The 121896-nt window shown below is 42.4% G+C and overlaps 2 protein-coding genes and 1 pseudogene across 6 annotated transcripts; 1 reads left to right on the forward strand and 2 right to left on the reverse strand.

The window, feature by feature from the left end:
- Nucleotides 1-23646: 23646 nt before the first annotated feature.
- On the reverse strand, nt 23647-33824 carry Irak1 (interleukin 1 receptor associated kinase 1). Of its 2 annotated transcripts, XM_075956793.1 has the most exons (15): nt 33582-33824; nt 33338-33505; nt 32905-33036; nt 32688-32791; nt 32315-32503; nt 32001-32065; nt 31484-31598; nt 30562-30680; nt 29973-30180; nt 29572-29637; nt 28014-28250; nt 27782-27904; nt 27025-27406; nt 26414-26560; nt 25168-25374 (listed from the first exon to the last, which is right to left on the reverse strand). In XM_075956793.1, exons 1-15 carry the CDS (start codon nt 33715-33717, stop codon nt 25313-25315), a joined length of 2253 nt encoding a protein of 750 aa, XP_075812908.1. In that variant the 5' UTR covers nt 33718-33824; the 3' UTR covers nt 25168-25312. The 2 variants fall into 2 exon arrangements, with proteins under 2 accessions (XP_075812907.1, XP_075812908.1); XM_075956792.1 differs by lacking the exon at nt 27782-27904 and having other exon boundaries at nt 23647-25374; nt 33582-33822.
- Nucleotides 33825-41752: 7928 nt separating this feature from the next.
- Nucleotides 41753-109619, reverse strand: Mecp2 (methyl-CpG binding protein 2). Of its 4 annotated transcripts, XM_075958548.1 has the most exons (5): nt 109449-109549; nt 106568-106745; nt 104112-104235; nt 48372-48722; nt 41753-47387 (listed from the first exon to the last, which is right to left on the reverse strand). In XM_075958548.1, exons 3-5 carry the CDS (start codon nt 104135-104137, stop codon nt 46295-46297), a joined length of 1470 nt encoding a protein of 489 aa, XP_075814663.1. In that variant the 5' UTR covers nt 104138-104235; nt 106568-106745; nt 109449-109549; the 3' UTR covers nt 41753-46294. The 4 variants fall into 4 exon arrangements, with proteins under 4 accessions (XP_075814663.1, XP_075814662.1, XP_075814664.1 ...); XM_075958547.1 differs by lacking the exon at nt 106568-106745 and having other exon boundaries at nt 109449-109599; XM_075958549.1 differs by lacking the exon at nt 104112-104235 and having other exon boundaries at nt 109449-109573.
- Nucleotides 109620-112754: 3135 nt separating this feature from the next.
- Nucleotides 112755-114422, forward strand: LOC142840260 (non-POU domain-containing octamer-binding protein pseudogene; annotated as a pseudogene).
- Nucleotides 114423-121896: the final 7474 nt, after the last annotated feature.

Here is a 121896-nt window from a genome sequence, read left to right on the forward strand (position 1 = left end):
ATCTTATTTGTGTAGCAGGGTGTACATGTCATAGCATTCACATGGATGGCAGACAACAACTTGTGGGTAGATTCTGCACTTTCACTTATGTGGGTTCTGAAGATCAAACTCAGGTTGTAAGGCTTGGTAGCAACTGCCTTTTACTCACTGAGCCATCTCATATATATGAAAAAAATCAATAAAAAGTTTAACATGTCATAAATTGTTTATATTTAGAGGTCATTGTCCTCATTTGTTTCACAGTCATTTATTGTCTTAGTCTTTAAGTTAGATAGGTATTGAGAATTATATAGATCAATAGTATTCTAAGTTTGTCATTTATAATTAGACAATCAGGTTCTTTAGATACATAGAGATTATATTCAGTATAGATAGAAAATCTTCAACCTCTTCAAAGAGCTGTAGAAAATGGCCTTTAATCTAACTCAGAGTTTTGTGGTAGTGAGACACAATTGCTCCTGGCAACACCGCTCTATTCCTGAGAGAATGTTGAGCACCAAAGACACTCCACCTGGAGCCTTTCTTTTTGGCAGTACTGGCCTTGGGGCAAAGAAATGCCCATACCTCAACCACTGACAGAGATACAAAGCGTGCATCAATGGATAAAACAGGACTGTCATATCCTGCCAAGACAGGGTAAGATAGTTTTGAAAAGTTGCTTGCCTTTGAAAATTACCAGTTATGTTAGGCCTTAGCCAAAGTTGGTTGCTTCAACGCTGCAAACGTGACTTTGGGTGATTGCCCAGGTAGCTAGTTGTCTCTGTGATTTGTTGCATGTTTTGGAAGTTGTTTGATTGTACTTCCTAATTACTCAGGTAACATTATTTCCCTTCTCAGATCTTCGATGGGGTTGAAGACTATATAAATGTAGTTACTTTCCACTCATGACTTGGCCAAGCTATTTATTATACAAGACCTAAGCTAGTTAGAATAGGATATTTGTACTTATTGTATATAATTTTGTAGCAGGTTTAGAACTCTCTTACTTAAACAAAAGGGGGAGGTGTTGCGGGAGGTCCTTCTGCTCCTCCAGCCAATAGCCGCTGAGATACCAGCCCATTGGGGTGTTGTCTCTCTCCCTTCAAAAAAGTGGCCACTTCCCTTCTCACTCTCTCTTACTTCCTGCTCCTCTTCCAGCGACTACACTCCCTTCCTGATTGCACAGAGGGCTGTTGTCTGGGACAGTGATCTGTAAGTTTTTTCCCCTTTAAATAAATAACCATTCTATTAATCAATTCTAAACTGGTGTGGGATTGTTTTTGACTTACGCCTTCACCTTCATCTTGCGCCTTTCTTCCTTCCTTCCTTCCTTTCTTTTTTTTTTTCGAGATAGGGTTTCTCTGTAGCTTTGGAGCCTATCCTGGAACTAGCTCTTGTAGCACAGACTGGCCTCAAATTTACAGAGATCCACCTGCCTCTGCCTCCGAGTGCTGGGATTAAAGACGTGCACCAGCACCACCCAGCAGACGGAGATGTTTCTTAATGTCATTGTTGCACAGCTGATTGATCTCTTTGTGTGACACTAGAATCCTCCTGAGACACGCCATCTCAAACACATTCAGGTGCTGTTCTGAGAAGCGTTTCATTGTCCAGGTTTCGGAGTTGTAAAGAAGGCAGCTCAAGACACGTGTCTCACATACTTGTAATTTTGTTGTTGTCGTTGTGTCTCTTGCTGACCAAACCTTTTCTAGTGCCTGGAATGCAGCCCTCACAATCTCTGGCTGCCTCTTGACATCTGAAATAGTTCCCTCCTTTGAACTGAGGTTTCCTCCCAGATAGACAAATGCTATCAAATGCCTTCCTGAAGTCACTGTAACAGACATATAAGTCTTTTCCAAATTCTTGATTTCTTCAATTGTAAATGTTGTTTTCCCCTGTGGAAAAAGAAACTGATTATTTGGCTTCACCTGTAAATATTTCTGATGGTCATTTTGGAGAGTCTATAATCAAGACTTCAGTTGGGAGAAGGGAATTAGGTGGATCCTCCTCAGCACCTCTTAGGGACTCTGCTGGCTGCTGATAGATTCACAATTTAGCCAGGTACAGAATAGGGTTCAAAGCTACCCGATGACAAAGAGCAGGGGCAGATGCAGCACCAGGCCTTTGGGGAATGGGAGAGACCCATCTCTTTTAATGGAGCTTGCTTAAATAAAAACTGTCATTACCTCATGCAAGGTGAGAAAAATCTGTTCTTCAGACTCATGCCTGTAATCCCAGCACTTGAAGAGGTTTAGGCATGATGCTAAGACTTTGAGACAAGCTTACCTGTGATACAGAATGAGACTCTGTCTCAAAAAAGTAACTAAACAAACAAAAAAGGCACCTGTTAATTTCCTTCTTAACTCAAGATTCTTTTATAAGGGGAATTTTATTTTATATTGTTTTCAATAGGAGGTTTTCCAGGAAGGAGCTATTTATTATCTTTTCTTGGTCAATCTGTTTTCTTTACATTGTGAACAGAAATGTTATCAAGTTTCCACTTCTTAAAATTAATTGAGCTTTTCTTTGTGGTCTACCACATGATACTTTCCTGTTTCATGTATGCTTGAAAAGATTGTGTAGCCCCTGTTAGATATTAGACATATTCCTTATGTGTATCTGCCAGCCTGATGTTGTTCCTCAGAAGTTAAGAGCACTTACTGTTTTTGCAGAGAACCCAGATTTGGTTCTCAGCACCCATATAGTAGCCCACAACTGTCTATAAGTCTACTTCCAGGTGATCTGACACCCTCTTCTGGCCTCTGCAGGCACTAGGCATAAGTGTGGTAGACATACATACACATAAAATAAAAGTAGATTGAAAATAAAGAAATAAATAACCACAACGTACATAAAAAGCTTTTTAAGCCTGATGTGCAGGCCAGAGCTGTTAAAAATTAGTGAGTTTCTATGTAAAAAGCATCAAATCAGAATAATGTTGTTGCCAACTAGAAGAAAATATTTCAATGTATATGTATAGACCAGAATTATACACATAAAAATGTGGAAAGAACTGGTCCCACCATTAAGAAGAAGAAAGTGCATAGTAAGGAAAATCAGACTAAGGGTTAAGTGTGTGAAATAAAAGATAAGTGAAGATGATGTGGGATTCCCCTCTTTGTGCTGTGGATATGTTATATTACCATTGATTAATAATGAAGTAGCTTCAGTCTAAGAAAGGGCAGAATAAAGCCAGGTGGGAAATCTGAATAAAGATATATAGAGAAAATAGGTAGAGTCAGGGAGATGCCATCTGCCAAAGGAGAGAGACACCAGAAATTTACCAGTAGGCCACAGCGTTGTGGTGATATGCAGATTAATAGAAATGGGTTAAGATGTAAGAGTTAGTTAATAAGAATCCTGAGCTAATAAGTCAAGTAGTGTTGTAATTAATATAGTTTCTGTGTGATTATTCAGGTCTGGGTGGTTGGGAAATGAATGAGCAGTCTCCATTTACAAAATAGCACCCAACATGGGGGCAACTACAGCCACTTAAAACTTGAGAGAGCTTGGGAAGGAATTCTAGACACAAAAGAACAGAATTAAGCATGGCTTCTTGGTATCAGTATTTTCTTGGGTGGGCTCTGTTTGCTAGAGGCAAGCAGAGGCATGATTCATTTCAGAGAAGGCTTTCTGACTCAGTCTTAGCAGCAAAAACTGCATGACTCCTTTAATAGCTGGCTTCCTGGTTCATGCTGGTCCTGTTACAGAGCACTTAAATGGGGTTTGTGAGCAGTGTGTTACAAATTGCTTTATGGTGGCATAGAGCTGCTGTATCCTTGGAGCTGGGGTGGTGAGCATGGCTTGCAGGGTTGGTGAATGTACCTCCACCCTGTTGGATGGGGCAGAGCTAACAGGCAAAGCCACAGAATTAGTCTTAGCCATGCCCACTTATCATTTTTTAAAAAAATACTTTCCTGATCAGAAAATGATTACAGATAACCAATAGACTGCTGAACTTGCCAAAAGAAGGTGAGACAGTCCTTCAGGGTTCCTGCTTCATGAAAGAGTCTGCCAGATATTCTACAGGACACAGAAGGAAAGCAACTGATGAACTTTGTCAGTACAAGACAGAACAAATCTTCAAATTTCCTGCTTCACTGAAAAGTCTGCTGGATACTATGGGCCAGTAAATTGAAGATGGATGCCCCAATGTTACAGAAGAACTTTGGGTGACTGTCCAGGCAGCAAGAGGTGTCTGTCAATTCTAGAGTTTTGCAAGTTGTTTACAATGCACATCCTGTTTACTTAGGTAGTATTATATCCTTCTGAGGTCTTTGGTGGAGTTGAAGACATATATAGTTTTCCTTAGTTATGATAAAAGATAAATTAGATATAAATATTGTAACTAATTCTTGCTTGATAACTTTTGTTATATGTAATTTTACTATGTCAAAGTTAAAAGTCTTCCTTTTTAATTAGACAGAAAGGGGAGATGATGTGGGATGTATATATGTAGCTTTATTGATTGATAAATAAAGCTGTGTTTGCCAGTGACTTAGCAGAGTAGAGCCAGATGAGAAATCCGAACAGAAATATAGAAAGAGAATAAGCAAAGTCAAGGAATGCCATGTAGCTGCCAAAGGAGACAGATGCTGGAACCTTATTGGTAGGCCACAGCCTCGTGGTATACATAGATTTAATAGAAATGGGTTAATTTAAGATGTAAGAGGTAGCTAGGAATATGCTTAAGCTACTGGCAAAACAGTGTTGTAATCAATTTAGTTTTTGTGTGACTATTTGGGTTTTGGCTGCCAGGAAACAAATGAGCAATCTCCATTACATGAAGACAGTGTGGGGTGTGTGTGTGGAGAGATGGCTCAGCAGTTAAGAGGACTGGCTGCTCTTCCAGAGGTCCTGAGTTCAATTCCCAGCAACCACATAGTGGCTCACAACCAACTGTAATGAGTCTGGTGCCCTCTTCTGATATGCAAGCATACAGGCAGGCAAAACACTATATACACAATAAATAAATAAATCTAAAAAAAAAGAATGAAGGGGACCTGGGAATGTAGCTCAGTTCAGAAAGTGCTTACCTAGTATCTTCAGAGGGCCCTGGGTTCAATCCCCAGCACCACAAAAACCAGGTGTGGCAGCACAAAGCACTCCTGAGAAGGCCAGAGAATCAGAACTCAAGGTGAACCTCTACTCCACAGGGAGCTGAAGGTCAGCCTGGGTTACAAGGAGACCTTCCCTCAAAACTGCAACTGAAAAGGCAATGAAACTTGATAATTTCTTTTATATTGTTTTGTTTGGTTTTCTGAGACAGGGTTTCTCCATGTAGTCCTGGCTGTACTAGAACTATGTAGACCAGAATGGCCTTGAACTCATAAATCTATCTGCCTCTGCCTCCCAAGCACTGGGATTAAAGGCCCACTGAAACCTATTTTGTAAACTAATTAAAAGAGAGGAGGTAGGAGAGGGAGAGGGGAGGAGGGAGGGAGGAAGGAAGAGAGAGAGAGAGAGAGAGAGAGAGAGAGAGAGAGAGAGAGAGAGAGAATGCCTAAATCCCTAACAATAATGCAAATAAAGTTAACTTTCTAAATTTGCAAAGGTGATCCTTTTGCTACAGCCTAATATTTTGGAGGCCACTGTGACTACATCTACTAGGAGCCAGCATTTTCTTTTCTAGGAGTTTAGGTAAGACTGGACTGTAAAAATAAAACAGGTAACGGTAACATGGTGGCAGCCTGGGAGGTGCTTCTGACCTGGCTTCACTGCTGGCTTGCTCAATGGTTGCCTTAGAAACAAGCTGGGGAGAGGGGGAGTCGGTTATCTCCTGTGGCCATTAAGGCAGTGACTAAGCAGAAAACCCAACCCAAGAGGGAGGCCTCCCGCCACTGCTTTTGCCTGACTTTAATTCTCTCAGAGGACAAGTGAGGGCTTTTTCCAGTGTGACATCTGCTGTCTTGAGAGACGATTTTTAAAAATGAGTGAAGGTGGTAGAAAGATGCAAGTCTTCCCTTCTAGTTTCTAAGTGAGCAGAGTCTCTTCCCTCTTTTGTCCCTCACAGATTATAGCCTTTTCCCAGGGCCAGGGTGTCCTTATCTCTACTTAATATGCAGCCTTCACTGACTGCAGCTTCATTCTAGCCGCTCCTGCTGACAGTGGGAAACAAGCTTCCTTTTTTACAAGGGCTTGCTCAAGACTGCTCCAGCAACTGGTAGCCTATAGATCACAGCATGGCTCTTGCAGATTATTAGAAAAAAAGGAGAAGAAAGAAAGAAATGAAAGCAAACATTCCTATCCCTGTTGCTGAGTATCAATCATATTTAAATTGAGAAAGCCACACCGGTGGTGCCTGCCAACAATCCTAGCGGTTAGGAAATGGAAACAGGAGGATTGTTCGGGAGTTTGAGGCTAGCACTGGGCAACCCTGTCTCAAACAAAAACAACTAAACCCTAGGAATAAATAATTCAATGAGAGAAATTAAGGCACACATATTTGATTCCATGTCATTCTGGATTGACTGGGGCCAGACCTGTCATGAAGAAGGCTAAATCAAAGGGAAAGTTTAACATCTGAGATGGGAAGGACAAAGACTAGTTTTGGGAAGTGACCCTTGCTTCATATTCATATTCTAGTGTGACATGAGCCACTGCCACCTCCCATCAGAGAGACCATAGTGGCTCAGGCCATGATGCAGGCCTCAGAAATTTGGGTTTAATGAGAGAAAACAAAAAGTGAATTAGTTACTTCTGTTGTTATCTCAAAATACCTGATAAAAAGCAACTTAAGGACGCAGGTTTTTATTTGGCTCACAGTTTAATAGTGCAATCCATCATGGAATAGAAAGATGTGATGACGTGAGCGTGAAATAGCTGGTCACATTGGGTCCCAAATCAGGAAGCACAGAGAGGCGAATTCTGTTGCTTAGCTAGCTACTGTCTCTCTCCATCCCTCCCTCCACCCCTTCTTTTCCTCTCTCTCTTCCCTCTTCCCTTTTTACTCAGTCCAGGACCTCAGTTCACAGAATGGTGTTACCTCCTCCATCCAGGCGTCTTCTCTCTTTAGAAGTCCCTCCCCCACACCCCACCCTACCTCCCACCCTACGCCCCACCCCCACCCAAGGCAAGGTTTCTCCGTAACAGCCCACCTGTCCTGGCGCTTGCTCTGTAGAGCAGGCTGGACTCTGCCTCCCAAGTGCTGTGATTAAAGTCTGTGCCACCACCTGGTCAGAAGTGTATCTCTTAACATGATTTTAAACCTTGTCAAGCTAATAATCAAGATTAACCATCACAAGAAATGTACTGGTTATTTGGTGTTGGAATTGGAATTTCAGTTAACTTCTAGAGACTTTTTTTTTAACTTCAGGAACTCAAACCCAGGGCCTTACACAAGCTTTACCATTGTGTTGCACTTCCAGACTGAGAACTTCTAATTGTGGACATGCTAGAGTACTTTCCAGCGGTCTGACACTGAGAAGGTTATAGGACTGTTTCTCTCTCCTTTGGATCTGTAAGGGGTGCTGACCCAGGATTTTGTCATATAACCCAGGCTGATCTTGAACTCCAGCAATTCTTCTACCTCAACCTGTCTGACAGGCACTGGGTTTTTTGTTGTTTTGTTATGAAGTTTAGGGTTCCCTCAAACTGGTTTTGTAGCCAAGGACGACCTTGAACTCCTCGAACCTCCACCTCCCATGAGTTAGGATTTCAAGTGTTCCTCACCAAGCCTGTCCAGGATATTATCTTTTGAACTGAGGGCACTGTATAACGACACTGTGAACAAGATTTAAAGTGCTATTCCCCAAAGGCAAAAGGAAAACATTGAAACAGTATTTGTACAGACACTGGTTGAGAATTTCCTCAAACCCATTAAAATCAAACCACAGATTACAACTACTAAGTAAAATAAATATGAGAACCACAGTTAGCCACATTATGGTTTAACTACTGAAAATCAAAGACAAGAAACTTATTTAAAGTAGCAAGAAGGAAGGAACTTTTTCTTTTCTGAGACAGGGTTTCTCTATAGCTTTGGGGCCTGTCCCGGAACTCACTTTGTAGACCAGGCTGGCCTCGAACTCAGAGATCCACCTGCCTCTGCCTCCTGAATACTGGGATTAAAGGTGTGCGCCACTACCACCCAGCTCAGAATCTAACTTTTCAAAAGAAATAATGAAAGGTAATAAAAATCATTAAATATGCAGAAAACTGCCAACAGTAAATACCCTTTAAAAAATGAATGCAAGAGTGTTGTGGCTCACACTCATAATCTTGGCACTGCAGAGGCTGGAGCAGAAGGTTCAGAAGTTCAAGGTCAGTCTCTACTATATAAATAGTTCAAAGTCAGATTGGGTTACCTGAGACCCCATCTCAAATAAAAAAAAAAACAACAAAAAGATAGTAAAATATATTTTCAGACAGTTGTTAGGTTTAATATAACATCAGTCACATAAAATACAAATTAAAGATATTTAATTTAGGTTCTCAGTTTCAATTTTTTCTTTTTTTTAAAAGATTCATTTTTATGTGCATTGGTATTTTGTTCACATGTATGTTTGTATGAGGACTTCAGATCCCCTGAAACTGGAGTTACAGACAGTTGTGAGCTGCCATGTTGGTTCTGAGAACTGAACCTGGATCATCTGGAAGAGTAGACAGTGCTCTCAACCACTGGGCCATCTCTCTAGCCCTTCTTTTTCTATTTGGAGATAATCTATGTAGCTCTGGCTGTCCCGTAACTCACTATGTAGACCAAGCTCATCTCAAATTCAGAGATCTACCTACCTACCTCTGCCTTCAAAGTGCTGGAATTAAACCTGTACTCCAACACACCTGGGTCAAACGCTTTATTTGTTTGTTTGTGTGAGGGTGATGGGTGTGTGTACTTCTGTCACGGCACATATGTGGAGGTCAGAGGACAACCTTTGATCCACTGTGGGATCAAACAGTTTGGTATGGAGACCAAACTCAAGTCATCAGACTATATAGCAAACATCTGAGTCATCTTGTCAGCTCAAGAAAAAAAAATTCATTTGAGACAGGGTCTTTCTATATAGCCCTGGTTGGGCTAGAATTTTAAACTGCAGTGATCTTTTTGCCTCTGCCTCCTAAGTGTTGGGATGAGAGGCATGTGCTATACATTGTTAGGTATTTTGTCTTAAAGGAGCCTCTCCGCTGATGCAAATAATTCCCATCCAACCAAATCAAACCGAATTAAAGATGCCCATGTTTAATAGATTACCTTACTCCCAGGAGACCCTGGGAAAACATGGAGAGGGGAAGACCACTTGAAACCCTGAGACCACGGGTGTTCATTCTCTGGGGGGGGGCAGTTTAAACAGCCTGTGGGAATGGTCTTGACCTTCCCTGGGGAGGGGGTCACCATTTGGCAGGCTTCAGACTGAGGCAACTCCCAGGGGAGGGGACTTATTCCAGGAGCTGGGGTGAAGCTCCCAAACAATCCAGACTTTCTGTATAAAGGGGTGTTAGGAAGCTGGGGTGATGCTTCCGACCAAACACACATGACTAAAATAAGCAACACTAAAGTCATTCTTCAATCTAAAGAAAAATGATCCAAACCCAAGAGTATTTATTTATCCACTTATTTTTATTTGGGTGAGTATATGCTACCTGTATGTCGGTGGCCAAGGAGACACAAAGGTGTCAGATTCCTTGGAGTTATAGGTGATTGTAATCAGTTTATATGGTGCTGAGGAATGCACTCAAATCCCTGAATGCTAGGCAAGCACTCTACCAATAGATCCTTCACACTTGAGTAAATCTACAGCAATAGAAATATTAGTAATGGACTCTGGTTGGAAGGGAAAACACAGTACTTGGGAGTTATCATTAAAAGGTAGGATGTTCAAAGCAGATTTGGTGGTGCAGAACTGAAATCCCAGCTGTTAGATCTACCACTATATAGTGATTAGCCACCACCTTCTGCAGTTTCTCTGCCATCTTAGGCCAAAGTCAATCAGAGCCACAGTTTTATATGTGTTACTCGTTTTTAAAAAAATGCTGCAGGTCCCAAATGGTGGTAGCGGGCCATGTGGCGGCAGATAGCAGGCCCTGGGAGCAGCCAGTCCCAGGCAGAGACAGCTGCTGGTCCCAGAGCAGTGGTGGCAGGCCATGTGGCAGCAGGCAGTGGGCCCCAGGCAGAGACAGCTGCTGGTCCCAGAGCAATGGCTGGTTCCAGGCGGAGAGACACATGGTGGGCGGGCAGAAGACAGAAACATGGATAGACACGACAGGCAGGGTGAGGTTGAATGTTTTATTCAGGGGGTTATGGAAGGAGGAATGGTGAAGGGGGGAACAGAGAGAGGGAGAGAGAGAGAGAGAGAAAGAGAGAGAGAAGAGGAGAAAGAGACAGAGAAGGGGGAGACAGAGAAGTGGGGAGAGAGGCAGAAGCGAAGCTGCCTCTCCGAGAGGAAGATGGAAAAGAGAACGAGCTCAGGCTGGAAGCTGAAGATCAGCCTGCCTCAGTGGATGGGGAGGGGAATGGGTGTGGCTTGTCTCTTAAAGGGACCAAAACCATAACATTCCCAGGTCTTCCTTATAATAAAAAGCACGCACGTCAAGGAAGCAGAAAAGGAAGGGCCCAAGATGGCGGTGGGCAGGTCAGAGGTAATGGGAGTGGGCGTGGCTTGTCCCTTAAAGCGAAAAGGAAAGCACAACATTCCCAGGTCTTCCTTATAATAAAAAGTAGGAGACCAGGCAGCACAGTCCAAAGGAACTGAGGCGGCGAACTCTCAAGACTGCTTCTGGCTGATTGTGGGCGTCGTCTTGGGGGGGGGACGCGAGAGAAGGCTGGGTGCTGGGAACATCCTGGCATAGCTGGTCTCTTTGCTTTTGACCGGTGTCTGTGGCATGGGAATGTCTGGTGTTTCTTATCCTGTTTAAGGTATTGTCAGAACAAAGAACAAAGTTAAATTAAGGGAAAAAAAATTTTTTTTGGACCAGGGAATTGAGGGGGTATCTGACCTGTTTAAGATGGATTCTTTAATTCGGCTCCCTGGAACTCACGAGAACTCCTTGGCTTTGTGAAAACATAAGTTTTAGACATATAATGACTGTAGCATAAGAGATAAATTTGGTTTGAAATTTGTTTGGTGAGGTCACCTTGCAAAACCTCTCAGCTGTTAAACTGTCAGAGATCTTTGAGAAGGATAAGATTTTACTTGAGTTACTGATTAAAAAGTGACAGAGAACGTACTTGGTTAGCCCCCAGAGCTACTCATTTTTGGGTCCTCCATGGTCGCGGAAGGTTGCACTTGACCTTTGCTGTTTAGTGCAGGGCCTGCCAGGCTGCAGAAGACCCTGTGGGCTAAGAAATCTGTAGGAAGACAGGCCTACCTTGACCTGAGCAGCTAGGCTGTTGATTCCAGTGATTCTGTCCATGTCTAGAGGTCTTTACTTTAGGCGAAAGGCAGTTTTTCCCAATGGTCAGCGCTCTGCAGTCGAAGTGAAATGCAGAAGGACGTTGTTCTGCGCGTGTCTGTCTTCTTTGGAGGGATCAGAGAGCTGCTGCTAGGAGCCAACCTATCTCTTTTTTTGTTGTTGTGAAAAGTTTTTAATAATTAAATACTTAAAATCACATTCCCCAGATCTCTGAGCAGTTGAGGGCTGTTTATCAGGTATAACTATAGTATAGAATTTGTTTGGAAAGTTGGGTCTGAGCTTGACCACACTGGCTCTCAACAGGTAAGATTTACATTTGTAAAAAGGCAGAGAGAGGGAAAGAACTGCTCGTAATATAAGGTTAGTGGCAGAACTGACAATGGTAGAGAACAGCTTAAGAGACTTAAAGGTATAGCAGTTTAAAATATAAGACTCACGTTTTGTAGTCTGAAATGAGATGTAATAAATAATTATTATACGTAGAAAGAGTGAACAAGAATTGGGCAAGGTGGACGCCTCTGACGGGCCCTATCAAAGGCATTTGACCATTGCTCAAAACACATTTAACAGAGTTAGCATGAGGAGTTTAGTGAACACCGAGTGAAGAGGCAGGGTAAAACCAGGAGAGTGTGGTCACATGATCTGGCCCTCAGCCAAGATGGCGGAAAAAGTCACCTGACCCATCTGGCCTCCAGCCAAGATGGCGACCACCACGTGTAGTCTGCTCTGTTAGAGAGCCGCCATGACATAACAGAAGCCGCAGCAGGGAAGGGCAAAAGACTGGAACCGAAAAACGGCCGTGTATAGTTTTAATGGGGCCACTTATTTGGACAGAGAAGGATAAGTGTAAGGCATTAAAGCATGAGGCCGGAGTGATAGGTCTGGATGGCTTGGCTCCCATGGTCAAGGCCGTGAAAACACCCGCAAAAACCATGGCACCTCAAGCCTACAACGAGAACGGCTCCCCGTTAAGGCAAGATGCAGATGGCACGAACACCCAGGCCCTGTGAACAGGCATCCGAGCTCACAGGGGGGGTGCTATAACCTGGCTGAATCGACTCGAGCCTCTGACGGGAGTGGGATTCCCGGGCAGGAGGGATTCAGCCAAGGTCAGGCCGCACCGTAGCGGCGTGCTGCACTGTAGCAGCAGTTACGACAAAAAGAAGGAAGAAAAGGAGTGAAAAAAGAAAAAGAGGGAGAACTGGAGACCCTGGGCCTCCAGGCATGGGTGAGCTGAGGAGCTGGCTAAGGCCAGCTGTCTCAGGCACAGGCTTAGCACAGGAGACAAGCCGAATTGAATGCCAGCGAAGAGAACAACCAAGGCCCTGAAAGCCCGTGGTTGGAGGTTCCCCCATCCCTAGAAAGTGCGAAGGGTTGCCGGGAGCTCAACGGTCAATCCCTTGGGTTAAAAGAGATAGTTGAGCTGGCCGAGATGGGGACACTCATGATTAGTTGATTTGTTGTTTGGAGGAGCTGCATCCAGGCAGATGGAACACGTGGGTTGTTGTAGAGAGGGTCCTCAGGCCCTGATTCTGCCCCAGGAGGGAACTCAGAGTCCCGGACGGCGCCTAAAGCCGGAACTCCAGCCCCAGGTGGAAGTCCAGGGCCGGCAAATTACCCGAGTCATGGCACCAAAATGTTATTCTTTTTTAAAAAAAATGCTGCAAGATCCCCGCAGCAGTAGGTAGCAGAAATGCTGTAGGTCCCAAATGGTGGTAGCGGGCCATGTGGTAGCAGACAGTGGGCTCTGCGAGCAGCCAGTCCCAGGCAGAAATGGCTGCCGGTCCCAGAGCAGTGGCCCGAGAGGTGGCGGCGGGCCATGTGGTGGCAGACAGCAGGCCCTGGGAGCAGCCAGTCCCAGGCAGAGACAGCTGCTGGTCCCAGAGCAGTGGTGGCGGGCCATGTGGCAGCAGGCAGTGGGCCCAAGGCAGACACGGCTTCTGGTCCCTGAGCAATGGCTGGTCCTAGGCGGGGAGACACATGGCGGGCAGGCAGAAGACAGAAACATGGATAGACACGACAGGCAGGGTGAGGTTGAATGTTTTATTCAGGGGGTTATGGAAGGAGGAATGGTGAAGGGGGGGACAGAGAGAGAGGGAGAGAGACAGAGAGAGAGAGAGGAGAGGAGAAAGAGACAGAGAAGGGGGAGACAGAGAAGTGGGGAGAGAGGCAGAAGCGAAGCTGCCTCTCCGAGAGGAAGATGGAAAAGAGAACGAGCTCAGGCTGGAAGCTGAAGATCAGCCTGCCTCAGTGGATGCGGAGGGGGAATGGGTGTGGCTTGTCTCTTAAAGGGACCAAAACCATAACAATATGCTATCTAGTGCCTTCCCTCAACTGCTAGACTCCTAGTACTTAACAGCCCCAGGGTAGGACAAGGCAATAGAATCAGCTTCCTGTTGCCCAGGTCCAAGGCAACTGAGTCACACTCTTACAGCCTATTTAGGGCCTTCTCTAAACTGCTAATTTCAGAAAATCTCCCCTTTAAAAGTCTATAGAAGGACCAGGTATGGTGAGAAAGACCTTTAATCTTGGCCTTGGGGAGGCAGAAGCAGAAGCAGGAGGATCTCTGTGAGTTTGAGCCCAGCTTGGTTCAGATAGCATGTTCCAGGCTAGTCAGGGATACACAGTGAGATACAAAAAACCAAAAACCAAAAAAAAACCCCAAAAACCAAAAACCAAAACAGTCTATAAAAGGATTCACAGCTTCTCCACTTGAGAGTAGCCTATGTCACTAAAGGATATTTCACCAGAATTTATCTATTTCCCAAATGTAATGTCAGGATTAGAAACTTGTACCATCACACCTGGTTGTGGATTATATCTTATTAAAGTTCTAAAGAAGCAGGAGTAGTAACTTGAGGTTTGTTGCCAGTTTAGCAGAATCTTAGAGATCAAGGTTCAGTTGAGAGACACTATCTCAAAAACTAAGGTGCAGGGCTAGAAAGATGGCTCATTGGTTAAGAGCATTTCCTGCTCTTCCAAAGGTCCTGAGTTCAATTCCCAGCAACCACATGGTGGCTCACAACCATCTGTAATGAAGTCTGGTGCCCTCTTCTGGTCTGCAAGCAAACACGCAGACAGAATATTGTATATATACATAATAAATAAATAAATATAAAAAAACTAAGGTGGATAGCAATGGCAAAGACACCCCAAGTTGATCTTTGATCTGTGGCCTACACATAGACCTGCATGCTCATGCATACAACACAACACAACATCCACAAAAAACAGTATCTTTATTCCAACACCCTTAATAAACACATGGGCCATGTGTGGCCCATGCTTGTAATCCCAGCTTTGTGGTGAAAGAGGTGGGAGAATCACAAGCTTAAAGTTAGCCTGGGCTATATAGTGATATCCAGTCTGTTCAGGGGCACAAACACAAAACAAAACAGGAACCACGAAAGATCATCTCACCTTTAGGCAAGTTTAGCAGTCCTCTCTCTGCGGGTTCTTTGTGTCCAGTTTATGCAACAGTCCAGGCAAGAGCAGTTTCTTGCCCAAATGGCTATCAAACTCCATAAGGAGCCTCTTCGATGCCCATCTTCCTCTTGAAGTAGATTGATGCTGTCAGGAGTGTAGGGATAGCCCAGCCCCCTAGAGGGCGTGTTCACCTCGGGCTAATGTTTACATATAAATCTGGCAAGCATGAGCCCCGCCGCTCTCTATTTTGTATTTTCTGCTCATCGCTGGATCCCTGGTGTTGTAAGCTATCCCTTTATTAAAATTTGCTGTTTCATATTAAGCTAGCCTTGTTATTAAGCCGATTACAGTTTGGTGCCCCATGAGGCTTTGCGGATACCCACCCCGAATCAGAGCCTCCTGGGTGGCGACCACTGGGAGCCAGTGGCCTCCCCCCCCCCCCCCCCCCCGAGGCCTCTCCCTCCACGCAGATTGTACCCTCTCAGCACAGCTCCTTGCAGGTCCACTCTGCCCGACTACAGCGGCAGAAGCAGCTGAGATTCTGCAGCGACTCGATTTTTCCTGGCGCTTGCTAGAAAGTTGGCAAACAGGACTCTGGTGGTTTGGCGGATTCAATCGGCCCTGCACGAGTCTGTGCGCCCCGCCCTGCCTGAGAGTGGTGCAAGCGCCTCTGTATACAGCTCCCCGCCCAGCACCTAGCAGTAAACAGCATGATCAGTACACAACGCCACTCCACGCACGTGACTGCTCTGCCACAGGTGGCTTAGTTCGGCCTTGGCTCTGCCCCGTTTCCTGGCCCTCCCCCCTGCTGCTTACAGTTAACTTTCAGTTTTGGGTTTTGAGCTCAGACTCCTACCACGTGGACTCAGGTGCACTTTGCCACCACAACCATCTGCTGGCAGGAAACGGTCATTACAGATAAAAATTTTCCTTTATAAATAAAAATAAATACAGATTTGATTGAAAATGTCTGAAAACGTTACAATTCAAGACTTTAACAGCCTTTTTGATTGTACCATGTGGGAGATTTTACAAGAGGTGTCTGTCATCCCACATCTATGGATCTTTCTGTGATTCGTAGTTTTCCTTGGTACTATATGGTTTGATAATAGAAATATGATAAAGTCTTTATGAGACGAATCCAGGATTCTTAAGGCAGAGGTTGAACGCTTAAAAACAATTGAGAATGACAACAATCTTCTTAAGAATCAGTTTGAAGTTCTCCAGGAAGAGAACAGATCTTTGTTTAATACGACTCGATCAACTGAGCAAAATTCAGAAAAGGTACAGGCTGATATTACGGAGAAATTCATTACTATGGAAGAGGGAACAGCTGATTTGGATTGTAAGCTTCAGTCCCTTTCTGTAGGAACTGAAACATTAACGGCTGATATTAAGGAGAAATTCATTACTATGGAAGAGGGAAGAGCTGATTTGGATCTTAAGATTCAGTCCCTTTCTGTAGGAACTGAAACATTAACTGAGAGAATCAAAACTGCTGAATGTGACAATCAGATTTTGTCTAAAGCCTGTGACAGATTGTCAGAATAATTGTCAATTCAAGAAGGCATGGTTTATGCCATGAAAATTATGTCCAAAGATGAGATGTTATCTCTAATGGACAAACTTCATACTTTAAAATCCTCAATGAAGGCTTTGGAACATAATTCTGGACAGGAGATTCAGACATTGCAGAAGGCAATGGTGAACAGAATTGAAAAGATTCAGGAATTTCTAAATTCTGATGAAGAGGAGCAAAGGGTAAAAAGGCAAATTTTAACTCCATCTGTGGGTAAATCTCTCCAGGACAATTCCCACAAAGCTCTACCTACAGCTCTATCTGCCTTTCCAGTAATAACAACAGAGAAAGTGAATGGTTCCAGAAACCCTAGGGTTATCAAGGAAGATACATGGGAGCCTATCTGTATGAATGATCTCAAAGAAATTAAACAGGCTGTCATGACTTTTGGGATGCATGCCTCTTTTGTTAAAGAGATGCTAAAATCTTGGGCCACGACAAGCAGAGCAACCTCCTCAGACTGGCTTCAGCTGAGCTCTGCAGTACTTGAGAGTGGACCGCAATTGAAGTGGAAATGCTTATTCAGGCAAGAGGCTAGACTTTTAGAACAGCAGGAAAAAGTGAAGGGAATTGACATTTCCCTAGATAAAATTCTAGGTGAAGGGCTCTTTTCCGACCCTCAGGAACAAGCTAATTTGGATGAAAACACACTCTCCATGTGTACTACAGCAGCCTTAAGGGCTTGGGACAGGGTACAAGACCCAGGACAGAGAATGGAATCATTTGTCAGAGTTAAACAGGGTCAGAGAGAACCCTTTAGTGACTTTTTACAAAGACTAACTAAGGCTGTACAAATAGGGATATCTGACCCAGAAGCAAGACGTATAATGATTGAGTCTTTGGCTTAGGAAAATGCAAATGTGGAATGCAAAAGGATCTTGGGGCCTTTAAAGCTCAGATCAGCACCCTTGGAAGAATGGGTCTTACATAAACTGAATGTTGATACATTTGACTATGGCACTGAAGCATGGGTAGAAGAAGCAATTTCCAATGGTAAAAGGAGACACCAGAATACCAAATGTTTTAATTGTGGCAAAATGGGTCATATGAAAAGGAATTGTAGACAACGGATTTTCAGAAATAATAATAATGCATCTTCTAGAAATAACAGAAATAGGAGGACTCAGCCTTCAGGTTTATGTAGAAGATGTGGGAAAGGCAGATACTGGACGAATGAATGCAGATCTACAAGAAATAGACAAGGCAAACTGATACAGACGGGAAACGTGAGAGGGGGGCCTCACAGGCCCCCATGGCAAACATGGTTCAGTCATTTCCAGTTAATGCAGAGAACGTGCCTCGTCAGGACAATTAGGAAGCCCCATGCCTATTGTTACAAGCAATAATGATCAGAAAGATGAGTTCCATGTGTTTTGGCAAACTTCTATAAGTGATCAAAGACCACAGCTGAGAGTGTATGTAAATGGCATTTTTATTACTGGCCTGCTGGACACAGGTGTGGATATAAGTATCATTACCCCAGAATCTTGGCATCCGTATTGGCCTCTTCAGAATGTAAATGTTCAGCTCCTGGGAATTGGAACCCTGTCTCGAGTAAGGCAGAGCATGAGATGGGTTGAATGCATAGGGCCAGAGGGACAAATAGGAAAACTAAGGCCATATGTAGCCAATATTGCAGTGAATTTATGGGGTTGTGACCTATTACAACAATGGAATACCCAAATTAACATTCCTGCTACTTCTAGCCGGGCGGTGGTGGCGCACGCCTTTAATCCCAGCACTCGGGAGGCAGAGGCAGGCGGATCTCTGTGAGTTCGAGACCAGCCTGGTCTACAAGAGCTAGTTCCAGGACAGGCTCCAAAGGCACAGAGAAACCCTGTCTCGAAAAACCAAAAAAAAAACATTCCTGCTACTTCTAGAGCCTATATTTCTGAGAATAATATTAAAAGATATTACAAACGGAGAAAACCGGCCATTCGGGCTGTACAAGAACAAGCAATTGATGTCCCTTCAGAGATACCAACAGCCTTGCCTCTAAAATGGTTGACTGAGAAACCAATATGGACAAAGCAATGGCCTTTAGCTGAGGAAAAGTTACAGGCTTTAGAACAACTAGTACAAGAGCAATTAGATGCTGGACATATAGAAGAATCTACCAGCCCTTGGAATTCTCCTGTATTTGTGGTTAAGAAAAAATCAGGTAAATGGAGAATGGTGACAGATCTCAGGGCTATCAATAAGGTTATTCAACCAATGGGCCCTCTGCAATCTGGAATTCCTTTGTCCTCTTTATTACCAAAAGGATGGCCTCTCATAGTTATTGATTTAAAGGATTGTTTTTTCACTATACCTTTACAAAAAGAAGATAGAGAAAAATTTGCCTTCACAGTGCCTACTTATAACAATTCTCAACCTTCGAGGAGGTACCACTGGGCTGTGCTCCCCCAGGGTATGTTAACTAGCCCCTCCCTGTGCCGATATTTTGTGAATCAACCATCGCAAATAATACGCAAAAAAAATCTCCCAAATCTATAGTATATCATTACATGGATGACATTTTGTTATCTGATTCAAACATGGATACCTTGGAAAGACTGTTTGAAGAAATAAAGATACTTTTACCTAAATGGGGATTGCAGATTGCTCCCGAAAAGATTCAGAGGGGAGATTCTGTTAATTATTTAGGTTATAAAATAGGTTTGTAAAAAATTAAGACACAAAAGGCACAAATTAGGAGAGATCACCTACGGACTCTTAATGACATTCAAAGACTGTTAGGAGACATTTCCAGTCTACGCCCAGATATTGGGATAACACCTGATCTAATAATTCATTTGAACAAAACGTTGGATGGTGATAAAGATTTGAACAGTCCCAGAAAATTAACAGCTGAAGCAGAAAAGGAACTGACAATGATTAAGGAAAAATTACAACAGGCACATGTGGACAGCGTGAATCCAGAGGTCGATTGTATTCTCGTCATACTACCATCAAAAATTTCTCCTACAGGAATTTTAATGCAGAGAGATGATATTATCTTGGAATGGATCTTTTTACCACATAAACCAAGTAAGAAACTGAAAACTTATGTGGAAAAGTCTCTGAGTTAATTATAAAAGGCAAGTTGAGACTTTGTCAACTAGCAGGCATAGACCCAGCAGAAATTATAGTGCCTTTCACTGCTGATGAACTAAAGAAATTATGGGAAGATAAGGAACCATGGCAAAGAGCTTGTGTTAGTTTTTGGGGAGACATTAGTAAAAATTATCCAAAAAGGAAGAGGCTTAACTTCTATGACCCTTTGCCTGCTGGAGTAAACAACTTGTTTTCCTATGCTTGCAGTTGCTCTGAGCATGAGATCCTCATGAGTTCCTGATAACAAGGAAGTGGTTTCTGGTGAGCTTACAGTAGAAAATCCTGAGAGCTAGGGCATGGCCACTAATCAAGGAGAGCACTATATAAGCTGCCCTGGAACATATTAAATTAACATTCTTGTTTCAAGAGTGACCTACGGGGCTGGAGAGATGGCTCAGTGGTTAAGAGCATTGCCTGCTCTTTCAAAGGTCCTGAGTTCAATTCCCAGCAACCACATGGTGGCTCACAACCATCTGTAATGAGGTCTGGTGCCCTCTTCTGGCCTTCAGGAATTCACATAGACAAAACATTGCATACATAATAAATAAATAAATATTTAAAAAAAAAAGAGTGACCTATGTCTCCATGTGTTCTTTACTCCCCAGACCCTTGTCTGATAGCGGTTACAGGTGGTACAGGACCCACATCTTCTGACACTAGGCAAAATCGTGATGCACGTACATACATTCAGGTATTCATATACATAAAATAAGGATAGTTTTGAAAAATAATAGTAAAAATCTCAAAACCATAGCATTTTAAAATTATTTTATTTTATGTGCATTGGTGTTTTGTTTACATGTATGTTTGTGTGAGGATGTCAGATTTTGGAGTTATAGACAGTTGTGAGCTGCCATGTGGGTACTAGAAATTAAACCTGGGTCCTCTGGAAGAGCAGTCAGTGCTCTTAATGGCTGAGCCATTTCTCCAGCCCTCAACCATAAGCATTTTTAAAATCAGTGTGGCTGTACTCCAACTTAATTGGAAAAAGATGATAGAATTACAATAAGAAACACAAAAAATAAAAGTGTTGTGGGAACTCTTATTGTATAGTTTTGTATTAGGCTTAGATTCCTCTTATTTAGACAAAAGGGGGGGGGTGCTGTAGGAAGCCCTTCAGCCAACAGCCTTTTAGATACCAGACCACAAAAAAAGGAAATTGACAAAATAGAAAATAAACAAATAATTCAGAAAAATTAATGAGATCCCCCAAATTAGTCATTTAAAATTATAATTATTTTATTCTAAGATGACCCAGAAAATAAGGAAGGTAGGGAAAGACTGGGTTAAGAGGACTGCTTGTGCCCAGAAAAAGAAAAAAAGAAAGAAAAAGAAAAATTACCAGTACTTGGAATAACAGCTCTTACAACAGAGCCCATAGATGTTAAAAGTATGAGTTGGTCTGAGATTCCACCTTACATCTATTAAGAATGGCCAAGATCAAAAACATGGATGACAACTTATGCTGGAGAGGTTGTGGGGTAAAGGGAACACTTCTGCATTGCTGGTGGAAATGCAAGCTGGTACAACCCCTTTGGATGTCAGTGTGGCAATTTCTCAGACAATTAGGAAACAACCTTCCTCAAGACCCAGTAATACCACTTTTGGGTATATATCCAAAGGATGCTCAATCATGCCACAAGGACATGTGCTAAACTATGTTCATAGCAGCCTTATTTGTCATAGCCAGAAACTGGAAACAACCTAAATGCCTCTCGAACGAAGAATGGATAAGGAAAATGTGGTACATTCACACAATGGAGTACTACACAGCAGAAAAAATAACGGCATCTTGAATTTTGCAGGCAAATGTATGGAGCTAGAAAACATCATATTGAGTGAGGTAACCCAGACACAGAAAGACAATTATCACATGTACTCACTTATAAGTGGCTTTTAAGACATAAAGCAAAGAAAAGCAGCCTACAAACTACAATTCCCGAGAACTTAGACAACAATGAGGACCCTAAGAGAGAGAGTTACATAGATCTAATCTACATGGGAAGTAGAAAAAGACAAGATCTTCTGGGTAAATTGGGAGGATGGGGACCATGGGAGAGGGTTGAAGGGGAGGCGGAGAAAGGGAGGGGAGCAGAGAAAAATATATAGGTTAATAAAAACAATAAAAATTGAAGTATGAGTTAGTATGATTTTCATTAAATAAAGGGGTATATCACTTATATGAGATAGAAAAATCCTTAAAGGAGGTTAAGTACACAAATGATCAACATTGATTCAAAAAACACAACCTGAATGGACAAACATCTAATTTAAAGACATTGAATTTCTTTTTTACTTTATTTATTCTATTGTTTTTAGACAGAGTCTCCATATGTAGCCCTGGCTTTCCTGGAGTTCCAAGATCCCCACTTCCTCTGCCACCAGGCTGGCTTCAACTAACAGAGATCTGCCTGCTTCTTCCTCCTGAATGCTAGGATTAAAGATGTGAAACACCACTCCAGGCTGACACTAAATTTCCAATTAAAGCTTTCTGAGGCAGGTGTTAAGAGATTTCCATCAAGTCCTGGGCTCAATACCTAGCACAATAAAAATCCAAAAGCACATCTTCAAAATAAACAAAACCACCAAAACCAACCGACTGACCAACCAACCAATGAAACAAACCAACTAAACAACAAGAAATGTACCCTAGGCAGGTATGGTGGCTCATGCTTTTGATCCCAGCACTCCAGAGGCAGAGGCATCTACGTGAGTTTGAGAATGGCCTGGTCTACAGAGTGAGTTCCAGGACAGTCAGAGTGATTACACAGAGGAAATCTTGTCTCAAAAAACAAAACAAAACAACACCCAAACTGAATCAATATTAAAGAATATTCTAAGTTCAAATGGCTTCCTGCTGTGGGACAATGCTCTTGTACCCTACAAAGATTTGTCACTTGTATTGGTTTAATAAAATGCTGATTCGGCCAGTAGCCAGGCAGGGAATATAGGCAGGGTGACCAGACTAGGAGAATTCTGGGAAGAGAAAAGGCAGAGATGCAGTTGTAAGCTAGACGCAGAGGAAGCAAGATTAGAATGCCTTAGTGATAAAAGGTACCAAGCCACGTAGCTAACACAGACAAGAATTATGAGTTAATTTAAGATGCACGAGTTAGTTAATAGGAAGCCTGCCTGAGCTAATAGGCCAACCAGTTTATAATTAATGTAGACCTCTGTGTGTTTCTTTGAGACTGAACAGCTGTGGGACAGGGTGGGACATAAACAGCTTCCCTTCAAATTACTTCCCTGTAAACCTATGAGATATATAAAAAAACAATATCAAGTATGCTTAAACTATTTAAACAAAAGGAGGACAGAATATTTTCCAACTTATTTTTCTGAGGCTGTTACCAAAATCAGAGAAAGATATTACAAGAAAGCTACAGTACAAGTATCTGTAATGAATATAGGTACAAAAATGGAATATACAGGTTGATGAGATTGTTTAAAGCTGTGTACACATACACACAGAGGAGGGAGGGCACGCCTTTAATCCCAGCACTCAGAAGGCAGACGCAGGTGGATCTCTGTGAGTTCAAGGCCAACCTGGTCTACAGAGTGAGTTCAAGGTTGGAGAGGGCTACATAGTGAGATTCTGCCTCCAAAAACCAGAAAAAGGAAAGAAAAACAAATAAGCAAATGAAAAACAAAAAATAAGATGTTAATTAACGGAATTCGGCAAAACAACAACAAAAAGAACATGCAGTGATCAAGCAAGGATATGAATCCAGTTTAACATTTCAAAATCAGTGTGATCACTGCATGAACAGAATGGAGGGAAATTCCATGTATATCTTAAGAGACTCCGAAGTATTAATTTGAATCATTCCTCTTACAATTTAACCTTTAGAACACTAATTCTGACAGCTAGGACAAGCTTTAAAATTACAGTTAATGGCACATTTAGCTGTAAGACAATTCTATCTAGCTCCAGAACAGCCAGGACTGTTATACAGAGAAATCTTATCTCAAAAAACAAACAAAAAAGGAACTTCTAAGAGTGGGAGGGGTTTCTTACTTATATCCAAAATTTATAGGCACTAGCCAGTGTAGTAAGTGAAGAAAAAAATAAGAAGGCAGTTGTGTATGGTGGTATATACCTTGGTAGAGGCAGGAGGATCTCCTGAGTTTGAGGTAAGCCTGGTCTACATATTGAGATCCAGAACAGTCAGGACTACATAGTGAGACCTTGTCTAAAATAAAAATTAAAAGGCATATAAGTTGGCAAAGAAGTAAAATTGTCTTTATTTTCAGATGGGAAGATTGTATACACACTATCCCAGAATAGTCATTTCAAAACAAGTGGAACTAGTAAGTGCACTTAAGTAAGGTCACAGAATAAAGATCAGAGGTAAAACTTAATTATATTTCTATATATGATTGATGAATGATTAGGACATGAAAGTTTCATTTCAAATAGCATTAATACCCATGGGATCTATAAGAAAAACTTAATGGCACATGAAAGCAAGGGTAGCAGCACTGGGGATTTATCCCCAGTCTGGGCATGGCAAGAGAATAAAAAAGAGGCTAAGTATTGTAATTTATTTAAAAATGCCATGAAGAGAAATCATACCATGCAACAGGGTTCACATGGAAGGTTTATTGCAAAAGGGGAGAGAAGGGGGCAGAAAGTGGTCCCTGGGGACAAGATTCATGGAAGAAAAAGAGAGAGGAAGAGGAAGAGAAAGAGACGGGAGGTGGGCAAGGCCCACCTTTTATAAGGGGATGTAGCAAATGTGCACAGGAGGTGCTCTTAGTGGCTGCAGCTGAGGACGTCTCATGTCAGGCCAGGCCAGGCCAGATGCCTAAATGCTAACAGTAGGGGCCTGAAGTTTGACTGGATACCCAAGAATCAGGATGTAAAGTATTAGAAAAGCACAAAGCATTTAGTGCAACAAATTCTTAATCAACAAGCTTAATCAGACATAAAATGTACTTTTATTATTCTAGGACAAACTGGATGTTACCAGTGCTTCACGGGGGCATGTAGTGTGACTCGTGACTCAACACAGAATCACTGTAAGCCTGGGCTATAACCCTGGATTACTTTTGAAGACACTTGGTTACACAAAAACTTGCTTCTTAAAATGGAGCCTTCCTCCCTCCTCAAATACTTTTTTTTGCTTTGTTCTCAGTTTCTGCTTTATGGGCTTCTCACTGTCTGGGTACCACAAAGCTTGGCTTTGCTAGATCTTTCTGCCATAACCAGTACCTTGTTTTACAGCTCAATTTGGGTCATCCACAGCTCACCTCCAGGGTCTAGAGACAACCTGCCTAGTAGGCAGTCACATGAAAGCAGCTCACAGGTGTCTGGCAAGGCGAGCACATACCCACCCAAGATGTGGAGGGGGATTCTATTGGACTCTTGGGGAAACCTCAGAGTTCTCACTTCCAGCTAGTGGACTGAACTGAAAGACACTCAGTTTTGCAATTTACAAGCACAATAGCTACTTTCTCTTGGGGGTCTAGCGAAGTTCAGAGGGATGGACGAACAGTTATTGCAAGCCTGGGCTGCAGATACCTTGTCTAGCTCTCAAGGGAGCCAGCTCCCACTATACAAACAGCCTCACTTGCCTCCATGGGTCCCACGTAGCTAGCAGTCTTTTGTCATGTGCTACCCCATCCCTTAGGTGCTCTGCTGGCCTTGCTCCCAAATGCTGGCCTGAGATGGCCTGCCCTATCAGTTTCTTGCAGGCTCTTCAGTTGGCCCTGCCTGTGCTTGTACCCTGAGAACAGCAGGTCCAGCACTTTCTCCTTCGCCAGGGTAGGTCCCACACCTGACGCCTTTGGGCTACTGAGGAGGTTGCACATCATGAGAACTTCCAACCATGAGAACTTTGACATCTGAGTCTGAAGGACTTGCCTGGGTGAACAGGCAAATCAGCTCTGAAATTCGTCACTTTCTTCAGGCCCCTGCCTGTTTTTAGGTTCTAAATCCAAGCCTATAAAAGAGAAAATACCTCTTAGCAAGTAGGGGACAACGCCTTTCAAATGCCCTGGCTTGAATGCTAAACCATGACTATAGAACTTACAGGGCACTTTTTTTTCCTGTTTGCTTGTGTAGTCTGAGATAGGGTTTCTTTGTGTAGCCCTAGCTGTAGTGGAACTTACTTTGTAGACCAGGCTGGCTTCACACTCAGAGCTCCATCTGCCTCTGCCTCCTGAGTGCTAGGATTAAAGGCGTGCACCACCACTGCCCAGCTCAGGGTACTCTTTGGAACCAAGGTGCTGTCTTTTTGTTAGTTTGCTTTTTGACAATAAGATATTTATTTTTATATGTGTGTGTGCCTGGGTGAGTTTTATGTGCACCTTATTACACAGGTGTCTGTGGAGGCCAGAAGAGAGACTCAGATCCCCTGGGACTGAAGTTATAAGTGGTTGTGAACTACCTAATGTGGATTCTGGGAACTGAAGCCAGGTCATCTGCAAAAGCTCTTACATATGCCCTTACCCACTGAACAATCTCTCCAGCATGGTAGTTTGTTTTCTGACGCAAGGTCTAATGTATCCTAGCCTGGCTTCAAACTTTCTATATAGCCAAGGATGACCTTTACAGGTGCTCTCTCATGCCCAGCTAAGGATTTCTTTTTCTAAACAGCAGCTTTTCAAATAGTACATGGGGTGGTAAATTCCTGCTGCGACTTCAGGTTTTCTGGGAGCACGTGGGAGGAGACTGGTACCCATAGGTGAAGGGAATGTGCTCTTGATGGGGAGTAAGAGATTGAGCCAGGCAGTTCTTGACAGCTCATTGCCAACCATCATTAGAGGGAATGGCCTGCCTGTCCTACATTCTCGGTGAGTAGGGATCTTAATTGTGCAGTCAGAACAAATGTTCTGCTGTTTAGCGGGTTGACACAAGGAAGTATGCCTGTGTGCCCTGGAACTACAGTGTATGAGCTTGTGTACACATATGTATGACAGGGGTTGGAGGCTCTTTGGGGGTTCATTCTTTAGGAAGCTGAGCTGGAGGTATCCAGGTACCTGGGAAAGAGCCTGATGACAGCAGCTGCAGGCTATCCAAGACCCCCTCCTCATACAGGGCCAGCTTCTGTACCATCTTCTGTCGGGCTGGGTTGATGATGATCTGTGGTGGTTCTGATGACGAGAAGGAGCTGCCCATGGATGAGCCTGGGCAGAGACAGTAATCTCTTAGTTCTCCCTGGCAACCCTGAGTGACAACTCTACCCCCAGAGTCGTCTTAGGCCCCACTGCCTGTGATATTGGCCGCAGGGTAGAATTTCAGTGAACTGAGGCCCAGGCTGGGAGAGGGACCACACCACAGACCAGGCTCCTAGGCTGCTTGGGCAGAGCCTTCTTTACTTTTGATTTCAGGCATAAGGTGAGGAGAAGGGCTAAAAAGGGAGTTCCTAGTTCTTCTCACCCATGTAGGGAGCATAGCCCAGCGAGGGGAAATAAGACAGTACCCAAGCCACTCTTTGTGGCCCTTTCCATGTCTTTGAGCTTGCTAAGGTCACAGTGGGCCAAACATTTAACTCTAGATCCCTCTGCTCAGAAGACATGGGTGGGGAATAAATATGTTATTGTCAAAGGAGATCCTTGTCCCACCTTGGGATACCCATCCCCAAAGATACCTTCCATGGTTGTGGGCTGGAAGCCTGGGCCACTCCTCAAACTTGATTCTCTGGTGGTGCTCCCCTGGGTACAGCCAGCCTCTCTGAAGGATGCTGGGCTTGGGTGGCAACCTGGAGTCAAGTGCCAGGAGTGCAGGGCAGCAGAGAGGCCAGGAACACTCTCATCACTCTCCACTGGCTGGTTAGGGCTTTTCTGGAGTTGTTGGGCAGCCTGGACATGGGCTCTTTTGGGCACTACGAGAGGCTGCCATGGTTCACCCCCACTCTGGACACAGCCAATGGTGGACATGTAGGAGTTCTCTTGTGGGGAAGGTGGGCCATGGCCGGCAACCTCTAGCTCCCAAGAAGGTCCTGCCTGCAGCCCCTCTAGCCTCTTGTACACCTGCATGGAGAGAGAGGCTCTCAGGATGGGCAGAGCTGGGGCTCCTGCTTGGACAGGGTAGCACGTTTGACACCCTGTGGTCAAACTACAGAGCTGTTCCAGGTTGTCCTAGACTTGCCTTTATTCAGGTTGCCAACACAGGCACCAGACAGCTGTAGGAACAGCAGAGAACACCAAGTTGGTGCACTCTGTTGCTGGGAAAATATTGCCCCTTTGTTCCATCACAAGGACTGTCGCAATTCATGGCCGCCAAAGCCATTAATGAATTCTAATCTCAATTATCACCAGAATAAGAGGCAGAAAGTAAGAGAAAAAGACAAAGTTGGTGACACAGCGCCCCAACTAGGAGGCATGGCAAGAGCCCTTTGATTCTACCTGCGACAGGGATCTGAGCCCCACCCAGTGAAGCAGCAGCCCTTCACCGCTTAGTTCCACAGAGTACCGCCCCAAAGAAGAGCCAAAAGGGCAAGCAAGGAATGTATGCTGGGAGTTTTGCCTCTGTAAAGAGATCAGGCTCAGTGTAGCTCGTGCTATCAAGAAGGGCAAGAATCTGAGGTTTCTGGCTGGTCACTATGTCCCTATGGATAGCTGGCTTCCCCAGGGATACCTGGGTCATGGGCGGCCTCTTCTTGGCCCGACGGTGCATGCAGCAACAAGCTAGTTGAGCCAGGGCCAGGCCCAACTGTGGTGGGCAGGGTCCAGGTCTGGAGTCCAGGTGCTTCTTATAGATCTGGGCGGCGATTGGAGCAGCCCACACATCCGTGGACACACCCACCTGCGGATTGGGCTGGGTGTTTTTCAGGGCCACTCCAGCCTCTTCAGCCTCATCTTCAATGAGGTCTTTCTGTAGAATAAATACTGTGAGCATGGCTCTGCCAAATCTTCCAGACCACTGTCGCTTAGCCCTATGGTCTTTTTTCACTGTGAGCCCACTGCTGTCTGAGGCTCTATTGAAAACAGCCACAAACCAAGCACTCTGGGCCTTTTTTTAGAGACCTGACATTCCTGGCAGTGTGGGAAGTAGATGCCAACAAACCGATTAGTCTGTTAGCAAGGACCATGAGACCTGAGCAAGTGGCACTTGAGCTGGGATATGCAAATGGATGAAGAAGATTGAAGGAAGGAGGGATGGGTAGAGTCTGGTTCACAGTTTCTTGGTTGTGTTAAACCCCCTGCTGAGCCCAACAGTGGACAAAGATAGGCCCATCCAGGAGAAGCAACGGGAGATGTACAACTCTGTAAAAGGTGAAGACCCAGTATTTAGCCAAGGGTGTTCTGGGTCCAAGAATTGTTGGAATAGTGCTTATGTATTGAAATCTGTTTTCTATATGGGAAACTGAGGCCCAATGAAGAACAGGAATTTGAACCATGGCCACTATCAAGATGGGACTAAAACCCTGGTTTCTTGCCTCTTCTTTGTACGTTTGTGGAGTCAGGGTTCCGTGTAGCTCAGGCTAATGTTGAACTACTGTGCAACTGAGGATAACTTTGAATTCCTGTCTCCCAAGTGCTAGAATTATAGGCATGTGCCACGATAATCGACTAATTTTGTTGTTGTTTTTGATAGAAGGTCTTGCTATGTAGCTCCCAGCAATCCTCCTGCCTCAGACTCTTAAATGTTGGGACTAAAAGCATGTGTTCAGATGCTAGGCTTTAAGTCTCTTATTTCTAAGCCCCATCTCAGTGCACAGGAATGTTGGCATATGGGTCAGGATGCCTTGGAACTGCCCATACAACAGCCCAACTTTTCCCTATTGCCTTTCCTAGGCCCTGCCTTTTCTGAGTTCCACTGCAGCTTTGGTTTCAGGGTATCAGGAATGTCTGTTTCTTTGTCCCCAGCCCAGGGCAGAGGGGGTCCTGTTAAGATTCTTTTCTTCCTCTTTGATGGGAGTGGAACCCAGGCCTTGCAATAAGGTAATCAATCACTCTACCACTGAGGTTACATCCCTAGCCCCAAGGTCCACATATAGAAGAAAGACAGGTTTTTCCAAGCAAGGTAAAAGAAACTGCTTAGAGACTCACCCACTTCCACAGATGAGTCAGCAGTGGCAGTGGCAGGCTGCTGTGGGGCACTGCAGAGGATCTGTATCATTGCACCCTCTGGGGCTGCACCCACTGCTTGCTGCTGTCCCCCCTCCTTCCATGCACCACCTCAGGAGTCTCACCAGATACTTGGTCCTGGTACCTTGTGTCCTCACAGCCCTCTGACCAGCAAGGGTCTCCAGTATTACCTAGAGGGTGGGATGGAGAGCATCACCCCAGGTCTTAGCAGAAAAGAGGACTGTAGAGTGGGGGATAGATCAGGGCTAATGGGAGAGTGGTCTTTGGACAGGCAGGTAAAGAGTAAAGACTAACTCCCAGCAAGGACAGAGTTATGTTATGGGAACAAAGCTAAAGCAATTAGGATATAAAATAAACACAACTTTGTGCTAGGGAGGAGGGAGTTGTATAGGGCCAAAGTTATGCTAGCTTCTCAGTGACCTAAGCCTAGAATTTTCTAGGCTTTTCTACATTTACTTACTGGTGGTTTTCCTTCCCCAAGCTAACAGAAGGGCTGGTGGCTCACCACTCCAAAGCTGAAGGTATCAGTGTCCACAGCCAGCCGGCCTGTCTTGATATACTCCTCAGGTAGGTAGGCAAGGGTACCCCGTACTGTGCAAGTCCGGGCTACAGTACTACTCTGGCTTGGGTTGGCCCCTGCAAAGCGGCTGAAACGAGCCAGGCCAAAGTCTCCAAGCTTGGGCATCAGTCTCTCATCCAGAAGCACATTAGAACTTGGAGAAGGAAGAATAGCAGCAGTTTAGGCTGGTCCTAGCATTCTCTGTCCCCCACACTCAAGCAGCCCTGGTAAATTAGACTAAAGGCTACCAGCCTGGCACACTGAATAGAAAAAGTGACTGACACCACATCCCAGTTGTCTGAGGGCTTAGCTGTCCCAGGGCCCTATCACATAGTTTGGCTTCTGCTCACCATCTGGGCCTATCACTCGCTCCATTTCCATACATGTACCATGCAGGGGTGCTCAGAGCCCCAAGTACAGGACTGGGCATGAGGAATCTCACAGAGGCACTCAGAATAGGAGTGCTAATTGAGCACGGGCCACTGTTCTCCTAGCTATAAGACTATTCCCACAGCTATTCTGAGCCCCTCCTTACCTCTTGATGTCTCCATGGATGAGGCTAGGGCTGTCCTGATGTAAAAACTGAATAGCTCGGGCTGTGCCCAGAAGAATATCCAGTCGTTGAGGCCAGGAGAGGGGGGGGCAGGCCTGGGTCTGGAGTGGCAAAGATGGAGACACAAGGGCAGTTGGGGGCAGCTGTTCTTTGACTCTCAACCTTCTCCTCACCTGTCACTCTGTGGCTATCCGTTTTATTCTGAGCCTTAGTTTTTCCTTTCTGGAGAATGAGGAGCAAGACTGTCCATGACCTAATTCATGAGCATGTGGTAACTAAAACTATTCCCAAGGCTTTGGCAAGTACTCTACAGCTGGAAGAATAGCTAGAGAATATTTCTCAGGACTCAGGACAGAATCCGATAGGCTCGGGTTCACCTGAGTGCACAGAAAGTACTGATGCCCTTCTCCCATCATTCCCTACCATAGATTAATCAAGAAGGAAGGAAGTTCTTACCTTGTATGTATGATGGCTTGTGAGTATGACACTCAGGCATGGCTCAACCTCGGGTTCAGTTAGATAGCCTGTCTCTACTCATCCACATCCCTCAAGAGCTATGTGGACTAAATCTTTTATCTATTCTGCTTGCAATGCGAATAACCCCCTCTTTAGAGGAACATCAGGGGAGAGGCCAAAAGAATTGTATGGAAAATCTTGGGCCAAAATGGGTATAATGACACATGCCTATAATTCTAGCACAGAGGGTACTGAGGCAGGAGAATTGCCAGTTTGAGGCCAGCATGGGCTGGGTAGTGAGGCATTGTTTCAAACAAACAAGCAAATAAAAAGGAAGAAAGAAACCCTTGGGCCAAACCTTGAGTTTGAGGGGGAGCCAGAAGCTCAGGTACTGCCTGACATAAGCTAAGGGACCAGCCAGTAAAGATGCCAGACCAGCTGGGACTACCTGAAGATGGAGTCGATCCTCCAAGGAGCCATTGGGCAGGAAGCCATAAACAAGGCAGTAGAAACCACTTTCTGCACAGTAGCCAGCAAAGTCTACGATATTTGGGTGACGAAACCTGTTACAAAGAGAGGAGTCTGAGTTCTTTTTGGTTGTTGTTTTTTTTTTTTTTTTCAAGACAGGGTTTCTTTGTTTAACAGCCCTGGCTGTTTACTCTGTAGAAGAGGTAGGCCTCAAACTCAGAGATCCACCTGCCTCTGCCTCCTGAGTGCTGGGATTAAAGGCGTGCGCCACCACTGCTGGGTGGAGTCTGAGTTCTTTTGTTCTTTGGGCCCCACTACTTTTCATCAGGCCAGGCTGGGTGCGCAGCCTTTGATGGATGGGTTCCCTCACCTGGGCCTGGCAAGGCCTTGTGGGCTCAAGGGAGCCAGTTCTTGTTCTGTACAGTCCTAGAGACTGATGAGGCCCTGGTGTGGATCTCTCCTTGTGCCCCCAGACAGGAAGGACCCCCAAGGCTCACCTTGACAGCTGCTCCACCTCTGTTAAGAAGCTCTGTTTCACCACAGTCCACTCTAGGTCAGCCTCCTGCAGCCCCAGACATGGTGGGGTAAGAGGCAGGGAAAGTAGGCAGCATGAGCCAAGCTTGCCAGCTGTTTCCAGGCCCATAACAATGGAAGGCTTTGGGGTCCTTGAACTGGAATCAGAGGACTGAAGGAATTGCTTGGGGAGGCTGGAGGCAGGGGACTGCAGAAGTGAGGGCTGATGGAAGGAGAAACTGGACAAACAAGGGCTGATGGACTGTCTTCCAGGTGGCTACCCCACGGTTACACCTACCTCCTTCAGTCTCTTCACAGCATATGTGGTATTTCTCATTACTGCCCGGTACACACACCCAAAACCACCCTCTCCAATCCTGAGCTCTTCAGAGAAGTTGCAGGTGCCTTGGGAAATCTCACAGAAGGGCCAGCAAAATGGGGAGGGATGTGTCCTTTGGAGGTCAGACATTGGGGTCTCTGGGCTTGGCTGTTGGAAGAGACCATGGATCAGGTGAGGACCCTGTCTATTCTTGGTCCAGGTTGCAAGCTCCCCTCAACCCTGGTTGTCTCTCAGATGACCTGGCTGTGCTGTTGTGGGCTCTGTGGCACACCAAAAGCTGAGTTTCTTCCTCCTTGTCTGGAATTTTCCCTGGGGGTTAAAGGACACCTACCTTAGTACAGGAAGGGGCTGAAGATGGCAGTGGTGGCCTGAGGGAAGCAGGGAATCGAACCTGGAGGAGCTCTGGTTCAGAATAGGTCTGGGAGCCTGGAAAAGCTTCATAAAGATGCCAGTGAGAGGCAGAGACCAGCAGCAGTCTACAGCCATCTCAACAGTCATGGTGGCCTTTTCTTCAGGCCTATCAAGCCCAACACCCAGGTTCTTTTTACCTGGGGAGAGGAAGGTGGAGGCAGAGGACTGCAGTTTCCGGGGGCTCCAGTCCTCAGCTTGGGAGCCCGCAGAGATGCTGCTGGGCCTTGGAGCAGCAGTGCTTGGGGGCAGAACAGGGGCAGGAGGGTGCCCTGGGATAATAAGGAAGGAGAGGAGGGTTGTGATTCAAGTCTGTCTCGGTCTCTGTATGTGTTGTCCCTTGTCTCAGGAGGCTCTGTACCCGTCACCTCCAGTGTGTGTGTGTGTGTGTGTGTGTGTGTGTGTGTGTGTGTGGTGTGTGTGTGTGTGTGTGTGTGTGGTGTGTGTGTAGGGAGGGGTGTGTGTGTGTGTGTAGGGAGGGGTTCCCATATAGTCCCTTGTCTTGGGAGGCTCTGTACCCGTCACCCCCCATGGGTTCCCGTCCCTAGGGTCCCTGGGGCCACGCTCGCTCACAGGCTGTGATGATGTCCCGCGCACGCAGCAGCTGCAGGTGCGTGAGGATGTGAACGAGGTCAGCCACGCGCGCGTTGCGGTTGATCCAGGGCCACAGGACGCTGGCTGTGCGCTGCTCGGCGCGCTCACACAGCCGCAGCTCTGTCTGGTCGCGCACAATCAAGGCCGCTGCGGGGCGGGGAACGTCAGGCTTTAGCACCAGAAGCCCGGGTCCCCTGCCCCACGCCGGCCTGTCGTCACCCACCGAACTGGCACCAGTCGGCGGGCTCCAGGGCGTCCATCACTTTGTAGAAGCGGCACATAACCCAGGGTGGAACCTCGTACAAGAAGTGCTGGGCGCCGGGAACCACAGGCTCCCCAGGACCCGGCCCCCCGGCCATGGCTGACGCCGCCGCCTGGCCGGGGCCTCTCGGGGCCTCGGCGGGCGCGGGCCTGAGCCGGCCGGGTCCACAAACACTGACTCACTTCCCCTTCACGCCGGCCTCGTGCAACGCCCGGGAGGGCGGAAGAGGCGGTGCTCGGGCTCGCCGCCATCTTGCCCTCCGCGGCCTTCGGCCACACGGGGGCGTCCCAAGCCGTCCTCTACCAGGGGGAAGGAGCTCTGCCAGGCAGGAGGGCGTACCCTGCGAAAGAACCGAGGATTGTGATTCTACACAGAGGGTGGGCTTCCAGGAGTAGGGACCTTCTGAATAGGACTGAGCAGGATGAAGAACGACTTCCAGTTCTGGAGACAAAGGGCATAGGAAAGAGACGATGTTCTACAAAGATGATTTATAGCAAGCCTGGTGAAAGTCACGGAGAGGCTCCTTTTGGCCTTATTTGGGGGACCGTGGAGAGTTGGCTGAAATGTTGGTAGAGCAGGGTCAAATGTGGGTCACAAAACGGCCCTCTGGCTGACTCTAGTCATCTGGTGGTAAAGATGGATGTCCAAAGAATGGAAGATTGCACACCATGCCGCCGCCTGTGTGCTAGATTTCACCCCCACCCACGCCTCCAGGATCTTCACAGTATCTGCCTGTGCAGGCTCCTCACTAGCTAGCTAACCAACACACTTATGTCTCTTAACAGAGCCTTGTTCTGTCCCCATGTTCATGATGTCTAGCTTTTGCCACCCCTTTCCATTTTCTGTCACACTTTTGACTTAGTTTGCTCTTTTCCTCATGAGGAAACTAGAGTCTAGCAGCCTCCCCTACTCTTTTCTAGAGCAGTTGCCAGTGACTCTACCTTCACCACAAGAGCATTTCTTGCCCACTCTAATGTTCTCCATTCAGGGATTTCTTTGGGTTTTTTTTGTCACTCCATGGCCTCAGTGCACACTGCTTTCCTATGGTCCCACTCTACTCTCTGAAGTCCTCTTCCCATGTGTTCACTGCTCTTAGCTGTTGTGGGAACTCCTTCAGCCAACAGCCTTTTAGTTGCTGGCCTACTTTGGGCGTGGTCTCAAGTACTATAAGTACACACGAAAAGCATCTTTCACCTTTTGGAAGTTGCTTGATTGCACTTCCTGTTTACTCAAGTAATATTTCCCTTCTCGGGTCTTGGATGGGTTGAAGACTAGATAGTCATAGTTAGTTTCCTCTCATGACTTAGCCAAGCCATTTTAAATATAAGGCTTAGACTCCTTAGAACAGGATAACTATCGAAACATTTAACATGTTTCTTGCTTGTTCATGCTGGTTGTAATTCTAATTTTTATGTATGTTTTTGCCTCTTTTCCTTGGACAATACTTGATATTTGTTCTTATTGTATATAGTTTTATACTTGATATTTGTTCTTACTGTATATAGTTTTGCATTAGCCTTAGAACCCTCTTATTTAGACAAAAGGGTGAGGTGTTGTGGGAACACTTTCAGCCAATAGCCTTTTAGCTACTGGCCCATTTTGGACGTGGTCTCACGTACTATAAGTGTGTGCAGCCCTCATTTTCTTTCTGGATTCGGTTCCCAGTTCCCAGCACATAGAGGACTGTGGATTGCTACCCTTACTATGACTTTATTCTCAAGTAAACCTTTGTATACTCCATTCTGGGCTATTGTGGAACTCTTTGGTATGCCTACACTTACCATTAGTCAATATCACTTACCTGCATGAACTTTATGCCTCTGGTAAGCCTCAGGAACAAATCACCAAATCACTTTCTTATAGAAGACCTTCCCAAAGCCCTCCCATATGGTCCCAGCTCTTTATGGCTGTTTGGAAGGTGGTGTAGCCAGCCACTGCCCACCTACCTGAATTTACATACAACATCCTTAAGCCATTAAGAACTCCTTGCTGTCTGGCTTGGTGGTCCACACCTTTAATTTTAGCACTTGGAAAACAAAGGCAGATGGATCTCTGGGAGGGTCTCTGTGAATTTCAGGTTAGTTTGGTCTAAATAGTGAGTTCCAGAGCAGCCAGGGATACAAGACCAAGACCAAACCCGAAAAAAAATCCTCTTTAGTTGGCTATCCTACAAAGCACTTCTCATTCTGTCTCTGTGGTTGAGTTTGCATATACTCCTTCCTGACAAGATTGAGCATAAAAAGCGGTGGGGAAAGCTTCCTAAACCCCACCTAACTCTTCTCTTGGGCACATCTTGAGCTTGTTTGGAGTTTCATACCTCTTAACTTTCCCATAGGCAGCAACATGGCCTTCCTTCTGTTTTCTAGCTGAAAGCACACTTGTAAAGCAACATTTTCTTCTGATCAGTTTCTCCAAGACCCTCTTGTCATACCGATTCTAGATAGAAAGGGTTCCCTCTCACTTGTCTGTCCTCTAAGAAACTTACACTGTTTCTAGAAAGGTCTACACAAGGCCCATGGCTGGCTCCCACTCTGGCCTCTTCTCTGAAACCACAGCCAATTTGACTACTCTCACAATAACGTCAAACTAGGTGTGGTGGTACATGCCTGTAATCCCAGCATTCCATAGGCAGAGGCAGGAGGGCCAGCTTGGTTTACTATGCAGAGTTCTAGGCCAGCCAGAGCTACACAGTGAGACCTTGTTATAAATAAAACAAAGCTAGGCATGGTGCCTCACATCTGTAATTTCAGCACTTAGGAGGCTGAGGCAGATCACCCTATACCCTATTCAGGTCAGCTTGGGCTAGAAGTTGGACCCTGCCAAACAAACAGAACAACCCAAGAGGTCAACCATATGTTGAACAGAGTGGTTTCTCAATGGTCAGTCATTATTGAGATACACCAACTTTAGTATTCAAAATTATTGTGTGCAGGGAGCTGGAGAGATGGCTCAGAGGTTAAGAGCATTGCCTGTTCTTCCAAAGGTCCTGAGTTCAATTCCCAGCAACCACATGGTGGCTCACAACCATCTGTAATGAGGTCCAGTGCCCTCTTCTGGCCTTCAGGCATACACACAGAATATTGTATATATAATAAATAAATAAATATTTTAAAAAATTATTGTGTGCATATATGCTAAGCTCTACGGGCAGGGATTTGGTCCTTTTGTGTGTACTGGAGACTATCAGTGTCTGGTATAGGTCTGGCACACAGTAGATGCTCTATGTCTACATGGTGAATCTTCAACCCTTTCATTTAACATTCGAAGCCAGGACTTGAAGGTAACTTTTACTAGGTTGCCCACAATTGCATGTGACACACTCATTATCCTCTCCTCAACGCCAGATTAGTCTGAGGACAGCCATAATGAGTGAGCAGATGCAGAAGGTTCATATTCTTATAGGAAACCAGTGACACAAAGGATCCCTTTAGGCAGTTCCTCAGCATGCTCTAGCCTGGCCAGGAATGCAGGTTAGCCACTCATAGAAGTCATAGTTGAGGAGAAAGGTGTTAAAAAACACTGTGGCATACCAGGACCCAGTAGCTGCCCCTGCCACACTGGTCAGGAGAGGGAAGTTGTGCTCTAGGCACACTCATCCCAGGCCTTCCTGTCACATGTTAGTGCAGTGTGCCTAGGAAGCATTGACAAAGAGCAAACTGAGGAAGATTCCAAGGCCAGCATATGAGACAGGCCTCCCTTCCCTCCCACTTCAGTACTGAGAGTCTATTGGGGTTCAAGGATAGCTGGATCAAACCCACCATCATGCTGTCAGGTGAGCTGAAAGGGACTGCTGACTTATAATGAAAGCCCAGACCTTGAGTCACTTTCACAGAGAGGTTTATCGAGAATGCTAACAGCACAGGATACAGTACTTCCCAACAAAAGGTGCAAACGCATCACTTAGAAAGGCATGCTGAGTATTCTTTGCTTTCACATGTATTAAAAAACTTACAAAAATAAAATAAAACCACGTGCTGCCCATCTTTTCAAATAGTAAAAGAACCTTATGAAAAACCACTTGATTTTACAACAAAAGACACAAACGGACATTTTTATGTAAATTTATAAGGCAAACTCTTTATATAATAAATAGGTTACAGGGGTTCAGTGGGGGTGTTTTTGAAACGTATACAGGTACATTCAGACAGGTTTACTGAAATGGTACAAATTTCCTTAATAAATTGCCTTTTGTTTTTAAATATATCAGTGCTTTCAGTCATTTGGCTATACACAAAGAACCTTTTTTTTTGAACACTACAAAAAAGCAATCAATATTTTGTTTTTAAAACGACCTACTTATTTTCTAAAGTAATTGTCCCAAAACACAAAAACTGAAGGTGAATGCGACAGAGGGCTTTTCAAGATCGACCCCTCCAGTTATGCCTGTTCTGGATCTCTGTGTCCTGTGTGCCTGCTCCTAAACTCAGATGGGCTTTTTGAGCTGGTGCCAACATCTTTCAATACAGGGTGACCTGTCACTGGCTGCACTGTCCTACAGATCTCACCCTTCAGGCTGGCAGAGGGGAGCGCAACATGGATTTAGGAGGGAGCATGTACCCTGTCTGGTTCTTCCAGCTACTAAATGCCATGGCCAACTGGTCACTACAGGTAGCACTATCCTCACAAGAGGCTCTAAGGGAGCACAGGTCTGTTCCTCTTATATGAGCCTGAAACAATGTGTAATAAGGATAACAGCTTTACTGAAGATGTTTGCCATGGAAAGAGAAGAGGGTATCTCACACCCAGCTTTTGTTGGGACTCTGAAGGAGTGAATCCTCTGCCATCATTTTATTCCTCAGGCATGGTGGAGAGCCGAGATATCAGATTAGTACTATGCACTAGGGGACAGCATGGGGTGTGAAAGGAGTGTATTGACAGGTCATGTACCTGAAACATGCTTTGGAGACAATAATGCCTACTGCCTTGACTTATCCTTCTTAGGCAAGGAGTGGCTAATTAATTTTCTGTCTCCTTCCTAACCTGTGTCCTCAGTGGGGCAACTTCTTGAAGCAAACACAGGCCCAGCCTTTCCCTACTCAGTGAGCTCAGCTCTGCTCTTACATCCCCCCCCACCTGTAAGAAACTGACCTTGTCTTTTTTTAAAATTAACAATAGTAGTAATAATCTTAGAAGGGGAATCAAAAGAATCCATTGGGTGGAACAAAACCTGGTTCTGCTAACTTTGAAAATAGCAACATATTAACTTCAGTCTCTTGACTTGGAATGAGAATCCAGTGCTTAACTTCTTGGTGGCTTTTGGCTGATCTGAGCAGGGATCATCTCTTCAGATTGCCCCTCTTGTCTTAGTCACCAATCCCCTACCTTCAAATGCTTTGTTTTAATGAAAAGGTGTCTAGAAGCATTTGTCTCTGGAACAATTACTTTAAACATAGTTACAATACAGACTTCAGTTCAAACACAGAAGAGATATACTTAGCAAAGATTCCTTTCACCCACCAAAAATTACACAAATAGAAGCCTCAACACCACAGTTAAAGAGGACCAATAGAGAGAACCTCATGTTTGGAACACAAAAGGAAGAATAAAACCAAACCAAACCCAAACAGAGAAACCCCAGAAAGACAAGGAAAGGGCAAGGAAGGAAGAGGAAGGAGAGCAAACACAGCACACGTTACAGTGTCCAGGTACACAGGGAGCCCAGCACAAGGAAAGGGCTCGGCACACATTGAGTAACAGTCCTGGTGATATTTGGTCATATATTCATCAACTACTGACTCTGGAGCGGCTGTTATTAATTGAAGCAGTGACAAATCAAATGGAAAAGGAGGCCATGGTAGCAAGGTAAGGAGCAGGCTTCATGTTCTGCAAGCCTTTTGCACTCCATTGTCCAAGCTGCCCAGAAACATTGAACCAGGTGGCCTGCTCCATCCAGGCAGAGCTAGAGGTCACCAGGTGAAGCTAACTTGGGTGCTGATCTCACATCAGCCATAAAGCACTCACATGGTTACCCACTGGCCAGTGGCCAAGTATTAGCGGCAACAACCCTCTGGCCCCTTCTGCCCCCATCCTATGCTGACTGGGGAATAATGTTGTGATACTCTGCTAATACTGATTGCTCATTAGAGTAAGGTTCTAGAATAGGGTTTCAGAGGTTTCCCCAGCCCATCTTCCAAGAGGCACGAGGGTAGCCCAGCCACCCAAAGGGCCTACAAAATATCTCTGCTATATTCTGGCCTCATAAGAAGCAACGATGAGGAGGGTAGGGTGGAGGTGTAGGGCAGATTTTGGCCCTACTGATTGTAATGCTCTCTGCTTTGGAAGAACAAGGTTCTGGATTTTTTTGGGGGGTGTTTTTAATTACTTAAGAATGATCTTTTTGCAAAAAGAACTGTTACGGCTAAACTGTCTAGCAGATATTGCTCATCAAGAATTGTAAAAGCAAATGCAGTTACTCATGGGAGCAGGGAGAAGAGAAAGGGATATTTCTGGAGGAGACCCATTGGACTGCTGGATGTAATTCTGGGGTCTCTGGCATTCTACCTGGTACAGCTAACAAGTTTAGAGATAGGTCAAGTCTCCTATCTCCTCTCCAGTCCCTGGACTCGGCAAAGTGAGGAGGGTTTTTGAAATGCTCCGAGCCCTGCTAATTGGGGGAAGCCTGCCAGACTTACTACACACAGGCTCTCCCTGGCCAGGGAAGGGTGGAGGACGTTGGGCCACCACCATGCATGCCAGTTCCCCACCGCTAGAAGTGAGGACTGGGCTATGCCCACTAAGTTCTGATTTCAGCAGGTAAAGGGAGTGCGCCTGCTCCCCCCTTGCCATGCTGAAATGAACTGTTCTGCACCCAGAATCATGGGGCCCCTTTCACGGCAGAGGAGAAACAAAGTACAAAACCTGGGTGCAGCCTGGAGCTTCCTTCACTTAGCACAGGGAAGCCTTTGAAAGAAGTGAGGAAAGATCACAGATCTGCTTGGACAGAAGAAGTGACCAGCAGATGTCTTTTTTTTTTCTTTTTTTCTTTTTTTTTCTTTTTTATTTTCCCTTGTCCTACTCTATGGTTATCAGAAATATTGTAATTAAGCAACAGGTATAATTTCAAAAGTTTTTTTTGTGTGTGTGGCGCCACAAGCAAAATGAGTTTATAATTGTGCAATATACAGATATATATATATATATATATATAAATTCAACTGCTTTGTGTCTAGTTGGTACATAAAATAAAAATAGAAAAACTAAAAGCAAAACTGAAGAGCAAATCAAAAGCCCAGAATAGAAGAGACAAAGCAGACCTAGCATATAGTCTATAAATTACTGGATATAATCAGGGTCACCAGGAAGAACAGCTTTGCCACTTGACACACAAACAATGCAGGGAGAGGGACTATCAGTGGGCAGGAGCCAAACCTCTTTGCCTTTTCACTGCATTTTCTCTTTGTGCTAAACAGGACCTGATAAAAGATGAGAGGAAGAGCAAGGAACAAAGGTCATTTTCAAGTTGCCCAAATGTTCTTAAACTCAAAGATGATACTTAGTTCCATGAGTGGCTGAGTCCTGCTTGTGCAAAGCCTGAGGGCCTGTCCTTCCTCCTAGAGCCTTTGCATTGCCTGCCTGCCTTTCTTGTCCTCCCTTCTCCACTCTATGGGCTCTCATGCCTCCCTAGTGGGAGACTGACTTAAAGAGGCAGGGAGAGGCACTGGGGTAAGTTTAGGAGGGCATGCCAAAGTACTTGCCACACAGCCATTTCATCTATGCCAAGATCCTGAGGGAGGGGTAGGCAGAGTACAAGAGACAGTAGGTCCCAGGGAGGGATGCTCTGTAGGCAACACACCCTCCCTAGTTTATGCAGTAGTGCTAGGGTAGGCTCAGTGAAGATGAGAAGAGAGAAGACACTTTGTGATGGGCCTTCTGGGTCATTGACAAGTGTTCCACTTGATACACCAAGAGCTGGTTTCATGAAGTTTTGGCATCTGGTAGGCCAGTAAACTTCATACCAGCAAAGGACAAGGTCAGAAGTGGTATCATGGGGTCAGCTACCCAAAGAGGTTTTCTAATAATAATGTCTCGAATCTCAACAGTCTGCCAGTTTGACCTCCACAGATGTAGGAGTTCCCTTTGCTCAGATCACTCACCAGAACTAAGTACTTTTGAATCAACATTTTTTTTTTTTTGCAAAAGCCTCCTCTTATTCAGAACCATCAAAATGTATCATTTTTTTTTTTTTGCCAAATGTTTTCAAGGTTTTCCTACTAAATAGTTGAGAACTAGTTTCAGTGTTCAACTTTTCCCCTTTAGCATACTGGGGGAGGCAGTATCCTAGCGATTTGTAACAATTAGACTAAGCTTTTTCTAAAGATTAATATAGTACCTAAAATAGAAGGACATCAAAATGGAGAGAATCAACAACTCTCTTCAGAGTTTGGCTGGTTCACTGAAGCAGAGAACAGGAAGGAAGAGCCAGAAGAGGATGTGAATGGAGCAGAGGGCACTTGGTCCAGCATAGGGCATTGCTGCATCTGCCTAGTCCCCTTCAACTTGGGACTTTGCTATGCCATGATCCACAGGGGCTCTAGAAACTTTTTTTCCAAGTCTCAGCCATCTGTCCTAGAATCTGTAGTGTGAACCTGAATCAGCAAGCAATGGGGCAAAGATATAGGCCATGAACTGATGCACAAATGTTTTCTTTTAGAACTGGCACCTGTGACCACTCCTCAGCCTGGAGAGCCTGGCTAGACTGCTCTTTGTGGTTAGAGAAGTGCTATAGAGCTCAGGCAGCTGGGCTCCACTTGAGTGGCATGAAATCTGGCTGGTCTCATCTGATCAGTTCCAAGCCTTTTGCTTGTTCCTGGCTGTGCTTGAGCCACTTATTACAACTTATTTAAAATTCAAAAGTCCTATTAGCTCTAGAAACTCTTTCCCCACCAAACTTGGCAGTAAGTCTCTGGTTATTGCGCTTTTATCACTGTCGTAGCAAGAACAAGCTGGGGGAAGCAGCAGCAATTTGGGCCGCTCTGGTTCCCACTTCCAAAGTTTGTGGCTTCTAGTCTGTTGGGATAGCACTAAACAGAGTTCTCTGTACCCATGCTGGGATCACAGGCTACATTGGCACTGATGGAATGGGGGAAGTAGTACTTTTAGATCTCCCCGGTGCCTTTTGATATGGAAATACAGCACCAGCAGAAGGCAGCTGTACTAGAGGCTGGCTGTGACCAAGAGTTCTCAACTCACTACACTGTCAGGGGCATCAGTTCCACTGGTTAAGTCAGATTCAAGAATGGGCAGGAATGGGCCAGGACAAACATAGTTGGAGGATATACAACAATCTATTTGGGAGAGGTAGTAGTAACTAACAACAAGAACATGGTAGGGAAGATTGGATATGACTTTCAAGATCTAGCCCCAGGTACCTGAAAGCTGTTGGTCAGTTCCTGTATTCTTTACATATCCAGTGAAAATGCCACCCAATCTTTATAATATTCAAATACATCAAAAGCAAGGCCATACTCCAGGTCTGAGCCAGACACAGCTGGTGAGAATCCTATGGCTTTCTCTTTCTACCTCCTGTTAACCTGACTGCAAGGCAAAAGCAGCATGAGTGCCTATATAGAGTCCTTAGCTGACAGGGCAACACCCCCCCCCCCCAAAATTGCCCACTTAAAGTAGACTGACTCATGATGCCCTTATTTGGGGATGAGGGAATGGGGGAAAAAAAAGCAGAAAGCCAAAAAAAAAAAAAACAACAAAAAAAAACCCAAAAAACCCCAAAAAACCAAAAACCCCAACAACAAAAACAAAAAAAAAACCCTAAGGAGCTGCAGGCACCACCACCTGCAGTTTTGAAACCAGCTCTAAGGGAAAGCTGGGGAGTGAGGAGGCTGAAGATGGGGATCAAATTAAAGAAAATGGCACCCAAAGTGCTGCAATCCCAACTGTGAATGTCTAATCAGCCTACTTTGTCTTCCAAGGATGAGGGATCCCCAACCTAAGAGTCACATTTCATTGGACTAAGTAAGTATAACATCAAAACCCCAAGCAAACCACAATAAACAATTTGATGTCAACCTGGCTAGATGCTGTGAGGGTATGGAAAGGTGTCCTTGGGGAGTGTGAGGCCACTGCAGGGGTGGGGTGCGGTGGGGGCCTGCAGGGGCCTTTTGTCCTTGGAGGAAGCCTGGACCCTTGAGAGTCCCTCTTCTGACCCCTCTCTTCCATTCCCGGGGAGGAATCAGAACCAATGCTGAGGATCAACAGCAGAGCAGGCAAAATGATTGCCTGACGGGAAGTTGGTTGCAAGGTTTGCATTTGTAGCACAAGGAAAGGGATACAAATATGCAAGAAAGCCCAACTATGACTGCAATCAGAATGGGGCAAAATCTCTCACTTAGTTCTAACCATTCCAGAAGAGACAAACATGGTTTTATCTTAAGCTATCAATTAGAACTGTCAACTATGGTTCCTGATCACTAAAGACTGGCAAGGAAGTGCTAGATGATTTCTATGATGTTTCACTCTTCCATGATTACACCGCAGTAAAGAAGCTGGGGAACGGTAACGAAAATACACAAGACAACACACACTTGACAGTTCATGGCAGAAGCTCACATGGGACGTGCCTGTGGGTGTTTCTGGAAGCATAAGACTGCTGTCTCATTTGCTACTTTGATAAGGTACTTCTCAGTTGGACAGATTTAGATACGAGATATCTCTGTAAACACAGAAAAGGATATACCAATATGATGAAGATATGCAGCTAGATAAGGACTTCCTGAACAGAGGTTAAAACTTTGGGATCCCAAATAAAAACTGATCAATTAAAACCCCACGGCAAAGCCAAGCCTATAAAATCCACCATTACACTTACAGAGCAGAGATTGAAATATGGGGTGTGCTGGCTCCACCCAGTCCCCAGTGAGCAAAAGGGAAAGAATTCTACTAGAAAAAGACTTGGCAGGTGTTTATGTCAGAAGAGCAAGAAGCCCTGGTGTCACTCCCAGCTCAAGTCCTGACAGGTGCCTTACCACATTATGCTTGACATTAGACTTCTGGGTGGGTTCAAGGATAGTGGGCATGGTGCTCCTGTTGGGCCACTCAGTGATTCTGGCAGTACACAGGGGGCCTCTATATCTCTTTCAGCTACCACATGTGGCCCAGTTTCTCTAGCCCACTTTTCTAGAGCAGAAGGTAAAAAGGCTCATTGTTTAGGGTCTGAAAAGCCTTTTGACATTTTTCTTAGCAAGGAAGAAGCTACCTAGGGGAGCAAGAGCTTACTGACCTCTTGTTCTTCAGAGGTTAGGAAGGACTCAGCAGAGCCCAGCACTTGCTCAGGGTTAAACATGATAGCTGGCACTGGCAATGAGAAGTCAAAGGGCAGGGAGAATCCTAGGGCTGTGGTTGACTGCTGTCAGGTAAGCATGTGGTTGGGCACTAAAGTTGCCTGGAACAGAAGAGACAATTAGGAGCTAGGGGAAGGAGGATGGGTAAGAAACGAAAGCATGAAATGGAAGGAAAGCAGAAATGGAAGGACAAAAGAGAAAGCAATCAGGAAGTCCTTATAAAATTGCAGCAAACACTTAGAGTTTCGGAGCTTCGTGGGAACCCTATGCGCTGAGCCCACTTTAAAACAAGCGCAGGTATATACAGATCCATCCAGGTAGTTCTGAACACTGCCAAGTCTGGTGGCTTGTGGGACAAAGTGTCACCATTTCAAGCCAGTTTGCTTTCAGAGCATCTGTTTGTTTTGAAGTGGGAACATGAAGACTCAATAGTGCAAATAATTCTAAGCTGTCCCTAAAGGAAAACTGTAAAGTAATTGGAAGAATATTTTTCTTTCTTCCCCCATACCCCTTGTTCCATCCACTAAGTCCTTAACTATTAGTCATAGGCTGCTCTTGCTCTGTGGCACTAGGCCTGGCTTGACCCCCACCCAGCCTGCCTGTGCCCTGTCCTGCTGGCCTCCATGGCACCTCTTTAACATTCTCTAGGAGAGCATGCCTTATGAACAGGTGATGACATTTCACCCTGTGTCATCCTCTTCTGTGGCTCAGGCAGTCTACAATCTAGCAGTTCAGAACTCGCTCCTAGCCATGCCAGAGCTGGATCAGACAGGTGCCACTCTCCTATTTTTCAAAATAACCTTGTCAGTTTTGGATTGGGGTGGTGTGGGGCCAGACTTGTGCCACCACAGTTGTAATCATTGGGCCACAATCACTGACCACCTCCAGTCTTCTCTAAAGAATCCAATGGTTTTTCCTGCCTCATACCTCCCAGTCCCTCAGATTGGGAGCTGGGATGGTGGAAGAGTCAGGGAAGCTATGGACAGGGCATCAATGGCACCAAAAATGGGAGTGTCCTCTCAACTGCTGTCTCTAATGAGCACACTGGGGGGAGGGTGTTGGAGGTGCCTGGTCAACAGCTTGTCTGGTCAGTAGTATCTGCAGCAAGCCTTGTTGAAGGAGCCTAGTTTAGAAAAGTGCAAAGCTACTTCTGGCCCTGGTTAGGTCTTCAACCTGACTGTGCTTGTTGGTAAGAAAAACATCCCAATGCTCCAACTACTCCCACCCTGAAGCCACGAAACTCTAAGTTTACTGAAAGAAAAAAAAATATTTTTTATTTCAGTTAATCGGGAAGCTTTGTCAGAGCCCTACCCATAAGGAGAAGAGACAACAGCTGCCTTTATTCTTGTTGGTTTGCTTTGCAATCCACTCTGTGTAAAGTCAGCTAACTCTCTCGGTCACGGGCGTCCGGCTGTCCACAGGTTCCTCTCTGTTTGGCCTTGGCATGGAGGATGAAACAATGTCTTTGCGCTCTCCCTCCCCTCGGTGTTTGTACTTTTCTGCAACTGTGGCGGTGGTCGACCCCACCATGGGCTGAGTCTTGGCTGGCTCCTTGGGGCAGCCATCGCTCTCCAGCGAGCCTCCTCGGGACATCTTCTCCTCTTTGCAGATGCTGCTACTCAAGTCCTGGGGCTCATGGGGGCTCATGGGGTCCTCAGAGCTCTCAGGCTCAGGTGGGGGTGGGGGTGGGGGTGGGAGCAGTGGCATGGGCGCCTTTGGGGACTCTGAATGGTGGTGGTGATGATGGTGCTCCTTCTTAGGGGGTGAGGAGGCACTGCTGCTGCTGCTGCGCCCCTTGGGGCTGCTCTCCTTGCTTTTTCGCCCAGGGCTCTTGCAGGTCTTCAGTCCCTTCCCACTCTTCTCACCAAGGGTGGACACCAATAGGGGCTTCACCACTTCCTTGACTTCAATGCTGACTGTCTCCCGGGTCTTGCGCTTCTTGATCGGGAGCACGGTCTCATGCACAGACCGTATGGAAGACTCCTTCACGGTTTTCTTTTTGGCCTCTGCAACAGCAGCTGCCACCACACTCCCAGGCTTCCTGCCACGTTTCTTAGGAATGGCCTGAGGGTCAGCTTCAGCTTTTCGCTTTCTGCCAGGGCGTTTGATCACCATGACCTGGGCAGAAGTGGTAGCCCCGCCTCCCTCACCCTTTCCTCCAGGCGATGCTTGGAAAGGCATCTTGACAAGAAGTTTCCCAGGGCTCTTTTCCAGGACCCTTTTCATCTGAACACCTTCTGATGCTGCTGCCTTGGGTCTCCCAGTGCCGCTCCCTTTGGGGCGTCCCCGACCCCTGCCAGTTCCTGGAGCTTTGGGAGATTTGGGCTTCTTAGGTGGTTTCTGCTCTCTCCGGGAGGGGCTCCCTCTTCCAGTAACCGTGAAGTCAAAATCATTAGGGTCCAAGGAGGTGTCGCCTACCTTCTCAAAGTACGCAATCAATTCCACTTTAGAGCGAAAAGCTTTTCCCTGGGGACTGTGGAGACAAATGGAGAGACACAAACAATAACATTTTTTTATGACAACTTAAGAGACTGAGGTAGAGAAGATGGTATGACAAGCTTTCTTATAAGACATTGTAAGTGAACAAGAGTCAAACTGAAGAACTGAGATGACCTAAAACTGGAGGGCACACTTAGGTCAGATGCAATGCACTGCTGCATGGGTAGAAATCATGTTATCAGGAGTAGTGGGTACCTATATAGCTTGTTCAAGAGCCAGAACAGCTGGACCTAAAAGCCTCAGAGGACCTGTCTACCTCTTAAGTCCACTCCTCTGTACACCCTGGCTTCTCCACAATCCAGAAACCAAAGGCCTGGTACTAGGGGAATATTGGGCTGGACTGATTCTGTTGGTTGGTACCCAGACCTAATCTACCATCAAAACATTCCTGCATCTGAACCGAGGTATGGAGTCTAGCCTCTTTGGAAACCCATTTCAGTGCAATAAAGCTTTCCTCACCTTTCTTAGAGTTGAAGATTAAATAAAGCTACCCCCAAATACTGGGGAAATTTATAGCCTTTCTGGAATCATTTATTTAAGGGGTAGAACTGATATACTTCTTAGTTGCTCCTTTAAACCTCTGGCTCTGGAAGTTACTTTAACAGAAAACACTATGAGGTTAGTCTAAAACTGGACAAATGCAAAAGGAGCAGTTGGAAAGGTACACAGAGTCAGTTTGTGTCCCTTTTTAGAGGCCCTGCTAAACCTTTCCCAACACTGATTTAGAGGCAAACAGAAAAAACTTGACATGTGGCATAGGTAAAGGACGAACTACTCTGAAGCAGGGAAACAGGGTAGGGACCTCTGTAGTGCTTTCTGAATGTATCTGGTATTGATGTTAGTTTTTAAGTGTCCTACAAGTAGCTACAGAGTTATAGTTTCAATGGATCCTTATATCTAGCCCTCCCACCCATCCAGCTTTTCCTGATCCATAGACACAGGACTTGCTCTTACTTACTTGATCAAATATACATCATACTTTCCAGCAGAGCGGCCAGACTTCCTCTGCTTAAGCTTTCGTGTCCAACCTTCAGGCAAGGTGGGGTCATCATACATAGGTCCTCGGTCACGAATGATGGAACGCCGCTGTTTGGGGGAAGCAGAGGCTTCTGGCACTGCTGGGGCAGAGCCTGAGCTTTCTGATGTCTCTGCTTTGCCTGCCTCTGCTGGCTCGGCAGAATGGTGGGCTGAAGGCTGTAGCGGCTCATGTTTGCCCTCTTTGTCTTCTTTCTTGTCTTTCTTCACCTTCTTAAATTTCAGGGGCTTGTCTTTGAGGCCCTGGAGATCCTGGTCTTCTGACTTTTCCTCCCTGAAGTATTAAACAAATATGTAAGTATCACAGAGAACACAGTTGCATGCAGAGTAGTGAGTACAGGCAAGTTTGGGCACCATACATAAGATCCCCGGCTACTGGATACTCAGCTCTTGGTAACTCCCCTAGGATAATGTATCCTTGGGTCAACCTGAGGCCCAAAGTTTTTTTTTAAGAGGTTTTGGGTTTCTGGTGATGTTGGTCAATGCACTTGACTTTTATCATACTATTCCAAACCCTAGTTCTAGTGCTGTGAAAGGGGCATATATTTTTCTCTTGAGTTTAAGCACCGTAGGGTTGGCTTCTCAACATATTACCAGCGGACATCAGTTTATAAGTTACACCTGTGGGCCCCCTGGGCTTGTCCACATGACAAAAGGCTCTCCACTGCTGGAAAAGGAACTGCCTACCATGACCTGTTTTAGGATTTCAAACCCCCTGAAAAGTGTTATACAGCAGTCAGAAAAAGAACATATGAAATTGGAATTGGTCAACCTGAGCTCCAATTCTGACTTTGTCATTTTCTTTTATTTCTTTTATCTATTTTGTCTGCATGTATGACTGTGTACCACATGAGAGCCTAATGCCTGTGGAGGCCCGAAGAGGGAATTGGGTTCCTTGAGACTAAAGTTACAAATGGTTGTGATCCAGTATGTGGGTGCTGGGAATTGAATCCAGGTCCTTGGGAAGAGCAGCAGTGTTAACTTCTGAGCCATTGCTCCAGCTTTATGACTTTGCCATTCTCAAAATACGGACCCCAGTAAGTGATTTCAGTAGTGTAGGCTGCGGTTTCCTCATCTCAATGGTAGTTAATCTCATCTGAGAGGCATCCTTTCTGTGAGAATTATGGACAAAAAAGTCCCAAAGCACTGTATAACTATTGCTAATTCAGGCAAACAGCAACTGCTGCCTAGGGTTCCAGTATAAAAAAAGGGATCCTGGGTCATATGGGTCTTTACCACAATATATTCCTTACCAAATACAAGCAAACAAACAATCACCTTATTCTCAGAGGAATAGAGAAAGGTATAATTATAGAACAATTGCCATATTCCAGGACAGGACACCTGCCCATTCTTACTTGTGGACAGAGGTAGCTCCTTCTACAGGTTTTATTTTTTTCTTCGTGGGGTCCCCTCCTGTACACAGTGAGTACCCCCATGACTACAGAATTTGGTCACATTGCACTGCTTGCACCTCTAAGATACAGGCTAGACTAAGGAAGATTTGGAAAGAAGTAGCATCTGCCTATTGGTCTAAGAGTAGAAGAACTGGAAAGTAAGCCCATGAGGCTGTGAGGTGCATCTGGAAGCATTGTGGTCTGCTCACAGTAAAACTTTCAGGCCTGGCTTATAAGGAAGCTCTCAGTGACAGAGGAAAGGAGGGGTATTTACTAGCACAGCTGGCAAGAAAAAGGCCAAAGAGGTATAGAGAAGGTACTCAATACTTGCAAAGGGCTTTTGAATACCAGGGCTGCTTCCCTGATTCTGAACAGTACTTGAGTTTGAGAAAATCACTGTACTAAGAGGACAAGTTGGTTTCTTCGGAACTATCACTTGTATTCTGAAATATGTTAACCACCACACGGTCAAACGTAAGTCACATGAGCAAAGGAACACCTTCTAAAAATCTACCCAGGGAGATACCTCTGGAAATGCCTAACAAGACAGGTATGACAATTTTCACTAAAACTTTATTTTCACTAGCTAAGACTGCAGGCCTTTCCAATCCGTGTCACCAAGGAGACTTGGTGAATAAACTATGGGATGCTTATATAATGCAAGGCTATGTACCTAGGGAAGGATGAGTTTCTGATCTTTTTTGAAGTATAAAAACAAATTGCAAGTATGTTTACGCTATGGATTTGGTGTGCAGAATTGCAGGCTAGTCTAGGATAGGTAAGAACAAGATAAGAGCCCCTGCTGAACACTTCTTGGAATATAACTGTAAATGTTAACATTACTAAAAATAAAACAAAAATAACAAAAATATGCTATTATAATGCATCTAAACAGGAACAAAGGAGCCTAAGTATATTACCAAACATAATGTATTATAAAAAAAAAAAGACTCCAACTTCTGACCATAGTGTATTCCAAAGCCAACAATAATGTTCCAGGGGTAGTATAGACATTAGACAAACTCAAAGGTGAAATGGGTGACTCTGGTTCTGGGGCATTCTGTGGTGCCAGTAAAGCTGGGGATGGGAGTACAAAAACAGAGCATGGGTAAGTAAAAAAAAAAAGTTTTAGCAATAGCCTAGGCATGGGCAAGGATGTAGGCAGTAAAGGATTTGGGATCTGTTTAGGGGAGAATCAACAAAGCTCAATGGTAACAGGGCAGAACTAAATTAAGATCTGTGTCAAAGTCTGGGCAGGCAGCAGTTCCAGTGACCGAGAAGGAAGTCTGGGTGAGGAACATGTACTTAACAGCATTTTTTTTGCAGCTACTAGCTACAAATGCGGGAAGCCCCAGTAGGATTTTATCAACCACTGTGATGCCTTTTCCCAGAAAAAAAAGTAACCCATGATACCTCCCCCTGTATTAACAGCAGCTCTGGGCTTGTTCTTTCTTGCCTCTTCATTTGGAGATCTTTCATCCTGTAGGTTAAACTGACACTTCTCAGGGGCCTTCCCTACTTCTGTCCCTCTCTTCCCCTGTGTCCTGGAAGTAGAGCATACCACCTTTACCCTCCATGAACATAAAATATACCATTGTACACACCAATTCTTTTTTTTTTTTGGTTTTTTTCGAGACAGGGTTTCTCTGTGGCTTTGGAGCCTGTCCTGGAACTAGCTCTGTAGACCAGGCTGGTCTCGAACTCACAGAGATCTGCCTGCCTCTGCCTCCCGAGTGCTGGGATTAAAGGCGTGCGCCACCACCGCCCGGCCGTGTACACACCAATTCTTGTCTCAGTGCTTGATACTTAAGAAACACATGCCATGTTAATAGTCAGGAGGCTGACAGAATGCTACATCTGCTTCTTTTGATGTCTATATCTCTCTAACCAGATTAGTTAGTAATTAGTTAGTAAACTAACCAGCTAGGTTAGTGCTGAAAGTAGGTAGGCTTTGAGTAAATGAATAAATGGGGAGCTTAAGAGCTAGCAGTAGTGTGTTGTACATCAGTGGGTTGGAATTGGCAGGAGATGACGTTGAAGAGATCCTTGAAGGTCCGAGAGTCACAAGGCAGTAATTATAAAAGATGATTACAACAGTAGGACTGCTGAGTTTCCAGTAAATGTGGGACACAACCCTCCTGTTGAAACACCTAAAAATGTTGAACCAAACAAATATCTTAGCAAAGACATCACAGACTGTCTTAAACATACCTATAAAGAAGGAAGGAATACACAGACTAAAGAATAAGAAGACTGAGAAGACAGAGCATCTGAATGCAAAACTAAACCCTGGATTGGACTAGTTTTAAAGACACTAAAAAAAGGCATTAATGGGACATTCAGGGAAATGTGAATAAGGCTCTACATTAGCTCATTGCTAAACTTCCGAAGTGTTGTAACTATGCTTGTCTACTCTTAGGAAAGCCAGGCTTAAGTATTTATAACTGAACATCATAACAACTTCCAACTCTCAAAGGGGAAATGATTCAGGGGTTGAAGGGATATGTATAGTGTCAATGTGATAATATATTTCAAAAGGGGAAATGACATCAATATCATCAGAAACTCTACTGGTTTATGGCAATTAAAAAATTTGGGGGGGGGGGAGCGGGGACAGAGTCTCTCTATTATGTAGCTCTGGGGTTCCTGGAAGTCACTATATAGACCAGGCTGATCAGAGATCCCCTTGGCTCTGCCTCCCAAGTGCTGGGATTAAAGTGTATGTCACCAGACTCAGCCTGATGCCATTTTTTAATGGTTATGCTAGGCAGTACTCTACCACTGAGCCATTTCCCCATCTCCAAGAGTAGTATTTTGAAGCAAGCTTCTTTACAAAGAGAATGCCTTTGTATTACACAAAGACAGAGAAACAACTGAAATTAGAAAGCAGAGGCAGGAAGATCACTGCAAGTTCTAGATCAGGCTGCATATTACATACATGGTGAGCTAGGCTAGCAAGTACTACATATCCATACGCCGTTTTTTATTTTTCAGAGACAGGGTCTTACTATGTAGCTCTGGCTGTTCTGGAACTCAATACTGTAGACCACGCTGGCCTTCAACTTACACAGCTCCACCTACCTCTGCCTCCCAAGTTCTAGCATTAAAGGTGCACAAAGCTTGTTTTTTCTTTTTAAAGCAAAACAAAAAGAAACACCTAGAAACATTGTTGAAGCACTTTCTTTTAGTAGCTCAAACAGCAACAACACCACACTGTATATGGTGAAGCTGCCACAAGGGAATGAATTGATGTAAAGCTATAGTCTTCATGTTTAAGAAAAAAAGCAATGTCAAAGGTAGCCAAATCTAGGCTCCCAGAAACTTGCTTGCCCAGGAGTTAATAACATCCAGGACCTTCTGAAGCAGCCCAAGAAAGCAAGCAGACTGGTTATGGTGAGAAGGGATATCTGCAGTGTGCTACAGTACTATAGTAACCAAACCTCCTCCCTCCAGACAGGGTCTCATGAAGTCCAAGCTGGCCTGGAACTCTTGATCACCTAATTGCTGGGATTATAGGTGCATGCCACATTCAGCTTTGTAACTAGAGTGAATTTGCTTGCTTATTTATAATTATTTATTTGTTTTTTGAGACAAGATTTCTCTGTTTAGTCCTAGGTGTCCTGGAATCCACTCAGTAGACCAGGCTGGCATTGAACTCACAGAGATCCACCTACCTCTGCCTCCTGAAGTGCTGGGGCTAAAGGCCTGGCTAGAGTTTTTTTTTTAATGCTTATACGTGCTGGTGTATGTGTGTGCAAATGAATGTGGAGGCTAGAAGATAATCTTGAGTGTCATCATCAAGAATGTCACTCATCTCATTTGAAGCAGGATCTCTTACTGGCCTTGTACTTGTCAGGGATCATCTTGTCTTCATCTCCCCAGTGCTGGGATTTCAAATGTGTGCTATCACATCCAGTTTTGTATACAGCTTCTTGAGAATCAAACTCAGTTTCTCATATTTATAAGGCAATAACTTTACAGACCAAGCTATCTTCTAGTCCCTGTATACAGCATGGTTTCATTAGTGAGCTCTGGTTACTAAGTCATATATATTTGCACTGGTTCTATCCTAGTTTTTCCTTTAAAACCTCATATTTTTGAGCTGGAGATGCAGCTCAGTGGTAAAGCACTTATCTTTTGTGTGATGTTACCGGTTTAAGTCCCAGCACTGAAAAAAAATTACTGCCCCCCTCCGCCAATGTACATATCACATTGGAATAGAGAGGCTCTGACAGATATTACATATTAAATCTCTATTCTAGCCCAAGGCAATGTTCTTGGGTAATAAAACAACATTCAGTGATTCCAGAGCTAGGTTGCCTTTCCTGGATGCAGCAAAGGAAAATTAAAAGTTAGAGAAATCTTGTTGTACTAGGAGGCCAAATCATTATATCCAGAGGAGTTGGGAAGTGAGAATTACCTGCATTTTTATAGTGACAGTTATCTATAGTAACCCCATTTTAGAGACCCTCAAGGCAGAACCAGGAGGCTGTGTTCTGTACTTAGTAAATTAACAGGGCAGTCTAAGCCAGTCAAACAATGATAACAGAGGAAAGACTACTCACAATCCCTAAGGCTTTTAAATTTAAAAATAGGAGAGGAAGCTGGGAGTGGGTAGTATACACACCTTTAATTCCAGCACTTGTCAGTCTTGTCAACAGAGTTCCAGGACAGCCAGGGCTGTTGCCTAGAGAAACCCTGTTTCTGTTACCTAGAGAAACCCTGTTTCAAATACACCACTACCAGCACCATGGGATAAGGGTTGGAGGCATGTTTCAGTAGCTTAGTAGGATGCTTGTCTAATATTCTTCTGTCTGCTCTGGGTTCAATCTCTAGTACTACAAGAAAGAAGGGAGATGAATGTGGTGGTGAACAATTAATTTTAGTAGTCAGGAGGCTGAGACAGGAGGACTGTAAATTTAAGGTTAACTTGGATTATGCAGAGAGACCCTGCCTCAAAGAAAACAAGGTAGATGTGCTGGTCAGTTTAATGTCAACTTGATACAAGCTAGAGTCATTTTGGAAGAGGGAATGCATCCTGTAGGCATGTCTGTAGAACATTTTCTTAATTAGTGATTGATCTGGGAGGGCCCAGCTCATTGTGGGTGTGGCAAACACTGGGCTGGTGGTCATGGGTGGTATAGGAAAGCAGGCTGAGTAAGCCACAAGAGGAGTAAGCCAGTAAGTAACACCCCTCCAAGGCCTCTGCATCAGTTCCCGCCTTCAGGTCTTTGCTCTGAGTTCCTGCCTTGGCTTCCTTCAATAATGAACTTTTAAATTGTAAGGTAAAATAAATTCTTTCCTCCCTGGGTTGCTTTTGGTCGCAGTGTATTATCACAGCAATAGAAGCCCGAACTAAGAAGAGCATTAAAAAGTCAGGTAAATTCAGCATCCGAAAGATTTTCAACTGAACCCAGCATAATTCATGCCCTCTCTTGTATGAGCTCTAAGAATTTTTCAGCAACTTAGCAACGTTCTAGGTTTTTCTAATTTCACTCATGTGTGCAGTAGGCCAATTTCAGGAGAGAGTGTTTCTTAGCATCTTTCATTTCTAATTATCTCATGGAGTGACATAGAATTAAAAGAGCATACAAGGTCATCATGGACTTAGGGCGCAGGGTAGAGGCCACTTCTCCACAAAACAGCCTGGGGTCAGAGAACAAGATTCTTTCCTTAAACCAGTTGCTTTCGCCCTACAGTGCAATTTAATTGTTGCACTCAGTCCTTTTCAATTTCAGTATCTGCTGTAGAATCTCTGATTCAGGGAGGCTTCTCTGCATGAAGTAATATAAAGGCAGCAGCAATTTGAAATGACGGCTTCAGCTGTTTAAATATCCATGAAATCAAATTGGCAATGGAAGAGTGTCTTATTGGTCTCTAAGGAGGAGGGGAAGAGTTTCTGCTTGAAGGCTACAATGGTACAATTTAAGCTTCAGCTGCCTTGCTCTAAATTCACTATGTATTTTAAAGTCTCTTCTATAGAGAATATCCAAGAAACAACCTATGTCTTGAAAAGCCAAAAGAAATATAATGAAAGATTTAAATCTTTCCATATTAGTAATATTTAGTCAGATGAAACTGAGTTGAGTGGATAGAAATCCTTATGTACATGATGTATGGTATGAGTCTAATGGAGCTGTCTTTATTTAAACATTTAAATGACTATTAAAGACTTATATATTCAAATATAAAGACTATTATATTTAAGTTGGATAAATGTGATGTGATGATTTGGTATACATAGACATTATATAAAGGATGGACTTGAACCTGAAAAAGAAAACCACTAAAAAGAAAAAAACAGTTCTTGTGAAATAAAAGCAGGCCCCTCCCCAAATAAAGGCAACCAATTTTTATAGTACATCTCATTTTTAGAAGTGTATAAAATGAAAATCTGAACCCAAATTCACCATACCAGTTAAAAAAACAACAAAGGTGGGCAGTGGTGGCGCATGCCTTTAATCCCAGCACTAGGGAGTTCGAGGCCAGCTTGGTCTACAAAGCGAGTTCCAGGACAGGCACCAAAGCTACAGAGAAACCCTGTCTCGAAAGAAACCCCAAAACAAACAAACAAACAACAAGAAAACCCCGATCTTAGCAGTGAGTGGTGGCATGAATTTGTAAGTAATCCCAGCACTTGGGGGGCAGAGGCAGAAGGACCAGAAGTTCAAGGCAATCCTTGGCTACACTGTAAGTTTGAGATCAGCCTGTCACAAACAAAAACAAAGAACACAAAAATTTCTGCAGTGAAAGTCTTGACAATGCCTCAAAATATTAAATATGGAGTTCTTATGACCTAGCAATTCCATTTTGAAGTACAGATCCCCAAAAATTGAGAATAGGCCCACAACATACATATATGCTAATATTTGCAGCTGCCCGACCCCTAAGAATCAAAAGGTGGAAGCAATCCAAGTGTCTACTGATGGATGAATGGAGAATAACCTTTTAAAACAATGGAAAGTTACTCAACCTACAAATGGAAGGGAATTCCTACACAGTATCAATCACAGGGATGACATGCCTTGAGAAAACATCCTGTGAAAGAAGCCAAACACAAAATTTGTAGGCCAGCAGAGGGCATCAGATCCCATTACATATGGTTGTGAGTTACCATATGGTTGATGGGAATTGAACTCGGGACCTCTGAAAGAGCAGTCAGTGCTCTTAACCTCTGAGCCATCTCTCCAGTCCCACAAAAAATTTTGAATGAAGGTTTTGAATACAATCTGTAGCCCAGGCAGGCCTTGATGTGCAATTCTTCTGCTCCAGCCTCCAGAGTAGCTGAGATCACTGACCTATGCCACTAGGCTCAGACTGAACCATACTTTTATTGGCTTCTAACTCAGAGATCCACCTGCCTCTGCCTCCTGAGTGTTGGGATTAAAAAGCATGCACCACCACCACCCAGCCAATTAAAAAAAAAAAAGAAATTCTTGCTATGTAGTTCAGGCTAACTTCAAACTTATAATCCCCCTGGTTCTGTTTCCTGATGTGGGAGTGATTTCTTATTAATAAAGAAACTGCCTAGACCCATTTGATAGGCCAACCCTTAGGTAGGCGGAGTAAACAGAATGGAATGCTGGGAGAAAGAAGCTGAGTCAAGGAGTCGCCATGGTTCTCCCACTCCAGACAGACGCAGGTTAAGATCATTCCTGGTAAGCCAGCTTGTGGGCTACACAGATTAATAGAAATGGGTTAGATCAATATGTAAAAGCTAGCCAATAAGAAACTGAAACTAATGGGTCAGGCAGTGTTTAAAAGAATACAGTTTCCGTGTAATTATTTCGGGTAAAGCTAGCCGTTCAGGCGGCTGGGTGCGGGGACTCAGCCCGCCGCTCCTACTACTACAGTTTCCCAAGTGCTGATAAAAAGGGTATGTACCACCACTGCAGGCCCTTCAGAAAGAAATTTAGTTCAAGAAGTTTAATAACTAGGGGTTTTGATTAGGTTGAAGATTATTAGCTAAATATCCTTAGGATAGTTCATCATCATAAAATCTGTGGTAAGATAAACATAGACATAAAGCTTATCATTAGTGGCATTTAGCAATCATTACTATTATCCAGTTCCTGAACATTTTGATAACTCTCAAAGGAAACCCTGTACTCATAAGCAGTTGCTAATTATTTAAATTATTTTCAGTCCCTGACAACTCCTAATCTCTTTCTGTCTCTGAATCAGCCTATTATGTACATTTAACTATCAGTGGCATCATAAACTTTGTGGCCTTTTAAGGCTCTTTTCTTTCATATAGCATGATGTCTTCAAAGTAGCACGGATCAGAATTTTATTCCTTTTCATGACATAATAATTTCTTATAGAGATACCACTTTGTGGGGCTGACAAGATAGCTTGGTGAGTAAAAGCACTTGCTCCACAAGACAAGCATGAGAAGCTGAGTTCAAAACTCTGGCATCCATGTAAAATGCTGGGCATGTCTGCACATTTTTAGAGTAACCCCAGGGATGGCAAATGGCAGTAGGTAGAGCCAGGACACCTGATATTCTCTTTTAGCCTCCACACATGCACTTGGGGCACACAGATATGCATACCTACATGAACAGACACTCATGCACCAAATACATACACACACCATTAAAAAAGTTCCATGACTATCTACTGATGGACATATAGGTTCTTTTCATCCTTTGGCTATTATGAATAGTGTTTCTATGAACACTCACATATAAGTTTTATGGCAAAAATCCTTCTAGAATGCTTAGTAGCCAATGGCATGGTTTAAGTAGAAGTCATACCACAGCTAGGCATGGTGGTACATGCTATTAGAGTAAGATTGCCATGAATGGTATGTGTTGCTCCATTTCACTCACTTGTTAATTCAATGTCCCTCAAACATCTACATGTCTTCTCCACGCCACTCTTGGGCCAAGACTCTACCTGCATAAGTATCTGCTGCTGCTTTTTCCTGGTATGCATGGTGTTCCAAAACAGTAGCTTTGATAAAATAAAATACAGATATCAGGAGCTAGGGAAAACTCATCGTACCCAGGAAAGTTCTAAAACAGGGATACAATGGTCACAAATCTGGTAAAAGTCAAGGGATCCAGGTAGGGTGTCTACTGTCTCCATAATGAGATAAGGGAGAAAAAAAGCCAGACCCAGTGCTTAATATAGAAGTTTTCATTCAGTGTCTTATTTTTTCTTCTGAGAAACCTGCTTCTTTAGCAACTTTTGTTTCCTCACTTTCCCTTGGGCTTTTGACTGTGTTCTAGCAGGGTTCTCCTTTTACTCTTCTGGAAGTTAATTTAAAAATGTATTTATGTGTATGTCTATGTTGATTGTGCATTGTGTGCAGGTGCCTGCAGAGGCCAGAAACTGGCACAGAATTCCCTGAAGTTGGGGTTACAGGAGATTGTAAGCTGCCCGATGTGGGTGCTAGAAATTGAACTCTTGTCCTCTGCAAGACCGGCAAGCTCTCTTAACTGCTAAGCCATCTCTCCAGATCTCTGTATTAAGTCTCCCTAACCCTAATACTAACCCTAAAATTGGTCACTGAGCAGGCAAGGCAAATGATAAAACAAACAAACACACACACACACTAACAAGACCAGAGCTGCTCCCATCATTGAAGTGGTACAATCAGGCTACTGCAAAGTTCTGGGGAAGAAAAAGTTCCCTAAGCAGTCTGTCACTCATTGCTTAAGGCTAAATTCTTCAGCAGAAGAACTGAGGAGGTCAAGGATGTTGGGAGTAGTACCCTCTGTCCAGGTAAGCTTGAAACCACACAGGGAAGTAGATTAAATGTTAACATTCTTTTAAAAAAGTGGTTTATGTAGTTGAGAAAGGGTCAGTCAGCTCTGGCTGCTTTGAACTTGTGATTCTCAGGCTTTCATCTTTCAAGCGCTAGCATAGGCACACTCTGTTGTTATGTATATTTGGGAACAATAAAAAAATTCACAGTCAATGTTGTACACTCCTGTAATCCAGCACTAAGGAGGCTAAAGGAGAGGGACTGTAAGTTTAAAGTCAGCCAGGGTAGAGAATAAGATCTTGTCTCAAAAATCAACCCCCCCACACCTCAAAACAAAACAGACAAAGACACCTTGGGATGCCTCCTAGACCCAAACAACTCCCTCAAACTAAAAAAGTAACTTGAGATTCAAAATGGCTACTTGGTGGTCAGAGAATTCCTAGAGGTTGGATGAACAGGTTTGAGTCCAGTTGGCCAAGAATACTCTAAATCCTTCTGCCAATCTGGCCCAGGCATCTGGCATTGCCTCTGCAACTCTGCCTGGAGAAAACATTGGCCAGCACTGTGGCCACTTTGGCTCTGGAGCTCATCTGTCCTGCATCCCTGCCTGCCCATTCCTCAGGTGATGGTCACTGGCAGAGCCTAATCCATATCCATGCACAAGGCCCAGGAGTTTTTTTTTCTGTGAAGGGCCAGATAGTAAATGTTTTCTACTTTGATAGCTACACAGGCTCTGTCACAACCACTCAACTTAAGAGCTGTAGCAGGACTACAGCCAAAAGCAATGCATGAAGAATGGTTGAGCTGAATTCCAGAAGAATTTTCTATGCAAAACCAAGCAGTGGAAGCAAGGTATGGTGGCACAAAACTATAATTCCAGCACTCTGTGGAGACGGAAGCAGCAGGATCAAAAGTTGGAGGCCAATCTGGGCTACACAATAAGATCTTGTCACAAATAAACTAAATCAAGCAGTGAGCCAGAGCTAACTCTTGGGATGTGGTTCATCAGCTGCTGCCTTAATTGAAAAGCTAGGCAATAAACAGACAATTGGCATTCTCATTCATTATAGGGGTTACTTGGCCTCCCATCAAACTCCTAAAGTGGGGTGAGAAGTCCCCCAAACACATATTGGTACCTTGAGACTGTGGAGTCCCAGAAAAGGAACAAAGAAACAGTTTTGTTAAAGACTGAACATAATGCCAAGAAGGAAGAAGACTTGCCACTGGTTATAACACAGTGAAGGTCCACTGGAGACCGGTAAGACCACTTCATGGAACACAGGGAGATATAACCCTTTATACAGTGGACTACAGGTGAGGGGAGGGTCTGTGAGCAGAGAACTCTGGAAGAGTTTGACTAAAAGGGGAAGCAGAGACTGGACAGAGGCCGAAGAGGATGTGTATGGCTAAACAGGAAATTCTAAAACACATTTTTATGGTGATGAGCATGATTCATAAAAGGAAGGAGGACAAATGAAGTCCCAGGGACATGGAACAGTAACAGACATAAGCTGATCAGACAGGAAATCCTTGTCATCAAGGGGTCTGAGTTAGACCTTATGGGTGGAACAGTTTCTAGTCATGACAAAGTTCAGTCCTTGAGTATGAAGATGTGTGGCTGAGGTCACTGGAATAGAGGGGGTCAAAAAGATGGAGAGTCAGACACTAGGAAGGCTGTTAACATGAGCAACAGTCACCTGCCAAATGAGGGACTGAGACAAAGAGACAGAGGCTATCAGTGTAAAGATGTTGAGAGTAATAGCCCTCCTGCCTCTACGGTACACAAGATAGGAAACAATCAACGAGCAGCTATTGAAAGAGAATGGGTGTGGGTTCACAGAGATGGGGGAATCTAACCCAGATAGGGAATAGGAAAAAGGCTAGAAAGAAAGGCAAGGGTTACATTATGGGTTTTGATGTTATTCAAAGCCAGGAAGGTACATATAGCACTTGGGATTAAAGCAGGGGAGAGAGATCTGACTACGCAGATAGTGTGAAATTGTAGGAAAGCTTAAAAGACCACAGGAATTCTCAAGAGGGGGTTTGATGCAGAACAGTGGTAGAAGGAGTCAAGGGAAAGGTGAGATAAAGAAAGGGGCAGTGTGGCACACAACCTAGCAGCTCCCTGGATATTGGTCTTGTAGGGAAGGACAGAAGACTCTTGAGTCAGCGTGGGGGACTGTAAGCAGAGCATATGTCATCTAGCTGTGTGTTCTTATTTACCTAGCTTGTTTTGAAGAAAGCCCAGCGGTGGTAGGGCAAGCAGTATTTGAGAAGAGGAGGAAGAGTACAAAACAAAAACAATCTCAAATCAAAAATCCTCCAGGAACTACAATTTGGGTCAAGGAAGGGCACAAAGGGTGGGGAAGAAAAGAGAAGGTAATGGGGGAGGGGGAGAACAGGCACACAACATATGCCTATATGAAAATATCATAAAGAAACCCCATTATTTTATAAAATTAATACATACTAATAAAAATATTGGTAAAATCTGACTAAATGCATTCTTCATGTAAGTCCCATTCTACCATAAAGCCTAATAAGTTTTATTTTCTTTATATTTCCTTTTAGCGCTCTCTATCACCACCTAATGGTATGTAAGCTGAGACCCAAGTCTTACTGAGGGACTGACTCTGACAAGAGGCTGAGGATGGCAGCCAGGCCCATGCCTGTTTTATGTAAGGTCACAAAGCAGTTATTAACCAATAGCAAGGGTTGGTGTCACTACACCAAGTTATCTGACCATGATGTTATTGAGCTACTAAATGTTTGTAAGGACACAGGGAGAAAGGAACCCTTCCTTATACACTTGTCATAGTTGAGGTTTCTACTGCTATGAAGTTTATTACACTGTGTTACCCAATGTTAAGAGTAAGATGTCTTTTTTATTACAATTCCTGAAAGTATGATAGAGATTTAATGAGTTAATTAATCAGAATGGTAATTTATTCTATAATGTCTTAGGTTCTTAAAAAAAGATGTGAATAACTTTATCAATTTAGTAAATCAGGCAAAATAGACAATTTTAACTCCTGTAAAAATAAACTTTCCCCACATTAATCCAAGCAGGTGCAAGGAAAATAAAAATGTTTGGATATGTATGTACATACATGTAACACCACAAAAACAAGTCAGAATCTGGAAGCAGCTGCTACCTGCAAGGGTGTGGTATGTGTGTATGGTACTTTTGACCTTTGTCTAGTCTAGAAAGGTACAATGGCAATAATACTGATAGCCATCTTATAGCTATGACACTAAGCTGGGGATGGAATACACACACTGAAGGGCTTTAGATTGTGCATGCACACAAGAGTTACTAGTGGCCTAGGAAATCTACCTCCAAATATTAGGGTACATGAAAGACAAGTACAACATGAGCTTTTAATTATGTCTTTAGGCTAAGAAAACAATGGAGGGTGTTTTAAAGATTTTTAATTATATATACCTTTTGAGTCTCCAGTTCCGTGATTAAAGGAATACATCATCACATTTGGCAATTATGTATATTTGTGTTGGGTATGTGCAAGTAAGTGCAGAGGCATCAACTGCCCCTGCCTCTAGCTGGAGTTATAGGAAGTTATAAGCCACTCAGTATGGTGTGTGGAATCAAACGCAGATCCTCTGAAAGAACAGCAAGTGATTTAATGACTGAGTCATCTATCTTAGCTACTTTTTTTTTAATTTATTTATTTATTATGTGTACAACATTCTGCTTCCCACACACCAGAAGAGGGCGCCAGATCTCATTACAGATGGTTGTGAGGCATCATGTGGTTGCTGGGAATTGAACTCAGGACCTCTGGAAGAGCAGTCAGTGCTCTTAACCTCTGAGCCATCTCTCCAGCCCCCTTAGCTACTTTTTTTTATATTGCTGTGACACCATGAACAATGCAACTTATAAAGTGTTTAGTTGGCTTACAGTTTCAGAAGATTGGAGGCCATGATAGTAGAAGAGGACACAGTGGCAGGAACATCTGAGGGCTAATACCTTATTTCACAATTGGAAGCAGAGGACTCTAGCCCCCTAAAACCCTAAATTCCAAATTACATGCTTTCTTTTATAAGCTGCTTTCATCCTGGTATTTTATCACAGCAATAGAAAAGATACATCTCTCCATCCCCCCCCCCGCCCCCTTTTGAGACAGGGTCTCAGTACATAGCATTAGCTGGCCTAGAACTATGTAGACTAGGCTGGTTTTGAACTTACAAATATCCATTGCTTCAGTTTCTTGAGTGCTGAATTAAAGGCATGTACCACCATGCCCAGCAAGGGAATTTTTAAAACATTTATGTGTAGGGGTATTTTGCCTGCATGTATGTCTGTGCACCATGGGCATGCAGTGCCTGAGGAAGCCAGAAGAAGACACAAAATCTTCTAGAACTGAGGTTGCAGATAGTTGTTAGGTTCCATGTGGGTGCTGGGAACTGAGCCTGGGCACTCCACAAGAGTTCTTGACTACTGAGCTATCTCTCCAGCCCCAAGGGGATTCTTACAATACAAATGGGATATCAAGATGAACAGAAACAAACAAATTTAAAAAAACGCGTATGACATACCATATGTGATGTATATTTGCAATATTGCTTTTCCACTAAGATGTCATAATCACTGCATAACTCAACCCATTTAAAAAAATAACAAGTGGGGCTGGAGAGATGGCTCAGAGGTTAAGAGCATTGCCTGTTCTTCCAAAGGTCCTGAGTTCAATTCCCAGCAACCACATGGTGGCTCACAACCATCTGTAATGGGGTCTAGTGCCCTCTTCTGGCCTGCAGGCGTACACACAGACAAAATATTGTATACATAATAAATAAATAAATGTTTTAAAAAAAAGAACTTTAAAAAAAAAAACAAGTGGCATTGGCTCAGTGCTTAAAAGCACCTGCTGTTCTACATGAGTTCAGTTCTTAGCATCCATGTTGGATGGCCCATAAATACCTGTAACTCCAGCACCAGGGAATCTGATGCTTCTCTGATTCCTTTTTTTCTTTTTTTTTATTTTCGAGACAGGGTTTCTCTGTAGTTTTTGGTGCTTGTCCTGGAACTCACTCTGTAGACCAGGCTGGCCTCAAACTCACAGAGATCCGCCTGCCTCTGCCTCCCAAGTGCTGGGATTAAAGGCCCAGCAAGGCTTCTCTGATTTCTGTGAGCACCTAAAATTATATGGGATATATTCATATAGACACATACACATTAACAAAAAAAGAAAAAAAATGACAAAGTTAAGGGTTTTCCTTCCTATGTATTATCTAAAAAATCAGTCTTTCAATTGCTTCTAAGTGAATGTGAGAAACAAACCAAACCTACATAATTCGGACTGTACTGAATATAAATTATGTCTCCTAGGCAATAACCTCCCAGCATCATTTATTCAAAGACACATACCTTATTGTAAAACTCTACAAAACTTAAAAGGTAAGTTCTTCCTTTTCAATCTTACCAGAACAAAAACTAAATATGTTTAAATTGCTGAGACCCAGAAAGTTTGGTTAGTCAGAGCAAAGAAAACAGTCCCAAACTACAGTAGTCACCTAGCAGTGAAGGAAGCAGCTGAAGCCTCGTGAGCGAACCGGGGCACCAAACATGGGTGACACACTTGCTTACATGCAGTGGTAAGATTTTAAGGAATAAGCCAGAAATGCTGCCTTTCCTGTTCCCCTAAACATTCAGGAAGACTCTACTGAACACTCCCTCTTCATGGACCAGTTGTTGGGTGCCTCAACACACAGGGTACCTTGCCCTCCTATATGGGGGAAGAAGTGAAGAGAAGTCAGCTGTGGACTTCTGTGTTTGAGGCACTCATTAACCATGAGGGTAGAACAATGTGCCAGAAAGGGGCAGTGACAGGGGTAGGTCAGGGCCCAGATGGAGTGGGGTAAATTCCCTGGGGCTGGAGCTGGTGGCACTGCCAGTCTCTGTGCATTCATCAGTTCCTAAGATTCCCTCTAGTGAAACAGAAAATCACAGAGGTCATTCTCATGGGTACTTTAAGTAGTACATCTGTTGGCAAAACACAAATGTTGTTACACAAATATAAAGCCACAGATTTCAGAGGCACCTGACAGCCTTTAAAATTCATGTCTCCTGTTTTGCAAAGTTGAGCTGAGAAACTGGGCTGTTAAAACCATACACTTATTTTTAAAAGAAGGAAGAATGTGTGGCTGCTATTTAGACTCTCATTGACTTATTCTGTTTTGGGTGACTACAACTCCTCTAAAGTAACTCCAAATCCATATATCATCCCTTTCTATGTACCTCTGACTCACAGTTACAGGTTTAATTAACTCATGAACAATAGTGTCCCTGCTGGCCACACTGGAGTTGATGAACTAACAGCATGCAGGCCGTGTTCTATTCTGTCCTTCTTACTATAAGACAAAAACCATAGGGCAAGGTTCCAATGCAGAACTATTCATCCATTCAACAGTTATTCCTGATTCTAGGTACTGGAGATATACCCCAACCTTCCTGCCCTCATGGGGTTCAGACTGTAGTGTGAGGAGGAGTGCATAAACAAAAATATTCAGTTTATGGCAGATGGTGACAAGTGTTAGTTAGGCTTGGCATTGAATGGGCAGAGGAAGACTTTGACCTTGAAGGATGTGGCCACAGAGAGTCATAGAAGAAAAGTTATCCTTGAACAGATTTGAAGAAAACCACAAAGGGAGCTAGCTGTGTGATACCAGGAACAGATGACAAAACAGGGTCCAAGAGCCTGAAACAGGGAGTTTCCTGACTACAAAGGAGACCAGGGCAAGAGAAGTCATAGATATGGGAAGTTCTGTGACTTGGTCATCCTAGAGATGCAAATGTAGAACTCAATGGTTTATAAACAGGGGGGAGTCATGAATCTGGGGAAACTTTGGGAGTGAGGGTAGAGAGATCTGGGCCCAAGGCCCTTTCATGTTACATTGGGAACAGAAGATGAAAGAAGAAATATTTATATACTTGCCCAGGGCTTCTGGAGGAACCATGGACACCAAGCACTGTTCTAGTATCTTGGGTCATATCATGAATCAAGTGGACAACCCTGTCTTGTACAACATATGCTACAATGGGCTGACTGTAAAAATAAGCACTGTCAGCTATATACTGTTAAAAAGACACAAAATCTGAGGCTGAAATGTCCTAGAACAGGATAAGCAACAACTGGACCTATATTGAACAATATGAAGGTCATTACTGGGAAGCCTTACAATATAGCCTGGCCTAGCTGTGGCAGCAAAGAGGTCAGGAAAGCATGGAGAGATACAGAGTCTCACTGGAAAGAAAAAGGGAAAAAGGAAGGAGGGAAAGAGAAGTGGTGAAGCTGGAAGGCAGTAAGCCAGAAGCAGTGCCACTGAAGTGGAAGAAGTAGGAACAGGTTGCTAGGGAATTGAGGGGAGAGTTCTGATACTAGAGAGTTCTAGAGACATGTCCTGAAACAGAAGAGAGAATGCAGGACTAGGTCTCTCACAGAATAAGGGAGACTGCGGGGGTAGGGGGGGAAAGCATTGCTGGTCTGTGGGCATTTATTTGGACTTCTCCCTTGATTTCTGGAAACTAACAGAACAGTTACCAGATGAGAGGAGGTATGACAGCCTGTTATAATTGATAGAAAGTATTCCTTTCCTCCAACCTCACCTCTCCACTCTCTGGCCAAAAGATCACATATTGAAATCTTGATCCCCAGCAGGTAGATCTAATCACTGTGAGAAGATTGAACCATGAGGGCTCTGATGGCCTCATAACTTAATGGCATTACTGAGAGGTGGTAGAAATGTTATTAGGTATGATCTAGTTAGAAGAAAATCGGTCACTGAGGGCATGTCTTGGAGGGATATTATTTTCCCCCTATTCTGAACTTTCCCTTGCTTCCTGGCCACCATGAAGTAAGTAGCTCTTCTCTAATTCCCTTCTTGCCATGATGCTCTCCTCATCACAGGTCCAGAAACAATGTAACCAGTTGACTATAAAGGAAGACCTTGGAAACTGAGCCAAAATACATCGTCCCCATTTAAGTTTTCTTCAGGTATTTATCACAGTGCCATCTAACACACAGTCAAAGGAAATGTAGCAAACAAATATGGGGAACTATAATATGCTGGCCAACATGAGATTAACCTGGAATTTCTCTCTCATTTTTTTGAGACAGGGTTTCCTTGTGTAGCCCTGGGTGTCGTAGAACTAGCTCTGTAGACCAGGTTGGCCTCAAAACTTACAGCTATCCACCTGCCTCTGCCTCCTGAGTGCTGGGATTAAAGGTGTGTGCTAACACCACCTGGCTTACCTGGGACATACTAAAGAGGCACCATATTCAGTGTGTATGGAGTAGACTAGAGAAAGGCAGATGACTGAATTTCATCAGAGCTGGTGTGTTGACTAAGTACAAACAACTGGCCATGGCAGTGACACTGAGAATGAGATGAGTGGGAAGCACAGCCAGATTAAAGATGGAAGCAAATACGGATTATAAGGACCCCCAAGGTAATGAAAGTACTAGAGTTGGGCACTACAGGCAGTAAGTTTGAAACATAAGAGGAACTCTGCTTTTGCAGATACAAGATTTAAGGGCCAGTGCAGTGGTTCAACAGGTAAAGCATTTGGTGTAACATATGTGCATATATAAACATACAAAATAAAATAATGTAAAAAAAGAAAAATAACATAATCTGGGTGAAATTTTCTGGTACTAGAACTAGCACTAGCCACTAAGAATGCTTAAGAAAAAATAAAAAGATGTGGCTAACCTTCAGAACAAATACAGCTTTAAAAAGTCTTCGACAGGGTTGAACGGATGGCTCACTGGTTAAAAGAACTCTTGCGGAGGACCCAGGTTCAATTCCCAGCACTCACATGGTGGATCACAAGAACCCATCAACTCCAGTTTTAGGAGATTCTGTGCCTTCTTCTGACTTCCACAGGCACCAGGTACAGACATGGTGCACATACATATTGTTATTCTGTATTGTTAGGTCTCAGGAAGTCCATGTCTAGAAATGAGTTATATTTGAATGTTTAATCATTAAGGAGTAGCGCTACTTGAGAAGGATTAGGAGGTATGGTCTTGATGGAAGAAGTGTGTTGCTGGGAGTGGGCTTTGAAGTTTAAAAAGTCCAGGCCAGGCCAGGCTCAGTCTCTCTCTTGGCCTACAGATCAGGATGTAGCTCTTAGCTACTTTTCAGCATCACAACTGCCTTCAGCCATGCTCTCTGCCACCATGATAATGGACTAGAACTCTGAAACTGTAAGCAAGCCACTAATTAATTATAAGCCACCTTTATAAGAGTTGCTGGAAAGTGTCTCTTCATAGCAAGAGAACAATGACTAATACAATTTGCCTCTGGCAGAAGGGATATAGCTATCCATTGGCATATACCCATGTTTCGGGAATCTGGGCAGCCGGGAAACAAACAAGTGGCCTCATACAACAAATTGGCATGCCAACGTGATCGACTAAAATCCACTTAAAATCTGAGAGAGTTTGGGAAGGAATTCTAGAAAAAAAAAAAAGAACAGTTAAGCACGGCTTAATTCTGTGACTCCTTTAAGAGAGGTCTTACTGATTCAGCCATAGCAGAAAAAAAAAGCCACATGGTTTTGAAATGGCAGTTTCCTGGGTTGTGCTGCCAGCATGAACTCCGACTCTTTCTGGAGGTCCAGTTATGGAACATTTTAAAAGGGGTTTGTGAGCAGAGTGCTACAACTTGCTTAATGGTAACAGACCTGCTGTGTGCCTGAAAATGGGGCACATGTAATGATGGCTCACGCTAAATAGACCTCTGCCTCGCCATGTCGGACTGGGTGGAGCCAAAAGGCAAAGCAGCCTTAGAAGTGCTTAGCATTTTAAGAAATGTTCCTGGACAGAAAAGAAATTACAGATACACAATAAGACATATTCAGACATAAAAGACCTCTAAATGGGTCACAGTGTTGGATAAATGTACATAGGCTTGAGAGAGAGAATAAAAAAAGTATAGACAGTTATAAAAGGAAGTAAATGGTTTATAAAAAATAAAACTAAGTCTTTAAAGAGACAGAGTATAGACAAACATAGATTAAAGGAATAAAGATAATGAAATAAATACTAAAAAGTAATAGAGTAAAAACAAATAAGCCACATAAAGATGGCATATACAACAGAGAGTCTGGATTAGGTATATTATTGTGTTTTCTTTGATTTTTTTTTTTTACTATGAAGGAGCTAAGTGACCAACATATATACTTTAAAGGTATCTTGTCTTCAAAATTTGGGTCTAAGGATATGTTGCTTTGGAAAAGAGGTTCTTCTCTGTTAACACAGGGGATGAGAACCTGTGGAATAATTCCAGACTAATGTTGTTTGATAGACCAAGACCCGCTGAAAGGTCACCTTGAAAACCCCTCAAAAAATTATTTTGCCCAACAAAAAGCAGAAAGCAGTTTGGAGAGAACTATGCCCATATTCCCAAATATTGTTTGTAAATGTGTCTTTACATTTAAAGAGGGATATGCTATAGATATTTACATGAGTATGGATTATGGATTATTGATACAAATTTAAGATCAATTTTGTTATACTGGTATAGACATTTCTGCTCTTAATTAGGTACTATAATTGTGCAGCTAATTTAAAAATGTAATGTATAATTAAGAGTATAGGTTAATAGATAATCATCTATAATAGTCAAGTTTGTAGTCATGTTAGGTTTTCTAGATGTACAGAGATATATAGGTATAGGCTCACATAGATAGGTATTCTTCAACCACTTCAAACAGCAGAATATGGCATTTAAAATGTTTTAATAACTTAGAATTTTTCATGGCAATGGGACACACCTGCTCCTGGCAGCACCAATTTACTTTAAGAGGATGATGGGCATCAAAGAGGCTCCTTATGGAGTTTATTAGACATTTAGACAAGAAACTGCTCTTGCCTGGACTGCTTGATGCTATGCTGTAAACTGAACATGCAGGATCCACAGAAAATGACTGCTGAAGTTGCCTAAAGAAGGTGAGACGATCCTTTGGGGTGCCTGTTTCATGAACATTTGCCAGACATTCTGCAGGACACAGAAGAAAGCAACTGATGGACTTTGCCATTACAAGGTAGAACAGTTCTTCAAATTTCCTGTTTCATGAAAAAGTCTGTCAGATACTATGGGCCAGTAGACTGAAGATGGATGCCCCAACATTACAAAAGAACTTTGGATGACTGTCCAGGCAGCGAGATGTTCCTGTCAATTCTAGACTTTTGGAAGTTGCTTACAATGCACTTTCTTTTTCTTTGATGGAGTTGAAGAACAGATAGAATGTAGATATAGTTTTTGTTAATTATGATAAAAGATAAAGTAGATATAAATATCGTCTTGCTTGATACCTGTCTTATTATATGTAATTTTACTATGTTAAAATTAAAACCTTCCTTTTTATTTAAATGGAAATGGGGAGGTGATGTGGAATTACCCTCTGTAATACTGGGAATATCATTGGTTAGTAAAGAAACTGGCTTGATGTGATAGGGTAGAACAGAGCTAGGTGGGGAAAACTAAACTGAATGCTGGGAGAAAAGAGGTGGAGTGAGAGATAAGCTAATCAGCCCTGCCAGTAAGCCACAGCCACGTGGCAATACACAGATTAATAGAAATGGGTTAAATTAATATGTAAGAGTTAGGCAATAAGAAGCTAGAGCTAATGGGCCAAGCAGTGATTTAATTAATACAGTTTCTGTGTGGCTATTTAGGGATTCCGGGTGGCTGGGAAACAAATAAGTGGCCTCGCACAATACCCATGGCTGCATATCAAAGCCTATGCTGACCTTCAAGCTTCTCAGTCCCCATTCACAAGTACTTATTATACATTTCAAGTTTGTTTCTCTTTCTTTCTGCTCTGGAACTCTTCTAAATGCTTCTGGCACTTCTCCCTCTCTTACTTACAATAAAAAAAACATTGGTCTTGTACCCTGTAAAGATTTATCACTTGTATTAGATTAATAAAGTGCTGATTGGCCAGTAGCCAGGCAGGAAGTATAGGCAGGATGAACAGACTAGGAGAATTCTAAGAGGAAAGGCTCAATCTGCAGTTGCCACCCGGACACTGAGGAAGCAAGATGAAAATGCTGTACCAAGAAAAAGGTCCAAGTCATGTGGCTAAAACCAAGAATTATGGGTTAATTTAAGTTGTAAGAGCTAGTTAATAATAAGCCTGAGCTAATATAAGCCTCTATGTGTTTCTTTGGGACTGAATGGCTGTGGGACCAGGTGGGACAGAAACTTATGTCTATATCTTACCCTAACAGAGCAGCTACTTAGGCTGTTTCTTTACTGTGGTGTACACACACACACACACACACACACACACACACACACACACACACACATACTCAGCACAAACATAAAATAAGACTAAAAAAAGTTGTTTAAATAAGTCTAAAAAAAGCAAAAGTACTTTACAGGTACTTTTACTTTTGAATGTCCTATTCCCTTGTGCAGCCACAGACCATGGTACAGAGAAGTATGAGAGCATTCCTGTTTTATAGCTTCTAAATGCTGGCAACAACATGAGATTCCTATACCATCACCTCAAGCCAGGAGTTATATGCATGTTACTGTGACAAACTAGGTATCTCATTAAGTTCATCAAAAATTACTTTAGGATGAACTACTGTGGTATGATCATGACACATGGAGGTAGGCTGACTGCTACTGCCCATGTGCTTGCAACCTGTACTGTGTGTGTGGGTCTTCCTATTTCTTGCTTAGAGCTTTTCATCCTTGATATTGACAAGTTACAGTGGTGACCAGCAAAAGATATGTGCATATCTTAAGCCCTGGAGAGTGAGTGATGTCAAAATAAGCCCTAAGCCAATGGTAGCTATGCAGAAAAGGAGACACAAATGCCAAGAGTGTCATGTGACAAAGCAGACTGGAATGATGTGATCACAAGCCAAGGAAAGTCTAGGACTGTTTGGCACTCACCAGAAACTAGAAGAGGCCAGGAAAGTTCCCCTGTTGGATCTTCTGGAGCCATTATCACACACTGGTTTCAGACCTGGCAGCCAGACTACTCAGGAATGTATTGCTGTTGGCACAGCTACACAGTTTGGAATGCTTTGCTCTGACTGCCCCATAAACACAGCAATAACTACCATAATTCTCACCAAATGTCTCAGTCCTGTATTTACATCTTTAGGAACACAGAAGGGAGTCTGTTTCAAACCAATTCCAGCTAGTTTGTCTGGATGTTACCTCTCCTCTCACAGAATGCCTCTACTCCTTCAGCTCTAATCTCTTTCCCATCCTTTCTGATCCTGAGTCATTCAGAGTGATCTAGACATGCTTTCATATCCATTCACTTCAAAAAAACTCTCTGAAACCTTACATGACCATCAACTCTATCCCTAGTTCTTTGGATCTCATCACAACAAAACTCCTTGAACTCACAATCTTCCTGCCTCAGTCTTCCCAGATGAGATTATAATAAACTTCTTTTCTTGTATGTAGTGTTGAAAAAAAATCAAACCAAAATTACCCCTTTTATTTTTTGAGATAGTTTCATCTGTAGCCTAGACTGGTCTGGAACTCATCATGCAGGCCAGAATCTAGGCTGGCCATGAACTTGTAGCAGTCTTTCTACTTTAGCTTCCTGAGCAGTGGGATTCTAAGTATACACCACCATGTCTGAATAATACCAAAACTTCTGTTTTTTAAATTCCAAACAGGGCTTCTCTGTGGCTTTGGAGTCTGTCCTGGGACATGCTCTGTAGACCTGGCTGGCCTCAAATTCATAGAGATCTGCCTGTCTCTGCCTCCCAAGTGCTGGGATTAAAGGCATGCACCACCACTGCCTGGTATACCAAAACTTCTTAAACAGAGTTCTCTATAATAGACCTCTTCTCCCTCACCCATCCACTCTATTCTAGCTTCTGATTCCATTAACTCCAACTACATTTACTGTACCACAGGTAAGGTTCTTGCAAGTTTTCATATACAAGTAGATTTGTGCTACTTTAACCTTAAAATTTTTCACTACAGAATAGCCAACTGTTTAAGGGCATTTACAACCTGGTTCTTCAAACCACTAAGAAACACAACTGCAGACACACAAAAGGATGAAACCTCCAACAAAGACAGTAATAAACTTACAAATAATCAAGAAAAGCAATTTTAGCAAACTTGCATATACTATAAGGAGGAAGGAAAAACTATTGTAATGTAACAGAATAAAATATATTACAGGGAGGTGTTGGGTGGTGGCCGTGCATGTATTCAATCCCAGCACTTGGGAGGCAGAGGCAGAGCAGGCAGATCTCTGAGGGTTTGAGGCCAGCCTGCTCTACAGAGAAAGTTCTAGGACAGCCAGGGTTACAGAGAAACCCTGTCTGAAAAAAAAACCCATTAAAATAAAATGACAGGGTAGTATAAGGCAGATGGACTCTGTCAAACCACAGAGACTCTCAAATCAGACCAGACCAGAACAGATAAGTCTACCAGTTTCTCTCAAACTCTCATGCTCATACAAATAAGCCAGGCCTATTGTTTGTTAGGTATTAATTCATAAAGTTTGGTGTACAGTGCCAATTGTGAGGTTGATACTACTGAAATTACCCAGTTCTTCCCTTCCCAAGACATCAATGCTTAGACAGAACCTTCCTTTCTTCCACATGAAGTCCTCATCTTTTGGCCTCTGAGAATCAACTAGACTGTTTCCTCCTAAATACTCCTAAAGTTGAGCCTGTCTGTCAACCTGCCACAGAACTCCTGCTTCTAGAATCCCCCTAAAGAGAGACCAAGCAGACTACATATCCCAACCCCAGAGGCTCTTCAGGGCAGGGGATGGGGATTCAGAGAACCAATATCATATAGACTCTAATTTTGTCCATAGAGAAAGCAGGCAGTATTTCAGAGAAATCCTACGAGACTCATCAATAAACAATAAGAAAACAGATGGTAAGAGTTCAGAAACTAAAATAGGTTACTACGAACTCAAAACAACACATGTACTATACAGTGTTTTCCAGTATGGCATCATTTCCCAGAAAAGAAGTCTGTAATGACCCAAATGTCCATTCACAGGAAACTGTCAGACTGAAAAAGCATTGTTCATCTACACAAGGGAGTCAGCAATGGAAAGAAGAATAAAGACATAGCTGCATGTAGCCTGAAGAAAAGAAGATCATTATGCTAATGGGGTGTGATTCCAGGAAAGTGTAAGTCAAAGTAAACTGGAAAAAAAAAGACTGAGGCAGCAGCTGGCATGGGTACAACATGCTAATCCTTAGTATAAGAAACAAGGGAAATGGATCAGAAGGATAGAGTAATTTAGGAGTGATTTCTTTTAAAGAAATTTGTGTTTATGAATGATTTGCCTGCATGTATGTCTATGTACCACATATATATCTTGTGCCCTTGGAGGCCAGAAGAGGGCATCAGATGATCTAGAAGTAGAAGGACAGGAGGTTGTGAGCCCCCATGTGGGTGCTGGGAAATAAATCCTAGTCCCTCTAAGAGCAACAAGTGTTCTTAACTGCCAAGTCATCTCTCCAGGTCCAGACCTGATTTCATGATCATCAAAATGTTTTAATCTAAACAGTAAAGAGAAAGCTAGGTTGGTATTGTACCCCTGTATTCCCAACCACTGGGAGGCTGAGACAAGGAAAGTCTAATCTCAAGGCCAGTATGGGCTATGCAGGGAAATTCTGTTAAACAAAGAAAAAAGAAAAACACACCAAAACTTAAAAAAAAAAACATTTCAAGTGATTTCTAACATATAGAAAACCTTCAAATACATAAGAAAATCAAAAAAATACTACAAAAGTGTCTGTACACTCATTACCTACATTGTCCCAATGTCAACAGCATCCACCCATCCATCAATCCAACAATTGGATAATAATGTCAAGATTATTTTTATGTAGCCTTGAAGGTTTAACTCAGGGCCTCATATATGCAATCTGCTTTTTTTTTTTTTGAGACAGATGACTTTTGCTAAGTGCATGCAGCTGTGTAACACTCTTAGCAAGACATAAACATAGCAATGGTAAGCTCCCTCTCATCCTTCCTAGCCAGTCCTATTGTATATTATCAGCAACATCTGGTGGTGACAGGAATTTTTGTTTATTTGGGAATCAAACCTATGACCTCACACATGCCAGGCCAGCATACCAGCACTCTACTACTAAGCAAAAGCCCTAGCCCTTGTTATCAGTTTTTAATGTTGGCCATTCCAGTGGGGATGCAGTGACACCACAGAGTGTTTATAATTTGCATTTCACTAAAGCCAATGTCAAGATTCAAATAATCTTTACCCCTTTTGGGGGCTGGCAATTTGGTTCAATGGATAACCATTTGCCACATCTGCCATGAAAGTAAGCAATGACCAGAGTTCCCATTCCCAGAAACTCACACGTCAGGTGGGTGTGGTAGCCCACCTGTAATTCCAGTCTTTGAAGAAGGAGATTGCAGAAGCAAGATGGTTTGCTAGTCTAGCCATATTGGCAAGCTTTGGATTTGACTGAGAGACCCTGCTTCAATAAATAGGTGGAAGAGGATGATTCCCCACATTAACCTTAGGCCTCCATAACACTGCACAATCAACCACACTTGTGTACCCACACAAATGCACACCACACAAAAAGTAGAAAAAAATGTTCAACTGTATAAAACTAGATTATCTTATTAAATTATAGTTATTCATATATTTTAAATGGAAACCCTTTATTAAACATAATTTTTTAGTCTTTCTTATAACTGGCCTACTTTAACAGTAACTTTAATTTTCACAGTTGTTCCCATTTCTACACTATATAGGAAGCTGAATCCATTCAGTGCCTTGTGTATGCTAGGCAAGTACTCTACCACAAAGCTGTATCCCCAACTTGCCTGGACTGGTTTCAAACTTGAGATCCTCCTGCCTCAATCTCTTGAATGCTGGAATTACAGACTTGTGACACAATTTGTTGTGGGATATTTCCATACACTGTGAAGATGTGTCTCTGTTTTTACTTCACCTGCTTAAGGTACCTTCTGACTGGTTTAATAAAGAGCTGAACAGTCAATAGCTAGGCGGCGGAGAATGGGGGATAGGTGGAACTTCTGGGCAGGAATTCTGGGAAGGAAGTTGAGAAGTGGTATTTTTTGCAACAGGGTCTTATCCTATAACCTATGTTGACCTTGGGTTTACTATGAAGTCTAGGCTGGTCTCAGTTATAATCCACAGTCACTCTACCCTCCAAGTACAAGGATTACAGACATGTACCATCATGCCATGCCTGGCTTCTGACTAAAGTTTTTGACAGTAAGTTAATTTTTGCTGCAAAAAAGGTTAATTTCCTCACATATAAGATTCACATACAAATGATTCATTTGCATTGGTGTTTGTCTACATATGTCTGTGTAAGGGTGTTGGATCCCCTGGAACTGGAGTAGTAAGACAATTGTGAGCTGCCATGTGGGTGCAGGGAATTGAACACAGGTCCTCTGGAAGAGTAGCCAGTGCTCTTAACCACTGAGCCATCTCTCCAGTACCCTATTATATCTGTTTTAAGTTCTATTTTTCAAATCCCTCCTCTTCAGTTTTAATCAATTTGTTCAGTTAGTCATAATCTCTTAAGGTCCACCCACTGAGACAGCGTGCCTGATCTAATGGAAGCTCACCAAATCCAGCTGGACTGGGACTGAACGAGCATGGGATCAAACCGGACTCTCTGAATGTGGCTGACAATTGGGGCTGACTGAGAACCCATTGATCAAGGCACTGGGACTTGTTTCTAATGCATATACTGGCTTTTTGGGACCCTAGTCTATTTGGATGCATACCTTCCTAGGCCTGGATGGAGGGGGGAGGGCCTTGGACTTCCCACAGGGCAGGGTACACAGGCTGGAGGGGGAGGGAGGAGGATGAGTGGGGGAGTGGGAGGGGGATGGGAGGAGGGGAAGAAGTGGAAATTTTTAAATGGAAAAATAAAAAAAAAAATAAAAGTAATAATATTCTCTGAAAGTCCCTTCAATGTCTGAGAGATTTTTACCAATATTCTCCTTTATGGTGGACATTGGTAACTTAGTGTGGTTTAAAACATTTTTTGAGTGGCTGGACAAATGGTGCAGTGGTTAAGAGCATTTGCTACTCTTGTAGAGGAGCTGGGTTCATTTTTTAGCATCTACAAGGTGGCTAGCAACCATCTGTAACACTCTCTCCAGTTCCAGGGGATCTGATACCCTCTTCTGGTCCCCACAGGCACTAGGCACTCATGTGGTATACATATAAACTTTGGAAAAATTAGTATTTTTAATATTTGAGAGTATATCATCATCACATTTCTTTTTCCCCCTTTATCCCTCCAAATCCTTCCATAATACCCCTTCCTACTGTCCTTCAAATTTATGGTCTGTTCTTTCATTGTTATGGCACACATACATGTATATACATATATGTTCCTAAATATAACCATTTTAGTCCATATAATGTTACTTGTATGTATGGCTTTCAGTGCTGACTGTTTGGCACTGAACAACCAATTTTTGTGTACTTCCCTCGGGGACAAGACCACCTCTCCCACTCTCAGCTTTCCTCATTATCCTGTAGTTCTCTGTGAGGGTTGAAGCCTTGCGTGCTTTTCCCTATCCATTTTGGTGTATCTACTGTTCTGCTCACATTTGGGCAGTTATGTTGGTGAGACTTTCTTGCATCATATACATGTAGCCCAGTCTGACTTCAAACTGATAATCTTAATTAGTACAGCTAGATCATCAGCTTTGTGGATTAGCCATTTGTATATAACAAAGAACTAATTTTTACCTGCTAATTCTCTATTGTTTGACTTATAACTTACATTTATCACCCCCTTCCCGCTATTTGCTTTGGGTTTACTTTGCTCTTCTTTTTCTAGCTTTCTAAGGCAAAACCTTAGATCACCTTTTTCTTCCTTATTTTTTGGAGACAGGGTTTCTCTGTGTAGTCTTGGCAGTTCTGGAAGTCACTCTGTAGACCAGGCTGGCCTTGAAGTCATCCACCTAGTGTTAGGTTTAAAGGCACGTAAAACCATTGTCCACCTACATTTTTCTTTTTAAAGAAATTACTTGGAGCTATAATTTTCCTTTTAAGCAGTCTTTTAGGCATATCACATAAATCTTACATTATTTTCATTGTAATTCATATCTAGAATATTTAAAATTTTTATGGGGCTGTTTCCCCTAATTCATTGGTAACTTAGAAATGTGTTAATTTTCAAATATGTGGGGCCTTTTCTATCTTATGGTTATGATTCCCAATTTAATTTCATTCTGATTAGAGAATATAATCAAGCTTCAAAATTGTACTAAGACTTGTTTTATACTCCATTAAAGGATCCAGTGTTGAGCTCTATCACTCTTCCTTTGGCAAGAATGGGTACTCTGTAGTCAGAGTATATTACTTTGCAAATGATAATTAGGTTAAGGGTCAGCATCAATGTTAAGACCCTTTATATCCTGAGTTTTTAACAAGTTCTATCAATTACCAAGAAGGGAATTAAACTTTCCAGACTTATTATGGGTTTATAGAATGCTTTCTTTAATCTTCGTAATTTTTCTTTCTCTATTTTTATAGTTCTGTAGTTGGACATGTATACATTTATGAATGTTAATGTCTTCCTGATGAATTAACCCTTATTATTTTAAAATTTTTTTTTAATGCTACTGGTATTGGACCAGGGCTTCGCACAAGCTAACCAAGTTTCCTAACAGAGCCATATCCCCAGCCCTTAAAATGTCTTATCTGTTAACATGTTGCATCTCAAAGTCTATTTTTTCATATTAGTATTGTCACCCCAACATTCCTTTATACTTGTTGATAGTATTAGCCTTTCAATCTCATTGTGTCATATTAAAATTATCTTGGGGCTGGAGAGATGGCTCAGCAGTTAAGAGTACTTCTAGCTCTTGCCAAGGACACAAGTTCACTTCCCAGCATCCATGCTGGGTGGCTCTTAATTGCCCATAACTTTTTTACTTCCTTCGAGACAGGGTCTCACTGTGCATACGTGACTAGCTTGGAACTCAATATGTAGACCAGGTTGGCCTTGAATTCAAAGAGACTCCCATGCCTCTTCTCCCGGGAGCTAGGATTAAAAGCATGTGTGTCACCATGCCTGGCCTTGGGTCTTGCTTTTTAGTGTAGTTTGTTGTGGAATTTTACTTGAAGATATGTTACATTCTTTTATGCTGCGGAATATTTGTTTAATGATGCAAAGATCTGTTGCATTCTTTTTTTTCCCTTTGAAACAGGGGTTCTCTGTATAACAGTCCTGGCTGTCCTGGAACTTGCTTTATAGACCAGGCTGGCCTCAAACTCACACTGTCCCTGCATCCCAAGTGCTGGGATTAAAGGTGTGCACCACCACTGTTGTGTTCTTTTATGCTGCATTTGTTTAACTCTGTGGAGCTGTGTTACTTTGCCTGCCCAAAAAACATGACTGGTCTAATAAAGAGCTGATCGGTCAATACGATCTAATAAATAGCTGAATGGCCAATAGCTAGGCAGGAGAGGGATGGGCACAGCTGGCAGGCACAGAGAATAAATAGGAAGAAAAAGAGAAGAGGGAGGAATGAGTAAAGGAGGAAAGACGACACCAGGGACTAGCCACCCAGCTACACAGCAAGCCATGGAATAAGAAGCAAAGAAAAGATATAAAGAAATGAGAAAGGTAAAAGCCCAGAGGCAAAAGGAAGATGGGATAATTAAAGAAAAGCTGGCTAGAAATAAGACAAGCTGAGGCCAGGCATTTATAAGTAATAATAATAAGTCTCCATGTGATTATTTGGGAGCTGGGAGGTGGGCCCGAGAAGAGCAGAGTAAAAAAAAATTCAACAACAGTTGTCTATAATCTGCTTTTTCCCAGAATATTTCATCTATTTATGCTTAATGTGACTGGATTTAGGACTACTGATTTGTTCCATCATTCCAGACACAATTTATTACTCTGAAATCTTTCTCTGCTGATCACAGCATCTAGTCTGTCTTTGGGCAGGCCTCCAACAACTGGTTTTTCTTTTAAACAAGGATGGGCAGAAATGGCCTACTGGTTTAATGTAACCCACTGCCTGTTTCTGTAAATTTTTTTTTTTTTTGGCTACAGCTATATCCGTTGATTTCATGCTTTTGTACCTACAACACGTATCAGATAAACTAAAAACAGCTACTATCTATGGGAAAAAAATGACTGACTCTGACACCTGCTCAAGTAAGTTACATTTTTCTTTTTTTCTTGCCACAGTGATACACTGTCCTATTTTGAATTCTGTTATCTTCCAAGAAAGAAGTCTGATTTTCATATTCTTATCATGTCTATGTGTATGTGATTTACATTTGTGTATGGGTGTTTGCCTGGGTTTGAGTGTATGTATCTTTGTGTAGCGGTCCAAGGTTGATGTTGTGAATCATCCTCCATTGTTCTTCTACTTTCTTCATTGAGGCAAGGTCTCTCAATCAAATACAGAACCCGCATCTAGTTATCCAGCCTACTCCTGGGATCCTGTCTCTGCTTTTCAGCTGAAAATTACAGACAAGCAGCCACATACACCTGGCATTTACATGGGTTTGGGGGACCCAAAGCACTTTAACTACTAAACCATCTCCCGAGCACAAGCATTCTGGTTTTTAAAATTTAGTAGTTAATGTGGTTCAGCTCAAGCTCCAAATTGTCTTATCTTAGCAAGAGTTTGGTGGAGTCTATGTGAAGGAAGAATTTAGGCCCCTTGATTTTTGCTGATTTCCACTCACAGGTTCCTAAGTGTGGTGGTTACTCTGAATTCTGATTTCTCAACCCATGATTACACGTATCTATCCAAGACAACTTGACTGGATAGTTCTCAGGTGAGCTGTCATTATACGGAGGAAATTCACTCCAGTGATATTTCCTTCTTCCAATGATCCACTTAGCACCATCCTCTGCATACTTCTGATCATTCTCCAGTGCCCTTAAGTGGTATTTTACATTTTTGTAGAGAAGTTTCTTTTTGAGATAGACTCTCATGAATTTCAGGCTGGCCATGAATTTATTACAGTAGCCAAGGACACCCCTGAACTTCTGACCCAATGAGGGCTATGATTACAAAGAATAGGTACCTGGAGTGGTACCTATTCTTTGTTGTCAACTTTACTACATCTGGAACTATCTAAAATCTAAGTGGCTAGGTTCACCTGTGAGGAATTTTTTTCTTAATTAATTTGAAAGTGGAAGAGCCACTTTTAATTTGTATCCTTTGAGGTGGGAAGCTCCACCTTTAATCTGGGCCACATTTTCTGCTGGCTGCTTAAATAAAGGATAGGAAAGAAGGAAGCTTACTGTCTGCTAGCTCTCTTTTTTGCTGACAAGTCCACTATTTCACTGGCATTAGAACCTAATTCTTTGAGATTCTGGCATATACTGAAGACCAGCTGATATATCCAGTCTCATGAACTGAACAACTGCTGGATTCTTGGACCTTCCCTTGATAGACAGCTATTGTTAGACGAGCTGGACCATAGCCTGTAAGCCAGTCTAAAAAAAATCTAATAAAATATATTCTGTTCTTCTAGAGAACCCTGATTAATATAGATTTTGGTATCAGAAGTGGTTCTAAAGCAACAGAAGTACAAGGATGAATTTTTTTTAAGTATCTGGAACAGGCTTTCCAATTTGCCAACACCTACAGTTATTGACGCCTCTCCACTTACTGAAGCCTCTTAGAAGCTTGTAAAATATCAAAAGTCCATTATGTGAACTATGTTACAAATTTAAGGAGACAAATGTATTTGACTATTCTGATTCACCATTTGTGAGATTTGGTGACTCTGTATATAAAGTTTTTGACATTGTAGGAAAAAAATAAGACAATGATGATTCAAGTTGGTTGGATCATCTCTGAATAAACTGACAAAAAGGAAAAGAATGAGCTCTGTGATAAAATTAACCAACTTCTAGCATCACAGAATATAGTAAAGGAAACAATGAACTCAGTCATAAAATTGATAGGCTCCAGATGTACATATATATAAACAGTCTAATGCTTTCTAAGTGTGCCCTAGAAGAGAATATTCTCTCCAGCAGTCACAGAGCTCAAGTTGCAGAAAATCAAACCAAAGTCCTCATTATAAGGTTGGATGAACTATACTGAAAATTCAAGTCCCAGCCTTTGAGAGTGTAGGCAGTTAAAGCACGAGCATTAATTGGTTAAGAATGGAATACTGCCATGCCCTGGTGGCACACACCTTTAATCCCAGCACTCAGGAGGCATAGGCAAATAGATCTCCAAGTTCAGAGGCCAGTCTGGTTTACAGAGTGAGTTCCAGGACAGCCAGGGCTACACATAGAAACCCTGTCTTGAAAAAAAGAGGGGGGGGGATTCTATAATTTGTACCAACTTCTGCTTCTTGTGTGGGATGGGGATGTGTGGGAGGATCCTGTTGAATCGAGAACTCTGAACCCTCAGATTCTTAAGAGTTTATGTCACCTGAGAAAGTAGTCTCTCCACCCTCAGAAGAAGATGTACTCCCATCCCTTCAACCTGAAATATTATCTTTTTGGTCTTTCACTGAAGAAATTTTTTTTTTTTTGGTTTTTTGAGACAGGGTTTCTCTGCGGTTTTTTTGGAGCCTGTCCTGGAACTAGCTCTTGTAGACCAGGCTGGTCTCGAACTCACAGAGATCCGCCTGCCTCTGCCTCCCGAGTGCTGGGATTAAAGGCGTGCGCCACCACCGCCCGGCCTTCACTGAAGAAATTAATCCCTTATTGTCTGCTAAAGCAGCAGTGATTTTTGTTTGAAGGAAATGTCAGGCAAGACAATATTGATGTCCCTAAGGGTTCACTAACAGTTGCCTCTAGATGTATAACCAAACTACGAGCTAAGCAAGCTCCTAAAATGAAGATAGAAAAGTACAGTCCATGAGGAGTTAGTTGCATATACTACTAAAGAACTTAATGTGTTCGCTAATTCATTCATGCAGAAGTCTGGGGAATATGTGTGGGAACAGACTTTAAGGGTGTGGGATAATGGTGGAAGGAACATAAAATTGGATCAGGTCAAGTTTATTGATATGGAGCCTCTGAGTGGAGATTCTAGGTTTAATATGGAAGACTGAACAGTTAAAGTTGTCAAAGGTTTGTTTGCATGGTTGGCTGAAGCATTTGTCAAAAGATGGCACCTGAAAAAAGGAGTTGGAGATGCCTGATATCCTTTGGCTCAGTGTTGAAGGGATTTGAAGACTCAGAGAAATTGCAATGCTAGTGTAGGTATGCTGTGTAAAACCTAATTCTCCACAATGGGAAGGCCCAGAAGACATGCCCTTCACTGATTCTGTAGGACACAAAATGATGAGAGGGGCACCAGCACAATGAGTTATGTTGTTGCCCTTTTCCTTATGCCATACTTCAGGGCGGGAGACACTGCTGCTCAACTGGATGAATTAAATGCAATAGGTTTAATTGGGCCCTGAGGTAGTAGGGGCCAGATGGCAGTGCTGAACTGCCAAAGTTGAAGTGATTATAGGTATTTTAATGGGCAGCACAAACAAAGTTAAGTTTTATGGTGGCTATACTGGGTGGTTTTGTGTGTCAACCTGACATAAAAGCTAGAGTCATCAGAGGAAGGATCCATAGCTGAGGAAATGCCTCCTTGAGATCCAGCTGTAAGGCATTTTCTCAATTAGTGATCAGTGGTGGAGGGTCCAGCCCATGATGGGTTGTGCCATCCCTGGACTGCTGTTCCTGGGCTCTATAAGGTGGGCTGAGCAAGCCAGAGGAAGCAAGCCAGTAAGCAGCTCCCCTCTCCTCCATGGCCTCTGCATCAGCTCGCACCTCTGGGATCCTACCCTGTTTGAACTCCTGTTCTTGACTTCCTTCAGTGATCAATAGCAATGCTGAAGTGTAAGTCAAATAAACCTTTTCCTCTCCAACTTGCCTTCAGTCATGGTATTTCATCGCAGCAATATAAACCATAACTAAGACAGTAGTCTTGATTCTTAATGGACTTTTGATACTACTGGCTAATCAATTGTGGTGTTTCCAGACACTAAATAGATAATAAGCCTACTGAATTTTTGTTTGATCTGTATAAATGGAAAAAAACTCAAACAAATGAAACAAAGCTATATTGGATCATGGCAAAAGGAAATCCTGTCCTGTGAATCAATATCTAGACTTGAGCAAGTCTGTCGATCAAGAACCCCCTGAAGGAAGGGATGGCCAGGTTTCCCCAAGGAAGGGCCTTGATTAAAAAACAAAAACAAAAAGCCCTCAGCATTTGACCATTAGCTTTTCTCCAGTCTGTCTCCAGAGGAACCTATGGCCTTTTACAAGGGTAACTTTACACTGAGGGAAGGAAACGATTAGTCTTCCTGGGTCTATCGGATACTGGTTCTGAAGTGACTCTGATTCTGGGAAACTCCAAGAAACATCATGGCTCTCCAGTTAAAGTAGATACTTGTGGAGGTCAGGTGATTAATGGAGTTTTGGATGAAGTTTGACACACAGTGGTTCCAGTGGGTCTCCAAATTAATCCTGTGGTTATTTTCCTAGCCCTGGAATGTATAATTGGGATAGATATACTTAGAAGTTGGGAGAATTCTCACATTGGTTCCCTGACCTTTGGAGTGAGAATTCTTGTTTGGAAGGGCTAAACAAAAGGCTTTACAATTGCTTCTGTCAGGGAAAATAGTCAAAAACAGTACTGCATCCCTGGAGGAACTGAAGAAATTAGTGTCACCATCAAGGACTTAAAAACTCTATCTGGCCAGTGCAGAAGACAGACGAATCATGGAGAATGACAGTTACCTATTGAAAACTCAATCAAGTAGCAAGTCCACTTGCCATTGTACCAGATGTGGTATCCTTAGTTGAGCAGATTAACATATCTCCTTGAACATGATATGCAGTTATTGATCTAGCAAATGCCTTTCCCTTGTCCATAATCCTTAATTCCACCAGAAGTCATTTGGCAAGGTTAGCACTATACCTTTACAGTTTTACCTCAATGATATATTTACTCTACAATCTAGTGTCATAACTTAGAAGGGATCTTGGCTGTCTATCTCTTCCACAAAATATCACATTGTTTTACTATATAGATGAATTATGCTGGTTGGACCAAGTGAGCAGGAAGTAGCAACCACTTTGGACTTGATGGTAACACATATGTGCATCAAAGAATGAGAAATAAATCCAACTAAAATTCAAGGGTCTTATACTTCAGAGAAATTCTTATGAGTGGTGTGGGGTATTCAGAGACATTTTTCCAAGGTGAAAAATAAGTTATTGCACATGATAAAATGATTGCACCACTGATAAAGAAGCACACTTCTTTGTGGGCCTATTTGGATTCTGGAGATACTTTTCTCACTTGGGTGTGTTACTCCAGCCCATATAACAAGTGACTCAGAAAAATGTTAACTCTGAGTGGAGTCTGGAATAGAAGGCTCTTCAACCGGTCCAGGTTGCTGGGCAGGCTGTTCTTTCACTTGGACCATTTGATCCAGCAAACCTGATAGTACTAGAGGTGTCAGTGGCAGACTGGGATGCTCTCTGGAGCCTTTGGTAGGCCCCTATAGGTCAATCACAGAAGAGACATTTGGGGTTTTGGAGCAAGGCTCTACCATCATCTGCAGACAACTATTCTCCATTTCAAAGATAGCTCTTGGCCTGCTATTGGGTCTTATTGGAAAATAAGTATTTGACAATGGGCCAAGTTCCCACATGACCTGAACTGCCCATCATTAGCTGGGTGCTACATGACCTACCAAGCGATAAAGTAGCATGTGTACAGTAGCAATCCACTATCAAATGGAAGTACATATGTGGTTGAGTCCTTGCAGGCCCTGAGGCACAAACAAGTTACATGAAGTTGCCCAAATGCCTATCGTTTTTACTCCCATTACAATGCTGTCTGCTGCCAAGTATGTACCTATAGCCTCATGGGGTGTGCCCTATGATAAGCTAACCGAGGAAGAGAAGACTACAGCCTGGTTTACAGATGGTTCCACACATTATGCAGAACCACCCAGAAGTGGACAGCTGCAGCCTTACAGTCCCTTTCTGGGATAGCCCTGAAAGACACCAGTGAAGGTAACTCTTCACAGTGGGCAGAACACATGTCCATATATTTTGTCTGGAAGGAGAAATGGTCAGATGTGTGATGGGCTATAGTTGATGGACTAGCTGGATGGTCAGGAGCTTGTAAAGAACATGATTGGAAAATTGGTGAGAACTGGGAAAGATGTGGATAGATTTCTCCAAATGAAAGAAGGATGTGAATATACTGGTGACCCATGTAAATGCTCATCAAAAGGTGACTTCAGCTGAGGAGTTCAGTAATCAAGCAGGATGGTCCATTCTATAAACACTCAGAGCCTCTTTCCCCAGCCATCCCTGTCATGGCCCAACGTGCCCTCGAACAAAGTGGCCATGGTGGCAGAGAAAGAGGTTATGCATTGGCTAGACAGCATGGTCATCCACTCACCAAAGCTAACCTGGGTACAACTGCTGCTGAGGGCCAGATCTTACAACAGTAGAGACAAACACAGCCTCAGACATAGTACCACTCACTGGGGGTAATCAGCTAATGACCTGGTGGCAGGCTGACTAATTAGAGCACTTCTTCCATACCCTTTGGGTATGGATCACTTCTCCAAGAAAAGAGTCAAGACTTACTGAGGTGCTTTTTGAGGGTGGAGGAAATACAGAAGGGACAGTAGAGGAAGATAGTTATAAATAACAATGAAAGCCATGTGACCAGTTACAGAAACAAGGATTATAATTGATATGAGTGTTTCTGTCAAATTTTAAGAAATGTATTTGTATAGATATTTGCATTTTCTTTCTCCTATTTCTTTGTAATGTAATGTAACATCAACTAAGAGAATATTAGTGGTTACCATATTCAAATTTGATATTAAAAGAACGTCTCTCAAGTGACATTGCCACCTATTTTAAAATTTATAATGCATTGGGGGTTATATAAGAGATAGTTATATCATGTTAGATGTAATTATGACCTGGTTATTGTTTTCATTTGGAAATTAAACCTCTCTCTCTGTTCTTATTTTCACTAGCAAGTTCTTAGGGAGTCCAGCATATACTGAAGATCAGATGAGACACCCAGCCTCATGAACTGAACAATTACTAAATTCTTGGACCTTCCTTTGACAGCCAGCCATTGTTAAACTAACAATTCACATGCATACATACATACATACATACATACATTTAGCAGCCTAAAAGTCCAGTTCTAAAGCCACTACCCATTGTAACTCAGAGACGATGTCTCAGGAGTGAGGATTGAAAGATTGCTGTAATAATTTCACACAAAATCTCAGGGTCATTCTCTTTATTATTCTGCAGCTCTAATTCCATTGATCTAATTTTCTCCGATTCTCTTTAGTTCCAATTCTCTATATCCTAAATCATTGGCTCCAATTCTCTGTTCCAATTCTCTCTTACTTCTTTGTTCACCTAACTTGAATACATTTTTTACAGGAGGCTTGAGGCAATAAGAAAAATTTGAGTTACATCTCATTGGTCATAACACATTCCTTGGATAAACATGATAAGGAGCTGAGACATATACAAATGCAAGGTTTCAAGGTTTCTGGTGTAAGACTGTGACCTGAGGCTGAGGGCACTGTGTCCAGTGAGACAAGCTGCCAGACATAGGTCTTTATCAGTCAGACTTGACAAGCACAGAATTGGCATCAATTTTTAGGTTGCTTAGTGTTAATAACCTTGGCTAGACACCTGCAACTCTGACCTTGTGTATATCTGAAAAATTTTTTAACTTACGATCCATTTATAGAACATTCAGTCTAGTTTGAACTTGCTCTGAGGTAAAAATGAGCTAATTGTGTGTAGCTTGAAAAAAAGGAACAAATAAGGCTTTTAAGTGTCTTACAGATCTAGTTATGAAGCATATCCTAGTATATTTTTTATATATCAAAACTATACAGTTAATGAGACATCATCTTCCTGACCACCCACGGATATAAATGTCCATAAGATTGAGATATAATCATGAGATTAAACACTACAGTGCAGGTACTGCGGAGACCCTATAGTTGCTTTTGTACATGTGAAATTATAGATAGGAACAGCAGTTTCCAGTGCTGCCTGGACAGGATTCTCCTCCATCAGAGAATCATTCCTTTTGGTGGGTTGACATCTGAATACTAGTTGTCACCTGATGCGACTCCCACGGCCTCGAACACATACGTACATACATAAATAAATACATACACATATACATATATGGGATCCAATGACCAAATTCAGGATATCTTGATCATAAAACAATGACTAACTGGTCTAAAATTTCTTTTCTTTCCCTTTAAGACATGATTTCTCTGTATACCTCTGGCTATCCTCAAACTCAGAGATCCACCTGCCTCTGCCTCCCGAGTGTTGGGTGTAAAGATGTGTACTACCATGGACCAGCTGAATTATAAAATTTCTAATAAATAAAACCTCATGAGTCCACAACAACATGAAAAACACAACAAATATTCTGTTACTACCAAAGGTGATTATTTCACTAACTCTTTGTTCTGAAATTTAGTAATTAATCTAGTAATTAAAGGCAAAGATTAAGAATCTATACCTTTTGGGGGAGGAATTATAGTTCCTCCTTAATTGATAGGAGAATTCTTTATAGAGGGATGGCAATTGAAAGATGATAGAATTTTAAAAACTGTAATTTTGCAGTACATAGTAAAATAATGGATTCAGGCAAGGATCATCAACAAATGCTAAAGTCATTAGGTGAATAACTGGTGGGAAAGAAGGTATTTGTGTGGTGCCAAACCTCATAGATTATTTTTTGATTACAACAGAAAAACTGTACATTTATAATGAAGAGAATTGGCAGTGACCATCTACCTTTAGTGTGTATGCACACTGTGTGCACCCTTGTGTTTTGCTTGTTTTGAGACAGGATCTCAGGCTAACTTTGGAGTCATGATACTGTCTGTCTCTGCCTCTGAGTGCTGGGATTACAGGTTTTCAACCATACCTGACTAGTTATCTCCTTTAATCACATAGTAAAGTGTAGTTTCATATAACACATAAGATGAACCAGTAAGTACTTCCTGATTTGATTTGTGATAAAGTATCCAGAACTGCCTGTGAGAGATTCTTGCCTGACGACCTAACTTCTCATTTGCAATTAATGTAATAGATAAAAGTTAAATCCCCTATTAAGAGAGATTTCTAAAATGTGAGTTGCCTGGGATGACTGATTCAAGAAATCAATGTTAGGGACTGGAAAGATGACTTCAAAGTTAAGAGTAATTGCTGCTCAATTCCCAATACTCACATGGTAGCTCACTACCATTCAGAGCTCTAGTTTCAAGGGATACAATACTCTCTTCTGATCTCTGGGGGGAACAAAGCACACATGTGGCACACATATATACATTCAACCAAAATACTTATACACACAAAATAAATAAACCTAAATATTTTTTAAAGATTCATTGTTAAAGGTAAAGTGGAGGTGGAGAGGATGTTCCTGTCAAAATAGACAAAGGAAGAAAAACTTGAATGCAATGTAAATATGTAAAATTTAATTGCTTTGTAGTCCAACTCATAGTAATAAAAAGCATTTGAAGGGAATTTGAATTTGGAGTGGGTGTGGTTTAGATATGACCCAGGGTGTTTTGCTTAGACTGGAAAATATAATAGTAATTTTTAGGAGAGGTACTTAAAAGTAAAATGCCATCATTCTGTGAATTCCTTTCAAACGATCAGCAAATAAGTATAAAAATGTACCAATCTATACAGAACAGGCAAATATGCTAGTATGTTAACAACTGACAAATCTAGGAAGCGGGCATACAGGATTCAAAGTAAAGAAAAAAGGGTAGAACAAAGTAAAGAATTTAACAGAGGCTCAGAAAATGAGGGGACTGTTCAAATAAATGGAAATTAAAATGAAAATTGAGATAATCCAAAGTTCCAAAATTAACAACAAAAGAATAGAGTATTTGTTTTTATTTTATGTGCACAGCTGTCTTGCCTCCATGTAATTGTACCACATTGACATAGTAGTCATAGAGGCCAGCAGAAGACATTAGATCCCCCCAGAACTGGAGTTACAGATAACTGTGAACTGCCATGTGGGTGCTGGGAATAGAACCTGGGTCCCCTGTACTCTTAACTACTGAGCTATCTCTCTGGCCCAAGATGTGAATTTTTTTTTTAAATGACAATATACAAAAGTGTTCTGACTGAGCAAGCCCTAGAACAATGAACGAAAAGAGAGTTTCAGATGCAGCCTCTTTAAATTTCAGAGCACAGAAGAAAAAAAGATTCTAAAAATCTAGGGAAGGAAAGACAAAAGGAAGGCCACTTGTGAGAGACAAATACCACATTTTCTCTAAGTGGAAGACTAAAAGGAAGAGAAGTAGAAGGGGAACTTTTAGGGAATAAGAAGACACAACCAGCAAGAGGTATAACTTTGAGTGACAATGAAGTTAATATGACCAAATTATTATACATATGAAAATGTCATAATCAAACCTATTTTGTAAATTAAACTTCAAACCGAAAACAAACTTAACCTTCAAGTTTCCTATCGCTCTGATATCAACATCCAAAATCTGCATGATCCAGAGTTGCTGTCAGCCTCTCTGACCACACTGCTCGCCATTTTCTATACTTTGTTCTGTTGTGGAATATTAGTTAAAAATGTGTTACATTCTTTTATGCTGCATTTGACTCCATGAAGCTGTGTTACTTTGCCTGTATAAAACACTTAATTGGTCTAATAAAGAGCTGAACAGCCAATAGCAAGGCAGGAGAAAGTATAGGTGGGCCTGGCAGGCAGAAAGAATAACAGGAGAAATCCGGGAAGAGAAGATTGAGAAGTACGAAAAGGAGGAGAGGAGGATGTTGGGGGTCAGCCACCCAGCCACAGAAAAAGAAAGAAAAGATATACAGAAACAGAGAAAGGTAAAAGCCTGGAGGCAAAAGGTAGATGGAATAGTTTAAGAAAAGCTAGCTAGAAATAAGCCAAGCTAAGGCTGGGCATTCATAAGAAAGAGTAAGTTGCTGTATGATTTTTTTCGGGAGCTGGGTGGTGGTACCCTCAAAGAACAAATAGAAAAAAAACCCCACTACATTGCTCTGTTCTAGACGAAGCTAAGTTCCTGATTGACTAAAAACCTTCACCGGTATTTTTTTTTTTCAGTCTAGAAAGCCATCTTGCACTTTATATCTTGCCTGTTTCCTCAGTTCCCAGCTTTGTCATTGTGCCTCCTCAGGAAAGGATTCATTAACTCATTCAAGGCTGGGATCTTCCCACAGTATACAGGATAGTGAGTCCTGACTTCATACTTGTCTTTTCAAGCCAGTGGCTCTTAACCTTCCTATTGCTGTGACCCTTTAATTAAATTCTTCATATTGTGGTGACCCCCAATCATAAAATTATTTTTGTTGCTACTTCATAATTGTAATTTTGTTACTGTTAGGTGTTGTAATGTAAATATCTGTATTTTCCGATGGTCTTGGGTGACCACTGTGAAGGGTTATTTGACCCCAAAGGGGCTGCAACCCAAGTTCTGAACCAGTGTTCTAAGCAAGTAAATACTGTGTAATTATTTTGTCTGCCTTTGACACCATACTCAAGCTTTATGATCATCCTATCCCTTTCCTAAATCAGTGTCTAGGCCACTATACACATCTCACTCCATTGTGGGATGAATGAATGGTGGTAACAATGTGTGGAATATGCAAAAATCTCATTACATAAAAACAGAGTGTCAATATAACCAAGAGACCTGTTTGCTTTGTAAGGATGTCAATGAGGACTCTTCCACATGAGTATCATGGCACAAAAAGCATGTGCCCACACTTAAATATACAGTAGTAATTAATAAATAAAAAATCTAATTCTGTTCTATTACATTCTGCATATCTGTAAACTACTCATATGTGTTCATAAATTTTAGGTGTAATTAAGATGAACTTGATCTAGGTACAGCGACACATACCTACAATCCTAGCATTTAGGAATGTGAGGCAGGAGGATGAATTTGAGGACATCTTAAGCTACATAGTGAGACACTTGTTTCAAAATGGAAAAGATGAAGCTTTAAATTTCATTTTGTATCTTTTAAAAATATTTTTTAGCCAGGCAGTAGTGGTGCTCGTCTTTATTTCCAGCACCTGGGAGGCAGAGGCAGGTGGATCTCTGTGAGTTCGAGGCCAGCCTGGTCTACAAGAGCTAGTGTCAGGACAGGTTCCAAAGCTACAGAGAAACCCTATCTTGAAAAAAAAAATCTTTTTTTAATTATCTTTATAGGTTATGGGGTAAGCGTAGTGTGCACATGTTGAGTGAGGGTGTTCACAGAGGAGAGAAGAAAGCATTGGATCCCCTGATTTAAAGGTAGTTGTGACTCACCCAATGTAGAGTAATATGTGCATTTAACTACTGAGATATCTCTCCAGTTCCTTTGTCTACTTTTGGTATACCCATTCTTTATCCCTATCTAACTGCTTAGTTGGGCACTGACACCTCAATTTTTTATAAAGATTTAATTTTAAGTGTGTGTAGAGTGCAAACGCTCATGAAAGTTAGAGGTGTAGGATCCCCCTGAAGCTGGAGTTACAGGTTGTGAGCCACCTAACATAGGTACTAAAATCAAACATGGGTCCTCTGTAAGAGCTATGGGTGCTCCTAACTGCTGAACCATCTCTCTAGTCCAGTGATAACTTACTTTTAAATTTTTATTTACTTATTTAGTGTGGGTGCACATGTGAATACCCATATGTTCACATACAAAGTGAGAGGTTGGAGGGCTGGAGAGATGGCTGAGTGGTTAAGAGCACCGGCTGCTCTTGCAGAAGACCTAGGTTCAATTCCCAGAACTCACAAGGCAGTTTCCAACTGCCTGTAACTTGAGTTCCAGGGGTCAGACACCCTCACAGACATACATGCAGGGAAATAAAAATAAATCATTAAAAGAAACCCTACAAAGTGAGAGATTGGCAGGTAGTATCTTCCTCTATTGTTTTCTAGTTTATTTTATTATTTTTAAGGGATTTGTTATTTTATGTGTATGTGTGTGTACATGCATCTTGGATGTGCAGGTGCTCAAGGAGACCAGAGGAAGGTAAGAGTTATCTGTTGTAGAAAATAAGGTGTGTTACTTTTGTTTATGCTGCATTTGTTTAGCTCTGTGCTAACTAACTATGTGCTCTACCAGTGAGCTACATGCCAAGGCTAGAGTTATTCCCAATAGTACCATGAATGATCTACAACTTTCAGCGAACAAAAATGAAATGTTTTTCCCAACAGAGATCACAAATCTCTGAACTGTCAGTCTGAGAGTCAAAGCTCTTACCCTAGAAATCTAAAAAGTTATAATTTCTTGTGGGACTGGAACTGAATTCAGGTCTACAAACATGTTAGTATTCTACTACTGAGTATTCTACTACCTTATCTCTGAAACACAAGAATAGTAACAGGAATTTCCATTGCCTGGTGAATTATCAGAATGTTTTTCTAACTTCTTGTTTTGTTTTTCGAGTCAGGGTTTCTCAGTGTAGACCTGGATGTCCTGGAATTTACTCTGTAGACCAGACTGGCCTTGAACTCAGAGATCAGCCTTGTCTCTGCTACCTGAGACCTGGGATTAAGGGCAGCAGAATGTGTTTTTTTTTTAAACTTTTAATCTTTGTACTTATATATATTTTCTAAGTTTCTTACTGTAACAGTTCATTTGCATGATTAAAACTAAAGAATTCTCCTTGTTGGTATGATGTCTACCTGTAATCCCAGCACTTGAGGTAGAAGTAAAAGGATCAAGGTCATCCACAGCGTGTGAGGAGTTAAAGACCAGGATGGGATACCTGACTGACGTGCTGTCCTTTAGGACAAAAAAAAACCAAAGTCCAAAATGCATAAAGATACCATATTTCTTGGTGCTAAAAAGATGTCTCAGCAGTTAAGAGCACTGGTTGCTCTTCCAGAGGATCTGGGTTCAGTTCCCAGCACCCACATGGTGGCTCACAACTGTCTGTAACTCAGTTCCAGGGGATCCAACAACCTCACTCAGACAAACATGCAAGCAAAACACCAATATATATAAAAAAGATATCATATTTGTTTGTTTTTTCTTAATCTGGAAGAACTTCTAAGGAATACAAGTACTTACAAGCTACTTTTTTTTTTTTTCAATTCAGGGTTTCTCTGTAGTTTTGGAGCATGCCCTGAAACTAGGTCTTGTAGATCAGGCTGCCCTTGAACTCACAGAGGTCTACCTACGTCTGCCTTCTGAGTGCTGGAGGCAACCACTGCAGGCTTTATAAGCTGTATTTTTAATTATTAAAACACACTTTCAGGGCTGGAGATGATTCAGTGGTTAAGAGCACTGGCTTTTCTTTCAGAGGACCTCAGTATAATTTCCACATGGCAGCTCACAACTTTCTATTACTCCAGTCCCAGAGGATCTGATGCCGCCTTCTGACTTCCTCAGGAGCCAAGTACACATGCAGGCAAGACACCCATATATATAAAAAATAAGTAACTTAAAAAAAATACTTTCAACTGTCCTAGCTACTTGGATTTTATAATTTTAATCATTCCCATGTTTTTACAAGACAAAAACTCTTACTAGATTTACTTATCCTGTAATTTAAAAGAACAAAAAGCAAACTGTCATAACTTGCAGACATTTGTCTATTTTTTTGCCAAGTATAATTCCCAAAACAGCTAAAAATATTAGAGCAAATTAGTTCTTAATATACTCTAATACCTTCTGCTGTTTACAAAAACACAAAACCTAGAAACACATGGAAATTTATATTTTTAAAATGAATTACTAAGTATGTGTAGGAAAAATTAGAATATAACATATCAAAGCAATGTCAATACATACCTCAAGCTTGCATACTGAATCTGTTCATTTATAAAAGATATTTCTTTCAGTAGTGTAAACTAATGAAGATGCAGGATTATCAGGAATTGGACACATATGAAAAACTTTCAACAATTAGGCAAGTAAACATAAGGAACACTAACTAGTATATAATGTTTAAATCATTTTAAAAATGCTGGGCATGCTGGTACATACTTTTAATCCCAGCACTCCAGCGGCAGAGGCAGGGAGATCTCTGAGTTCAAGGCCATCCTGGTCTACAGAGTGAGTTCCAGGGCAGCCAGGACTGTTACAAAAAATTCATCTCAGAAAAAAAATGATGTGGTCCCAAATCGGGGGAGAACACCCGGGAGTATTAAAAACCCCAAACAAGTCAAAATATTTTAAGGTTTTCAAAATCAACTCTCATGGAGAAAATTAAGATCATGATGCAAAAGTATTGAATTCGTGGTTTAGCAGAAATATGAAAGGTTATAAAGGAGAAAGAGGGAGTTAAGTCTACGTACAGATGCCATCTTTTTTGTAGAAACATTTTACAAACACAGAGATTCAACAGCTTCTTGGTTAATAGAACCAAAGGATGTAAAGAAACCAAATGCCAATCCTTGTTTCTAATTTCATTCACAGTGAAGACTCTGGTTAGCTAGGCTTCTGTTGCAAAAATGTTCCCATAGCAAAGGAGACTCAAATAACAAGGTCTATGAAGATCAACACAACCATACTTAAAAAAAAGGAGTTGCAAAGAGCAGCACTGTAAAATATCCTATGCTGTATGTACAATACAAACCTTATAGGCAATGTGTCCTGATCAATTTTAGCAGATTGGTTGCTTTGGGAAGGCAGGAAAATTAATGTTAACCATGGGTTGGGGTTTAGCTGGACTGTTTCTGGGTTCTACAAAAGGAGCCTGGCATGAATATGCAAATTGCTAACATTTATGTCTGGTCAAAAAGTACTCAGGAAGCTACTATATGAAAGGAGTATAGGGGCTAGGAAGACTGTAGGAGAATGACCTAGGGAGGAAAGAAGAGCTGAAAGCTCAGAGGATCTGGCAGAAGGTTCTAGTTTCAGCTCCTGAGTCCAGGCTGAGAGAATTACATGTGCTGTTAGCATTGGCTCATCAGTGGGCGGTGGTGGCGCACACCTTTAATCCCAGCACTTGGGAGGCAGAGGCAGGCGGATCTCTGTGAGTTCAAGACCAGCCTGGTCTACAAGAGCTAGTTCCAGGACAGGCTCCAAAAACCACAGAGAAACCCTGTCTCGAAAAACCAAAAAAAAAAGATGGCAGAACTTGGTCACCTGACCTGGCTCTTAGCCAAGATGGTGGCGAAGTCACCTGAGTTCAGTCAAAATGACACCAGTCACATGTTATATAGGGGCTGGGGAGATGGCTCAGTGGTTAAGAGCACTGACTGCTCTTCCAGAGGTAGTGAGTTCAATTCCCAGCAACCACATGGTAGCTCACAACCATCTGTAATGGGATCTGGCACCCTCTTCTGGCATGTGGACATGCATGGAGGCAGAATGTTGTATACATAATAAATAACATTGGCTCATCAGGATGGACCTGGTCCATGACAAGAAAGGAGCAAGTTTGCTCACACACTTCCTTAACTATCAAAGTCTTGTTCAAAAAAATAGTAAAGCCAGGTATACACATCTAATCCCCGAATTTGGGAGGTGGAGTAGGATTAGTAATTTAAGACCAGCCTCAGCTACATAGTGATTTTGAGGTTAGCCTGGGGTATATGAGACTGTTTCAAAAAAATCAAAAAATTCTAGGCCAGTCAGTGCTACACAGCACCACTGTTTCAAAAACAAAAACATACATGTATTTAAAAAAAAAACCCAGCAAATGAAAATCAGTAAGGCCTTAAGGGCTGAAGGTATAGGTTAGTGGTAAAATATTTTTATAGAATAAAAAAAATCAAGAGAACTAAGTATCATTTAATACCTTCTGCTAGTCTGGACCACCTCACAGGCTGGCACTATTGAGCATTACTATGTTAATAAACTATGTTGGAAGGAAAAGCCCCATCCTAGTTAATGTCTGCCTGTCTCTTGGGGGCCAAAATTGCAGGGGAAGGAGGTTCTGTGAAGATATCTATAATGTGAGCTCTGGAGGCACAATAGGTAGAACGAACGGGAAGGTGACAGAACTTGGCCAAAGAATAGATAGATCCCCTCCAGAACAAATTCAGTGTGGAAATGGGAAAGAATGGATGGACATGGAACTGAAGGCGGAAATGATCGGAAGCTTAACAAAAAGGAAATCTCACACTAGCTCAGAACTAAGAAAACAGATCGGTGTTTATTTAGGGGTAGGTAGACTTACAAGGTCAGGATGTTCTGCTTGAACGGATCAGATCCAAAGCAAACCAAACAGCCAAAAGGGAGCCCAGAGGCAAGCAGAGAGAGGAAGGAAGGGGCCGGATACGCTTCCGCACCCAGGTAAATAGTCCATGAGGCCAAGCCCCAGTAGGCGGGTAGGTATTAGCTGTAACCTTCCCACAGCGTGGAACTGCTTACTGCCTCTGAGGGTTAAAAGTAGTATCTCATAGTATGATGTAGCTTGTAAGGAAAGCTGAGCCTGCCTGGAATACAGCTGCCTGAACATCTGTACTACATGCCTGAAAACACAAGAGCTCCCATCCACAGGCACCAGCTTGCCACTCCTACCTGCCTATTTCTATGTACTGAGCCAGCCCCACATATTCTCTCATGTCTCATCTGCGAGGAATTCTGGTCTATCCTTAAGACTTATTTTTTCCTACTGATGCTTTCTCATGGACTCAGCTAAAGTTTTTTTATTATCTAGGTGCTGACTGCCATTTAAAACAAAACTAAACTGTTATCTACCTCCATTTCCCAAATCTAACATTTTATATGCTCCCTCAGCGGCACACACTTTTCTCAATCATAGTGGTCAAGCCCTTGGGGAAAAAAAAAATCACAGCCTATTTGCCCATCTGTATCTACATTAGGCCAGGATTAAGGTCAGTTCCCAGTAGCTAGCACAGTTACCCTACACAACAGAAGCTCAATCAGTAGAGGTTATATGAATAAAGTATTGCTATATATACCACAATAGCCATAGAGAAACGAAGCAATAGCAATTTAGTCCCAAATACTTACAGGATATTTTTATGCATATTAAGACAGGAAAGAGGCAGAAGGTCCAACATCTGAGGACATACTCTTCAGCCAGGCATCCAAAGGAGCTACCATAACTTAGAATGGTTCAAAATAAAAATATTCCATTTTCTTCAAGTAAAATGTCTTGCCTGAAATGCCTTGCTCACATGAGGTTGTATTTTATGAAATGGAAGCTTCCAAAGTTTTGTTTTCTAGTGCTAACTGCTAAAAACAACTTCCTCCTAGCCCAATTACTCTCTAATCTCTAAAAATAGTACTGTAGTCATACATTCCTGTGTTCATATACTCAAAGTTTTCCCCAAAAAGTCTACAACCAAATGGCCACCTCTTTGTTTAGCAATATTTTGAAATTTTAAAATGCATATATCCTTTGACCTAGCAAGTTCCACTTCTAGAACTTTCCCTTACAGATAAACTTTTCACTGAGCTAAATAGCATCTACAGGGAAGAATGTATAGCATTAACATTTTTGGGTGGATAGGGTCTTCCTCTATAGCTCTGAATGGTCTGGAACCCCTATGTGGAACATGCTGACCTCAAATTAGCAATGATCCTACTGTCTCTGCCTACTAAGTATTGGGATTATAGATATGTGCCACTATACCAAGCTAGCTAGTAGAATCAATGAAATTTTAACAATCAGAAACAAACACTCATTAATAGAAAAACAGTTAAATGAATTACAGTACATCTCATAAATAATAAGACTATTTAATCCCAACAGTTAAAAAGAATGACATGGTTCTCTATGAACTAATTCCAAATAATCTCTAAGATACATTAATAGAAGGCAAGCATTTGCAACTGTGTACCATATATTAAAGTTCAGATAAAAGATATATTCCCACACATTCTTGTGTGTAAGCAGACACAAAATACATAAAAACATATGCATAAACATACAGAATAAGGCACTAGACCAGTCACATTGACAGCCAGCAGGATAGTGGTTTAGGAAAAGATGGGCATGAAGGAAGAAAGTGGAATGTTCATTGAGCACAGAATTGCTGCTTTATTTAAAATAAATCTCAATATGAATGGCAATAATAGGTGTACAACAATCTGAACACACTAAATGGCATGGTAACCATTTTAACATAAAAGTTAACATGGCAACTTTTATGTGTATTTTGACTAAAACAAATTTAATATATACTGGTCTGTCAATCCAGCAAGGAAGGCAGAAAGATTACCAATTTAAGGCTAGCCTGGGCAACTCAGTGAGATTTTTGTCTCAAAATATACTTAAAAATTTAAGATTTACTGGCTTTATGAGTGTTTTGCCTGCATGTATGTATGTGTACCACATGCATGTCTAGTACCTACAGAGATAAGAAAGGATTCCCTGGAACTGGAATTACGGATGGTTATGGATGCTAGGAACTAAACCTGGGTTCTCTGCAAGAGCAACAAGTGCTCTGAATCACTGAGCCATCTCTCTGGCTTCTTTAAACACACTTTAAAAAGGGCCAGAGCCCTTATAGCCTTAGCTGACCTAGAGGTCTGTCTCTCTGCCTTCCAGTGCTAGGACTAAAAGTGTGTGCCACTACACCTGGCTCTTTGAAAAATTCAACACACACTCTTCTACACTCTTGCCATTTTATCAAAAACCTGCTTTTGTGAAGATCTGCTGTGTTCAAGTCTTGTGAAAGCACTGTAGCCCACATCCATTAAGGAGAAAAATGCCAGTTCCAGGTCTTAGTAATGCCCCTAGCTCAAAAAAGCAGGTACTCAAAACAGGTGAATGAATAAGTGCTAGTTCAAAGGACCACCATCAAATTCCCCAAATTTCAGGAAAAATAAAACAGCTTTACAGAGAAAATAGGAAAAACATAAGAGATACTTTGTTTATCTAAAGAAAACAGCATTTGAAAAATTTGAAAACCGAATGACTAGTTCACCCAATAACTAAGACAAAACCCAAGTGTTTTCTAGAAACCATCCCACCACCAAACAAAATACAAAAATTAATATTTTTGAAAACACAGGGCAACTTTAAGAGGGAAGCGGGCAATAGAACACATATGACATGAAACCTCTTGGGCCTTCTACAGACAGGACCAGGAGGCCAAGGCAGGAGAACAGGAAAGGGAAAAGGGAAGAATGAGCAACAGAACAGAATACATATGAAAATATCATAATGAAACCATCATTTTGTAAGCTAATTAAAAAAAAACTATCTAAGGGCTAGAGAGACATAAATAGGCATGACATCAATTCTAATATCCCTTAGTCTCTTTAGTCTAAAGCGTGCACACACACACAGAGAAAGGGAGAGAGGGATAAGGAGGGGAAGGGGGAGGGGGAGGGGAGGGAGAGAGAGAGGGAGAGAGAGGGAGAGAGAGAGAGAGAGAGAGAGAGAGAGAGAGAGAGAGAGAGAGAATTTATTTATTTTTTAATTTTTTGTTTTTTCAAGATAGGGTTTCTGTAGCTTTGGTGCCTGTCCTGGAACTAGCTCTTGTAGACCAGGCTGGTCTCAAACTCACAGAGATCCACCTGCCTCTGCCTCCACCTCCCTAGTGCGCTGGGATTAAAGGCATTGCCACCAACACCCAGTTTTTTTTGGGGGGGGGGTGGGAAGAGAATTTAAAAAACATTTGAAAAACAAATTTAAAAAGGAATGTGAAACCCATGAACTTATGGTGTACATTAAATATGTATATATTATAAATACACCAGTCTTTGCAGAAAGAAAATGAAAGTGAATATCAAATAACTCTGAGTAGAAAAAAAACTTTGTTTGTGTTTTGCCTGCATGTAAGTTTATTCCCATGTAAATGCCTGATGTCTGTGAAGGCCAGAAGAAACCAATCCCCTGGAACAGTAGTTATGCCTGGTTGTGAACTATGGGAACTGAATCTAGGCCCTTTGCAAAGCAGTAAGCGTCCTTTTTTTTATGAGACAGGGCTTCTGTGTATCCCTGTCTGTCCTGGAACTCTGTAGATTGAACTTACAGAGATCCACTTGCCTCTGCCTCCTAAGTGCTGGAATATAAGGCATGCACCACCACTGCCCGGCCATGCAGCAAGTTTCCTTATGTTCTTAACCACTAAAATATCCCTGTAGCCCTCAGAAAACACTTTCTAAAAGCAAAATAAATCCTAAATACTTTTAGTGAGTACATATTACACATGTGTGTACTACAGTGCATATGCGTAGGTCCAAGGACAACTTGCAGAAGATGGTTCTCTTCTACTACATGGCTCTGGGAATCAAATTCAGGTCATTAGGCGTGGTGGACATATTTTTAACCCATTTAGCCAATCACTGGGCTGCCTGAGATTTTATACAGTAGAAAGACAAGCAGTATCAAAAACCATGACAGAGTAGGAAAATATCTGTACCATGACAAAGAGTTAAATCTTTAATATATTAAGAGTTCTTAGAAAGACTAGGTATTTAGTTCAGTGGCTCTAGAAAGTACAAGGCCTTGGTTTCTTAAAGATCCACTTAAAAAGAAGTATCTTGGGGATCTAGAGAGATGGCTTAGCAGCTAAAAGCGCTTGCTGTTCTTGCAGAGGACCTGTGTTCAGTTTTTAGCACTCATGTGACATGGCTTACAACTGTCCATATCTGTAGCTCCAAGAGGATCTACCTCTGTCCTCTGCAGGTACCTGCACTCATATCCCTAAAGACACAAACAGGAAGACACACTCACACACAAAATTAAAAAAAATACTGTGATGGAATAATGAATACAGAAAATAAATACAAAAATTTACATAGGCCAGATACAAATGGCCAATGATTACTGAGTTTCAACTTTATTAATAATAAAAAGAAAACTGATTTAAAGTATCTATCTTAATTATAAAGCCCAAGAACTGAGACAGCCATCTGGAAAGGTGATATGCCAATACCTACCAGTACCTTCAAGTCTAGGCAGCCATTCTTCAAAATGACTAGCTCATGAAGTTCTTCTACAAAGTTTTATCATTTTGTTTTTTGAGACAGGGTCTTGCTATGGTAGCCTTAGCTGGCCTGGAAATCGCTATGTAAACTAGGCTGGCCTCAAACTCACAAAGATCCATCTACCTGCCTCTGCTTCCCAAGTGCTGAGATTAAAGTGGTATACCACCATGCCTGACAACTTTTTTTAAAGGAGAAAAGATATGATATTCTTTACAAGTAAAGACAAATTCTATTGTTCGAACTCATATGTTTTTCTCATTTATAAGTAATAATATTTTTAATAAAAAAATTATCCATCTTCTCTATATTTCTTTGTAGAAATGTGTAGTGTCATTATTACCTTTTTCACAAAGGCATTTGCAAACTGAGAAAAATACTATAAAAAAAACACAGACCACTCCCAGTTCAACATCTACCAGAAGAAACCCATCTTTGCTGCTATTACAATTAGTCTGCAGAATTCCCGAGAAAAAGCACCAGCCATATAACTCCCACCAGCATAAATATGTGGAACACAAAGAACAGTCAGCCAGGTCTGGAGCATGCCCTATCATAGTAAGTAGAATGACAACTAAAGTCACAGGAACAAGAGCAGAACCAAACTTGGGACCTGGAGACAGTGCTAAGGTCTTCATTTCCTTCTATTCTCCTCCACCTAAAACTAACTCCCCCAGATAAATAGGCTATTGAGTATGAGGTAATGTGTATGTACACAATAGCTTTATGAAGTGTAATAAATACTAGATACACAGAAAAGGCTACTTGGGGGTCTGGGCTGAAATCACAATGCAGCATGTGTGAACAGTCAACATTTTCTTTTGTAGAAAATGGGAAAAATTTAAATGGAATTATCTGTTTTGTCTCAAAGAAATTCAGGTGACAAAAATATCAAATGTGGAATAACCACTGATTTAAAAAAAAAGCTTGAGGTATCTGTGCCTGATAATGGATGAGAAATTACAGAACAATTCACTCTAACAAAACTAAAGTCAACACAATGGTACCACAGTGCAGCAGGTCTGTCACCTAAATATTAGGTCTACAATTACTTGGCTCTCCAACTTTTACAAAAGCACTTATTCTGCTCTAGAATCACAAGAGCTACAAGTATATCTGAGTGCACTCCATCACAGGAGCACAGAAAGCAAGCACCATTAGCTACAGTTTCCACTGTTCTGTGACACTTTCAGAAGGGTACCCTTCTAGGAGACCAAATACCAGTTCCTGTATCTGAAAATGCAATACACCACCAGTAAGTCATTTAGCCCAAGGCAAAGCAAAGAAATCATGCTGAAGACCACTAGGTAAGAGCAGCAGCATAGGTGAAGAGCTCAGGACAAGCACTCTCCTGCTTCAAGGTGAACTGAAGCTGCAGATCACCAGTTCCAGCTCTAATCTGACACCCACCCCCAGATAACATTGTGACTACCAAGTAACTCTACCCAGACTGAACTGACCTTTCAGGGCTCAGGGAAGTGACTTTTTTTTATTATATGGCACAGTTTGGCCCAGTTATGTTTTTCATCTTTGGGGTACTTTTATACTGTCCAAGAGTAGTATATCTTTTTTTCCTTTTTTTGTTTTGTTTTAAAAACAGATGGCCAAACCAGGACATATACTAAAAAAAAAAAAAGGAAGGTTACTTACCTGAGCCCTAACATCCCAGCTACCATGGAATCCTGTTGGAGCTGGTCTACAGAAGCAAGGTGTATTCTGGGGAGTCACATGTCACATCAAAGCAGGAACTGGTGAGTCTGTATTTTTATGGAGCCTAAAACAAAGAAAATTGTAAGTTGAAAGTCCCCATTGAGCTGCACTTTTTTTCCCAAGGCTTTTGGGACATTTTGAAGATAATCACAGACAAAGTACTATGTTACTTCCCAGATCATCTAGTTAGAAGCAAAGAATAAACTGCAAATTACTGCCACGTGACACAAAATGCTAAAATAAAAACAAGATTTATGCATGTCAGAATCAACACTATCAAAGGTCTAGATACCTCTGGGGAACACTTTGAAACTACAATGCATACCACAAGTGGTGATTTCTGGTATTTCTTCTACCACATCATACAGGAAAAGTCAAGGATAGAATGTGTTCAAGAGTTTAGGCAACATCAGAACATCACCACAAAACAAATCACACCAAATCCAAAAGCCAAGTCTCTCTTTTGATTCCAGCAGTCAAAGCTGCAAGGAACTGTTCTAATATCACACAATTTCACCTTGAGATAAAAGACAAAAAGCACCAGGAGAGCCAAAGCTATCATCCAAAATAGAGAAGTCCATCTCTAACCAATTACTTTAAGCCTCTCAAATCAGTAAATCTCAATGTCTATAACACATTGTATTAATGGGTCTTTTGATTTTTTTGTTATTTTTCTTAAATTTTTTGAGATTTTATTTATTGTTATTTTATATGTATGAGCATTTCTCTAAACGCATGTCTGTGTACCACCACCTGCATGAAGTGCTTGCTGAAGCCAGTAGAGGCCATCCTATTCCCTGGGACTGGAGTTATAGTGAGCCTCTATGAAGGTAGTAGAAATTGAACCTAGGTCTTCTGTTAGAGTAGCCAGTGTTCTTAACTGCTGAGCCATCTCTCCAGTCCCTGTTGTTGCTTTTTTTAGGCAGTTCTGTTATATAGTTCAGGGTATCCTCAAACTCAGATCTTCCTGCTTCAGCCTGTCTTGTTTTTGAACACATGTTCAAATAAGGATGTTGCCATCAAGAAAAACCATCATTTCCTAGTTAAAACCTATATTGTGCCATATTAGCTAACAGATACCTTGCTCTTCCAGCAAAGATATCACTAATAGAAAAGCTTACATTATACAACTTAAGACTAGTCACTCATGGAGTCAAATCCAGATGAAGGGCAACAGCAACCAAGTCCTTGGCAACTGACTACCAGTTCCCTAGATGATGCCTATAGTTATCTTTTAAAGCTCAGTAAAACCTCTTAATTCCCATAATTTCCTTAAGTCATAGAATTAAGTCATGGAACACTTTGAAATCCCAAAGTTAATATTTTTTGAATATCCGCCTAATAAAAATCAAACCAATACCTTGTTTAGGAGGGCCTGCAAAGTCACAAGTTCTCAAGAACAGTTTTACCTACAATTTTACTCGTCCCCCCCCCCCCGTAGTGTTGGAACTGAAATCAGTGACCTCCAGGTGCAAAGCAAACACTTTACTACTGACAAAGCCATGTTTCATTAGGAGCTGAGCTAAGCTTTATTCTAAGCTCTTAAAAAGTTTGAGATCTTTAACTTAAGGTTTCACAGGGAAAAAAATTAAAAATGAGTATAATTAGGTGAAAATCCAACAAAAATGTTCATGCTATAATACCTCCATCCAAGATAAGCACATTTTTACCAAGGCTTGGTCAATAACAGGAGTCCAGACATCCATAGTACTGGCAAAGAGGTACCACATGCTAGCAGAGTGCCAAGAAGAAGGTTAAAACGCCAGTATTTACTCTGGTCATACTGCCCCCTTTAACATGGAAATAGGCATGTCTGCCTTCTCTCAGAGTCTTGCTATCACTCAGTCATCCCACATACTAATCGAGTATTTAAGCCATCACACACAAATCAAACTTTCAATGGAAAATGTTACTTGAAAGATAAAAGCAGGAGAAAATTGTGGAAACGAGAAGAGCACACACATCTTCTGTATAAGCAAGCCCCAGAAGAAGGGAACCATTGACATTAGTCCTTCCTGAAATGACGAGTAGGCAGTGCTCTGATTGGATAACAGCAGAGTGACTACAAAAAGCTGTGATGGGCACTGTTCTCTACCCAACAAAAAGATAAGTTTCTGTCAGCCACATAGCCTAGTCTGCACAGGTGTTACCAAATCAGGTGATGAAAATGAGGTACTTTGCCACTTCCCTGGAATTCTCCAGTAGAGGCTGTGCTTAAAACATTGGCTACTACAAATGTCATTGTCCACGATTCTCTGTTTCCCAGAGGTAACTCATACAGCCTGGTGATAAACTGTTCTTAGCCAATTAAAAGATTATTACTGACAGTCACCTTTAGGAAACATAAAAGGTTCCAGGAAACACAGTTTACCATGCAAACAAGTTAACAAGTTTACCACTGCTGTTCTTTATTCTAGGTTAAAGAAACAAACTTCTCAGGAGTGCTTGGGTGGAGTTGGGGCACTGGTACATGGGACTGTAGTCGGTTTTTCTTTCAAACTCCATAGCTTTGCCTCCCTGCCCCCAGTAGATTAGGCCTCATAGAAGCAGATCAGGCAGAGGGAACAACTCTATCTGGAAAATATAAACACAGATTGCAAAAATGGATCATAACCTTCCAAAATTGTGGTCTATGTGGTGCCCCAGATGTATCTCAGGATTCAAACAGCAAGAAAGAGTAGAAAGCTAGGATGTAGCTCAGTGGTCGGGTGATTGCCTAGCATGCACAAGGCCCTGGGTTTGACCACCAGTACAACAATAACAAAAAAGAAAAAATTCTCAGAGTACAACTGACTACATGATGCTTTCTTCCTAAGTGAAACAAGGAAATAGGAATATGTGATAGATCAATGTTAGCAAGAAAGCCATACAGATTCTTCAAACTCTTAGGATACACAAACTCAACTCTCAAGGACACACTAACTTTAGATGTCACCAGGCACTTTGGAAAGAAACTGTATTCTGGAAGTTGCTTACACTGTTTGGAGAGCTAGAGGTACAACAAATAGCTAACTGGAAGGGCACCTGAAAAAAGCACACACGTTGCAGAATATGAAAATAAACTAAAGATTCCAACTCTGAGTTCAGGCTCAAATGTACAAACCTTGGAATCTTTGACAAGCAAGGCTTGCGTGTGTTTGTGAAACTGAATGAGCTCTGTTGATCAGCTGCTCAGCTGCCCTGCCATGAATGGGTCATGTGCATCAACTCATTTTAGATCATTTGTACTTCTAAACTGTTTGGATTCTTTAAAGTTCTGACATATCCGGGTAAATAAATAAAAGCAAGTGTTTTCTAAGCTTTCTGCATAAGATCTGAAGTTAAAAACAAACAAAACCAAAAGCCCATAAATAAATGTATTTTTCCAAATCCTTGTGGAAATTCCCCAAAGGCCTAAACAATCCAGACTTTATCTTTGTATAGAGATCTGGCATATTTCAAAGGACCCCAGAGGTCAGCTTAATCATGTTATTAATTGATTCACATGACAATTCCAATCACGAACTCAAAATTCTCTTCTACAGTAATAATTACCTATTAGTACAATTTTACTACCCAGGCCCAAATTGGCTTCATTTATATAGCATAATAAAATACTTAGAACTTGTGAGAGTTCTACAACATTTCAGCCACCTAGCACTATAAATTAGTCCATTATGTTTCATGATCACCATCAACCATCCTGTATTTGATCCTGTTGTCTCACTGTTTGGGGTAATGATTCCCAACACTGGAGACAACATGCAAATGGCTCAACAGAGTCCATTTGTGTTCCTGGAAAAATAACCAGAAGCACCTTTCTGCCTGACCATGATGAGTCAGGAATATCAATTTTGTGGTGGAGCCCATTTTTGCTGTGATCAACCCATACCCAAACACACAAGGAACTAGCACAGAGTTACTCCTAGCAAGCTTTACCATTCAGGGGTCCATATGTAGCAATGTCATACAGAGTCTTTCTTGTGAGAGCAATCTTTTTAGTCTCCATAATGACTTTAAACCGTCAGTGCAAAAACCTCAGAAATATTGTCAAATAAAAGTCACCTGTGTTTTATTTTAAGTGATCTTACTATAATCAAACAAAAGAGAATGAACTTTCAAAGATAATCTACAGGAGTCACAATGATGTGATGAACTTGCCCCATCTGGTACTGGCGATCCTGAACGCTCCAGGACGAAGAAAGCCCGTAACATACAATGTCCCATTCCACTTATGTAACTGGATGATCGCTGGCGAAGAAGGGGGGTGGGGTGGGAAGACGCTCATATTCCGAAGCCACAGCACAGCACCCCCAAAGAACCAGAGCACCCTGAGGGCATGGTCTCAGGAAGAGCTTCAGGTGCTGAGGAACGCACAGTCCCCTTCCCACGGTCCCTGATGAGAACTATAACCATCTCTTTAGATGAGTTGTGAGACCCAGAACATAATGTCTAGTCCTTTATGTGGGTGGACAATAACCCCCACCTACTTGTTCCTGCCAAATGGGGAATGGAGCTAGAGAACCGAGTCGCTTACAGTGGGGACAAAAAGTCATGGAATGGGTGAGGAGGAGGGGGGGAGCAAAGCCTGGAGATGGGGGTAAGAGCTCAGAAGCCCTTGTGGCGCACTCTCCCAACGGGAGGTGGACTGCGCACGCGCGGTGTGTGTGTGTGTGTGTGTGTGTGTGTGTGTGTGTGTGTGTGTGTGTGCGTGCGCGCGCGCGCGCGTGTGAGAGAGAGAGAGAGAGAGAGAGAGAGAGAGAGAGAGAGAGAGAGGGAGGGAGGGAGGGAGGGAGGGAGGGAGGGAGAGGGAAGAAGAGAGTGAATGTGTATGTGTGTGTGTGTGTTGGAGGGGGAGCAAGTAACGGGAGGGAGTGCGCGAGGGAGAGGGGACAGCGTGATCCAGGGAGAGGCCGGGACCGCGGGCGCGCGACGTTGCCGCGGCCCAAAGCCCCAAGAAGGGCAGGAGCGCGCGCAGCCCCAACTGGCGAAGCCCAGCTGACAAGGGCGCCTGCACAGCCGAGGCCCAGGATGCGCACAGAGGGGGCGGGCAGCGGGAGGGCGTCATTCGAAGGTGGCTCCAGGGAGATCGTGCTGAGGACGGTCGCTTGCGACTGAGGGTGACGAGTGGAGAAGAAAGCCGCCACCGGTGGCAGAGGGAGGGGGAGGGTAGAGAGGAGGGACGCCATCCGCCAGCCTTGTCGCCCGACCCCGCGGGCCCCTCCCGCGCCACGTCCCGCCCCTACCTCCCGCCCCCCGGCAAGGGTCCTCGCCCGCGGCCTTGGCGGTCCCACTCACAGTCTCTCCTCCTCGCCTCCTCCTCCTCCTCCGCTCGGCGCGGCGGCGGCGGCGGCGGCGGCGGCGGCCATTTTCCGAACGGCTTTTACCACAGCCCTCTCTCCGAGAGGAGGGAGCGCGCGCGCAACCGATGCCGGGACCCCGCACGGCTGACGTCGCGCCCCGCCCTCCCGGCCAGCTTGAGCGCTGCTGCACCTGCGCGCCCGTGCCCCACCTCCGGCGCCTCGTCAAGCCTACGCTCCATTGGCTGTGGCGCCCAGTCTGGGGCGGAGCCTTAGAAGTGACGTCCCCAATTGGCAGGAGTTCTTGTCTGTTTAGGCCAGGGAAAAGGGGGCGGACCCCATTCAGTCGGGATTGGTGGCAATCGACTGTCATTTGGGGAAAAGAGGCGGCAAGGGCACAGAAGGGATGGTTTTGTGGGCGGCATTTCAATGCTAAGGTTTAATGGAGCCCCTGTGGATGCTGTCGCGTAAGAAAGCCTAGGCTCTCGGTGCCTATTAGCGCCACCCTGCTGAGCAGTTGACCCTCCTCTATCCGCAAGCACATCCGCATTTGGTATGCTGCAATAAGCATTTGACTGCACCAGCATTTTCTTAGTATCATTTTCAGTAGAAGCAGCAAAGTTGCCTGCTGAGAAGCCTGACATTGTTCCAAGCAAAGGGACTTATTTTAAGGGGCCTACCCATTGTATTAGTTCACTTCATTTCTAGATGTCACACTCTTAGGGCCGGCAGTAAACTCAACATATCAAACCCTGGTCTTTGCAGACTTCTACGGTAGGAAGATGGAACATGCCAAGCCCATATGAGATCTGCCATTGTTGGATCAGATGGTTAGCACTGTTTTTGAAGACGTAATTTGGGACCTGAGACCCAGCAATCTGAATTTAAGAGAATGATGGAAGATTTAGGTAGTAGGGAGTCAGGTAAGAGTGTCAAAGCAACCTTACCCTGATATCAGTTATCATCCAAAACTCTTTGTGCTAATCTTATGCTTAACAAATTTGGGTCCCCCCTCCATTCATTTACTTGCTTGGCACTGTTTTAGTACTGAACAAGGAAACAAACTAGAATCATGGTAAGGAAGAGTCAGACTAAACATACAAGTAAATAGAACTTAAATTTTTACATAGAAATAAAGACTCTCAAATAGATAAGGCAAGTATGATAGGAGTGCTATTTAGAAATCCTCTGGTTTTCGCCTTCATGCCTCCCCCCAATATGGGTAACTGGGGAAAACATTCTAGGCAAGTTTAAAGACCCTAAGGAAGGACTGCCTGACTTATCAAGGAGGCCAGTGTGACTGAAGAGAGATAAATGGTAGCCTGAGCTACCAAGAGAACTGGGTGACTATTTCGAGATGAGAAGCCCTTGATAGATATTTGAATCAGTAGCTGACATCATGAAACCTATGTTGCAGGTGGAGAATGGAGAACTGGCTGTGGTGGATACTAGACAAAACCCAAGAAGCCCATTGAGAGGAAAGAGATGATGGTGGCTCTACCTAGAGCAGTAGCTGTTGAATTCTGATAAGTTGTGGTATTTAAGATGTATGTTCAAAAGTAAGCCAAAAGTATTGGATGTCAGATGGAAAGAAAGAAGAAAACAAGGATGATGGCTGAGTTTGGGGCAGGATCTCCCAAGTGAATTTTTTTTTCCACAATGGAGAAAACTAGAGGATTCTCAGCAATTACATGGTCACTCAAAACCATCTGTAATTTTAGTCTTAAGGGATCCGGTGCCCTCTTCTGACTACCATGAGCACCACACACACATGTGGTGCACATACATACACACAGGCAAAACACTCATGCACACAAAATAGTAAAATAGATAAATGCAAAAAAATTTAAGTGGGTGTGATCACAGAGTGGTACAGACTGTTCGTCTGTGTATAATTATGACTGTGATATGTATATAAATTATCAACATGTTTGTTGGTGTGAGAGCATGCAGGTATTTGCATATGCAGAGGCCAGAGGAGGATGTAGGGTGTCCTGCTCTATCACTTTCTGCTTGTTTCTTTGAGAAAATGTCCCCACTGAAATTGGAAGTACACTGACAGCCAACAAGTTCCAGAAATCCTCCTATCTCTGCTCCCCACAATACTAGGGGTTCATGTTTATGTGTGGCCACCTGGATTTTTAATTTATGTATTTATGTTATATGAGCACTCTGGCTGCATGTACTTCTGCAGGCCAGAAGGGGGCATCAGATCTCATTACAGATGGTTGTGAGTCACTAGGTGGTTGCTGGGAATTGAATTCAGGACCTCTGAAAGAGGTGCCAGTGCTCTTAACTTCTGAGCCATCTCTTCAGTCTGAGATTTTTTTTTTTTTTTTGGTTTTTCGAGACAGGGTTTCTCTGTGGCTTTGGACAGTCTGAGATTTTTAAAAACAACTTTATGAGTAAACTTATAAACATAAGTAAAATGATAGAAAGGTACAGCTTGCCAAACTAACTATAGAAATAGTCTGGATAGAGTTTCATAACCTTGAAGAAAGTATGTTTAATACCCTCCTTCCAAAAACAATCAACAAAAAATAAAACAGGCTAGATGCTTTACCAGATAAATCCTACCAAATGTTTGATGGGTTAGCAGATTGGATCATGTATTGAAAAGTAAGAACTTTGGTCACATTTATTTTATTAAAATGAAATAACTACTATAATAACAAACTGAGAAATATATGACATAAGTTATGAAAACAAATGTGAAAGTTTATTTTCTGGACAAACTGAATCCAGAAGTATATGGTTACATATCATTGAGTAGTTTCTTAAAGATTTATTTTTACATTTGTGTGTGTGTGTAAGAGAGAGAGAGAGAGAGAGAGAGAGAGAGAGAGAGAGAGAGAGAGGTGTGCAGGTGCCTGCAGAGACCAGAAGATGGCATCAGACCTCTGCAGGTGAGTTACAAACAGTTATGAGTCACTGAACATGAGCGCTAGGATCCAAACTTGGGTCCTCTGCAAGAAAAACAAACATTCTTAACTGCTGAGCCTTCTCTCAAAACCCCACCATGTTGAGCTTTATTCTAAGAAAACAAGTATGCTTTAAAATTATAAATCAATTACAATTTTAAGAACAACTTATGTGATTATCCCAATACATGCAAGAAAAAGCATTTGATAAAATTCAACACCTACTTATGATTTTAAATACACCATAAAGAACTATAACCAGAACTAAGGTCGGTGGAGGCCATTACTCTGAGCAAAAAACTGTGGGCAGAGGAAGTGGAGGTTAGAGAGGATTAGGAGATAGATACTTTGCTGTGTTCAAATCGAAGTCAAGAGTCCAAAAAATGCATAGCAATAAAACCTTTTACTTGGAGAAGCAGAACCATACTCCAAGGAAGCATCATCAACATCACCACCAACAGCAACAGCAGCAGCAACAGCCACCCCACCAATAAATGAAGGCTTAACTATTGGCCAGAAGAATTTTAGGAAACTGGGAGAGACCTTCACCTGGCATAGCTGTCTCTTTGTGGGCAATCTTCACCTGATGTCTCTTAGGAGAAAATGAGGAAACTTTTTGTCTGAGAAGCAGGCAAAGTTTTCGTTCTTAAGGATAAAGGCTTTGCCTTTATTTGCTTGGAAACACGACCCCCAGTGAAAATTGCCAAAGTGGAGCTGGACAATATGCCACTCCATGGAAAGAAGGTGTGCATGCGCTTTGTCTGTCATAGTGCATTCCTTACAGTCCACAGCCTTCCCCAGTATGTATCCAAGGAGCTGCTGGAAAAAAACCTTTTTCGTGTGTGGCCAAGTGGAGAGGGCTGTGGTCATTGTGGATGACTGAGGAGGGCCTTCAGGGAAAAGCATTGTTGAGTTCGGCAGGGAAGCCAGCTGCTGGGAAAGCTCTGGACAGACACAGTGAAGGCTCCTTGCTAACCACATTTCCTTGGCCTATGACTGTGGAGCCTGTGGACCAGTTAGATGATGAAGGGGCACTTGTAGCGAATCTGGTTATAAAAAAAAAAACCCAGCAATTTCACAAGGAGAGAGACCAGCCACCCAGATATCACCCGCAGGAAGACACTCATTAAGATGGAGAAGCAACAGCTGCATCAGGTGCAGCCAAATATCAGGGAGGCTTGTGAGAAGCTGAATATGGAGATGAAGGCAGGACACCAGGAGCACCAGGTTGTGCTAATGAGGCAGGCTTTGATGAGGTGTCAAGAAGAGCTTTAGAGAATGGAGGAACTGTGTAACCAAGAGGTTTAGAAACAAAAGCAGCTAGAGCTCAGGCAGAAGATGACTTCAGGCACCTTGAGGAAGAAATACAGCAGCAACAAGAAGAAATTATGTGGTGACAGCAGGAAGGATTTAAAGGAAACCTTCCCTGATGTAAGAGAACAAGAGATATGGATGGGCCAAGGGCATAAACAATGGAGGCACTGCTCATTTGCCAACTGGTACCCCAACTCCTCCAGGACCTGCCATTGTGATGCCAGATGAAACCCTGGGATTGACCCTACCAACAACTGAATGCTTTGGCCAAGCTGCCACTGTTAAGATTCCAGCCACACAGCGGCAGCACTTCCAGGTTCCAGGGCCACACATGTGCAGACAAGCGCTCAGGCAAAATACTTAGCCGCCCCAGGGACATTAAAAGGCCCTGCATGACCTACGTGCAGCATGATGCAGTTATATAAGCCCTTGAGCACACGTGTGAGTTCTGTCATCTGTGTATGACATAGCTACATCAACACTCTGTGTGCATGTGCTAGGCAGTCTTTAAAAGCTGGATGTGCAATCTTCAAGTTCTCTTTTCTCCACACCGATGTCCCCAGGCCTGTTCACGTGTCTCCTCTAATAAACTCTTAAGTGGGTTTGTTGTGTGCTTCGTGCTTTGTTCTCACCCATGCTAGGTAATTTCAGCCACAAATCAAGGAATTGGTGGAACTCCCCCTGCATTCAACTGTCCAGTTCCTGGAAATGAATTTGCTCCAAATAAAAGCCGTTGATACTAAATAAAGTTGCAGTGTTTAGTTTTCTGCAACCCTTTAAAAAGGGCCATTTTTGGACTAGCCAGAATTCTACCTGGAAAAATGTTAGGGGTTCTTCCCAATAGATAAGTCTTCCCTGTCTGTAGTACTCTAGGAAGTATGCTAGGCGGTAGAGGGCAAGGTAGGGATGGTTTTTAACAAATCAAAGTCTGTGGTATATTGCTTTATCAAGTCTGTCTCGTGTATCCTGAAATATATCGATTATTGAGGGCCTGGAGAAGCATGGCAAAATGGACTTAGAGCTCCATTAATCTTTTTTTTAAAAAAAATAATTTCTTTATTTAATCTTTGGGAATTTCACATCATGCACCTCAATTCTGCTCACCTCCTAGGCCCTCATATTCTTCCCTCACCCCTGCAGAACCCCTAAAAGAAAGTTTTAAAATGTAAAAAAGTCAAACCAAAGCAAAACAAAACAAGGAAGCAAGGAAACAAACAAAAACAAAACAAACCTCTTCGCTTCTCTATCTTTCCTGCCTCTCCAATACCTCCTCATTCATTCTGGTGGCACTGGGAGCCACATGTGTTACTCAGTATACTCTTTTGTCCAATCAGCTTTATTTGCAAAAGTTTATTGCAATAAGTCACTGGTCTGGTTCAAGGCCTCTAGTACACCATCAGTTCACTGGGTCCCCACCAAAACTCCTCTTGGATATCCTATGGCCACCCCAAGTAATGGAGATCCTGCAGGTATCATTCCACGAGCCCAGTCCCTTCATGAGCTCCAGCAGGTCCTAGATTGGGTATGTTAGGGTGGGCCAGCCCAAAGCCCAGCTGTGGGCCTGGGTGGTAGCTGGAGCTCCATTAATCTTGATCATTCCTGTTTTCTTTCTTTTCTTCTTTGTCCATCACATTTTAATTACTTTTATTAATTAATTTAATTAATTACGTTTATATCCCAGAGACACTGCCTTATGTACCACAAAACTTAAACATCCTCCAGTGACCTAGCTCAATTCCTCCATTCACTCCCAGGTGAGAATTCAGAAAAATGTCCACAGAGGCTATAGTATACATACAGATCTGTTTGGTTGAAAGTATCACCTCAGCTCCCTGGCACCCCTTTATTCAAAGAGTCTGGAATGTTTGGTTGGGGGCTTCACCCCAGCCACTGGCATCCATTTTGGAAAGTTGGGTGGAAAGTTCCATTTTAAAGACCCCTCCCCTGGGAGTTGCCTCAGTCCAAACTCCACTTCTGAGAAACCCACCAAATGGTGACCCCTCCTCAGGGAGGGTCAAGACCACTTGCACAGGCTATTTAAACTGCCCCCCCAGAGAACGAACATGTGGTTGTTCTGGTTCACCTTTTCCCTCTCCGTGTTTTCCTGGAGGGCCACCTGGGAGAGCTGGCATCCATTAAACCTGGGCTTCTTTTAATCTGGTTTGATTTGGTCTGATTTGGATTACTGCATCAGTGGAAAGACTTGTTGAGCCAAAAAAAAAAAACTTAACAAAATCTGTTATATTTCATATATGACCCTTTCAAGTCCTAAGGAAGAGATTTTATCTTGGATGTTTTCTTTTATTTTTTATTGTTAATTAAATATATCTATTTATTTTACATTCTGACTGCAGTTTCCTCCCTCCTCTCCTCCCATTCCCTCTCCCAACCTCCCCTCAGTCCCCCCACCCACTGCCCCAATCCTGAACTCAGAAGTTCAGAAAGGGGCAGGCCTCCATAGGTATCAACAAAGCTTGGCATATCAAATTGCAGTAAGACTAAGCACCTCCCCTTGTATTAAGACTGGGCAAGGCAACCCAGTATGAGAAGCTGGGTCCCAACAGCCAGTCAAAGCATTAGGGACAAAAGGATGCTCAATCATGCCACAAGGACATGTGCTCAACTACATTCATAGCAGCTTTGTTCGTCATAGCCAGAACCTGGAAACAATTTAAATGCCCTTCGACCAAAGAATGGATAAGGAAAATGTGGTACATTCACACAATGGAGTACTACACAGCAGAAAAAAATAATGACAGCTTGAATATTGCAGGAAAATGGATGGAGCTAGAAAACACTATTTTGAGTGAGGTAACCCAGGCACAGAAAGACAATTATCACATGTACTCACTCATAGGTGGGTTTTAAACATAAAACAAAAAAGCCAGCCTTCAAACTACAATCCAGAGAACTGAGACAACAATGAGGACACTAAGAGAGACTTACATAGATCTAATCTTCATGGGAAGTAGAAAGTAGAAAAAGACAAGATCTCCTGAGTAAACTGGGAGCATGGGGACCTTGGGGGAGAGGCAGGGAAGGGAGCAGAGAAAAATGAGAGCTCAATAAATATCAGTTAAAAATAATGTACAATAATAATGTTAATTAAAATTTATTCTTTAAAAAAAAGCATTAGGGACAGTCCCTGTTCCCACTGTCAGTATTCCCACAATTAGACCAAGCCATACAAGCCATATATATGTAGAGGGCCTAGTTTGGTCCCATGCAGGCTTCCTGTTGTTGGTTCAGACTCTGTGAGCTCCTATGAGCCCAGGTTAGTTGATTCTGTGGGTTTTCTTGTGATGTCCTATAACACCCAATTCTGTGCTACCCCCTTGGTACAGTTTGTGCGCCACTGTACTGTACGCTAGTTGGGCAAGGGCCTGGAGATTGAAAGAACACACAAAGAAACCTGGGTCATTTGAAAGGACAAGGTTTCTACCATACCCCAAAATGTGCCCCCTTTCCAGTCATCTCTTTTAGTACTCTCCCCCTCCCAACCAGATTACTCATGTTCCCATGAGATCTCTTCTATTTCCCCTTCCCAGGGAGATCCTTGTGCTGACCTCTGGACCTTCCTTGTTACCTAGCCTCTCTGGGTCTGTATATAGTAGCATGGTTATCCTTTACTTTACAGCTAAATACACTTATAAGTGAGTGCATACCATGTTTGTCTTCCTGGGTCTGAGTTACTGTTGTCTGTTTTACCCTTTTGGCTTTTCGGGGAGCTAACCACTCACCTCTGAACCAAATCACACATGGAATCTTATTCTTAGTTATCAATACCTGGCCTTAGCTCAGCTTGTTTCTTGCCAGTTTTTCTTAAATTATCACATCTATCTTTTGACTCTGGGCCTCTTCCTTTTCTTACTTCTCTATGACTTACTTTCCTTCTTACTCCACGGATGGTTGTGTTGCTGGGTGACTGGCCCCTGGTGTCTTCCCCTCCTTTGTTCTCTTGTTGTTTACTCATTTTCCTCATTTCTTCTTCTATTTATACTCTTCTCCGCCAATGCCACCAATCCTTCCTCCTGCCTTTCTATTGGCCATTTAGCTCTTTATTAGGACCACTAGGTGTTTTAGACAGGCAAAAACATCACAGCTTCACAGAGTTAAACAAATGCAGCATAAGCAAAAACAACACACCTTAAAATAATACTCCCCAATAGGTCACCTCACTCAGGATGTTTTTTTCTAGTTCCATCCATTTGCCTTCAAGTTTCAGAATGTCATTGTATTTAGCAGTTAACAATACTTAATTGTGTAAATGCACCATATTTTCTTTATCCATTCTTTGGTTGAGGGGAGTCTAAATTATTTTTAGATTCTGGCTATTATGAATAAAACATAGTTGAGCAAGTGTCCTTGTATGATTGCACATTCTTTGGGTATATGCCCAAGGGTGGTATCACTGGGTCTTGAGGTAGATTGATTCCCAATTTTCCGATAAACCACCACATTGATTTCCAATGTGGCTGTAAAAGTTTGCACTCCTACCAATAATGAAGGAGTGTTCCTCTACTCCACATCCTCTCCAAGATAGGCAGTCACTAGTGTTTTTGATCTTAGCCATTCTGACAAGTGTAAGATGGAATCTCAGAGTGGTTTTGATTTGCATTTCTCTAATGGCTGAGGATGTTGAACATTTCTTTAAGTGTTTCTCAGCCATTTGAGAGTCTTCTGCTGCGAATTCTGTTTAGATCTGTACCCCATTTTAAAATTGGATTATTTAGTTTGTTGATGTCTGGTTTCTTGAGTTCTTTATATATTTGGAAAATTAGTGCTCTGTCAGATGTGGGCTTGTTGAAGATCTTTTCCCATTCTGTAGGCTGACATTTTGTCCTATTGACAGTGTCCTTTGTCTTACAGAAGCTTTTCAGTTTCATGAGGGTCTATTTATTAATTATTGACCTTAGAGTCTGTGCTACCAGTATTCTATTCAAGAAGTTGTCTCCTGTGCTAATACATTTAAGGCTATTTCCCACTTTTTCTCCTATCAGGTTCAGTGTAACTTGATTTATGTTGAGGTCTTTGATCTACTTGGGCTTGAGTTTTGTGCAGGGTGATAAATATGGATCAATTTGTGTTCTTCTAAATGCTGAAATCCAGTGACACCAACACCATTTGTTGAAGATGCTTTCTTTATTTCATTGTATATTTTTGGCTTCTTTGTCAAAAATCTGGTGTCTATAGGTGTGTGGATTTATGCCTGGATCTTCCATTCGATTCCATTGATCCATCTGTCCATTTTTATGTCAATACTAGGCTGTTTTTATTACTGTAACTCTGTAGTAGAGCTTAAAATCAGGGATAGTAATACCCCCAGAAGTTCTTTTATTGTACATAATTGTTTTTAGCTATTCTGGGACTTTTCATTTTCCATTTGAAGTTGAGTAATGTTCTTTCAAGGTCTGTAAGGAATTGTGTTGGAATTTCGATAGGGATTTCATTGAATCTGTAGATTGCTTTTAGTAAGATGACCATTTTTACTATGTTAATCCTACCTGTTGCAAGGAGAGGACCCACTTGTTCATCCTGGCTGCCCAACTAGCTTAGCCCCGAAATAACCACACAGAAATTGTATTAATTAAATCACTGCTTGGCCCATTAGCTCTAGCCTCTTATTGGCTAAATCTCACATCTTGATTTAACCCATTTCTATTAACTGGTATATCGCCATGTGGCAGTGGCTTACCAGGAAAGATTCAGCATGTCTGTCTCTGGCGGCTCCATGGCATTCCTCTCCCTGACTCTACCTCCTTTCTCCCAGCATGCCATTTAGTTTTCCCCACCTACCTAAGTTTTGCCCTATCAACAGGCCCAAAGCAGTTTCTTTATTAACCAATTAAAGCAACACAAAGACAGAAGGACCTCCTACACCACCTACCAATGCATGAGAGATCTTTCCATCTTCTGATATATGCTTCAATTTCTTTACCCAAAGACTTGAAGTTCTTGTTATATGGGTCTTTCACTTGCTTGGTTAGAGTTACCACCAAGATATTTTATAGTATTTGTGGCTATCATGAAGGGTGTTGTTGCGCTGATTTCTTTTTCAGTCCATTTATCATTTATATATAAGGGGGCTACTGGCTATTTTTTAAAAAAAGTTAATCTTGGATCCAATTACTTCACTAAATATGTTAATCAGTTGTTGGAATTCCCTGGTAAAATTTTTGGTGTCGCTTATGTATACTATCATATCATCTGCAAACAACAATACTTTAAATTCTTCCTTTCCAATTTTTTGGCCCCTTGATCTCCTCTTGTTGTCTTATTACTCTAGCTAGAACTTTGAGTACTATATTGAATAGATATGGAGCATGGACAGCCTTACTTTGTGGAATTGCTTTAATTTTCTCTCCATTTAAGTGATTGTTGTTAGATTTTCTTTTACTCTGGATCCACATTGGTATGCCAAAATTTGTTGTTTGTTTTCACTCTTTTCTTTTTTGCTCTTTTACTCTTTTGGGAGGCCCATCACTCAGCTCCCAAATAAATCATGCCAAGTCTTAATATTACTTATAAATACCCATGCTTAGCTTGGATTGTTTCTTGTCAGCTTTTCTTAATTTATCCTGTGTACCTTTTGCCTGTGGGCTTTTACCTTTGTCTATTTCTGTATATATTTTCTTCCCTCTTATTCTGTGTCTGGCTGTCTGACTGTGTGACTGGTCCATGGAGTCTACTTCTCCTCCTTTTCTCATTCCTTGATCTCTCTTGCTTCCCCAGATTTCTCTTCCTCTTTTATTATTTCTGGCTGCCAGTCCTGCCTATCCTTTCTCCTGTCTTGCTATTGGCCATTCATCTCTTTATTAGAGCATCAGGTGTTGTAGACAGGTAAAGTAACACAGCTTTACAGAGTTAAATGTAGAAGTAGGAGCAGCGGGCCGCTTCCCTCCACCCAGATAGCTTTACCCAAAATAATTACACGGAAACTGTATTCTTTTAAACACTGCCTGGCCCATTAGTTTTATCCTCTTATTGGCTAATTCTCACATCTTGATTAACCCATTTCTAATAATCTGTGTACCACCACGAGGTGGTAGCTTACCAGGAAGGATCTTAACCTGCGTCCATCTTGGAGAGGAGAGCTATGGCATCTGTTCACTTTTCTTCTTTCCAGCATTTTTTTCAGTCTACTCTGCCTATCTAAATTCTGTCCTATTAGGCCAAGCAATTTTATTTATTAATTAACCAATGAAAGCAACAGATAGACAAATGACCCTCCTCCATCAGTTAAACAAATGCAACACGCCTTTGCATCATTAAACAAATGTTCCACAGTGTGAACAAATGTGACACACTTTAAAATAATATTTCACAACAACTGATGTTGGTTGTCAGCTTGCTATATATTGATTTTATTATGTTTATGTATGTTTCTTATATTCCCCGATCTTTCTAAGACTTTTATCATGAAAGGGAGTTGGATTTTGTCAAAGGCTTTTTCAGCATCTAATGAGGTGATCATGTGATTTTCTTCTTTCAGTTTGTTTATATGGTGGATTATATTGACCAATTTTTATATGTTGAACTGTCCCTGTATCTCTGGGATGAAGTCTCCTTGATCATGTTGGATGATCTTTTTGATGTGTTCTTGGATTCAGTATTTTATTGAGTATTTTTGCATCAATATTTATGATGGAAAATTGGTCTGTAATTCTCTTTCTTTGTTGAGTCTTTGCACCATTTTGGTATCAGAGTGTAGCCTCAAGAAAGAATTTGGCAGTGTTCCTTCTGTATATGTTTTGTGGAATAATTTGAGGAGTATTGGTATTAGCTCTTCTTTGAAAGTCTGGTAGAAGTCTGTGCTTAAGCCATCTGTCCCTGGGTGAAACCAACTGACCCTGGATTTTATTTTTTGACTGGAAAAAAATTTTAATGACTGATTCTATTCCCTTAGGGTTATTGGTCTGTTTAAATTGTTTATCTGATCTTAATTTAATTTTGTTATGTGGTATCTATCAAGAAATTTGTCCATTTCTTTTAGATTTTTCCAATTTTGTTGAGTACAGTTAGTTACTTGCCTAACGATTCTATGGATTCTGGTGCTATGTCTTCCTTTTTGTTTCTGATTTAGTTAATTTGGATAGTCTCTCTGCCTTTTAGTTAGTTTAGATGAGGATTTGTCTATCTTGTTGATTTTCTCAAAGAACCATTGATTCTTTGTATTGTTCTCCTTGTTTCTATTTTTTTTTATTTCAGCCC

Source organism: Microtus pennsylvanicus, chromosome X (assembly GCF_037038515.1).
Source record: "Microtus pennsylvanicus isolate mMicPen1 chromosome X, mMicPen1.hap1, whole genome shotgun sequence".
Lineage (NCBI taxonomy): Eukaryota > Metazoa > Chordata > Mammalia > Rodentia > Cricetidae > Microtus > Microtus pennsylvanicus.

Bases quoted from the DNA above. Each gene is read 5' to 3' on its own strand.
- Irak1 (XM_075956793.1), bottom strand. From the start codon at position 33,717: ATGGCCGGGGGGCCGGGTCCTGGGGAGCCTGTGGTTCCCGGCGCCCAG. The intron at 32,792-32,904 runs GTAAAAAGAACC...ATCTTTATGAAG, and splicing joins CTCCACCTTCCTCTCCCCAG to CTTTTCCAGGCTCCCAGACC. The intron at 29,638-29,972 runs GTGAGCCACCAG...CCCACCCTCTAG, and splicing joins ATACCTTCAGCTTTGGAGTG to GTAATACTGGAGACCCTTGC.
- Mecp2 (XM_075958546.1), bottom strand. From the start codon at position 109,519: ATGGCCGCCGCCGCCGCCGCCGCCGCCGCCGCGCCGAGCGGAGGAGGA. The intron at 48,723-109,448 runs GTGAGTGGGACC...TTAATACTTCAG, and splicing joins GGAGGCGAGGAGGAGAGACT to GGAGGAAAAGTCAGAAGACC. The intron at 47,388-48,371 runs GTAAGTAAGAGC...TTGTCTCCACAG, and splicing joins TATGATGTATATTTGATCAA to TCCCCAGGGAAAAGCTTTTC.